The sequence below is a fragment of the Sus scrofa genome, chromosome 9 (genome assembly GCF_000003025.6).
Source record: "Sus scrofa isolate TJ Tabasco breed Duroc chromosome 9, Sscrofa11.1, whole genome shotgun sequence".
Classification (NCBI taxonomy): Eukaryota; Metazoa; Chordata; class Mammalia; order Artiodactyla; family Suidae; genus Sus; species Sus scrofa.
Window position 1 is genome coordinate 82,070,318 of NC_010451.4, and position 144,179 is coordinate 82,214,496.

The 144,179-nt window shown below is 37.6% G+C and overlaps 1 protein-coding gene and 1 long non-coding RNA gene across 2 annotated transcripts; one reads left to right on the forward strand and one right to left on the reverse strand.

Moving 5' to 3' along the window:
* LOC102164901 lies at positions 9,226–35,789 on the reverse strand. Its single transcript, XR_305592.3, has 3 exons — positions 33,434–35,789; positions 13,994–14,121; positions 9,226–9,693 (listed from the first exon to the last, which is right to left on the reverse strand). It is a non-coding gene; the product is annotated as an uncharacterized LOC102164901 (long non-coding RNA).
* SCIN (scinderin) lies at positions 32,954–114,937 on the forward strand. The gene is given in 16 exon segments (NM_001244731.1): positions 32,954–33,221; positions 48,559–48,713; positions 54,553–54,714; positions 65,235–65,384; positions 86,006–86,098; positions 88,248–88,380; positions 88,779–88,867; positions 89,836–90,051; positions 92,198–92,319; positions 98,118–98,208; positions 102,084–102,254; positions 108,170–108,347; positions 108,622–108,743; positions 111,361–111,438; positions 113,543–113,603; positions 114,127–114,937. Coding segments are annotated over 16 exon segments (2,148 nt in total). The 5' UTR covers positions 32,954–33,022; the 3' UTR covers positions 114,255–114,937.

Here is a 144,179-nt window from a genome sequence, read left to right on the forward strand (position 1 = left end):
CCTGTTAGTTAAATTCAATTCCCTCTTCCCCATAACTTGTGGAGAAATATTTTTCAATATTATTTTAAGCCACTGAGTTTGTGGGCAGTTTGTTAGATAGCATTATTGCAGCAAAACCTGATTTAGGCATAGGCCTACACCTCCAGTTAAGCAATGGACATGTACTTTGTTTAAATCTATTTATTATTTTGACATTTTCCCATGTACTGTTCATCCCCTTGTGTATTATCTTGGTTAAGAAATTTTGCGTCATCTTTAATTCATTAAAATTTCTTGATGTATCATGAAAGACCCTTGCTAATATAACCTCAACCGATTTTCTAGCTTTATATTGAACTGCTGCTCACATACATATGCTATGCTCTTGCTGCATGTGCTTCTTGCTTTTCTTTCAATGGGCCATAGGAATTTAAAATCTTTTTAAAAATATTTATAGTAGAAGTGAAAAACAATTTATTTTATATTATGAAATATTATTATTATTTTTTCAAGTTGACATTTTCTCCACAGTAGTTTCTCTTCATTTGCAACTTAAAATTATTGCCTAATAGCATTTAGAATGTTGAAGCTCCTCTACTTTGTTTATCAGCCAACGCAAAATTCTAGCACAGGACAAGGAAATACATCCCCATCTCAGGTCCTTATTTCCCAGGAGCCAGCATTATTTTATTTCCACTTAGCCAAATATCTCTTAATTGATTATTATCCCTCCTTCCATGGAGATTCCAAATTCACTGGCATTGTTTAGTAACATAATGATATATTTATTAAATCCTAGAAGTGCGCCATCCATTTCCTTGTCATAGATCTACAATGAGCAAGTCATGATTCTTATCCATGATCCCAGCAGTTGACGTTCCAAGGCATTTCTTATAGTTTATGTGACCATAGACATCCTAGAATTTTACATACTTTCTGTGCCTTAGTGAAATGTTGTTTCCTTCCTTTATCATCTGGCATATTTCTGTTTATCCTTCAAGATCAGTTCAAATGATAACTTTTTTTTTTTTTTTTTGTCTTTTGTCTTTCTAGGGCTGCACCCGTGGCACATGGAGGTTCCCAGGCTAGGGGTCGAATCGGAGCTGTTGCTGCGGGCCTACACCACAGCCACAGCAACGCGGGATCAGAGCCACATCTGCGACCTACACCACAGGTCACGGCAATGCCAGATTCTTAACCCACTGAGTGAGGCCAGGGATGGAACCCGCAACCTCATGGTTCCTAGCCGGATTCATTTCCACTGCATCAAGACAGGAACTCCTGATAACTTTTATTTTGATGTCACTTCTGTTTTCCCAATAAGGGTTAGCTGAGCACTCTCCTAGCCTTTCATAACACTGTTGCAGTATCTGTAACATTACACAGATTTTATTTTTTGTTTCATGTCTTTCTCCCAATAGCCTCTTGATTACTTAAGGACATGGATTTCAAGTTAATCATTTAATTATTTATTTATTAAAATATAGTTGATTTACAATGTTGTGCCAATTTCTGCTGTACAGCAAAGTGACTCAGCCATATATACTTTTAAGTTAATCATTTTGAATTCATAGCCCCTAGAGTAGTGACTGCTGTGACAAAGATGCTGAATAAATACTTGCAGCAGCTGTGACACTTTCTTCTTCTCCACGGTGCCCCCCCCCCATCATTTCAGAGCTTTTTTTCTGCTTCATAAATTTTTTCAGAGATTACTCTGGCCTGGAAAGAAAATATTCAATACACAGATGCTACAGTGGCATACTTCACCAATGTCCTTGTCTGTTGCAGATTCCAACATATGAAAATGTCCTTGAGTCCCAGAAAGGCAGAGGGGCCATGGATATTGCAAAGAGGCTGCAGTGTTCGCCACAAAATCTCAACTCCGAATGGAAAAAAAATGTCCTGCAACCACCAAAATCTGAAATAAAAGTCAAAACATGGGAAATAAAGCCTCCTGATTTCAGTTATAAACTGTATAAATCTTTAAGACTTCCAGAAAAACCATTAAGGACCATTAAAGAAGAAGAAAGGAAGAAAAAAAGCAATTTTCCAGGAACAGTTCTTCACCTGCCTGGAATAAGGAGTCATCCTCAAAAGGCCATATCTCCCAAATTTATAACTACATTTCCACATCTGGATTCACATAAAGCAAAATTAATGTTTGTAGAGAATGGGAAATATCCAAATGGTGTATACATTGACCCAAAACCACATGACTTTCGACAGGTACAAAAAAAAGAGCATTTGATTCAAAATAAGTTAAAACATGTAAGGGGAAAATATATTATTTTATTTATTTCTTAATTATGAAAACTCTAACATGAGTAAAAAAAATATATGTGGATATACTGAGTATAAACCTCCATTTTTATTTCTCATGGAATGATATAATTCAAATTCAGCAAGAAATGATAAAGGAGAGGTAAGACCCTGGTTAATGTTGCTGATTGGGATTTTATCTGCCAGGTGGAATGGCCAACCCAAGGATGGCTTTCTTGACTTTATGAAAAGTTTGAACGAGGTGTGATTGGAGAACAGACCTCAGTTGCCAGGAGTTTACAGTGTGGTAGAAATGAAACTAATTCCTGGAACAAGTGGATGAGAGAAAGAAAATTGACCAAGAGTAGATATTATATTACTTAAATGAGTCTTTCTAATAGTTAATAATTTAATATATAAGCAAAAATTAGATTGCCTTTGGAATGGATTAGCAATGAGATACTGCTGTGTAGCACTGGGAACTATATCTAGTCACTTATGATGGAGCGTGATGATGTGAGAAAAAAGAATGTATACATGTATGTGTAACTGGGTCACCATGCTATCCAGTAGAAAAAAAAATAATGTGTCGGGGAAATTAAAAAGAATTTTTTAAATTAAAAAAACAAAAAAAGATTTTTAATTTAAAATGGTGATGGAGAATATATATTTAAGGAGATGCAAGTGAAGTCAAAATATAATTTTACTAGAATATGAATATATCCTATACTTAGAGCTGTGATTTAACACATAATTATGTTTCTTTCTATGTAAAAAAAAAAAAAAAAAGCAATAAGACTGATAATACTGAAAAATCTAGAAAAAGGAAGAAATTTATTTCAGTGGGAAAAATATAGGAAAGCAGTTAACAGCATGGCCTCTGGGATTAGGGTATCCCAGTTCTCTCACTTTCTAATAACTGGACAAGTTATTAAGCCTCTTTACTCATTTATACATTGGGATAACAATACTACATGTTTTTATATGGTTAAGTAAAGAAGGAGATAATTATACACAAAGTTCTCACAACAGGATTTGGAATATCAAAGTTTTCAATAAGTGTGAACTCTTAGGAGCTATTAGGATAAAAGCTGTGAAATTAAAGAAGGCTTGATCCATAACCTTCTTTACTTGTCCAGAGCACCTAAACACTTCTATTCATAGTAAATGATATATATTACCTTTTGGAGATGAGGGGAGGTCAATTAAACATTAAATGCTATTGGTTTAACTATTTTACTAGTTAAAGTTACAAGCCTTGGGTAAGTAAAATTTAAGAAATGGGGGACTTTTAAATTTTAGCTAAATTAATTTTTTTTTAAGAGTGAATTTGAGGCTGCATGATATAAATTGTACAACCACCCAGTGTCAGTCTTGTTACTGACTTACAAACAAGCTTTTTCTAAACTAACTTGGTTCACACTGGATTTGACTAAAGATGAAAAATCTTGTATTAGGGAGTTTACTTTGGGACCTTTAATATTTTATTATTTGCTTGTGGTGGTACAAAGAATCTCTCACGAAGAAGAGAACTCTGTCTGATTTCTTTTTTTTCGTCTTTTGTCCTTTTAGGGCTGCACCCGCACCCGGGGCATGTGGAGGTTCCCAGGCTAGGGGTCTGATCGGAGCTGTAGCCTCTGGCCTATGCCACAGCCACAGCAACGTGGGATCCGGGCTGCATCTATGACCTACACCACAGCTCATGGCAATGCTGGATCCTCGATCCACTGAGCAAGGCCAGGGATCGAACCCACAACCTCATGGTTCCTAGTCAGATTAGTTAACCACTGAGCCACGATGGGAACTCCTGATTTCTCCTTGATATCCCCAAGTTCAGTCTTTTTGTACCACATTAATTCAGATTTCAAGCAGGGACATTTAGGATGCTTTATTTGATTAGTTTCTAGAAGTGTACAGATTCTATTTCAGTTCATATTGGTTCATTTAAACCATGTTAAAAAAATTTTGTATTATAGTTTACTAAAAACAATCAATATTTATTCTTTTCCAGCAAATTATTTTAGCTTTGTTCAATATTTTTCCTATTGCATGAAATAAATTCAGTTCAGGAAATAAAACATGTATCTCTCTTTGCATTTAAGATTACATTGCCGAATTCTGAATAGATATATTTAAAATACCATTTCTGAATTATTCACAGAAGGATAATTGAAGTTCTTGCTCCACTATAAAATGAATTGGTTATACAGTATCCTGATGTCTTAGATTTTTCTATCAAATTTTCATATCAAAGTTTTATATGCCTTAAAATTGCATTTTACTGGTGAAATATTTCATATTTGGAAAAAGTAAATTCCAAATATAATATTAGCAATAAGAAACAACACTTATTAGTAATAATACAATCTTCTCTTTACATATTTAGTACCAACGTAACTTACCGAATTTTGTGACAGCTTATGAAAAGGACCCTTTTGGATTAAAATTTAAGTCACAACACCTAAGTACAGGTAAGTTATTATCATAATGCTATGACTATGGCAAAAAAAAAAATAAATAAACTTACTTCATTGTATCTTTTTTTTTAAGGGCCACACCTTAGGCATATGGAAGTTCCCAGTCCAAGGGTCAAATGGGAGCCGCAGCTGCCTGCCTACTTACAGCCATAGCAAACCCTGACTCCAAGCTGCATCTGTGATTTACACAGCCAGGGATGGAACCCACATCCTCACAAAGACAACCCTCCAAGTCACAACAGGAACTCCTCTGCATTATATTTTAATGGCAATATTTGCAAAGACAAGTAATTTCAAAGGTATTTTTTAACATCATCTTTAATGATACAGTAAATTTTTAAAATTTCTATTTAATTTATGGCAACAATCCATATGCTTTACTATCCACAACTTTTAATACATTATTAAAGATTGAGTTTATAACTCAATGTTTTCTGTATAGAGAACTGGTGAGTGAAAATATAGACTGGAGAAGCCAGGTGTGTAGCTTTGAACCTTGGCTTCACTGCCCTAATTATCTGAACTGTCTATATCTTGGTTTCCTCATCTGTAAAAGGAAATGGTAATAATTGGATCCAGCAAAAATGGTAGAAAGGATAACCAAAATTTTTATTTAAATTTGTATTTATAAATTGTCCAACAATTTACTACTCCTGGGTCCTGATCCCAAAATGAGACTACATTCAAAGAAATATCATAAACAAAGATCCATGTAATTGCTTAACTTCTCATTTGCCTCATGTCTGTAGTACATGGGTGCCCATTGCTGAAAGATGGTCAACAGAAGAACAGTGCAGAAAGATTTATCACCTACAAGCCGCATGGATGCACATGGGATTCAAAGCTAATTTTACCAAAAGCCCCATGGCCCGTTAAATCTGCTTCATACACGGTGAGGTTGCTTCTGTCTCTATAGCTGTTGGGGTTTGTCTCCAGCACTGTTGTTAATGATTGCTTTAATGAAGGAGTTTTTCATTTGTTGTAGGGAAAAATATTCCTATCTTTAAAAGTAAAACATGCAGATTTCTGCTTTTTCTTAAAATGCAAACAGTGGATTATCTAGAATTTTGGATTTTTTTTCTTAGTACCAAGAGAGGTTGTATGGTGGATTGAGGCCTAAATATTGTGAAGAATTATCCCCAAATTTACTCCTACCTCATTTGGAGGACCCATTTTGAGTGAATTGCATTCAAATAAGAAGGCCTGACAAGTAGGTTCTGTCATATACTCAGAAACAAATGCTTAAACACATGCCTTATGGCTCAAATTCTCCCCTGGACAAATAAGGCTGCTTTGACAAGCCCTATTTGTCCAAGCAGAACAAGGTGTGTTTTTGGCATATAGAGCAAGCTTTTAAAGCAAAAAATTATTAAATGACAATTTAAAAAATATAAATTAAAATTAAAATCAATACATGTTTGCTTTGTGGTAACTTACTTTGTACTGCATTTGTTAAGAGACACAGAAGGCGGCGAGATGCATACAGTGCATTTATGGATCGTGTGGAAGAAACGTTTACTAAGACATGCAAGAACAGTGGGCACATTTTTTAAGATTTGTTGAACACTTCCATTAACTCTTTGGAATTACTAATCAAATGACTGTTTAAAATATTATGTGTTTCATCCTATAGAAGCTCTATTATCATAGGAATTATAAATGAAATATTTGCATGGTGCTTAAACCATTTTAAGTGGAGTAGGAAAGAATCTAGTCCCTTGACCAGATAATTACTATTTTTTCCTAGGTTTCAGTGGAATTCTGCAAAACTACCAGTGACCATGTCACAATTCCAAATTTTGCAGTCACTGTTGATGCCAGCCAACTCCCTTTAGTCTTGATCATTCCAGAGCATTTCTGCTTAACTTCCGGTAGCCAGTATCCACATCTCCTTGCGTGAGAGTTGTTCCTGGCTGTTGGAGCTGACCACAGCAGGTCTTTGTGCTCACAGCTTAATATCTACCAGCAGCAGCCCTGAAGCAAGGCCTGAGATGGTTGTTTTACAGTGTTCCCCAGGGATCCCCAAGAGGGTTAAACACCAGTGTCTCAGTAGTTATTAGCACTTTGTTGGCTTCCTTCCTTTTCCTTTATCACCTGCCCACGTTCTTACCTTTATTTTGGGGCACCTCTGGTTTCACCAGCATCTTGGTTAAGTGTCTGCTTCTGACAGTTTCCCCCTCTTGTAGGCACCTTCAGTCTCTATAAATGGTGATTCTTAGTTGGCTTGGCAAGGATCACTTTTTTCTATCTGTCTTCACTGCATTGCTCCTCCCACCCCCTACCCCCCCCAAAAAAAGTGCCTTCAGAGTTTTCATCATTTACTTAATTTGGATGGAGTAGAGGGTGAGAGTAGCTGGTCTGGCCCATCTACCTTTTAAAAAGTCCCGTAGGAATGTTTTCTCGCAGCTTCTTTGTGGAACATAGGAATACTTATTTCCTTGTGTTCTCAGCTCCGGACTTTTGCCTCATATCAAGGCAACAGAAAATATTCCATTTCCACATGCTGTTAATACTTGTATTCCTCGCCTCTGTGAGTTCCTACTTTCGGTCACCTGAGAAGCCTGGGTGCACTTGCCCTCTAACTCCTCACATGCCTTCAGTCATCTCCTGGGAGTCATCCTCCCAACATCCTCCTCTCCTACCCACTGGGTTTTATTTGAATACCCTTGTCCAGCCAGGCATCAACAAACCCAGGGCTTACCTTTAGCATAGCTTCCCCTCCACCTTCTTTTCTTTTCTTTCTTTTTTTTTTTTTTTTTTTAATTGAGGTATAGATGGAGTTCCCATTATGGCTCAGTGGTAACAAACCCAGCTAATATCCATGAGGACTCAGGTTCAATCGTTGGCCTTGCTCAGTGGGTTAAGGATCCGTGAGCTGTGGTATAGATCAAAGGCACAGCTCGGATTTGCTGTGGCTATGGCTTAGGCTGGCAGCTGCAGCTTTGATGCGACCTCTAGCCTGGGAACTTGCATATGCTATGGGTGAGGCCCTAAAAAAGACAAAAACAAGCAAACAAAAATTGAGGTATAATTTATGTGCAACATTATATGTTTCAGGTGTACAACATATAGTGAGTCAATTTTTAAAGGTTATATTCCATTTATAGTTATTACAGAATGTTGGCTATGGTTCCTATGATGTGCAATACCTTCTTGTAGTTTATTTTATACATAGTAGTTTGTACCTCTTAATCCCCTAGCCCTATTTTGCACACCCCCATTTCCTTTTCCACTGGTAACTACTAGTCTCTATATCTGTGAATCTGCTTATTTTTTGTTATATTCACTAGTTTGTTGTATTTTTTAGATTCCACATACAAGTGATGTACAGTATTTGTCTTTCTCTAACTTATTTGGCTAAACACAATATCCTCCAAGTCTCTCCGTGTTATTACAAATGGCAAAATTTCATTCCTTTTTTGTAGTTGAGTAGTATTTCATTGTGTATATACATACCACATCTTTATCCATTCATCTTCAGATGGACACTTCTTTATCTCAGCATTTGTAAATAATGCTCTGTGAACACCAGGGTGCATGTATCTTTTCAAATTAGTGGAGTTTTTTTTCCTATGTATACCCAGGAGTGGAATTGTTGGGTTACATGGTAGTGCTATTTTTAATTTTTGGAGGAAACTCCATACTGTTTTCCACAGTGGCTGCACTAACTTATAACCCCGCCAACAGTGTACCAGGGTTCCCTTTCCTCCACATCCTTACCGACATCTGTTATTTGAGTTCTTTTTGATGATAGACATTCTGACAGGTATATACATGCTTGTAGGTGATGTACTGTCTCTTTCTCCAAGTAGGTAGTAAACAACTTTGGAAACAGGGTCTTGCCTGATTTTGTTTTATAGGTGAGTGCCTGAAACATGGTACTTGAAAACTTTGTTTACTGAATGAATGCAGAAAACTGGATAATACATGGATATAGATCACCAGGAATTAGGCATAAAATGGCCCATTTTAACACTCTTCAACTCTCTTCCACCCTCCTGTTTCTTTTCTTTTCTTTTCTTTTTTTTTTTTTTTTTTGTCTTTTTGCCATTTCTAGGGCCGCTTCCATGGCATATGGAGGTTCCCAGGCTAGGGGTCTAATTGGAGCTGTAGCCGCTGGCCTACACCACAGCCAGAGCAACAAGGGATCCAAGCCTCGTCTGCAACCTACACCACAGCTCACGGCAACGCAGTATCCTTAATCCACTGAGCAAGGCCAGGGATTTGAACCTGCAATCTCATGGTTCCTAGTCGGATTCATTAACCACTGAGCCATGACAGGAACTCCCACCCTCCTGTTTCTGATGGAGAAGGAGATGTTTAACTGTAGGAGATAGGATATATTTAAGAGTCTTTGATTTTCGCATACTTCAGTTATCTTTCCACAAACCAACTCAGCAATGCGCAATCACTTTTATAGGCATAACTTCACTTAATTCCAGAGTATGCAGTTTTTATTTATTGTGTCATTCTTATTACAATTTTATAAACCAGAAAACTGAAGTCCTCATTAGAAATTTAATATTCATAGCATTTATTAAAAGATAACACACCAAAACACTCACAATGAGTGTCAGCTTGCAGTGGCATGTGTATACTTTTTATAAATAACACCAAATCAATTTGGCTGACACAGCATAGCATAGGTTTTACTCCATATCATAGTTGACTTTTCCTTTTTGTTATCAAGGAGTTATGAGGTTGGTTTTAGATGAATATCTCTATGGTGAGATAAGAGGATTGAAAGCTGACATCTACCACTTGTAGCCAAGTTTCTGGTTCCAGGAGTGATACATCAGGTATGCCTCACCATTTACAGAACTTAACTCAGGAAATTTTGGTCTCACATTTCTCTTTGTTCAGTTAGGCAGTTGGTGAACCAAAACAACATAAGGCTTCCTGAACTCTCTCTTCAGTGTTCATCTGCTGTGCACTTCCTTCTGAGAGCATCAGTTGGATTCTAGCATCAGCTTGGATTCTAGAGAAATATAGATATTTATATTATATATAAAATATAGATATTCTAGGGAAATATAAATATATTTGTGCCTCCCAGAGACACTAAAAAGTTCTTAAACGACAAAATTTTCAAACTACAAAAATGTCTAACTTGAAAGTCCGTTGTTGAAACAAAGTTAAAAATGCTGACACCAGGGTTTTGATTGTTTCTGAAAGTTAGATCTTTGAACTATAAGTGGAAATACTGATAAAACTTGTACTTTCTGTTAATGCCCAAAGTTAAAGAGATGTTCTAGTCTTAGGTTAAGCTAATAAGAGTCAGATAAACAAGGATAACGCTTACTAATTTTGACCAGCAAGCTTCTCTAGGAGAGATATTGTGAATTTTATTTGTATCCTTCATTAATAAGAATTCCCAGGGAGATCCCTTTGTGGCTCAGTGGTAATGAGCTTGACTAGCATCCATGAGGATGTGGGTTCAATCTCTGGCCTTGCTCAGTGGGTTGAGGATCTGGCGTCACTGTGAGCTGTGGTGTAGGTCGCAGACGCAGCTTGGATCCTGCGTTGCTGTGGTTGTGGTGTAGGCTGGTAGCTACAGATCTGATTTGACTCCTAGCCTAGAAACTTCCACATGCCATTAGTGTGGCCCTAAAAAAACAAACAAAAAAGAAGACAAAGAATTCCCAGTATGTAGCACATATGCTCTTAAAAGTGTGAATGTTATCCTCTTTGGAGGACATAGCTGATTAAATGTAAAATTTCTAGGGCCACTCCCTATGGAGGTTCCCAGGCTAGGGGTCCCATTGGAGCTGAGCTGTAACCACCAGCCTACACCACAACCACAGCAACACTGCATCTGACCAGCGTCTGCGGCCTACACCACAGCTCATGGCAATGCCGTATCCTTAACCCACTGAACAAGGCCAGGGATCGAACCCACAACCTCATGGTTCCTAGTCAGATTCGTTAACCACTGAGCCACGACAGGAACTCCAAATGTAAAAACTTTTGACCTTAGAAAGCAATGTAGCAGCCAGAGTTGATGTAATCCCATGTAAACAGGGCACTTTTCTGGGGGATATTTTTCAAAGACAAAAATAGGCAAGTTTAGTTTGTGGCACAGCAGCATTTTTCTAAGGTTTAAATTGTTCCCAGAAGTAGATTTTATTTCAGGAATCTTAGGATGCCACATGGTCTGCAATAGTATTTATTTCTCAAAAAAACAAATTCAAGAGTTTTATGTTCATGTTTTCAAGGTGACATAATCTAAAACAGTTTAAATTTACTTTGTATATTTACTGCATATTGAATCAAAATCTGAATATTTATTTTTCACTTTTTTCAAGCATATTTTTTGGAAATTTACTTGAGACACTCAAATGTATTAAAAGACAGATGATCTTCAATTAACAGAGGCAAAATGTGTCCTTGAAGATCATTAGACTTGGAGAATTTATATTTCCAGAAAGGGAAAAAGTCTTTCTTAAACTTATTGAAATCATTTTCTAAAATTTTGTTGAAAAATCTTGCAGGAAAGAAAACAAATGTCTTAAATATTTTTCTTTGTTTCTGATAAAGATTTGTCATCTTAAACGAAAAAAAAAAAAGAAAAAGAAAAAGAAGATGGAATCTCCTGTCACTGACATTTTTATCAAATGAATTAGCCTAGCTTCTTTCCAATTTCTAATTTCAAAACTAATTGGAGTAGAGGCATATAAGGATTTAATAGCTCTGTTTACATAAGCAATATCAAGTGGAAAGATGAGGCAGTGAGTTATTTCATTTCCCAGAGGGTGATCTGCATAATTTGAGTTCCTTAGAATTTTAATAGGTGATCCATGAAAAGGAAATTATTCCTTAGAAAAATAAATATAGCAAATTCTGGATTAAATATATTAGGTGAATTTCCTCAGTACACGTGAGTAGAAATGTCGGAATGCTGAAGGCTTAATTCTTGGCCCTCATCTCTTTCTTATTTATACATACTCCCTTAGTCATCTCATTTATTCTTGCTGCTTTAAATGTCATCTACATGTTTAAGACATCCTGATATGTGTTCCTACCCTGGCATATGTCCTGAACTCCAAACTCTTAGACTCAGGAGTCTAAGACATGACAACCTAATATCTCCCCATGATGTCTAATAGACTTTCAAACTTACCGTATCCAAAATTTAGCCCTAATATTTTCCCCCAGTCCTCTCACAATCTTGCTTGTCTCTTTAAGAGTAACTCCCTTCTTCCATTTGCTCTGGTAAAAAGTAAAAATAAAATGGATTTATCCTTGTCTCTATTCTTAATTCTACACTCTTTTTACTTCACATTATACCATGAACCCATTTACTTTAACCACTTCTAGTAAATACACTGGTGCAAATCCCCATCATCTCTTGCCTGAATTATTGCAGTAGCCTCCTATCTGAAAATCTCCTGCAGGCCCACTCCCACCTTGGCCTATTGACTCTTGCAAAATGAAATTCCGATCGTGTTATTTCTCTGCTCGAAACCCTCCCATGTCTTTACATCTTAAGCCAAAGTTCTTTCAGTATCCTACACAGACCTTTGCTGTTTGGTCCTGGTTATTTCTCTGCCCTCATCTACTTATTTGCTTATTAACACTTCTCAAGCCACTGAAGTTCTCCTACTAACAGAGAACTGCGAACCTTCACGAAGGCAGAGAATTTGTCAGTGTGTTGATTATTGTGTCCCAGTGCCAAGTATAGTAGCTGATACGTATTAGGTGGTTATTAAATGTTTATTGAATGAATGACTTCATTGAAATAATCTAAGAGCTGAATAAAAACAGATGACCTACTTATTGATTCCTGCTCTTAGAAGCCAGTGAAGCTGAGGTCATTCACTAGCAGTTGAAGAGTACTGGGTGATATATACATATATATATATCATATATTCATTATTCATTTATATTCATTCTGTTTACCACTTCTCTTCCAGCTTTTCAAAAGGTAAAACCTATTTTTATTTTCAATTTATTTAATTAATTTATTTATTTGCTTTTTAGGGCTATACCTGTGGCATATGGAAGTTCTCAGGCTAGGGGTCAAATCGGAGCTACAGCTGCCAGCTTACGCCACAGCCGCAGCAACATGGAATCTGAGCCACATTTGCAACCTATACCACAGATCATGACAGTGCCATTTCCTTAATCTACTGACTGAGGCCAGGGATTGAACCTTCATCCTCATTGATACTTGTAGGGTTTGTAACTGCTAAGCGAAAATGAGACCTCCCTGAAACCTGTTTTTAAATTAAAACCTTTGTGGAGTCATGCGCACTTACCCTGCTTTGTATCTATCAGGCATGTTAAAATTTGAATATTCTTGTGTATTGAATGGAAATACCATCCTAAGAGGTAAGAAGTCAAGCCTTTAGGGAAAATGCTTGTGCTTACATGATAGGTAAATCTTTTTATCATTGCCAAACAAGTATAGGCTTAACATTAAGCCTTGCTGAGAACATTACTGATTAACTGCTCAAAATTGCATGACAGAAATGATCTAATTGACACAAACCTCTGATATCTGTGTTCATATTCTTGGAGACAGTGGATAAAGGCTGGATAAAGGCTGTGCTATAAACTGGTTAAATTTCTCTATGAATTTTTGTGACTTGTGAAGTGACTTTCAGAACAATATTAAATTACGTATGTCATAGTTGTATTTTAAGAAGAGTATTATGTACCTAAGAAAGGTAGTGAAAGCCAAGTTAATGTAAAGATTTTACAGTGTAATTTTTACAACTTTTTCCATCAAAGTATAATTTTCAGAAAGTTAAAAGTAGCTTTTTTCCATGTCTATTATTAGTTGGAAATGACCTCTTCTAAATTAAATCCTCCAGAGTGAATACCTGGAAAAGGTTTACAAACCTATTCCCTATTAAGGGAGTCAAGAAGATGGTTAAAAGGTCATTTTGAGATTCTGGGTATTGATATACATGATTTTAAAAAATGCCATAATAAGATTCCTAGGTTGTTTACACAACTGTTTGCTGTCCTTTAGGACTACAAGTTATAACCTGTGAGGTTATCTTTTCTACCTGAGGGAAATCACTTACATCCCTACTGGAAACATACCAGTTAATATTTAGCTTCTCAGATTTTAGGTTTTTATTTTTTTGCATACTTTGCAAATTTCACTTTCCTCTTACATGCACATATTTATATTTTCTAGACATCTAGCCTAGATCAGACACTGTTTTTAAAATCTGAACTTCCCAATTTATCTGTAAAAATCAATATAGAATTATAAAGTATAATCCTTGGAATATATCTTCCAAACAAGTGATTAAAATACAGCTTACCATTTTGATGCCTGTGGAGAAAATGTGACTGGCTTTATAGGTTTAGGTTTCTCAAGCTGCATTTCCAATGGCATAGATCTATCTTTATGCCAAGCGAAATACAGAGCAACAGGGAGATCAGAACTCTCCTGTAAGAAGAGAAAAAAATTATGTTAAAAGGAAAGGGGTTCACAAATAATTTCTGCCTATCTGAAATAATGCTATAAAGGTCTATGATTTCAGGGAAGGGAAAAAAATATCTTGAAAGGGAAGCTAAACATGAAAATACTACTAGCCAAATTGCTTAATACAGACCCATGTGGCAGAAAATGTCATGGACAGAGACTATCTTGTCAAAGGAAGCAGTTTCAGAACAGCCAACACACCTTAATGTTCAGATCAAATTACCTTTAGAGCTGGAGTGAATGACCTCTTTTTCTCATATCGGGCCTTAATCATCTGACCAGCAAGATGGGACTATGGACTGAATAATCTTTAAAGTCCCATCCAACTCTCAGTTTCTACCTGTGATTTCATTTATTTAACTATGAGGAAATTTGCTGCCCAACATACATAAATGTTTACCACCACAATAATGCAAAATTATTTTACATGTAGATTTAATATCTAAAGGGTGCTTTTCCTTTCTTGCTTTTTCTCTTTGTGTCTTTGTCTTTTTCCCTTTGCAACCCCACCTCCCAGCCTGCCTGTGCCTGTATTTTCTCCACACCTATCTTCTCTCTTATCTCTTAATAAACCTTGCCTCTGCTTTCTCCACACCTATCTTCTCTCTCTTCTTCCTTTAAATAAACACTTAATTGCCTCACTAAAAAAAAAAAAAAAAAAAAAAATCTAATGGGCAAAATCAAATCTATGAAATTATTAGAGGACAATATAAAAGAATATTTCAAACTCAGTGTGGAAAGGCCCACTTAAAGAGGAGAAAAGTCTAGACATAACTACCAAAGACTTGGAGGAAAATATTTATAACACATATATGAGACTAGGAGTTAATATTCCTAATATACACAATGATTAAAGAAATATAAGAAAAGGAACCATATAATATATAAATATATGAGTAATATGAACATAAAAATCATAGAATACCTATAGATGTCCCATAAATACAGGGAAATATGCTCATCTTCACTATTAGCAGGGAAATGCAAATTAATACCAAATACAATATAATATGATACCCTTTGGGTTTGCAATAATTAAATTAATAGTATTAATTGCTGGCTAGAGTCTATTGAAATGGACAGTCTTCTAAGTATAAAATGGGCATAATATACTTGGAGAATACTTTAGAATATCAATCAATTAAAAAATAGAAATATAACTTGATCCATCACTTTCACGTCTAGGAATCTATTCTTCAGACAGAGTGCTATTTACATGCAGAGATATGTAGAGACCACTGCAGCTTTAAGTATTACCTGTAAAGCAAAAAGCCTGGAAGGAGAAACTAAAGGTACACCAGGTACACCATTGTAAGAGTAGTATATCAACATAATGTGTTACAAGACAGCAATTTATTAATGAGTCTACATGTACTCAGCTGAAAAAGTCCATATTAAGTAAATATTGCAATATAAAACCAAAAGGCATGTCATTTTGGTGCATATTATATATTTATATGTATGTGTGTGCATGTGTGCATATGTGTGTGTATTTATGTATCTATACATGCTTTAGTCTGTGTGTGTATAATGATGGTGATGATGATGATAGCTGATATTTACTAGGACCTTACCTTGTGCTCGGCACTATTCTAAGCACTGTGCATGGATTGATTTAACTAATCCTCAAAACTGCTCTATGAACTAAAGATTAGTCTTCTCTCTTTATAAAGAGACCACAAAAATTTGCCCACATCACACAGTAGATGAAGATCTGGAATTGATTTCAACAGTTGGTCTCCAGAACCTGCATATCTTAAACCTTTATTTAAAATTGCCTGAATAGGTCTGGCCTGAAATAGGACAGCAGGCACAGTCTGGCCTGGTTGGTGGTGTCAAGCTCCCAGGAACCCAAGGATCCTAGCCTCTCTTCCCTGAGTCATCCATGAGCATTTTGAGAGCTCTTGTGCATTCTTTGATGGCTCAAACTCCTTTTCTTCTCCAACAATAGGTAGCTGAATTCTTTCACTGATCTCTCAAGTAACACCTCTATGGAATAAAATGGAAGGTCAATGAACTTAAAATATTAAGGTCCTGTTAGATAAGAAATAGCTTTTGGAGAAAATATTGTTAATTGTATGATGAGAAGCTTTTTATTGGAGCCACAATAATATTTAATTCTGAGGTTGGTGAGGATATTGATAATTAAGAATTGAAAGTAGTGAGGAGAAATGTTCTACATTTGCACACAGTTGTAGAACAATGGTAAGCTAGAGATGTACCTGTACACATGCTTATGGCCAACATTGAAACAATTGTGTTAACAATCAATAAAGGCTCAGGTATCACCTCTGTTTATATTGCTCTTTGTGAAAGTTCTGTGAAACCAAGTGACTATCCAAAAAAATAAAATAAAATAAAATAAAATAAAATAAAATGATGCCATCATCAGGATTATATGGTAATCATCCAGCACTCATTTTAGAAAAACAGAGCAGTGATTTCCAAAGCTAATTCAGACAAGATGTAGTTTAAAACTCCAAGATGAATAGTTTTCCAATGAGGAAATTTTGTCTCAGGGAATTTCAGGACAACTTTTAGAATCATTCAACTGTGCAGAACAGGCTACATTTTAATCTCATTCTGTACAATAAATAGGTTTCTAAAACTTTTCAAAACAATTACTTTGCCAGTCATACATATTCATTGCTATATATTTTATTTTTAATTTTTTGTCCAGTTTTACAGAGCTATCATTGACATACAGCACTATATAAATTTAAGGTGTACAGCTGGAGCATCTGGAAATTAAAGCAAGGTAGTGTGGGGATTTTTTAAATATGCAAAATCCAGATTTCTAACTCAGTGCCCATGAGAGTTACAAGCATGAAAAGGGCAGGAAACAGGTTTCAGGTGACTTTTCCTCTCTGATTTTATCACTGGAAAACAACTCTAAAAACCAAACTAACTATATCTCCTTAACTACCAAATATTTGACATGTTCATTCATCTGTAAAATTTGATGCACAGAAGTGTTTTTTTTGTTGTTGTTGTTACCATCATGAAACTTTAAAATTTTCTTGGCAGATGGGCATAGCATTTTCTGCAGAAAAATAATAGTCTCATAATTCTTTGTGGAAAAGTTGAAGGCTGTGTAAATTGAACATCTATCCTGGTTACCCAAATGATGAAAGAAAGTTAATCTCCTGGTGACTTTTTGAAAAATGTTGCTCTTATTTTTAAAAAAAAAATTAGCTTAATGTACTTGATATGACAAGGGAAAGAAGGCATTTATATTGTGACATTGGAAACACTGTCAGAAACCTTGAGTTCTCACCAGTCTCTCAATACTCTCTTTCAGATTTTAGTACTCATAATTTAAAACTTTTAAATTATCATGAGCTTTCCAGTTCCCATTGCAGCTCAGTAGGTTAAGAACCCAACATTGTCCTGTGAGGATGCATGGTTTATCCCTGGTCTTGCTCAGTGAGTTAAGAATCTGGCATTGTGGTAAGCTGCGGCTTAGGTCACAGATGCAGCTTGGATTGGATCTGGTGTTACTGTGACTGTGGCGTAGGATGGTAGCTGTAGCTCTGATTCAGCCCCTAGCCTGGGAACTTCCATTTGCTTCAGGAGTGGCTATAAAGAGAAAAAAAAAAAATTACCATGAATTTTCAAAATAAAAGCCACTAATTTTCAACTGGTATTTCAATATAAAAAATTCCCCTAAAACAAATTACTCATCAGTTTAAACCATGTCAATAAAATTAAACAGTTTCACTCACCAGTCTCTTTGGACAACTGTTTTATGTCCTGTATTTTGAAATTGCAAACAAAAAAACAAACAAAAAAAAAAAAAACCCTTTCTCTTCCCTTGCAAAGTTACTTGGTTATAATAAAAATTCATTAGTTGACAGTTTACTTTTGAAATTACTCAATGAGAGAAAGCAATATCTGTAGACAGAAGCTGTCCCACACAAACCCAGAGAGGTAGAAATCTGGCCATTCCTCACCACACCTGTGGAAAGCATCCCACACCTGCCAGTTGTTTTGGAAATGGGAGACCAGGCCATGCATCATCCTGAATGTGGCTGGCCTTTTGGACTGGCATCAGAAACTCTTCCAAATGTGTCCAGCTATGCAGCTCTAAAAGCTTTATTCATTTTATAAATATTTCAGAACACAATTATAGCAAAATCATTTTTAAAACCACACAAAACCCAAGCTTAGTATTTTTTAAGAAAAACATTTTACAATGAAGAATTTAAATCATATGCAAAAGTTGACTTAAGAGCATAATGAACCCCTATACTTCTGTCACTAAGCAATTGTTACTACTTTTCCAGTTTCATCTATCCCTCCCTAACTTTCTTCCTGATGTATTTCAAGGTAAATCTCAGACACTATATCCTTTTATTCATAAATATTTTACTCTATCTCTAAATGAGAATGATATGCTTTTATCTTCTTTTCCTCTTATTAAGGTAAAATTGTACTTTTTCCATTATTTAAGTAATTAAATATGGCAATGTTTAATAAATGCCATAAATGCAAGAGGATGGTAATTAAGACCATTAGAAAGAATGTAGAAGTTTTTTCCTATTTTTCTGCCTTCTCTCTAAGTAGTCGCCATGCTGTTTCCTCTTGCAGTTTCCTTGATCCATTAAGTAAATATGTTTTCAGGGTCATTGTAAGCTTTGAAACTGGAAGAAAAGAAAGATTAACATAAATGCAATATAAAGCATATTCCTTAATTATTTAAAAGTTTTTGTAGTTATAGTTTGTAAGGGTGCAAGATTTCAGGTCATAGAAGCAAGTATTTTACTACACATTCTTAAACTAAACAGTAATAAAATAGCAAATTAGTAACCCAGGTTTTACAACTCATGTGAAATACTTCCTAGGTTAAATGTTTTTCTCTTTGTCACAGGAGCTAAAAGAGTATACAGGAAAACATGGAATTAGAACCACTATATTCATCCCAATAGTTCACTCTGTGCTTTTCTTTAGGCACCCCAATTTCTTCAAATTCCTACATAATTTTTATTATAATAGGTCTGAGTTTTATATATTGAAATACTGACATTAAAGAAATCTATCACATGGATGGATGGATATGTATAGACAGATTTTTTAAATTTTGTTGCTGTTTTTTATTTTGTCAGTGTTGGGATTTTGGATATCAGGTGCATGGAATTGAATTGCTTATACTCCTTGGTTTCTAGGAGATTTTTATTGTCTATCAGTGCACCTTCCCTATTTTATGTTTTATTTTTTCCCCATTCATGCCTGCATCATTACTTTCTTTCTTTCCCTCACTGAGTACACACTCACATGCAGCTAATGTGTGCTCTTCCAGTCCACTTTCCACATGGTTCATGGTCATGTGCAATGTGTGCACTCATGAAATTTATGTTTATGAATGTAAACATTCTTTTAATGGCACAGATGGCATCGCCGATGTTTCTTACTTGTCTATTTAACATTATGGTTTTGAAATTTGCCTACAGAGCTATCTTTTCCATGCTGATCATTGCCTCTGACATTAGGATTCCTCTCAAGCGTATCCAAATACCACATGTCACTTATACATTTACCTGTTTTTGAACTCCTAGGTTGACTTCAACTTCTTTCTAGCACAATGTGCTTTGGTGGGCATCATTGTACAGGGCACCTTGTCTATCTGTGAAGAACATCACTGGAGTACACATCCAAGAGTGGAATTTGGGGGCGCAAAGTTTATGCCCACAATTTTCACTAAATGCTGCCAGATTGCTTTTGAGATGGTTACACTGTAATAACAGCTGCCTCTCTGAATATTATATGGGATTTCTTATTTCCCCCTATCCTTGCCAGCTTCTGGTGCTATCTTCCTAATTTATTTTATTTTATTTTATTTTATTTTATTTTATTTTTTGTCGTTTTAGGGCCACACCTGTGGCATATGGAGGTTCCCAGGCTAGGGGTCAAATCGGAGGTACAGCTGCTGGCCTACACCATATCCACAGCAATGCTGGATCTGAGCCATGTCTGCGACCCACACTACAGTTCACAGCAACCCCGGATCCTTAATTCACTGAGCGAGGCCAGGGATCGAACATGTGTTCTCATGGATACTAGTCAGATTGGTTTTCTGCTGAGCCACAATGAGAACTCCTCTGTCTTTCTAATTTTTAAACAACCTGATGATTATTAAATAGTAGAACAGAGAGCAATCATGGTGGTTATTAGAGATTAGGTATGAGGACTCAAAGCCATCCCACCTGGATTCAGATTCTAGCTCTTGCCACTTGATAGTTGTGTAACTTTCTGATCTTGGTTTCCTAATTTGTTAAATGAAACAGTAATGATGCCTAGTTCATGGAGCTGCTGTAAGGATCAGAACAGAGCAGCTATACTTTATTTTATTTATTTTTGCCTTTTGGAGGCCTCACCTGTGATATATGAAAATTCCCAGGCTCGGGGTCAAATCGGAGCTATAGCTGCTAGCCTACACCAGAGCCACAGCAACGTCAGATCCGAGTTGAGTCTGCAACCTACACCAAGCTCACAGTAATGTGGGATCCTTAACCCACTAAGTCCAGGGATTGAATTTGTGTCCTTATGGATGCTAGTCAGATTTGTTTCTGCTGAGCCCTAACGGGAACTCCCAGAACAGTTATACTCTACAAGCACTTTGAAAAGTGTCTGACCATAGTAAGCACTCAAATATTGGCTGTTTATATAATTCCTTCAATTACTAGTGAGGCCAAAATCAGTGAGCATTCTGTAAAATTAGTGGCCAGATGACTCCATATTTTTACCTTACTTTTCCATAAAATTCCTTGACTTTATTCTTGCTGCATTCTTTTTGTTTGTATATATTCTTGACATCCTTAGTTATTTATAGAAATTAAAAAGATTTTCACATACTTTACCCCATTATTTTTGTCTTTGTTGTTCTATTTTAAGATCATATCTTCTCTTCATTATAGTAAAAGCTATTAATGATTTTTTCCTTTATATTTGATGCTATATTTGGTATTGTTTAAGAAATCTTTTTAAATGATTATTATTTTTTCCATTATAGTTGGTTTACAGTGTTCTGTCAATTTCTACTGTACAGCAAGGTGTCCCAGACACACATACATATATACATTCTTTTTCTCACATTATACTCCATCATGTTCCATCATAAGTGACTAGATATAGTTCACTGTGCTATACAGCAGGATCTCACTGCTTGTCCACTCCAAATGCAAAAGTTTGCATCTCTTAACCTCAGACTCCCAGTCCATCCCACTCCCTCCCCCTCTCTCTTGGCAACCACAAGTCTGTTCTCCAAGTCCATGAGTTTCCTTTCTGTGGAAAGCTTCATTTGTGCCATATATTAGATTCCAGATATAAGTGATATCATATGGTATTTGTTTTTCTCTTTCTGACTTACTTCACTAAGAGTCTCTAGTTCCATCCATGTTGCTGCAGATAGCATTATTTTGCTCTTTTTTTTAATGGCTGAGTAGGATTTCATTGTGTATACCACATCTTCTTATTCTACCACATCTTCTTATTCCATTCATCTGTCGATGGACATTTAGGTTGTTTCCATGTCTTGGTTATTGTGATAGTGCTGCAATGAACATATGGGTGAATGTGTCTTTTTCAAGGAAAGTTTTGTCCAGATATATGCCCAAGAGTGGGATTGCTGGGTCAAATTGTAGTTCTATGTATAGTTTTCTGAGGTACCTCCATGCTGTTTTGCGTAATGGCTGTACCAATTTACATTCACACCAACAGTGTAGGAAGGTACCATTTTCTCCACACCCTCTCCAGCACTTGCTATTTGTTGACTTGTTAATGACGGCCATTCTGGCAGGGGTGAGGTGGTACCTCACAGTAGTTTTGATTTGCATTTTTCTAATAATCAGTGATGTTGAGCATTTTTTCATGTGCTTGTTGGTCATCTGTATATCTTCTTTGGAGAAATGTCTATTCAGGTCTTCTGCCCATTTTTCAGTTGGGGTGTTGCTTTTTTTTTGTTGTTGAATTGTATAAGTTGTTTGTATATTTTAGAGATTAAGCCCTGTTAGTTTCATCATTTGAAACTATTTTCTCCCATTCCGTACATTGTCTTTTTTTTATGGTTTCCTTTGGTGAGCAAAATCTTGTCAGTTTGATTAGGTCCCATTGGTTTATTTTTGCTTTTATTTCTATTGCCCTGGGAGTCTGACCTAAGAAAACATTTGTACAGTTGATATCAGAGAATGTTTTGCCTACATTCTCTTCTAGGAGTTTGATGGTGTCTTGTCTTATGTTTGTCTTTAAGCCATTTTTAGTTTATTTTTGTGCATGGTGTGAGGGTGTGTTCCAGTTTCATTGATTTACATGTGACTGTCTGTGTTTAAGAAATCTTTTCCTTCCCTGAAATCATAAACGTCCAATTTTATATATTTAATTCTTTTGAATTTGTATTTCATTTTATATCACATTATTCTAATCATTTGATAATCTTGAACTTTCTTGTTAGTTCTATCAGTTTGTCAGTAGGATTTTTAAACACTTAATTTTCAGATTATCATCTTCATATAATGAGTTCTGAATCTTTCTAGCAGTTCTTAATATCTTTTATTTCTTTTTCTGGTCTTGTATTGTCCACAAATTCCTGTATCCTCTTGAGCAGTAGGAAGATACTGGGGTTCCTATTGTCTTTTCTTTTTGTTTATTTTCCAATCTTAAATGAAATCCTTAAAAGGTTTTCATTTAATATGGTGTTGCTTTAATTTATTATTATGTCATTAGGTTAGGAAAATTCCCTTCTACCTTGCTACTTAGATTTCTAAAAATGGTGACATAAAGGAATTTTATTTCTTTTTAATATATTAAATTTTCTTATTTTTTCCTTTAAACAAAACACATTTTTCACTTGGAAAAAATTTTATATGTGATATTGGTGTTAATATTCATAAATGAAACTGAACTGTAATTTTATTATTTTGAACTGCCCTCATTGGGGTTTATAAGCTATAATTGCTTCATGAAATAATTTTAGCAGCTTTTCTTTTTTATGTTAATATTCAACAGGGGATATACATGGTAAAACTCACAAATAAAACTTCTTGTGTCTGGTACATTATAGAAGAAAAGTTTTTGCTTTTTAAGCAGCATTGTTTATTTAGCATCTATTGGTCAATTAAGATTTTCTATTTCTTTTTTTAATTTATTTTTTTCCACTGTACAGCATGGGGACCAAGTTACACATACATGTATACATAATTTTTCCTCCCATTGTTGTGTTGTGATGTAAGTATCTAGACGCAGTCCTCAGTGCTACACAGCAGGATCTCATCGTAAATCCATTTCAAGAGCTTCTTCTTTTATTGATTTTAGCATTTTACATTATCTAGAAATATATCCATTTTACTTTGAATTTCAAATTTGTTGACATTTATTTGTTTAGAATTTGATTTTTAAAATAATTATCTTTTTCTGTACTTATATTACTTTTACAAATTGTGTCTTTTTGCTAGAACCAAGAACTATGTATTCTCCCAAAGTCCTATCAACTTTCAATCTCTGTCTTTGATTCTAAGATTAAAAAAACCATAGTCCTGCTGAGGTTAAATCTAAATACATGTCAACTCTACTTACTGTCCTTCAGAATTAGACTATATCACCTGGTTAGGGCCTGGATATGTTACTACCGATGCTTGTGGGTGTTGAGATGATCCCTGGACTTAGATGGTGAGTTCAGCACTCCCATTGCCTGTTTCAGATACCAGCCCAGCACTGAGTTCAAATGTGTTTTTGGACAAGGTTCTTATCTCAGCTCTATCTCAGCTCTTATCTCAGCTCTATCTCAGCTCTTATCTCAGCTCTATCTCAGCTCTTATCTCAGCTCTATCTCAGCTCTTATCTCAGCTCTATCTCAGTTTCTCCTTCTCTATGAAAAGGGAGATAAATAATAGTAGCACCCATCTAATATGATTGTTGTGTTATTAAGTTGGCAAAGCACATAAAAACATTTAAACAGTACATGGCACACACAAAATACTCAAAATAAGATATGTTTATGTACAATTTACAGTCAAATCTGAACATAGAAATTTGTATCTTGTTTTATTTTTCTTTCATTCACTTTTTATTAAAAGCTTTCTGGTACTCTAAATATAACTTAGGGTAACTTCTAAGCATTATCAAATCCTTTTGTATTGATATAATTATATAGTTTTTACTGCTTTATTTTGAAGGTGAGACTATTATTGGATAGCAACAAACATAAATAGAAACTAAACATATATATTTATGTATATATATATAGAGAGAGAGGTGGGGGAAGGTATCATATATTCATTATAAGGCTCTAGGAATAAGAATTTTTTAAAATTCTGAAATAATATTGACTTCTATAAATCATGGCATGACCAAGGGTGAAGATATTTCCAAATACCATATTTCCAAAATATTAGATTAAATTAATGTGAAAATTAACTGACACTGGAGTTCCTGTCGTGGCTCACCAGTAACAAACCCGACTAGTATTTAGGAGGACGTAGGTTTTTGTCTGGCCTTGCTCAGTAGGTTAAGGCGTTGCGGTGAGCTTTGGTGTAGGTTGCAGACACAGCGCAGATCCTGCATTGCTGTGCCTGTTGCGTAGGCTGGTAGCTATAGCTCAGGTTCGACTCCTAGCCTGGGAACTTCCATATGCTGCAGATGTGGCCCTAAAAAGACAAAATAAGTAAGTAAATAAATGAGCACACAAACAAATAAATAAAATTAACAGACATCCAGAAAAGACCTAAGTGGCCAACAGACACATGAAAAGATGCTCAACATCTCTAATCATCAAGAAAATGCAAATCAGAACCACAATGAGTATCATCTTATACCCATCATTATGGATATTATTGGGAAGAAAACAAATAAGCATTGGTAAGGATGTAGAGCAAAGGGACCCCCTTCATGCACTGTTAATGGGAGTATAAATTGGTGGGAGTATAAATTGGTGTAGCCACTGTGGAAAACAGTATGGAGATTCCTCAAAATATTAAAAATAAAACTACCATGCAATCTAGCAATTCCACTTCTGAGTACTTTTCTGAAGGAAAAAAAAACCCACAGTATTTCAAAAAGATACATGTACCTCTGTGTTCATTGCTGCATTATTTACCATAGCTAAGCTATGGAAGCAACCTAAGTCTCTGTTGATAAATGAATGGATAAAGTAGATGTGATACATATATACAATGGAATATTGCTCAGCCATAAAAAAAGAGTGAAATCTTGTTGTTTGCAACAACATGTATGTACCTAGAGGGTATTATATAAAGTGAAATAAGTCAGACAGAGAAAGACATATACTGTATGATTGTATGTATATATTGAATCTTTGAAAATCACATAAAAACATATTCATAAATATAGAACAAATTCATAAATTACAGAGAACAAACAGGTGGTTGCCAAAGGGGATATGGTTTGGATGGATGAGTGAAATAGGTGAGAGAGATTAAGCACTACAAAAAAATGAGTCATGGGGATGAAATGTATAGCATGGGGAATATAGTCAATTCTACTGTAATATCTTATAACTAGACATATCATGGTGATCATTTGTACAGAAATGTTGAATCATGTTGTGCACCTGGAACTAACACGGTGATGTAGGTCAACTACACTTCAATTTAAAAAAATATGTAAACAATGGGAGGAAATTCATCAAAATACAAATGATGGTTATCTTTGTGGAGTGGGGATTATGGGTGATTGTTAATTTTTATGGATTTATGTATTTCTCATAACATTAGAAAGAAAACGTAAATGTCATTAAAAAGTTTAATGCTCAATTGATTTTTAATTTCACATGGAGAACTATGTAAAAATTGATAAAAAAGGAGAACCATGTAAGAATTGATAAAAAAGGTTTTGAAGAAAATTGTGAGGATCTGCCATAGCAGAAATTAAAGGAAAATATAATTATTGTGATAAAATAAGCATGCCACAGATAAATGAAGACAAAAATCAGTAAACTGAATAGAAAGCTAAGAAATAAGAATTTTATATATGATAAATGATACTTCAACTCAATACATAATCATTTCACCCAGAAACTGAACTTTTGAAATCTATTCTATGGAAATAGTGACATGTGTGTGTGTGTGTGTGTGTATGCATATAAAGAATAATATGTACAAAAGGCTGTTTATTGATCTATTATTTGAATTGGTGCTTTTGGAAATAACTAAAAGTATGTGATTAGGAAAATAGTATTTTAACACAATGGAATATGAAGCCGTTGTTGTTACTATTATTTATTATTATTATTATTATTGTCTTTTTGCCTTTTCTATGGCTGTTCCCATGGCATATGGAAGTTCCCAGGCTAGGGGTCTAATCAGAGCTGTGGCCGCCAGCCTACGCCAGAGCCACAGCAATGCAGAATCCAAGCTGTGGCCGCGACCTATGCCACAGCTCATGGCAACACTGGATCCTTAACCCACTGAGCGAGGCCAGGGATCAAACTCGTAACCCCATGGTTCCTAGTCAGGTTCGTTAACCACTGAGCCATGACGGGAACTCCCAAAGCTGTTATTATTTTTAATGAGGTTCTATATATCCTTACTTGAAAGGATGTTCATAATCTATTAATAACTTTTTAAAGCTATCTACATATGAATATACACTCCATTTTGGTTGAAATGCATATGTGCATATATGTGTGTGTGAATGATAATATGCATTTATTGAGCATTTACTGGAATATTTTTCAATCTGTATAAACCCATTTAATCCACACAAAAATTCTACCAGGTAATACTCCCATTTTAGACATGAGAAAACTGGAGTGCAGAGTAACCTGAATTCAGAGTAACTAGAATTGGCAGAGCAGGGAACTGAACCCAGGACATTTGACTTCAAAGCCTGTGCTTTTAACCACTAGCATAGGTAGAGATAGGTAGATGGATGGACGGATGAGCAGAAATGGACAGGTAGAAAGTCAAAAACATGATCCATGTGTATGTCTTTAACATTGCATGAAAAGGATATGCATCAAATTGTTTAAATGTGTTCTCTAAGGGACGGACTTCAATGGGCTGAAGTTGGGCATTTACTTTTTAATATAAGGTTTGTCAAAACAGAGCAAGAAAGATATAATTATAGGTGAGTGTAATGCCATCATAATTTTTCAAATAAAAATAAAAATTAAAATACTTTCAAAGATGACACATGATCTGTTCATGTCTAACAAATCAGGGTTTCTCGAAGGTGGGGATGGGACTTTTCTACATTGTTTTCACTTCCAGCCACCCAATGAAAAGATCTATGTATCATGGGTGATAAAATAAACTATATGTCAAAACATAGAGTTTCATATCATGACCTGAATGTTGTTTACAATGTTATCAGCCATGGGAGTAGGGAGGGAGTGGGATGGACTGGGAGTTTGGGGTTCATTGATGCAAACTATTGCATTTAGAGTGGATAAGCAATGAGATCCTGCTGTATAGCACAGGGAACTATATCTAGTCACTTGTGATGGAACATGATGGAGGATAATGTGAGAAAAAGAAGATATATATAGATGCATGGGTCACTTTGCTGTACAGTAGAAATTGACAGAACATTGTAAACCAACTATAATGGAAAAAATAAAAATCTTAAAAAAATAAAATAAAAATGTTAGCATTTATTTGTATGTGATTAGGGATAATTTTAATCTCATCTATGATTAGTACTTTTGAAATTGTTTTCAGTGAACATAGGTAACTATTATAATCAGAAAAAACATAATAAATATTAAAATAAAAATAGTGGAGGAGTTCCCATTGTGGCTCAGTGAGTTAAGAATCCGACTAGTGTGCATGAGGATGCGGGTTCGATCCATGGCCTTGATCAGTGGGTTATGGATCTGGCATTGCTGCAAGCTGCAGCATAGTTTGCAACTATGGCTCCGATTCTGGCATGGCTGTGGCTGTGGCATAGGTGGGCAGCTTCAGCTCCAGTTTGACCCCTAGCCTGGGAACTTCCATATGCCATAGTGTGGTCCTAAAAGAAAAAAAAAATTCCAAAAAATAAAAACTCTTACCTATCTTTTTAAAAGTCTCCCAAGTATCCCAGTGCCCCATGATTTCTTTGGTGAATCAAATTGCTTTTCATTTTTCCTCCCTGAGCCTCAGCTGGAAGCATGAGTACCAAGTGTCCAGGGGCTAAGTACTGAATGGCTTATGTGTAATCTTGGTCATTTCAAGGAAGGGACTGGGTGGATATGTAGGAGGTGAAGTTCCCTTTGGCAGGTTTGGAATACAGTGTTCTCTAATATGTGTAAAATAAAACATCTAACAAAAATCCTTCCAATCAATTCGAATACTTCATAGAACCCTGTGATTTTGAAGCCTCAAAATATTAAGATACAGGGAAGCTAGGAGTAAAAGGAGTACCAGTCAAATTGCTCAATTTAAACTCACATATAGACATACTGAATCAAAAGAGACTTAGCTAAAGGAAGTTATTTCTGGTCAGTGAGAAGGGTATCATCAAGTCTTAACTCTTTTCAACAAACTTCCATTCAGTTTAGGTGAGTTAATTAACCTTATTTTTCTAAATTCTTATATAACAAAATGATCATCTGATCATGTCAGATTTCCGTTATTCCCTATGATAATACACTTCCGGCATCCAAATGTTTTAAGTAACTGTTGACATATTCCTTGAAAATCTAAGGTTATTTCTCATAAGATGGTAAACTCAGGGCTATAAACAAGCAAAACTGAATAAGGTATTCATTGTCATTATTAGTAAATAGGTACATTTAGAAAAACTGGGCAAAAAAAAAAGCAGCTATAATCTCAACCAGCTTTAGCTTCAATTTTATCATAGTTTTAAACCAGAATTATCTTCAGATCTATTGGCATAAACATAAGCTTAATGCAGAAGCTATCATTTTAGATCATAAATCTGAGACCTTGGATCTTCTTTTTCTTTTTTGTTTTTTTTTTTAAGGCCACACCTGCGGTATATGGAAGTTCCCAGGCTAGGGCTCAAATCAAAGCTGCAGCTGCCGGCCTACACCACAGCTCACGGCAATGCTGGATCCTTAACCCATTGAGCAAGGCCAGGGATTGAACCTACATCCTCATGGATACTAGTCAGATTAGTTTCTGCTGAGCCACAATGGAAATTTCTTGGATCTTCTTTTGGTCTTATGTATATACTCTAATACTTAAGTAAGTTGCTCAAGTAATGATGATGTCTTCTCTCAATAATCTTGCAGGGGTTAGCTATTTCCGATATATTAATAATAATGTGTTTTTATATATAATAAAAATATTATGATGAAAGTGCTGAATCAGCCTGCTGTGGTAAATAGATTTACAAGAAATAAATTATTTATCACAATAGCAGACATTCAAGACCAATAAAACCTTCACTGAGGTATTGAGCTATGATCATGCCTTTATAGTTACAGTATATGCAATTTTAAACTAATTGGTGGAAAAAGTCCTAAATCCTGGCTGATCTTAAAAAAAAAAAGTGAATTTTTAAAAAGTTCTAGTTTGTATGGTATGGACAGGAGCGGAGGAAATAACTTGCTTAGAATGCATTTTCACTTACAGTAATCACGTAGCTTTAATGAGCACGGGGTTTAGGGCCCTTGCTGATTATTAACTGTGTTTATTGATTGGGTTCACATGGCTTTGACATACATTACCTCTTTTAATCTTTACAACACTCAAGTCTTCTGACTCCAGGTGCCATGCTTAAACCGTCAAATCATTTGGTAAATCAAGCATGCTATTACAATTTAGCAGGATTACAAGTAAAAGAAATGTAATTTTATAAATCAACTATAATGGAAAAAATAAAAAATCATAAGATTCAAAAGGAAAAAAAGAAATGTAATTTTAATTACCTTCTTTCATTATTTATAATGTAAGGAAAGCAAATAAAGAGCATACTTGAAGCATTTCCCTCTCCTGGAAAAAAAAATGCATCCAGTCTTTCACATATGTTTAATTTTAATGATTCTATGGTCATGATTTAGAAGAGGAAAATAAACCAGATTTTTCTCAATTCTAAAATTTTATGTTTTGGGGAATAAAGATCACTTAAATGAACTTGTTTTATTTTGTTTTGTTTTTTACTAACTCATTCCCATGAATTGAACAGTGAATTAATTATATTATTTAGCACTTATTTATTTCAAGGATTAAACTGTGTAACATTTCCCCTTGGGACTTAACATTCTAGAAAAACACCTACCTTGAATTCAACCACAAGTTCCCACACCTCTAGCCTCCAGACTCTTGGTTAAAAAACAAAAAAAACAACAACAACAAAAAAAAAAAACAAAAAAAACAAAACAAACAAACAAAAGAAAAACTTACTCACTTTGGCTCTTTCTCCCTGGACTAAGAGAGGATTGGTAATTTGACCAAAAAAAGAAAAAAAAAAACTGTTTTAATCACAAAGCAACTATTTAATCACACATTTTCAGCCTGAGTTACCATAACGTCAGAGAATAAAATAAGTCTCTGAGTGAGCCTACAGTCTTGTGAGAGAAAACTTGCTTTAAAGTGTGGTAATTATTATAATGTAAGAACATATCAAAAGCACTGGGAGCCCAGAGGATGCTGAAGTTAAAGGAGCCAAGGGAATAATGGCAATAAAGATGTGTATCTTTAGTTAAATCCTAAAAAACTGGTAAAACTTCAACAGGCAGATAATGGAAAAAGGGCAATAATACGAAGAGGAGAAAATAATCTACTTTTAAAAACCTAGGTAATTAGAGAGGGAAAATAATAGCAAGGGAAGGAAAGTGGCATCTGGTTTTAAAGACTCCCCCCACCCCAGTCATGATCTGAACTTGACTTAGAAACATTATTCTTACAGGACTGGATCTGGAGAAGTGAATTAACCGTTCATCAATCTCAGTCGAGTCTATGCGAGGCACTCCTACAGGTATATCTACTGATTTAACACGCATGCCAGTTTTACAAATATTCCTATAAGTATTCCCATTTCATAGAAAAGAAAAATGAGGCACAGTAATGCAAATATTGATAAACAAAATATCAAAGAGGTAAGTAAAGTAAGATCAGCAGTTTTCCTTTGCCTCAACCTTAAATATGGCCTCACCTGGCCCTGTTAATAATTCTGCCTTGATTTTAAATTTTGCTATTTTTATCATGATTTTTTGCATTAATTTTGATTTCTTTAAAATACTGCCTTAAAATAGTATTGATCTTGATTATTGAACTTTTTTGGTGCCGTTGTAAATTCTGCATCCCAGGGAAGTGCCTCACTTGTCTCACCCTACTGTTGACCTAAGCAAGAGGGAATTTCACTTACCTATCAAAGTTCAATTTATCTCTTCACTAAAAGAAAATTATTTTCTTCTATTTTTATTTCATCATCAAAAGGAATTCCTTCACTGGAAGGAATGGAATTATCACTAAAACTGAAAAAGAACTTAACTGATAACTCTGATTTTTAAATTATCTTAAGTCCAGATCACCAGTTTTCATATTTTTTTTTCCCTAGTGGAAGTAAGACAACAAATGATTTCCACTTAATAGATAAGAAAACCAAGACATGTAATGGTCTAATGACAAAGTTAAAGCTAAACTTTCTGGTGCTGACTGGAAGCTTCTCTAGTGACAAGGTTGAAGAAAATGAAAATACAAAGTATACTTATATGAACAAATCTTGGCCAGATAATTTGGGTTGAAAGAATAAGTTTTTGTAAAGAACATGTACTCTGGAGTTAGCCACAGTGATCTTGAATTATCCTTTGGCCCTCACTAGCTGGGTGAGCTTTGACAAGTTCCAAAGTTTCCTCATTTATAAAACAACCCTTCTCATATCTCCCTATCATTGTTTGCATTAGAAAGGAAAAAAAAAAAAAAAGAGAGAGAGAGAGAGAGACCGTAGCTAATATTTATCAATTAGGATCTCGACCTATGATAGATGACATACCAAGCAGAACAATTCAGAAGATTATTCTTTTTAAGGTTATATATAGAAGTAGAAAGACAGAGAAACCAAAAGGGATGGTGCATTTGAGGGGACAGTTGCCAGAATCCAAAGGCAAGGAAAAGTCATTTATTTTTCAGCTTCAGTTAAATGAATGCAAAATAAGAAGCAAACTTCCATCTGTATTTTACAGTGCTTTGCCTTGCTGCAAAAAGCAAAAGCTGTAGGGAAAAGAATGAGAATATTAGCAACTGGAAGCCAGGTTAACAGGTAACTCACAACGCAAGCTAAGCAAGCATATCATAGTCATAAACAGCTCAGTCTAAGAGCTCCCCAGAGGATTTCTTGAGAAACTTTCTTGGCCATAGGTGGCAGCTGGCAAAGAGCTTAACCACAGCTCCCCGAACCCGTGGGGACTTAGCTCTGTCTCCTGGGATAAGACCACCAGCCTCTCAGGTTTTCATTATTGCCAGGAAAATACTGTTTCTCATGACGTTTTCAAATTGGGAAGATCAGGACAGAAACTTTGGCCATCAGGAATGACAAAACTATCATAAATTGGAGTTGATGATTAATTGTTACGTGGACAGTCATTTTTTCTTTTTTAAAACCATGAGCCAACCAGAATTTATTGTCGATTTCCTCCAGCTGTTGCCAAGGAAAATGTCCTTTCTAGGAGAAGGCATTTCCAGGAGTTTCAGTAACTTCTTTCAGGATCTCACATTTTCTGAGATTGGGATTCTGCTCGGGCTACGGGAAGGGTGGTACTGGCGCTGGGTTCAGGATGGAAAGGGATCTTCTACTTACAAGCAGCTACAGCCTGGGCACTTAGCCCCTCCCTTTGGGGGCCCCGCCTCCCCGCAGAGCAAACCTTATAAAACCTCTGCGAACAGGGTCCTCTGCTCAATTTCAACTCCAAGGTCAACGAGGTCTCTTGCCGTCTCGCCAACTCCCCGGAGCATTGCGTGCCCGAGCCATGGCCCAGGCGCTGTACCACGAGGAATTCGCCCGGGCAGGCAAGCAGGCGGGGCTGCAGGTCTGGAGGATCGAGAAGCTGGAGCTGGTGCCGGTGCCCGAGAGCGCTTACGGCGACTTCTACGTCGGGGATGCCTACCTGGTGCTACACACGACCCAGGCCAGCCGGGGCTTCGTCTACCGCCTGCACTTCTGGCTCGGTACAGGGCGGCAGGACCTGGAGCGCCCAGGCCGGGGAGGGGCGACGCCGGTGGGGGCCGAGGTTTGCGGGCGGGAAGGCGGGGAGGGCAGCACTAGTCGGTCGCGCAGGTTGCACCCAAGGCGCGGGGGCATTGGGGGGAACCTTGCGGCACCCCCACTCCCCCTGCCACCCTTTGGGGGCACGGCATTCCCTCTCTGCCGGAGTCCTCACCTGCAAATGCCGCTGCGAGCGCCCGGCGTTGCAAAGTCGGAGCAATCTTACCCCACTGGCTTTGACCTTTGTCATGTCTGTCTCCCAGGCTTCGGGGCCGGTTCCTCTAGCTTCTCCTTCTTTTATCTTCCTCTCTCCAAACTCCACTCTCGCTCAAGGCCACTGCGCGCCCCGCCCTGGCCGAGTTCCTCTCACCTTCTGACAAGTTCAGTCCTGGTTTCCCTGTCAGCGAGCAGATGAAGTCAAACAAGTTTGTGGGCATTCGCTGCAGCTGAGAAGTCCTTTAAATTTCTTAATTTAATTTTTATTTCTTGCCCTTGGGCATCAGCTTATATTTCTCTATTAACTGCAGCAAGTAATGTTCTGGCTGCTTAAATAAGGATCCTGCCTGCACCTGGCTGCTCACAAATTTGGTTAACAAAAATTCCTGTTGATTAGGATGCTAATGACCTTGGATGAAAACAGGGGGAAAAAATACAGATATTGTCAATATAAGTAAATAGCTTTATATGGCATATTTCATATTTAGATGAATTGCTTTATAATAATGATGATGATTAAATTTATTATTTAAAGCAGGACACAGTTTGGAACAAAACGGCTCCTTCATCAGTAGTAATTATTTTGGACTGGGCCCTGGCCAGGCTCTCAGGACACTGGGCCTTGTGTGTTCTACTTTTTCCACCTTCTACTTTTACTCGTAAACATCCTGGATGTCTAACCTCTCCCTGTGAGATTCTGTGCCAGTGGGCACACCCCTTCTAACAACACAACGATTATCTGAGCCTTATTGCCTTATTCTAAAATCAGCTTGCCTCCCCTGGACTGTGTTTATTTTTAGTTTTATTCTTGAGCCTATGAGGAAAATACACAAACCACACACACATACACATTTTGAAGTCCTTTAAAGTCATTTTTTTTCCCCCAAACACTTGAAGATTTTAAGGGACAAAATGATAAAGAACTTTCATTGATGTTCTCGATATTAGGAAACACCTGGAGCAAACACTCCGAATGAGAAATACACAGAGGGAGACAGGACTATGTTTATTATAGAATTCAATATTAAAATTTTGTGCTTGCTTGAGGAGGCTAAGATCCAAACTCATTTTGGTTTCCTAGTGTAATGATGTCACTATTTCTGTTATCACAGATACCAATCTGTTTATATTTTATCCTCCCCAAACCCTACTGAAACCTTAATGTATAACTTATGTTCATGAATGGATAAACATAGAATAGTAATGTCCTTACCTTGGACTTTCTGTTCAGAACTTGTATCTGGAATGAGTAACAATGTCCAAAATGCTGAATTTGTTATTTTGATGAATTAAAATGTGAAATAATTTCATATTCTGTTGTGGGCAACAGTTAAGTTTGACTTGGTCAAAGGACCACAAGAAGGTTTTAAACACAATTATTTTAATTCTATAGGTTCTTTCTAATCCAGATGAGTTCTGTGTTTTATAGGGTTTACAGATTGAGTTTTAACTCAATTATTTGGTGCTCACCAATTTCAAAAAATGTAATAGAAAATGCTTTTGGAAGAAAGATTTTATGATCTTAAAGATCTACTAAAATGGAACTTAATAGTGTGTTAATTAATAGGTTAATTCAGTAACTTTCAATGTGCACAGCTTTGTGTAAGACATTTTTGCATATGAATAATTTATACACCTTCCCTGAAAATTTACAACTCAAAGGTAAAATAACACAAAAAGTGATAAAACCCGGGTAAAATGTGATGAGTGCTCTGAAAGAGCCACAAGGTGTGTGGTTATGTTGGAGGAGAGAAGACTTGATAGAAAAAAGGAAAATGAGGGTAATTGGGAAGGATCTTGTGCTAAGAGAAAATCATGGGAAACCTGGAAAGTTTAGAGCATGGTAGTCAGCAGGACCTGTAGTTGGAATTGTTCTTCCTATTGCAGTTCTCTGAAGCAAGCTGGATTTCATCCAGAACATTCTACTCTAAAACCTAAATTCAGATGAATTCATGAGGATTATTCAGAGGGACAGACCGAGAGAAAGTTCCAAGAGGGAAAACTTTCAGGGGAAAGTTGAGGGGAAGACAAGGTCTAACTAAAGGAAAGCAGTTACAAGGAAGATGAAAGAGAGCAAAGTCAGACTGAGACAGAAAATGTACCCAGTGTAAAAATGAAACAAGCCAAGTAAGAGGAAGAAAGGGGAAACAAGAAGTGGGACGTAAAAGAGGACAGAGGAAGAGTTATCTTTCCTGGCCTCTTGTAATATCTTTCTGTAATACCCTTAGCATACATTACTTCATTTTACTGTTTTATTTGGTTTCCTTTACAAACTAAGAATTTGTTGAATGTAACTTTTAAGTTATTGTATCGGTCCTTCCTAAAAAAAAAAAAAATTCTGCTTTGTACCTAATGGTTTAAATGCATCTACCAACTAGTCTATGCAAGGCACTAGGGATCCAAAAAATTGGATTACAATATGCAACATACAAGGAACTTATTCAAGGGTTGGAGAGGATGCTCAGAAACTAGAATTTTTTTGGGGGGGTGGGGTGCTGTGCCCAAGGCATATGGAAGTTCCCAGGCCAGAGATTGAATCCAACCAGTAGCTGTGACCTATGCCACAGCTGTGGCAATGCCAGATCCTTAGCCCACGGTGCCACAGTGGGAACACCAAGAGAAACTGGATTTTTAGACATCACTTGGGATGAGGGGGAATATAAAATGTACAACAATAATGGAAAAGAGTTTGGCAGTTTCTTACAAAACTGAATACACAACTACCATATGACACAGGAATTTCATTCATGGGCATTTATTCCAGAGAAATGAAAGTTTATATTCACACAGAGGACTGTACATGAATGTCCATAACAGCTTTATTTGAAAGACAAAAACTTAAATCATTCCAGATATCCTTCAACAGGTGACTGGTTAAACAAATGGCATATCTATTCCAAGGGATGTTACTCAACAACAAAAAGGAACAAACTATCGATAAACACAGCAACTCAGATGAACCCCTCAGATAATTGTCCCAAGTGGCAAACAAACAAACAAACAAACAAAAAAACAAAAGGTCTCATGCTCTATGATTCCACTTACACTTTTTTTTTTTTTTGTCTTTTTGCCATTTTCTTGGGCCGCTCTCGCGGCATATGGAGGTTCCCAGGCTAGGGGTTGAATCGGAGCTGCAGCCACCAGCCTACGCCAGAGCCACAGCAACGCTGGATCCGAGCCGCATCTGCAACCTACACCACAGCTCATGGCAACGCCGGATTGTTAACCCACTGAGCAAGGGCAGGGACCAAACCCGCAACCTCATGGTTCCTAGTCGGGTTCTTTAACCACTGCGCCACGACGGGAACTCCCACTTACACATTTTTGAAATGACATAAATTTGGATTTGTTAGTATCAGAGGTTAGGGATTAGGTAGGAAAGAGGTGATTAAGGTGGGAGGTGGGTATAGATATAAAAGGGCAACATAAGGGATTTTTTTGGTGATGGAACTGTGCAGTATCTTGACTGTGATGGTGGATATATAAATGAATACATGTGATAAAATTGTATACATGGGGTAAAATTGTGTAACTGTACAAACACGCATGGATGAGTGCAAGTAAAATTGGGGAAACATGAAAAATATAAGTGGGTTGTATTGATGTCAGTACCCTGATTGTGTCATTTTGTGCTGTACTTTATACTTTAGTATGTGGTAATATACTAAACTATACATACGATAGTTTAACAGAGTGTTACACTGGAGGAAAATTGGTCTGTTGCTCTATGTCTGTCCTTCCATCAATACTGAAACCAGACATGGCCCTGTGGGCTCCTGGGTGCAAGAGCCTTTCCTTGTCCCCCATTTCTTGTTCTTAGGAAATGTGCCTCTTTCAGCCACCATGACCTTCCCTCAGTTCCTAGGGACAGATTCCAACAGTTGCTGATTAGGGAAGGGAGGGGATGCGAAGACAAGGGAGGGAGACTCTAGGACAGCTTGGAGTCTTTCCTTGTCCTTCTCCCTGGCTTGATTGCACCCCTGAAAGCTAAAAATTAGGAACCCTGAGCACAGTTGCCTGTGGGTTAAAAAATATTAGCATATGATGTTTTTCAGGAACTTTTCTAGTTTGTTTTAATCTCTGATCAATATGCCCTTTTTGCAAGTATTGTTATTCTAAGCAATAACCCAAAAGACCACCATCATGATCATCTCGTGACTCCAGCTTCGATGCCTAAGAGTCCCGGAAAGAAAGAACAATGTATCTTTCCTTCCAACCCTGATTCTTACCCAGAAACCCATTTTTCTCCTTTTAACTATGAAACTTCCTGCAATCCTTCCCAAGGCGGGGTGGGGTGGGGTGGGGGGCACAGTCTTTAGGTCATTAGTCTGCTCTGACCCTCCTTTGCCTGGCAAAGCAGTAAAGCTATTTTTTTCTCCTTTACCCCAAACTCTGTCTCTGCATTTCAATTCAGCATTGGCAGACAGATGCCAGATTCTGGCAACAAATTTTTGGGCTTCCCTGGGATCTGCCTATGGGCAGGTAGCCCCGCAGGGCTCTTGGCTTGATTGGATGCTCTGAGGTTTCTCTCCACTTGTCTCCCCTCCGTTCGTGGAGAATTGTAGGACTCTTTCAGGGCCAGATCACTGCGAGTTTCCTGCCACAGGGTCGGGTTCCAAGCAGTTCCGACTGGCCATCTAGGAAGTTGGAACTCCAGGTTGGAAAAGTGGTGGGAAGGCAAGGACCACCCCAACAGCTGCCGAGGCTCCACTGTCCTTGGGGGAGCTCCTTCCTTTCCCTCCTCTTCTGCTGACATAAACTTCCCACTTCAAGAAAACTTTTTGGGAAGGAGAAAAGTAGCGTCACACCTCTGCCAGTATCTGGATGTGTCCCCTGGCATGCACTCAGAGACCCCTTAGACCTTGTCTGTTTGGGGAACCTTTGGTTCCCATTTGGGGATCTTCCTTTTAGGGGGGGAATCCCATCTGTAAGGTGCTGCTTGGACTAAGGTCCTGGGTTTAGTAGGACTTGGAAGCCATTCTGGAGAACCTTTGGTTCCCATTTGGGGATTTCCTTTTGGGTGATCCCATTTGTAATTTTGTGGCTTTCTCTTGGCTGGTGAGGATTCTGATTTCACTTTCATTTTTGCGCGCGAGTATTTAATTCCATTTGATGGTACCCTAGAAAACATTTTGACAGAGATTCTAGCATAGGCCTCAGTTTTGTGAGTTAAGGAAAAACAAAGCCAATCTGGGAAACATCTCTGAAATTGCATCAGGCAATCCTCTGGGGAAGATCGCAGGCAACTAGATGACTTTTGTCTATGAACCAATGACTGAGATACCTTGCTTGGCTTGTTTAATTGGAAGAGACTGAGGAGTCTGGGCTGGGTGTTTAGATAAGAAGCTGATCTGATGCCTTTCCTCAATTTGGCTACCTTAATGGACTTTGGCGGAATAAAGGTGAAAATATTACTTGAGAGCATTGCTCCAAAGAAAAGGGACAAGACTCCTCCTGGCCAGTTACGGTTTTCTCAGGTGACTGAGAAATTTAACGGGGGTAGTGGAGGCTGAGTCCTCACACCATTCAGTAGTCCCATAGGGAAACCTACTCATTAATTAAAACCTGCTCAACTGGGGACGTGAATAAGAATCAGCCATTCAGCGATCTGAGCACCCTAGATATTTCCTAGATGCCACTGGGATACTCCAGACACGTAAGAGAGAGCTGAAGCAACTCTGGGATAAAACCTAGGGGAATTAAGCTCTCAAGCTTACCCCGACCACTCAGGGTGCTTGAGGACCTGCTCACCCACTGATGGACCAGACCCAGCAGCCGCAACCAGGATCTTTTGGTTCCTGGTCTCCTCCTGGCCAGAGTGCCCTGACCTGGTAAGGTAAAAGAGACTTTGTTGACCTTTTCCCCTTACCTTATTCCCTCAAGCTAGCCCCTTTTCCTCCCTTTGAAACCTTTGAAGTCCCAAGATACTTCTGTTGACTCTTTTTGCATGTATAATTTTTTTTAAAAAAAGCAAGCTTGAGAAAACATCTTTTCAGAATTCTGACCTTGAGGGAGTAAGTCTCCTAGAAAGGAGAACTTGCTTTTCTCTCCCTGTGCCTTGAGACCTGAGTTCTCGGGAACACTTATCTCATCTAGACCATCTCTAATTCCTGAGACCAAAGGAAAAAAAAAATGGGGAAGAAGTCTTTTCAGAACTTCCTTTTAAACTAGTGAGTTTTATTTGCAGTATCTGCCTCATGACTAAGCTTAGAAAATGAAGCTATGAGATCTCTGTATCTGTCTGAGTTTATATGTGCATCATCTATATCTTTGGGATGCTATTATCAAAAATTAAATGTAAATAAGCTCTACTTAATTGACTTAAAGGAAATTAAGCACATATATAAATTCTCAAAATATGAAAGGGAACTGATTGGCCAGAATTAATTTTATGTTCATGTGAACTGGGAAATATTCAGTACTAAATTAATATATTGTATTATAATTAAAGTTGTTGATCTAATTTTTATAGACATGTCAGTAGAGTTATCAATATTAAGTATAAAAACTTGGACCTAGGTTTAATAGAAGTCAAATGAGACACTGAGATGTCAGTTACTAAGCAGAGATACTAAAGGTATTGAGGACTATTAATATGTTCAGTGCCACCATGAGATGTTCCCTATTAAAAAAACACACATTTTTAGAAATTATAAAAGACAGTCCCATGGTTGCTTTAGAAAAGTAGAGTGTGTGTGCTTTCGGTAAAGAAAGAATGAGGAATGGAATTACATTTTATTAAGGGAAGAGAAAGACGGCATCTTTAGCTTGTTGCTCTGAATGTAAAAATAAGGAGCAGAAATAAAATATGGGTAAAGAAAGTGATGCAAGGTTTGTGGGAAGTTGACGCTTCGAAAATAATTCTGTGCATGGTCGGGACTAAGTTTAGAATAAATTTAATTGAGTAAATTAATTTTAAAAGTAAGCTGGTGCAAAACTTGAATTTGGCTTTTCTCTCTCTGCCAAGAGAACAAAGTCTTAGAATGCCAGTTTTGACAACAGATTATGTAAAGTCCTTTGCCTTTAGGTGATCTGTGTTTTCTTTTGAGATCTAGTAACTTTGGGAAAAGTATTATCCACAATGAACTATAATTCTCTCTGTCCAAATTTTTTAATGAACTTTCTGTCAAATTCTAATTAAAGTTTTTTTTTTTTTTTTTTTAACTTCAGCTAACTTTGGGATGGTTCAGAGGGCCCCGAGGTATCCCAGAGTTAAATTAACTAGGAAAATATGTAGAGAGCATTATCAAATGAGTGATAAGCATCTCCAGCTTATACAGTATGATGTCTCAACAATAACCAAGTTTCTTTGTCAGTTGCATTGTAATCAGATCTTTAATGTGCCTTCTTGAGTCTTTTGTCATTATAGGCAGCTAATGGGCTTACTCTGATGCCTTAGCAAAAATGCTTTCTCTTCAAGGAGGTCTATAGAAAGGACTTTTTGAAAAATATGAATTCCTGATTTTGAAACCATAATGCTGAACTAGGTCCCTGCACTGGACTGGTCTATAGAGAGGACTGCTGACAAAATCATGCTTATATGGAGGAAAAACCATACTAGGATGAGATGATAACATCAGGAGTAGACAGCTGGCTCAAGATGCTGGTCCTGACTTATATGATGCTTTATAATGTTTTCTTGACTTCTTGAACTTTTGCATATGAATCAAATGTTTTTCCGTCAGGAGTATGATCCAATGCTAAGCTTAAAAATCAATCCACTTGTTGGGTTGGTGACCAGTTACCTTTGTCTAGTACTTCTGGGTTGCTTTGGTGGGTTTCTCCTCTCGAAGGCTCTGGATGAATAACCTTTAAGAAATTTATTTTATTACTTAGTGGAATTTTTCACCTTGCCAATTAATAATACCTGCTCTGACCCTGACCTTAAATATGAATTTTCTTTTAAGGTCGCTCAAGCTCAGAACAATGAGCTAAGTCTAACTCAAAAACTGTAAGCATAATATACGGCACAGGAGTTCCTGTCATGGCTCAGTGGTTAACGAATCTGACTAAGAACCATGAGGTTGCAGGTTTGATCCCTGGCCTTTCTCAGTGGGTTAAGGACCCGGCGTTGTCGTGAGTAGACACGGCTTGCATCTGGCGTTGCTGTGGCTGTGGTGTAGGTTGGCGGCTACAGCTCCGATTAGACCCCTAGCCTGGGAACCTCCATATGCTGCAGGAGCGGCCCAAGAAATGGCAAAAAGACAAAAAACAAACAAACAAACATAATATACGGCACAGATGAACTTTTCCACAGAAAGGAAAATCATAGACTTGGAGAATGGGCTTATGGTTTCCAAGGGGGAGCGGGTTGGATGGATTGGGAGCTTGGGGTTAATAGATGCAGACTGTTGCCTTTGGAGCAGATTAGCAATGAGATCCTGCCATGTAGCACTGGAAACTATGTCTAGTCACTTATGATGGAGCATGATAATGTGAGAAAAAAGAATGTATACATGTATGTGTAACTGGACCACCATACTGTACAGTAGAAAAAAAAAATAATGTATTAGGGGAATAAAATTAAATAGAAGATAAAAAAAGAAACACATGGATTGGAAACCCAACTAAATGTACTCAGGCCAGGCTTCTGACTTTGTTCGGGGTATTTCTGTTTCAATCTCCTCTTCCTCATCTGTAGATTGGACATAACAATATGATCTTTACATAAAGATTTATTTAAAAATGGAGTAAATAAACTCATTGTACCTTCCAAAAAAAAAAAAAAAAGAAATAATGTGTACATGCATGCGTAACTGGGTCATCATGCTGTACAGTAGAAAAAAATATGTATTGGGGAAATAATTAATTACAATTAAGACTAAAAATATATATATATATATATATAATAGCAACTAGAAAACAAAGAACAACAACAACAAAAACCCTGTAATATCATGTTTATTAGAAGGGAACCTCCCACACTTATGAAATGGATTTAGTGGTTAATACCACACTCTGGGCATTTAAGTTTAAAGGCTCTTCTATGTTGAGAACAATTAAATCATTCTAACAATGATCAGCCCAAGTAACATTAGGAAAATATGCTGGGTGCCTTATGAACAGTGCTTACATATTATTACCCTTGAAGATCATGGCTGATGTAGAACAGGCTGGGTCAGACCTCTGGAGATTCACTGGGTTGCACCAAATGGTATTCAGTGAATTTATAGTACTAATTTATGACCTTGGCTTCCAGTAGAATGAATAGGAAGATGTACTCTAGAACTCCCTCAGAGTCAAGGTCATATACATAACAGCTTAAAGATGACACCAACCAATCTACCATTGGTTAGAGCCCAATGAGTTAAGAAATCTGTATTCCAATAGTATGACAACTTAGCAGCTATTTTTGCACTGTCAGTGGGATTGGAGCCTGTCATCGGCCACATCAAAGCCTTAAGGAATTTCACCCAACAGATTTTAAATGATAGTAACCAGGCTATTAGCCTACTGAATTCTGAGATCCTATGCTGCTTTAGAGCCTATGCTGCTTTAAGTGACCCACTCCCTAGTCTTGACAACATATTCTAAAACTGTTTTGGAGTAGGAAGCTATTGGCTTAAATATTTATTTGTAACTCTATTAGCTATATTGCTTGTATTTTAACTGTCTTATAAGATTATTGTTCCTTATTTTACCAAATGGGTGACTGAGCCTCCAAGAAAAATAATTATGACTAGGTGACTTGAAGCAGTTAACCAAATATATAGTTCTTTACTGTAATAGTATAACTCTAGATATGGGAAGATGCAACAAGAGGGAGTATTTTCCTGGACCATAATGACCAGAAAGACAAGTGGTCAAGAGACTTTTGGCTACTGTAATAAGGCTAGTCCAGTAATAGCACATTGAGTGGCCTACCAGTGAAATCTTTGCCAGACCTGGAAATGAGCATTTCTAGCACCTTGGAATGAAATGGTCATGAAATGCCTCCTAAAACTATCCTCCAATTTACGACAATGACGGAAGCCTGTGAACTGGAGATTGGCACTTGCCATCTGCCTCTACATAAATTGAGTCATGAGCCATTACAGTTGCTGACTTTCAATACCCCTGAAAGATCTCAGGGCTGAAATCAGAAGTGAGGCACTCTGTGTTCTGGGAAAACTGGCAAAACAGGTCTTCAGACAGTTAAATATTTTCAGGAGAATATTTTATGAGCCCAGTTCTTGCATCTCCTCATATAGAAAAGCACTAAAATCTTTAACAATGATATCTGCCTTGGCCATTGAGGAAAACACTATTAAAAATGGAGTAGCTATGGGTCAGACAAGGCTTTGTATTGCTGAGAACTTTCTGAGCTGTGTCAGACTTGAATGCCACCACACATTCTTGAAACAATGTCTGCTGGCAGCCAGTAGTTGCAACCTTCTGGCTTCCAGGAATCTTGTAACTACTAAATCGAAATTACTTTAGATCAGACATTGTGGGAAAAAGGAAATATGTAATGACCAGTTGCTCTTGTTGTATATGTGTTAGTACCATATCAGAAATTAAAAAACCTTTTTAGACAAAGGTAGACAACTGGCTACCTAGCTACAAGTCTCACCAAAGTGACAGTTTCAGACGTAGGTTTGGGCTAATTCTCATGAATTCTCAGGGAATGAGATCTCTTTTGTTTATTGAAGTTCCAGTTGTCACTCCTTCTACTTTTAACAGGGTCTGTGGCACTAGAATGTTCAAGGGATTGAGATCCTAATCATATAAGACTCAGATCCAGGACTTGGAACTGAGGAATATTTCTGATGGGGTGTCCATTCCCCAGATTGAGGTAGGACTATACCCCATTTCAGCAGGAATTAGCAAGAGTGATCATCGCCCATTCCCTGGAAGACTTGGGGAAACATAAAACAGAGGTGAGGATTTAAAACTAAGCACCCCCATACCTAGTTTCTTTGCTGAGTTTATGATTAACATGTCTACCCAAAACAGTTATTTCCTTTCTTGCCCAACACCTGTTCTTCTCCAGATTGAGGAGTATCAGAGAAAAGGAGGAGGGGGAATGAAACCGGACATGGCCCTGTGGGCTCCTGGGTGCAAGAGCCTTTCCATGTCCCCCATTTCTTGTTCTTAGGAAATGTGCCTCTTTCAGCCACCATGACCTTCCCTCAGTTCCTAGGGACAGATTCCAACAGTTGCTGATTAGGGAAGGGAGGGGATGCGAAGACAAGGGAGGGAGACTCTAGGACAGCTTGGAGTCTTTCCTTGTCCTTCTCCCTGGCTTGATTGCACCCCTGAATACAATCGCCTGAAAGCTAAAAATTAGGAACCCTGAGCACAGTTGCCTGTGGGTTAAAAAATATTAGCATATGATGTTTTTCAGGAACTTTTCTAGTTTGTTTTAATCTCTGATCAATATGCCCTTTTTGCAAGTATTGTTATTCTAAGCAATAACCCAAAAGACCACCATCATGATCATCTCCTGACTCCAGCTTTGATGCCTAAGAGTCCCGGAAAGAAAGAACAATGTATCTTTCCTTCCAACCCTGATTCTTACCCAGAAACCCATTTTTCTCCTTTTAACTATGAAACTTCCTGCAATTCTTCCCAACGGGTTGGGGGGGGCACAGTCTTTAGGTCATTAGTCTGCTCTGACCCTCCTTTGCCTGGCAAAGCAATAAAGCTATTTTTTTCTCCTTTACCCCAAACTCTGTCTCTGCATTTCAGTTTAGTACTTTCAGGCAGAGGCCAGATTCCAGCAATAATACCACACCATCTTAATTACTGCAGCTCTGTAGTAAACCTTAATATAAGATAGAGTTAATCCTCCTACCTTATTTTTCTTTGTCAAGATTGTTTTAGCTATTCTAGGGCTTGTGCATTTTTATATAAATTTTCTAGCAAACTTATATAATCTGTAATAAATCTTGCTATGATTTTGATAGGAATAACATTAAGCCTAAAGGTCATTTGGGTGAAAACTGATGTCTTTATTATATCAAATCTTAACTGTGTCTTTATATTTTTTAAGATTTTTGATTTTTTATCATCATTTTGTAATTTTTAGTATATGGATCATATACCTATTTTGTTAAATATGTATCTGAATATTTCATCTTCTTTGGAGTGTCTTAAATAGTACTGTGCTTTTAATTTCAATTTCTGCATTTTCATTGCTTATAAGAAAAATGAGACTGCTTTTTGTTTTTGATTAGTCTTTATCATGCTGCCTTGCTGAACGCATTTATTCTGAAGGTTTTTTTGGTAGATTCATTAGGATTTTCTATGTAGACCTCCCTGTCATCTCTAAATAGAGACATTTTTTTCTTCCTTTCCAATCTGTTTTTTTTTTCTTTTTTTTTTTTTTACATAATTGCAGTAGTTAGGGCTTCCTCTGTTATGAAGAGTTGGAGTACTTGCCTTGTTTCCCTTCATAGGGGGAAAACATTCAGTCTGTGATCATAAAGAATTATGTTAGCTAAAATTTTTTTGTAGATGCTGTTTATCAAGTTGAGAATCTTTTTCTGCATTCCTAACTTGGTGAGAGTTTTTATCATGAATGGATGTTCGTTTAACATAATCATTATACCTCTCTTTTTGTGGTTTATATGTAAAATCACTGCATCCCCAAAATAATTTTAGGAAGTTTATAGCATAGACACACATATAACATAATGTAACGTAACAAAACACAAAACAACAAAACATGAAAGCATTAGGAAAATCAGCAGAAGGAAAATAAATGAAGTCATTCAGAAAGTTCATGTTTCTGAACACTTACTAGAATTTCATGATGAGTTTGATTCTAGTTTTTATATTCAAAGGCTAGCATTGGTTTCATTAAGACATTTCAACCTCTTTAGAGCAAGGACTCTGGTTTATTCGTACTGTTAGTTCCTGGCCTAGCTCAGTAGATAAACATCTACAAATAATAGTATAATTATCTTCCTTCTAGTTCATTCATTAATTGCATTCCTGTCCATTTACATCTACCTAAGGAGATTCAGGTTTCAACTTGTACTCAAGTGAAAATGTTTATATCAAATACATCATCCTTTACACCTTTTTATAGTAATCCTTTTTTTTTTTTTTTTGGGTCTTTTTAGGGCTGCATCAGTGGCACATGGAAGTTCCCAGGCTAGGGGTCAAATTGGAGCTGCAACTGCTGGCCCACACCACAGCCACAGCAATGCTGAATATGAGCTGCATTCAAGACCTGTACCACAGCTCATGGAAATACCATATCCCCAATCCACTGAACAAGGCCAGGGATCAAACTTGAGTCCCCATGGATACTAGTCAAGCTCACTAACTGCTGAGCCATGACAGGAACTCCCCTTTTGTTTCCCTCTTAAAGCATCTCTGTACAAATCTCTCTGTATGTCTTTATTAGTAATATAGTTTATGGATGGAAAAGTAGATAAAAGAATGACCCCAGAGCCTTTTCAGACTGAAAATTGAACATGTTTATGTGTTTGATTTCTTTCAACAACAAGTTCACAAAATTGGTATCATGTCAAATACTTTTCTAGCTACTGAATTTTTTTTCCTTGCTGCACAGGTCCCCTTTGAGAGAAAGAGAGGAGTTATAAATAAATCTAGTTCTTTCAGAGTTCCCATTGCAGCTCAGTGGATTAAGAACCCAACTTAGTTTCTGTGAGGATGCAAGTCGAATCCCTGGCCTTGCTCAGTGGGTTAAGGATCTATTGTTGCCACAAGCTATGGCATAGGTTGCAGATACAGCTTGGATCCTGTATTCCTGTGGCTGTGATGTAGGCCTGCAGCTGCAGCTCCAATTTGAACGTTAGCCTGGGAACTTCCATGTACTATAGATGTGGCTGTAAAAAGAAAAAAAATTTTAAAAAATCCAATTCTTTCTTTCTTTAAAATAGCTGACCGACTTACTCTCTTCAACTTTCTTGAATACTCTCAATTGGGATTCTGGATGAACAATAGTATTGTTACAGCTTCTAAAAATTTGTATATCAGGTATCCAAGGAGGAAAATAACTTACCCAGTCACCACAAAATATTACTGCTAATGAGAGTCTGAGTATAAAAAATACCTATTACTATTGTAGTTTCTAAGATTCTGTGCTTCAGAGTCACAGAAACCTGCCTCTGAATCATGTTCTACCAAAGGTCAGATTTATGACCTTAGGGAAGTTCCTTGGCTTCTCTAAGCCTCTATATTTTCTGTTGTAGCATGGTACAGAATTGTTTCTGTGGCACTGGGTCACTTGATGATTAAGTGAAATCATCCACATAAAGCACTAGTACCATGTCTGGCCCATACCAAGCGTGCTATAAATACAGGATTAGCTGTTATTACTTCTAGAATCATTTACGATTTTCACACAGCTCAGGCATATAAAAGTTTTAAAATGCTTTTTATAAATTTTGAGCTCCCTGCGAACTGTCCTGGCTCTGATCTTTGTGTCCATTGAAGGCACTGGGTCTAAAAACTGATGTTTGGACATCAGTGAAGTCACCTGGATGGGATCTGTATTAAAATTGTGAACATTAAGTGTATCTTGTTTGTTAAATCCCTGAGGAAATACTGCCTATGTTAATGTTCAAAAGATGTTATCCTGCCTATTCTTTATTTTCCCTTTTCATTCAGAGAATATTATGCCAATAAGATAGTGAAGTGGGGACACTGGGGCCCAAGAATAGGATAAAGTCATGTTACATTCATTTGCCTATTCTCGGAGTGTTGTGGATGTTCATATTCCTCACAAAGATTAACATCCTGACATGTTGGAAGCCTGGAGATTAATGCTGATAAAAGCCTAAAACAATTAAAAAGTGTTTTTACAGCCTAATCAGACCAAATGAATGTGAATCCCACTGGAATATATAGTTATATCTTCCTGAACATAGTCAGACAGTGGTATTTCTTCTAAAATTAAAAAAAAAATGAAAGCAGGAACAAAACAATTCTTTCAGTTATTAGCAAAGGAATATTTTATATTAAACCATTTCTACCAAGAGATTGTTCTGTTGAAGATGAGCAATTTACATATAAATTGATTGCATTGGAAAATAACTCAAAGAAAATTTCTGAGCTTTTTCATATCAGAAATTCTGCCTTCATACTGTTTCTTGCTTGACAAATGAGCTGCTGTCATTGCCGTTTCAGGAAAGGAGTGTACCCAGGATGAAAGCACAGCGGCTGCCATCTTCACTATTCAGATGGATGATTATTTGGGCGGCAAACCAGTGCAAAATAGAGAACTTCAAGGCTATGAATCTACGGATTTTGTTGGCTACTTCAAAGGAGGTCTAAAATACAAGGCAAGCAGCTCTCTCAAATTGTTTTGTGACCCCCCCCTTCTCTTCTTTTCCATCCACACCTCATGTCTTCATAGAATCAAAGTTTACTGAGGGCATAGTTTTTTGTTTTGTTTTGTTTGTTGTTTTAATCACTCATACATCCCTGGTACTCTTTTAGACACATAATAGATGCTCAAATGTTTGTGAAATATCTGATATAATGTATGAAATAGTCTAACTTAGTTTCATTTGATAGGCTAATTTTCAATAAAGTTAATATGGGCAACTTGGGCATTAACAGTTTTTGTTTTTGTTATTCTAAAGAATTGCTTAATCTGCTTCAAGTAACCCACAACTTGGCTATTTCAGTTGTTCTGGAATATAATAATATAGTATTTATAACAGTTATAATTTCAGTTAATGCAAAGAGCTATACATACATTTCCCAAATAGTATGGTTTGACCTTAGAAATGATATAGATGAAACCACTGAGTTGAACATATGTGTGGTTCAACCTCACAGACTTGTGCACATACACTGCCACAAACACACATGTTTTTGTGTTTTGGCCTGAAACATTAATCAACAAATGGCTTTATTTTTTTTCTTTTAAAACAATTTTTTATTACTCAATGAATTTTATTACATTTATAGTTGTACAATGATCATCACAACCAAATTTTATAGCATTTCCATCCCAAACCCCCAGTGCATCCCCCCAGCCCCCAAACTGTCTCATTTGGAAACCACATGTTTTTCAAAGTCTGTGAGTCAGTATCTGTTCTGCAAAGAAGTTCATGTGTCCTTTTTTAGATTCCACATGTAAGTGATAGCATGTGATGTTGGTATTTCACTGTTTGACTGACTTCACTTAGCATGATAATTTCTAGGTCCATCTATGATGCTGCCAATATTGTTATTTCTTTCCCTTTTTTGGCTGAGTAATATTCCATTGTGTATATGTACCACATCTTCATCTACTTCTCTGTTGATGGACATTTAGGTTGTTTCCATGTCTCGGATATTGTATATAGTGCTGCAATGAACATTGGAGTACATGTATCTTTTTGTGTCATGGTTTTCTCTGGATACATGCCCAGGAGTGGGATTGCTGGGAAAATGGCTTTATTTATTTTATTTTTTTTGTCTTTTTGCCTTTTCTAGGGCCACTCCTGAGGCATATGGAGATTCCCAGGCTAGGAGTCTAATCAGAGCTGTAGCCACTGGCCTATGCCAGAGCCACAGCAACGAGGGATCTGAGCTGCATCTGCAACCTACACCACAGCTCACAGCAATGCCGGATCCTTAACCCACTGAGCAAGGCCAGGGATTGAACTTGCAACCTCCTGGTGCCTAGTTGGATTCATTAACCACTGTGCCACGACGGGAACTCCAGCTTTATTTTTGATACAAACAAATAAATAAACATAGTCCCAAATAGTTAAATAGTTTTATACCTTTAAGGCAACCTTCAGTAAAGGATTGCTTTTTCTAGAATTCTTTCAGTGACCCTTGCAGACTGGCCATCCTTCACCATTCCCTCTTCCCCCAAGAGTGTTCAATTAAAGTGAAGGAATAACTTCTTCAGACAACAGTCTTTTTCAAAACCAAACGTGCTCTAGCAGGTGTTCTACAGACCCTCCCACACATCTCCAGCACACTAGCCTAGTGAAGATCTAAAACCTCAGAACTAAACTAGTTCTGAATATATACTAAATATGCCTGCTATGATGCCAGAGTCTATTTTCTACTTTTTCCTGATCCAAGCCTTAGTCGAATATTTTTTGATGCCATTGAGATCAGGACAAAAACCTTAAAAGTTCTCTTTCTTTCTTAAAATCATATTTTTTACTCTAGGCTAGAAACTATTAAATATGAAACTGTAACCTATGATTTTATTTAACTCACATGAGTTACCACAGTTTATGTCAAATGATCCTGAGACACCCTGCATGCCAGTGAACCCAAGGTTTTGTATAAGCTAGGGTTTGTAGTCACTGAAAGAGTGTATGTACCATCTTCTTAGTTATGAACCCATTTCTGCTTCAAGTGGCTTGTTTGCCTCAGGGCAATTACATGAGCTTTCTGTGCTCAGTTAGCTCAAATGGGCAATGGGTTTCACAGCAGCTTTCTTGTACAGGTGTTGTAAGGATTAAGGATTAAATTAAATAATAAAAATACCCTCGTTATAATACATATGCAACCACTGGGGACTTAGTCCTTCTGGCTATTAGCAGGACTTCTGAGATCAAACTTCTGGATACATATTTAAAAGTGGACATGATAAAAGTAATTTTACAGTTATTGGATAATTATCTTCCAATTATCAACATCAAAACCACAACAAATCAGCCTTTTTTAGAAATGGAGGCCAAATTTATTAGCAAAAAAAGAAATTCGTTTACTATCTTATTAGTGACATTGAACAGATAACAATGTATGTAGTTGCAACAATGCTTGTTAGGAAATGTGGAGGCACAGATAGTTTACCATCCTGAATAGCAAAGACTATAATGTTACATAGTTAATGTCATGCTTAAAGGAAACAGCTCTGGGCAAGGTGCAATTTGTACCACTATCATGCTATTAAATAAACTGAAACTTAGAGAAACTGTGTTAACTTGCCAAGCTCTCATAGCTGGTATGTGAATAGGTGACTATTTGACTCCCTCCAATGCCTAAGCTGGTAATCATGATGCTATGATGCTTTCAACATAAATAAATGGTTCAAATACAAGGATAAATTTTTTATTTAGGATTATTCTGTGAAAAGGATATTGTGTCTATATGAAATGGGAAAAACTTGACAAAGTCTGCAGTTACCAAGTCAACAACAGCCACATTTAGTAGCCATATGTAATATAAAGATGCAGGTAGGAAACAGACTCTCATCCCATGTCACTTAATCAACTTGAGGGTTTTTTCTCTGTGAGGTTTTTATAGGGAGTTGGGGAGGGGTTATAGAGGACTAATTACTTACTACTACTTTTTCATATTAACTCTCTGGTTAAGCATTTTCCCAAGCTGAACAAGATCCACCCCCAGCCATAATTTTAAATAGCAACAGTCAGACATCTGACAGACATCTGCCTGTCAGGCAGTAAAACTGCATTTATGGCATCCTTGCTTTAGAGGATCATTCACCTTGCTTCCATTCTGTAGAATAGGTAGAAAGAGTCAGGGAGTTCCTAGAGCTCATTCAAACAGTATCCACAGAAGAACTATTTACTGTCTGATACAGACATATATGAAACAAAAGTTTTTCTTTTGTGCAATTTTGGCAGCAAATATTAAAGATAAAATTAATTTTTAAAATACTGTTAGATGTTCACAGACTGTATAGCACTCTAATGGTTCACCATATGAAATTATCTTAAATGTTATGTAAGTATTCTCAGTCTTCATCAACTCTATATTTTATAACCCTTTTTTTTTTATTACAGTGTCTTTATATTGTTTTTTTTTTATCCTATCACAGTGTACTTATTTTAAAAAATTAAAATGGCCAAGCATAGTACTATGGAGATGAAAATCTTGAATTTATTTTAACTGTATAATAGTTTGTGCAGTCAAGAAAAATGGCAATGTTTGTATGCCGAGACTAACTCAGCAGGTGAGGGCTGAAGAACGGGTGCTGTGGAGCTTAAGAAAAAAGTTAATGTAAAACAAGACACGGAGACATTTGTCTTAATTAAAGGTGGGAACTGGGAGACTCAGGGTCTCAGGGACCAAGGGGGTCGCCTCAAGAAACCACACTGCTTTTATGGTGCTCTTTAGGATTACATCAAGTGAGGAGGGGGCTATAAGTGCAGGATATAGTTTTTTTTAAATTATTTTAAATGTTCTTTTATTATTTTAAAAGTCCTATAGCTGGTAGATGGTCAAGCTTTTATTCTGACCTTTAGGCATTTAACAATCATTAGCATTGAGGAAGCTTGGCCTCAACTATCTATGCATAGCATCTAGAGACTCATCACTGTGCTTCCACAGATGACATGCCTATCTGTGGCAACCCTGCCTGCCTAGGTTTGCACCGGTTCTCCTTGCTGATGCATATTCTGCTAACAACCGCTCATAAACTACTTGGGACTTGAAGTTCCTCTTTCTCTTATTCTTAAGAGGACATATCATGCTGTGATGCTGTGCAAAGGGCATGCCCATTTGCACAAGTCCAGCATGGCTAGACCAAAGCATTATGTCCTCATTCAGCTGACAATATGAATAATTTATGCCTTTAGGTCTTTGTTCTTAAGCTTAAGTCATTTACCAGCACTGCAACTGTTTTTCAAGCAGAGATATGGGGTAAAGTAAAGCAGAACAAAATGGAGTTTTCAGCATAGAAAATAGAAGCCAAAGGCTAAGAAAATATTGTAGAAACATGTCTCCCAACATTTGTAAAATTATGAACTGGGAAATGGTTATGTATTTCTAAAAACTTGTGCTTATAATTGTTCTGAAGTCAATATCTACTCTGTACTAATAAAACCATTTTATTCACGAGGGCCTTTTCTTACAGAAGGTGAGAAATCTGAGGTCAATGGAAATTTAAAGAATGTACGAAGGATTACATAAGCAGCTTAACTTCTTTCTTTGGATTTACCATATATGTTTATGCAATAAATTTAAAAGTTGGATTACTTTATAGGTTTCTTATACTGGTAATTTTCTTTGCATGTTTTCATTTGTTTACACTGTACTTTTATTCTGCACATTATCTCATAGTTAATTGTGGAAGTAAATAAAGATTGTTGTCCATAACCTTTAATTAGGGGAAATAATAAAAAAGGTAAAAGCTAATATTAAATGATGCAAGAAAATGTGCTTGATACCATTGAACATTTTTCTTCAGCATTTCTTAATTCGGTGTGGCTGTACCTTGATTTTTGTTTTGCTTGTTTTGGGATGTGCAACCAGATTTAGAGTATAAATACTTAAGCCTGGCATATTTTGTGAATTCTTTTTACCTAAATAAATAAATAGATGAGATGATTTTTTTTCAGTGTAGAAACAAGGACTTTGGAGTTCCCATTGTGGTGCAGCGGAAACAAATGCAACTAGGAACCAAGAGGTTGGGGGTTTGATCCTTGGCCTCAGTGGGTTAAAGATCTGGTGTTGCCGTGAGCTGTGGTGTATGTAGGTCACAGATGCGGCTCAGATCTGGCGTTGGTGTGGCTGTGGTGTAGGCTGGTGGCTACACCTCCGATTGGACTCAGCCTGGGAACCTCCATATGCCATGGGTGTGGCCCTAAAAAGACAAACAAAAAAAAAAAAACAAAAAAAAAGGAAAGGAAAAGAAAATGAAAAAAAGAAAAAAGAAAAGAAAAAGAAACAAGGACCTTAATTAGGAGCAGCCCTTTCCTGTCCAGCACTCGGCACTCAGCTTCCATCTCTGAGGCCGTGAAGGTGGAATTTCAGGCTGCCTGGTTCTCTGGACCCTCCTCCTCTGTACTAGTGACCTCTGACTCTCCTTTAGCTTCCTGCCACCTTTTTCTATGAAATCCTTATCTGCCCTCTCTTTTAATGGTTCAAGAATCATTAGTTCCCACAGGACAAGAGCTACAATTTCCTATTGTTTATGTAGCGGGTTTTATACACGGAAGGTTCTCAGTGAATATTTGCAATATTAAATTGAATGATTAAAGTAGGAAGGACCAAGAGCCTAAAACAGCAAAACAAAAACCTGTTGATTTGCCAGAAATTCTGGCATTTGCATTTAATTTTCCACATGCCCTTAGGTGGCTATTTTATCTTGGCACAGTGGGCTCTTTGGCACCAACACCTATAGTTTTATAAGCTGCTGTGTCTAGTTCAAAGCCTCATCTGTTTTGTTTTGTTTTCTGTTTTTCTCCCACTGATCAGGCTGGAGGTGTGGCATCTGGATTCAACCATGTTCTCACAAATGACTTGAGCGCCCAGAGGCTCCTGCATGTGAAGGGTCGGAGGGTGGTCAGGGCCACGGAAGTTCCCCTAAGCTGGGACAGTTTCAACAAGGGTGACTGTTTCATCATTGACCTTGGCTCTGTAAGTTTTACACACATGGCAACCTTTGAAGGAAAGTAAACTCTCATCAAATCAAACCAGATGTCTTTGTCATGGAGGATAATCACTTTTCATGCGCCCTAGAAAGAGGTCACGTTTATGTGAGATGCAATCATATCATATGACTAACTGGCAAGTATTTAAATGACACATAAAACAGGACTTCACAGTTTTTATTTTCTTTGATAGGTTTAGAATGGATGAGTGATTTAGTTCTTCCTTCCATAGAACAGAAATTGAATGATTTTTAATATTATTTCCCCTTCTCACCGAACAGAGCTTCCTCTAATTATTTTTATCCTTAAATGCGTGTGGGAAAACATTACTTGAGGGGGAAATTGATTCCTCCGGGAAGCAAAGATTCAAGAATTTATTTATTTATTTATTTATTTATTTATTTATTTATTTTTGTCTTTTTAGGGCCGCACCTGTAGCATCTGGAGGTTCCCAGCCTAGGGGTCGAATTGGAGCTGTGGCTGTTGGCTTATGTCACAGCCACACCACACTAGATCTGAGCCATGTTTGTGACCTACATCACAGCTCACGGCAACCCTGCATACTTAACCCACTGAGCCAGGCCAGGCCAGGGATCGAACCTGTATCCTCATGGGTACTAGTCAGATTCGTTTCCAATGAGCCATGATGGGAACTCCAGATTTAAGAATTTATAACGGATATAGGATGAATCTAAACAGCCTGCCTGGAAAGTTTTGGTAAAATATTTTTACAAATATTAATATATCTCTCATGTCCACACATAATTCTATTTCATACTTTTTACTTCTCTCTTAGTTATTATAAGAAAAGGAGCAGGTAAAAATACGAGGTGTCTTAATGGGATGGGCAATATCTGACTTATGTTTTCTTCCAGGAAAAGAAGCCACTCTAATGTGTCAGGTGTACTTATTATTATCATGATGAAGAAATATTATTGTCAGGTCTTATGCTAGACTCCAGTAGGTAGGATTTAAGTTGTGTTTTTGAAACTATTTAGAGTTTTAAAAGTAGAAACAAAGGGTATTCCCTACCACTGAAAGCCCACGTGCAGAGGCAGAGAAGGCAAGAAAGCACGTTTATATATACGTTTATACGTTTATAATGTCCTTTTTCTTCTTGGCATCATAATTCTTAGCACAGCACATACATCAGCATTCTGATATCATCCCTAACATTTCTGCATCAAGCATTGTACAGGGACTTAATCTGACTTGCATTGCTTCAGTTAGCATGAGGCCTTGGACTGGTTATAGAACTTGCCCAAGGTTGTGCAGCCAGAAATGGTGAAGCCAGGGTTAGACCCTGCATGTGTCTGATTCCCTCCTGAGCATTTATTTTACTACCTCTCCTTGGGCAGTGTTTTGGAGAAAAGCATCAGATAGAGGCCAAAAGAATTTATTTCATATGTGCAGAGAGGGGACATTGAAGATTTTGAAAATGGAGCTCTACAAAGTTCTATTTGAGCAATATTAATTTGGCAAGAGCAGAGAGTAAATACACTAAGGTTATAAATGGTTTGGAAAATGACCCGAGCAGTAAACTTCAGTGGGTTCTCTAAGTTGGAGTACACCTCTAGTTTTAACCCTGCTAATGTATAATCTGACTGTCTTGGATTATACCAGTTTGGGTGCACAGTCAAGGTCATGGTGTCAATGCCGAAAGTACACTTCCTAGTGTCACACTTAGTCATCTGCACCCTAAATGGCAGTAATCTTGCACTGTATCGCAGAGAGTGAATTTCATGGAAACCTCCTTTTTGACCTTAAATGCTAGCCTGTTCTCCTAACTGGGCTTAAGTCCTGACCTTCAAATGTGGGCAGAAAAAAATACTACTCTTGCCCTCCATTTCCCTGAAACCACAACCACCGCTTATACAAATAGACGATCAGGTGTGTTAAGTCACACAGTTCCAAAAGCAGTTATGGCACTCAGAGCCCCTCAAAGCCTCTGCAAAATAATCATCTCTCTTGGCTACTTAACTTTTATAGCCCTTTATCCATTTATAATTTATAAAGTAGTCTATATATATAATGTGGTATTGTTCATGGAAAAGGGGGACCTCAGTTTTCACCCAAGTGTAGTGTGATCTCAGGTTCTAATCTATAGAAGTCAGGTATTTGATTTGGTGAGCTCTGGGCCCCCTACACAGGAGAGACATTTCCCACTGATAAATGTAATGCATCACTGCTATTACTTGAAAACATTTCTTTTGTCCAAAAAATGTTTTATATGTAATGCAACTACTTGACAAATGTAATAATCTCTTTAATTGTTGCAAGTAGTATCAAATTGAGCTTTCCAACTATCTATTCTTTGATCTTGAGAAAGTCATTAACCTCTGAGTCTTAACTTCCTTGTTCTTTTTGTTTCTTTGTTTTGTTTTCATCTTGACTCTGGTTTCTTTGATTCTACTGACCTTATCTGGCTATGATTCAGTCTGGTCTGACACACAGTCACATCTGTGAGTGGCAGTTACTATTCCTCCCAGTTTCACAAGAAGAAAAAAAACCTGAGAAGATGTGAGCAAGTCACCTGTATGAATGCATGTCGAGTGGTGACCTGGGATAAGACCTGGGTTTCTCTGTTCCTCATTCAGATCTTTTTCATTACATTAAGTGAACTTGGTAGTATAGAAGGTGATGTGGCTCTTTAACAGGGTATCTTGCAGTACTTTCAGGATCTGGTGAATTCAGAACTGAGTATTCCTAATGTGGTTTAGAATCTAGTGAAAGTAATATTATTAATGAAATTATTATTTTGTTCAACAAGTATTGAGTTTCCACAATGGGCCAGATAGTTGAAGGCTTTGATAGACTGATTGTAGTTTTAGTAAAACAGGCTCTCTTCTGATAGGTAGTATCTGCCCATAAGTGTATGACTCACAAATCCAGGCTCTTATAATAGGAGCAGAGTCTTTATAAGGTTAAAGCATACTTATACGTTTAATGGTAAATTTTCTTTATTTTGTGTGGTCCATTTTCTTTAATGATTTTCCAGTTATCTCCTGTTCTCATGCCTGAATAGAGACATTTGGAATGATTTTATTGCAGAGACACTTGAAGCTGATCATCTCTTATGTTGTGAAAGTGTGTCACACTCCAGAAGGGCTCCCCTGGTAGGAATCAAACCCTGGTCCTAAGTACATTAGAACAAATGCTCACATGGTCTTTGCTCATGTTACTAACCTTTAACCTGCTGGTATGTTGCCAAAAGTTTCTAAATGGTGCTAAGATCTTGCAAATGCCTTGGGGACTTTATTTTTGGGGTGTGTCACAGTAAACAAAGAAGAATAGAATCAAACATGTCTCATAATATTTTAATAGCAGTTATTGAGTTAATTATTTCATAATCACTTGCTGTTTTCGTGGGCACAAAGGGAAGCCAAGTGCTGTTTCTTCAAGTTTGTTTCTTTACTCAAGTATGAAAAAGGTAGGTTAAGCATCTAGAGCTCTCACCCAGCTAAAGCCAGCTGGCCACCACTAAGGTTATGGATGTAGCTTAAATGCTGTGTCTTGACTGTGTTTGAGGGAAGTGAGCTTTTTTTTTTTTTTTCTTTTTTTGAGAAACCATCACTCTTATTAAAATGATGTGCCACGTACCTTAGAGACATTTGCCGTGATAGGATTTTAGGACACAGTGAATACTCCCTAGATGTGACAGTGTCACCTCTTCAACCTAAAGCAAGACATTGTAAGATTATTCATTTAATCACTCTGAGAGTTAAGAAAATCATCAACATTTTAGAGGATTTGGATAATTTATCTTCATTTATTTATTTATTCATTTGTCTTTTTGCCTTTTTTAGGGTTGCTCCTGTGGCATATGGAGGTTCCCAGGCAAGGCGTCTAATTGGAGCTGTAGCCACTGGCCTACGCCAGAACCACAGCAACGCCAGATCTGAGCTGTGTCTGCAACCTATACCACAGCTCATGGCAACGCTGGATCCTTAACCCACTGAACAAGGCCAGGGACCGAACCCACAACCTCATGGTTCCCAGTCGGATTTGTTAACCACTGAGCCATGACGGGAACTCCTTGGATAATTTATCTTTAGTGTTGTTTTCAGAAAATAGTCTAGAACATGGCTAGATTTCACAACTTGGAACTTCCTGAGTCTTTGGAAGAATGCTCAGAGCTGTGTGTTTTCATGATGGTGAATTTGTAAATCATTACTTTCCCACTCTTCTTAAAGATATGAGATATATATAGAAATTAACTAATACAATTGCATCTAAATATATTTCAACAAAACCTCAGTAACTCCAGAATGTGAATGAAAATGAAAAAAAAGCCCATATTCTCAAATTTTGGGATCAGGAGATAATTCTTTTAGAAATACATGTCAGAGCCAGCCAGTATTGGAGAATTGGGTTTCATAAGAGTAGGACTCTGTGGTGAATTATTAATCATGATGTTCTGCATATTCTGTTTCCCTCTTAACTTGTTTGGGCAGTTATGCAGAATTGCCCAACTGCCCTTGCTATTTATAATCTGTCATGCCCTCCCTCATAGGCAGTCATGCTGCTTTGAAAAAACAGCCTACACTTCCTCATTGACCAGTTGGTCTTCTACCCACATCTTCTAACCTTTACTCCCATCATTTCTTTGACATTGTTCTTATGAGCATCAATGCCAGTGGACACTTTTTGATCATTTTCCTTTTAATTCCTATTGCTGCAGTTGACACCTGCTTAAAATTGACTCCCTTCCACTTCAGTCTCACTCTTTCTCTGGCTTTCTCTTTCTCCTCCCTGTCAAGTCACACTTTCTCATTCTTCTTCACATGGTCTGCCAACCCCTGAAGTGTTTTTTTAAGGATTCTGCTTTGGATCATTACCTTCTCTCTCTCTATTCTTCCTGAGGTATTGTTGACCAACCCTGTAGGCTCTAAGCTCCTAAATATGCCTCTATTCTTCTCTTCTCCATCACCACTGATCTACTCTACCTCACATAAAATTCCTTCCTTTCTGGTCACCAAGTCTTCAGCGACCATCCACACCCACTGCATCCGTCTGTCATTCTCAGTCAGAAATGTTTTTAAAAACACATGTACATGTCATTGAAAGGTATTGAGGTGTCTTGGCTTTAAGCAACAACAAAATAGAGTATAAATAAACATTTGTTTATCCCAAAACTTTAAAAAGTCATGTTTTAGAGTTTAAAGATTAAAAAGTGTTGATTCCTAGAAATATCACACAAGTCATTAGCATTTTTAGCAGTGCTTGGAGAGTCTCCAGCCTAGAGAGGTATCTGAATGAGCTTCTATCTTTGGTTAACTAGATCTAAGGGAAAACTAAGCACAGGAATAATAAAGCCAATAGAAGCAAAGGAGAGGAAGAGGTCTGTTGTCCTCCATACCACCCTGCTTTAATAAACGTTTAGATGTACTTAGAGAAGGACAAAAGAGTAGCAAGTCCATGCTGAATTCTTTGCATGTGTTATGTACGAGTCACCGTCACCTGGCTCTTTGGGGTGCTCCTTCAAACTCAGCTTCTGAAAAATGACCTCCCTTCAATTGTTGACCCTTGTTTTGTTTCTGCTCATATTTCCTGTCCCAAAATCAGGTTAGGCTGCACTTTTGATGTTTGGTTTGTTAGCTCTGACCACGTAGCTTAAAGTAAATTTTAGAAACTTCTGGTTTGCCCCAGTGTGGTTGTTTCTATGAATATCACTCACTTGCTTTTATTTCTTTATACTGGTAGTCCGAACTAATTGCCAGTAACAGATTGTCTTTACGCCTTTATTTCTTCCTTTTCCAATTATCCGGAGTGATTTTGTTTTCCTTTAATAGTTTGTATACTAAGAGTTAATTATGGTTTCACAAACTTCTACTAAAGGTTGTTCATGGGCAATGTGTACATCAATAAATTTCCACCAAAATTTAAGTGAACTTCATTCTGAATTGAATGGATATTTCCATATTTACAGGGAGTTTTTATGTGTTTTTCCCCAAAGAAATATAGCGTTTAGTGTTAAATTCCTTAAGATCTTAGAGGGTAAAGTAGTTGCCTCTGAAACCATGTTTAATTTACAATTTTCAGTGTCAAGTACACTTAAATCAGATTTACAAAACTTTTTTCATCTAAATTCCATTAAAGTATGATACATAAAATAATTTAAATTGTAAAGAAAATTTTTTTCTGTTATAATAGTACATGTCAACCTATTCCATCAATTTAGACCTTTTTTTGCTCTGTGCATAATTTCTTTTTTTTCAGCCCATGCCCTCTAAAGAAAAGGTTAAGCTGAATTAATTATAGGAGAGTTTTTTCAGTGTGGGGCCAATTGAGTACAAAGTTTCTTTGTGCCCAGGGTGGTGAAGTCGTCTTAACCAACCACCTCTAAATACAGTAAGTGTTGGGCTAGAACAGTTTATTAATAGTACTACACACATTCATCTCATCACTGTAGACCTCTGTTAAAATAAGATGTCTTAAACATACCACCTAGACGTGGTGGAATATAAATGCCTCAAATCCAATGAATTGTCCAAATTCTGTTTAACATTTTAAAGTGTGTTTTCATGGGCTAGTGCTATAATTGAACAAATTATATTTGTATAAAAAATTAGCATTGAATGAAAAGGGTTTTTTAACTTTTTAAGCAGTTCTGGCTTTTAACAATTTAAAATTAAAGTCTCTATTTTATTTCATTTCTTGTCTGAGTTAACCATTGAAAATGGAATCTAGTAAATAAAATAATACATCACTTATAGTAGCACAAAGTAAGGTGAAAATAATAAAAGAGTAAACATAACACAAAACATTCATTTTCACACTCAGTAAGAATTTTTTGGTAACACTTTTTTCATGATTTAGTCATCTTTGAGTTAAAAGGAAAATTTCACTTTTAAAACTTTCATTATTTTCACGAGTATTCCTAGATGTGTTTTTTCCTATTTTAAAGGTTGAAAGTGTGGTCTCTAAGTAATAGTGAGGAATATTTTCTGCAACTAAATTTTATCTGTGAAGTGATACTGCCCATGAAAACTCTCAACTCAAAGTAATAGCATAGAAAATATTTTGTAATCTAAAGAATATTGTAAAAGTCTATGTTAAATAATAATTATGTTCATAAAATTATCATTGCTTATATTTCATTTTAAATGTTTCCATAATGCTTTACAGGTTCTAATAAATTTTAGTGTGAGTTTATGTAATCTCTTTGAAGTAGATGAGGGGTAATCAATTGATAGAACTAATGTCAGGAGAAGGTAAACATCTATTAGACAAATGTAAAAATACAGAGCAAGCTAGTAATGAAAGTTGCTAACAAGACTGAGAAATCCAGAGAGCTAACTTCTGACCTACTTCCTATAATTTACTGTAATGTAAATATTAGAAATTTGCTTTCTCAGACCTACTAAAAAAAGACTCATTTGCAAATATCATGAATCTAAGCTAAGAGCCTAAGTAGACTAGCTGAATAGCCTGCTCTGCTGCCTGGGGTAATTAGCACTTACCGATTCCCTGTAACATCTGCCAGGTGCATGGTGCTCCTGGGGACCAGCAGGGCTTCTCAGCCCTGGTTTCGTGTTTAGAATCATCTGGGGAGTCTTCAATAAACATGACTTCCCAGAACACAGCTGAGAGGCCCTAAGATTAGTCTCAGGTATTTGTAGTTTTAAAAAATCACCATCCTACCCCACCACCTGATTTCAATGCTCAGTGATTAGGTGTTGGCTGATCACTGGGAACCATTTGTTTTCACTCTTTGTACCTGCTAACCTAGGCATGGTATTCAAATTGTCTCCAAATGTGAGCCTCATATTCAGATGCCCTGGTGTGGAAAAGAGGTGAGAGAGGTAACAAAAGCAGCACACAAGTCTCTGAATAATAGAAAAGAAACACCCTTAACTATGTTGAATAACTCATTCAAATTCTAAAATGAAAGGACTTGCAAAGCATAATCCTTTTTATTTTACTTCTTAATAAGACTTGAATTTCTAAACTTATATTTCAGTATTGAAGAGGAATGTGGAATATTGAATCAGGAAAATGGGAGTGCGGGTTGTTTAAGGGGTCAGAGAGATTGTCACCTGCCTACATACTTTGAAGTTGTGCTCCCAGGGGAGGAGAGCAGGCCCAGTTTGAAGCAATCAGTAAACAATTTTTGAATGAAGAAATGACTTGAGACTGGAAATGTCATAATCAGAGAGAACCAGACTCTGAATTTGGGGGGGTGTTCTTTTATTACGCTCTTACTAATTTCTGCTTTTAAAAATTTCAAACACAAAGTCATATAGCCTATAGTCATATAGTGGCTGCCAAAGCCTTTCTTCTTCTTAACCACAGTGCAACCTCCTCTCTAGATTATTTAGATGATGTGTGGAAATGCAAATACCAAGTGTAGTGTAAATGTATTGTTAACATTAGTTGTCTACATGTCAGTCTCTCCTTGCTAGTTTTTTCTCATTCATCTTTCTAGTCCCAACATCTAGCTCATAAGAGGCACCTAATAAATGTGAATGGTATTTTTTTTCTTCTTTTTAAAAAATACCAATTTAGGTACAGTAAAAACTGAAGTTTTTCTTTCTGTGAAGACATGCCCTTCCCCTGTGTTAAAACTTTGTAGGTTTAAAAATATTTTCCTATAGGAGTCCCGTCGTGGTGTAGTGGTTAACGAATCCGACTAGGAACCATGAGGTTGTGGGTTCGATCCCTGGTGTTTCTCAGTGGGTTAAGGATCCGGTATTGCCGTGAGCTGTGGTGTAGGTCACAGATGTGGCTCAGATCCCATGTTGCTGTGGCTCTGGCGTAGGACTGTGGCTATAGCTCTCATTAGACCCCTAGCCTGGGAACCTCCATATGCTGCGGGAGTGGCTCTAGAAAAGACCAAAAAAAGAAAAAAAAAAATTTCCTGCAAAGGAAGAAACAGAGCTTATATTTTTGTTTCTGCTTAAATGGAACTATATTTTCCTGTGACTTTTATTCTTTATGATATACCTGGATATATTTCAACATTGGTGTTTAAAGCTTTTCCTAAATTTTAACACTTGAAGAATTGTCTGTAGTATCCACGTTATGACTTGTCTTTCCCTCTTTTTTTGATTTTTAGGGCCACATCCACCACATATGGAAATTCCCTGGCTAGGAGTTGAGTCGGAGCTGCAGCTGCAGGCCTATGCTGCAGCCACAGCAACATTGGATCCAAGCTGCATCTGTGACCTATGCTGCAGCTCACTGCTATACCACAGCTCAACAGCAACCCTGGATCCTTTACCCACTGAGCAAGGCCAGGGATAGAACCCACATCCTCACAGATACTAGTCTGGATCATAACCTGCTGAGCCACGATGGGAACTCCTAATGTAATGACATTTATATGACCATCTCGCTATTGATGGGCATTTGTTTTTGTTTTGTTTCTTTGTTTTTGCATCCTGTGCTTGAATCCTTCTATAAAATAGATTCCTAGAAATGGAAAGTCCTGATTCTAAAAATACGTATAATTTTTTGATACAACATCAAACATGCTTCAAAAAAAGCCTGTGTCAGTATACACCATCCAAATAATGTGTGACCATGCCCACTCCCACATCCCACCAGGCCTAGGCAACATTAAACTTCTGTCCTTCTTTTATTAAATCACATTTAATGGAAAAAATGATTTTTTATTTTACATTAGTTACCATATACTTTCTGAACCCTGTACCTAAGTCTGAAATATATATATTTTAATTTAAATGGCAACTATAAATAAATATATAATGTATTTAATTTATAATATAGAAAACTGTTCTATTTTTCTAAATTTCTGATAAAGCATAACTTTGAGGAGGTCCTTTTTGGCCTGGTGATTAAAGGATTCAGCCTTGTCACTGCTGTGGTGAGGGTTCAATCCCTTGGCTGGAGAACTTCCACATGATGCAAGTGTGGCCAAAAAAAAAGGAAGCGTAACTTTGATTTTTAAGTATTTTTCCTATGTATCATAATTTATATAAGTATTATCCTATTGCTAAACATTTAATGCCTAATATAATCACATAGCAGTGAAAACCCTTGCACATATGTTTTTTCTTCTCTTTATCAATAACTTATTAACATAAATTCTAGATAGTGATATTACTAGGTCAAATGTTTAACTCTTTATAACTCTTGATAAGAACTGTTAAATAGCTTAACAAAAGTGATATATCATTTTTATGAACATCAAGAGCATATTGCTATAACAAATTCTTGACTATATGAAATATGTTGGATTCATATTTTAAATTTAGATAACCTGTATAAATTTATGTTCACAAATTGTAGTGGGATTATATACACAAAGAATAGTGAGATACATATTTCTATTTTCTATGTGTTAAAAATGCTAGCTGAAAGTAACAGGATACAGATTGAGGTAAAAAAATAAATATATCGAATTATACATACCTCACAAATAGATAACTTTAATTTTTAAATATTTTTCTTTTTTTCCTAATGAGTCACAGTGTGCATTGCTCCAGGGCCAAATGTCCTCCACATATTCCAGCGGTCAAAAGATCTCTCTCTTTCTTTTAGGAAATTTACCAGTGGTTTGGATCCTCATGCAACAAATATGAGCGTCTGAAGGCCAGCCAGGTTGCCACTGGCATTCGGGACAATGAAAGGAATGGAAGATCTCAACTAATTGTGGTGGAAGAAGGGAGTGAACCACCAGAGCTTATAGAGGTATTGTGGGTTGTGGTAGATTTTAAAAGGTTGCCCTTCTAAATTGTGTGTGTGCGCATGTGTGTGCATGTGTGTCAGATTTCACAACCTCGCTAATATTTAGGCTAAGATTAGGAAAGAGGGAGTACCAGAGTAATCTAAGTCATGGTGCTAGGAAAACAGAACATCAAGGCTGTTTTCTGTCAATACTGTGATGACTATCAAAGAAAGCCTCATTCCTGTCCTCTGTGGTATTCAAGGACAAATGGGTCAGCAAGGCCTTTGAGATGGACTATAAGAAAATATTTTGGAAGATAAATAATGGTTTATTCTTCTGGACCTCTCAACTTTTTTAATGCAGTGATTATCTTCACTTTTAAAATTAACAATTGTTTCATTAAAAGAATGAAATAGGAGTTTCCTGATGGCCTAGTGGTTAAGGATTCCATGTTATCACTGCTGTGGCTTGGGTTTGATCCCTGGTCCGAGGAATTTCTGCATGCTGTGGGTGTGGACAAAAAAAAGAATGAAATAAAGCCTTCTACCAAGAGATTAAATATGCCAATATTTTAAACATTTCAGCCATTTTAAACTAAGAATTACAGTATAGGCAAGATATGTAATAATTTTAGTATAGTTGTTCAATTAATTTGAATTATCTCAATGACTCTTTATTCTTACATCATTTGCTTAATCAGTATAGCAGTCCTGGACATTTAGTTGTAACCAATTTCCCCCCTTTGAGAAAACTATAGTGAGTACCTGGGTTATATATTATATGTATTCCCTGAACTAAGATTATCAGTCAAAGGGTGTGTTCATATTAGGTGTCTAGATACATGTTGGTAGTTGATTCCCATTTATTCATTCAACAGTATTTATTGAACTACATGAGCCAGCCACTAAATATTTTACCAATAGCTGCTTCCTCACGCAAGCAGTGTCCCTTTATGACCTTACAAACCCTGTCAGGAATTTTTGTTATAATGCCTTTTTGAATCTTCCCACAGTTAATAGCAGCAAGAGGCATCTTTTTGAGTTTTCATTTCTCTAATTCTCCTGTGGTATTTTGCATTTTTCTCCCAATGATTTTAGCCATTTGCACTTAAATTTTTCTAAAGACATTTTTCGTAAATTTATTTAGAGCAATTTTATGCATTAGAATTACCTGATCCAGTGCTAGCCTACATAATCCAGTAATCAAAAATTATATAATGAAATAATTTTATTGATTATAATGTCTTTAAGCTTTATTACTTCAGTAACCACCAGACACAGACTTTCACATTAATGATGTTTTGGGAACAATTTTAATTTAGTGAGAAAATTAAAATGCTCATGACAGAGTGCTAAAAGGCAGAATATAAAATTTATCTTAATATGCGAGTTTATATTATATAGCTATAGAGTCATATATACATTTATATCTAGAAAGAAATATGCTACCAATAATGTCTTTGACTCTGAATATGGCTTCTTGTTATTGATTCTTCGTTTTTCTTTGTATTTGCAAAATTTATTTTAGTGGATGTATATTCCTTTTATAATCAGAAACAAAAAGCCGTCTGAAAAAATAAAGTTACAGATGGCTTAACTGGGTTTTCAGTAGTCAGAAGAACATTGCTAGTAAATTGGACTTCAAAAACTATTCAGAGCAAAGTCTTTTTTAAAACTTTATTGAGGTATAGTTGATTTATAATATGTTTATTTCTGCTGTACCCCAAAGTGACTCAGTTATACATACATATTTTCTCTTTTTCGTATTCTTTTCCATTATGGTTTATCATAGGATATTGAATATAGTTCCCTGTGCTATCCAGTAGGACCTTGGTGTTTATCCATCCTATATATAAGAGTTTGCCTCTGCTAATTCCAAACTCCCAATCCTTCCCTCCACCATATCCCTCCCCTTAGCAACAAGAAGTCTGATGTAGCAACAAGTATCTGTGAGTTTGTTTTTGTTTTGTAGGTATGTTGACTTGTGTTGTATTTTAGATTCCACATATAATGACATCATAGGGTATTTGCCTTTCTCTTTCTGACTTACTTTGTTAGTATGATAATCTCTAGGTCTATCCATGTTGACTGCAAAACGGCAACATTCATTCTTTTTTATGGCTGAGTAGTAGTACACATTGTATATGTTCATCATGTCTTTTTATCCATTTCTCTGAAATGGGCATTTAGGTTGCTTCCCTGTCTTGGCTATTGCAAATAGTGCTGCTATGAACACAGGGGGTGCATGTTTCATTTTGGATTATGGTTTTTTTCTGGGTATAATATGCCCAGAAGATTGGGATTGCTGGATCATGTGGCAACTCTATTTTTAGTTTTTTGAGGAACTGTCATAATGTTTTCCATGGTGGCTGTACCAATTTACATTCCCACCAACAGCGTAGGAGGGTTTGCATTTATCCATACCTTCTCCAGCATTTGTTATTTGTAGACTTTTTAATAATGGCCATGCTAATCAGTGTGAGGTGATTCCTTATTGTAGTTTTGACTTTCATTTCTCTAAAAATTAGTGACAATGAGCAACTTTTTATGTGCTTATTGGCATATGTATGTCTTCTTTGGAGAAATGTCTATTTAGATCTTCTATTTTTAAATTCAGTTTTTTTTTTGATTATTGAATTGTATGAGCTGTTTGTATATTTTAGAAATTAAGCCCTTGTTTGTCACATCACTTGCAAATATTTTCTCCCATTCTGGAAGTTGTCTTAGAACAGATTCTTGATCTTTTAGTATTTTTAAAGTCTCTGTTCTGGGAGATGTGATTGCTTGTCATCTAATTCTCATATTTGGAAGCAAAAATATATCAATAAGATGTACTTCTAATTATTATAACCGCTTGTGTCAATAGCTATGCTTTGGTCAAAGTGGCCCTAGGAACAGGATATGTGTTGATTACTCTAGCTTCTCCATGGTCATCTTGGAAAGTCCCTTAACTTCTCACTGTCTCTGGTTCCTCATTCGTAAAGACAAAGTGGCTTCTCTGGTCTTTTTAGATTCCAGTGATCTGTGGTTCAGCCTTGCCTCTCAGATAATACCTGTGTTTAATTACTGAGGATTTGTGGTCTGTTCCAGGAAATGAAGGCACTGAGGCCAAGGGCCTTGAATGCACATGTGTATTTTTTACATCCTTGCTTATTGAATTTCACTCAAATTCATGAAAAAGAAAATCTTAAGTTGTCAGTGATTATATTATGCTATTAAGATGAAGAAAAAAATGCAAACCTGAAGAAAAAATTTGCCAAAAAATATTTTGATTTTAAAGTATTAGTGATAGTCACAAGGGACATATCGTTTAACATAACCTGCTATATCTGTGTTTTAGAGGCTCTTTATTTTTTGTTTTCTAAAAATTCCTAGAAAACACCTATTTGTTTCCATTCAGTGCATTCAATCTATACCACATTGTGATTGACAGCTTTCTCACACAATTGATCTGAAATGAATTTTCAGTGAAAGCTGTCATTTTTTTCTTAAAAAGCATTCAGTGGGTGGTTTTGTTTTTATGAGTGTTCTTCTGTGGCCTGCTTACAAGGGTGGATCATTCTTTGATGAATTAATTATGTACCTATGATCAACTCATTTGACCTCTAGGCTTTTTTAATGTTTCACCTGTGACAAGAGCATTCAAAGAGCTCATGAACTTGGTTGGAAAAAAAAACTACAGCTTCATTTTCACTAACCTCTTGATGAAAATTTCCCCAAATATGAATGTAGTTGACAAACCACAGTAGCGTGAACAGTACCTGTGACTTTTCAGATCACACTATAGGTGTATTAAACATAACCTCAAAATACCATTTATGCTCATCACTACTTGGTAATTATGGCAGTTTTTAGACCTGTTGTTCAATAATGTTATTTAATGAGTTAATGAAGAAGTGTATATATTACTTTATCACATTTACTTTTTAAATATCTTTTGATAGTTGTATTTCAATGTAATTGGTTTCCACTGAAATAACTAGTATTTGATTTTTATCAATTTAAAAAATGTTTTTCTTAGTAGGAGTTCATAGGCTTCAAATTGGTGCAAAGCCATTGTAGCACACACACAAAAGAAATTACCTTGTTTAAGATAATGGAGTGCCATTTCTTTTTCTGAGACGCTAATGAAACTGTTGACTTTGCTAGAGCAGGGTTCTAAAAATCTAAGAATCTTTCAGAGTTCCCACTGTGACTTAGTGGTAACGAACAGACAGGTATCCATGAGTACATGGGTTTGATCCTTGGCCTCAATTAGTGAGTCGAGTATCCGACACTGCCATGAGCTGTGGTGTAGGTTGCAGATGGCTTGGATCTGGCATTGCTGTGGCTATGGCATAGGCTGGCAGCTGTAGCTCAGATTCAACCTCTAGCCTTGGAACTTCCATATGCTGTACATGTGGCCATAAAACAAGGCAAACAAACAAAAAACAAAAGCAAAAAAGCTAAGAATCTTTCAAAGTATCTTTCAAAATTGACCTTTAAATGATTCATTTTTAGTGGGAATCTTTTAAAGTTATTTATCTCCAAAAACTTTGAAAGTCTATGTATGAAGGCTTTAGATAAAGGACTTTTCAACCAGTTAAATTATTGTATTCTCATGACTCCATGTTCAATACTGAATTTTTGGAATGTGATTTTGTAAAACATTAAAGTAATCAACACTGAAAATATTGAAAACTGATTTTTCTGCTAGTTCATTGAATAATTGATCTTTATTTAGAGGTAGTTCAGCTATTTGTCACAGTATTATTTTCACACAATTTTATTATGACTTATCTCTAAGATGATCATAAATTTAATACTTCAAACAAAAATGCTTTGGTACCTAGAGATTATCCTACTAAATGAAGTAAGACAGAGAAAGACAAACATCATATGATATCACTTATATGTGAAATCTGAAAAAAAAAAAGAATACAAATGAACTTACTTACAAAGAGAAACAGACTTACAAACTTATGATTACCAAAGAGGACAGATTTGGGGAGGGATGGACTGGGGGTTTGGGATTGGCATGTGGATACAATAGTATGTGGGAGGATATTTATACTTCAATAAAACTTTAAAAAATGAAGAAAGGATTTCCCATCATAGCTCGGCAGAAACAAATCTGATTAGCATCCATGAGGACGCAGTTTTGATCCCTGGCCTCACTAAGTGGTTTAAATATCCGGTGTTGGAGCTGTGGTGTACGTTGCAGATGTGGCTCAGATCCCGCGTTACTATGGCTGTGGTGTAGGCTGGCAGCTGCAGTGCCCATTTGACCCGTAGCGTGAAAACCTCCATATGCCATGAGTGTGGCCCTAAAAAGACAAAAAAAAAAAAAAAAAAAAGAAAAAGAAAAAGAAAAATTTTGCACATTAAAATATTTTATATATTAAAATTTTACAAAGAAGCTTAAAAAAAACAAAACAAAACACCACTTTGGAGAATAATTGCGGCACTAACCAGGTAGGACATCACATGCATTAAAAAGACGGTCTGGGGAGACAGGATGTGTGGTCAGCCCTTTATCTGTATCTTCAGCACTTTTAAAAGCTCATATGCCTAAATGTGAAAGTAATCCTATAAGTGGAACCACCGAAAGCCAGTAACTAAAGTTACATTTGCTCTGTGTTTGTTTTCTCCTCACTGTAAACATATTTACTGTGAAAGCCTGCATATAAATTATGTAAAGCTTTTTCCTTGGTCTTTCTTCTTTTTGGATTTAAAATAATCAGTGAATGTGAAAGAAATTAAAGATCTCACTAGCCTGAAGGCCTCAAACTTTCTTTGTTGGTTCTACTCATTCTCTAAACATTACAAGGGAGGCTAAAAAGTCCCTTGAAAAAAAAGTGACCAAGGTGAATAATTTATCAGTTTATTTTATAGACTTTCATTTTTTAAAAAATAGCATGGAGTAGATACCAAGAAGAGAATAAAGAAGGGACAAGTCATTTGAAATGACAACAAAACAATTTTTCTAACCTGGGAATACTTTTTTCAATGTAATTTAATAAACTTTTAAGTCTATAATCATTGTAAACGCTAGTGAAGGAATAGTGGCAGCAGAAATACTACACGGAAATTATAAGCAGATGCTATGTTGTTGCACTGTTAGCTTTCTTGCTTTTATCAAAACTCTGTAGCTCCCTGGAAAGTCATATGCATGATCATTATTTTAGATTTTGGACAAAAAAAAAAAAAGGAAGGAAAATTGGAAGCAAAATTAGAATGTCATATGATGTGGTAGTTAATGTGTTCATTGTGCACTGGTCTGGTTCTCACTAAATTTCAGAGACTGTATTTTATTGCCTGATGGAGAAGATAAGCAAGCACTAGATCTAAGACATAGTCCAAGAGTGGGAACAGATTGTAAAGGCTCTCAAATGACAGAAAACACAGTCAGAATGATACCACCAATGGATGGAGGACTTATCATGATAAAACTTCTGTATTTTAGGCAGTATGATAGTAGCATACAACATAGATTAATCTCCAAAGGATATCCCAGTGTAGGAATTGTGTTCTTCTTATTATTATAAATCATAATTGAGTACTTGAAAATAACATTTATTCAGCCATTTTCTTGACAAATTGATTGGCTATTTGTGATGATCATCTGAGTATCTTATAAATAAAATCTAGAGTTAAACAGTGCAGATATCGCTTAAATTATCCTTTAGAGATGTCTACTTAGGCAAAGAGTAAAATTTTAGTTATATTTCCCCAAGGTATTTTGCAAAGTAAAATTTTTATCTTATTATTATTATTATTATTTTTTTTTTTGGTCTTTTTTCTTTTTTTAGGCCTGCACCCAAGGCATATGGAAGTTCCCAGGCTACAGATCGAATCAGAACTACAGCTGCTGGCCTATGCCACTGCCACAAGCAATATGGAACCTGAGCCATGTCTGTGACCTACACCACAGCTCACGGCAATGCTGGATCTTTAACCCACTGAGTGAGGCCAGGGATTGAACCTTCATGCTTATGGATACTAGTTGGGTTTGTTAACTGCTGAGCCACAATGGGAACTCCAAAATTTTTATCTTAATGATGCTACTCTTAAGTTCCTTGAGGGCAAGACACTGCCTTTAGCTGTGTAATCCTCACAGCTCTAACTCATTGCTCATTAATATATAGATAATTAATATAACTGTGAATTTTTGGTACCAGAAGACCAACTACATTTGTTTTCCTGTTTTCTGGAGGATAGTATTGCTTTAAAAACATCCTTGCATTGTAGATGATAGTGTTGGGAAAGATATGAACAAAGCCATATGGTTGATTGATTTAAAACCAACTGCATTTATATTGGAGCAGTTAGTGTTTAGATAAGGATAATCTAAATATTACCCTAGTCTTCTTTCTCCAGATGGATAGTTACAACTAATCTCGTCCGAGAGTGATAACCCAGTCTTGAGCTTATCTACCTCCCCACAGATAAAGTAGATGGCATTTACTCCAAGGAAGAGTATCTAGCACAGTAAGAAATAAGTAGCTCATGTGTAAAACTGTTCATTCTGGTAATAAAAGTTCATGTTCTCAGGAGCTGTAATTGGATTCTGTCCTCTATAAACTTTTCCTTCCCAGGTCAAGTTTTACATCCCCATTTAGTGTTCAGTGAAATGAGACACTTAGTGTTCAAAAACCCCTCTCCTCTCCTCTCACTCTCTAGCACGCATCTCTGTGTCCACTCACTTGACTCCTTGTGTGGTCATTACTTATAGTCCTGGTACTGCCTCTCCTCACCACTGGGTTAAACATGAATATGCTCCATGAACTCCAAGGAACCACACAGATATAAAGCTCTATTTATTTATTTGATTTTGGCTGTAGCTGCAGCATGTGAAATTTCCCAGATCAGGATTGAACTCATGCCACAGCAGCAACCAAAGCCTCTGTGGTAACTATAGCAGATCCTTAACCTGCTGTACCACAACAGCACTCCTAGAGCTTTATTTTTTTTTTTTTTTTTTTTGTCTTTTTTGTCGCTATTTCTTGGGCCGCTCCCGCGGCATATGGAGGTTCCCAGGCTAGGGGTTGAATCGGAGCTGTAGCCACCAGCCTACGCCAGAGCCACAGCAACGCGGGATCCGAGCCGCGTCTGCAACCTACCCCACAGCTCATGGCAACGCCGGATCGTTAACCCACTGAGCAAGGGCAGGGACCGAACGCGCAACCTCATGGTTCCTAGCCGGATTCGTTAACCACTACGCCACGACGGACACTCCTTCATTTTTGAAATCACTCAATATACTTGTCTTATTCTTCCCCAACATTTAACATCAAAAGGCTGTGAATAATGCCTTTAACACTTCCCTAGGTTATATAATTTAAATTTACAGAAAGTAAAATCAGGACTGATTTTGAACATTTGATAATATTAGCACTGAAGTAGTCATATATTTTCAGCATGTAAAGTAAAAAATTAAGAAAATCAAGTTGGAATTTGGAAATTTAGAATTCTGTCAGCATTCCATAAAGCTTATCTGTGGAGATGTTTGTTTCATAGCATAGTCTTGAGTTTACTGGATTTACTTGAGACTATTTTAATCTTTTAATTAAAATAATGTATACTTAAATCAAGCTTGATCATTTTGAAATTGATGCTATAGGAAATGGGAGAAACTTATTTTTCTGGGGGTGATTCTTCATTAAATAAATCAATTCCCATTTATCTTTGTAGAATAGTATCAAATGAACCAAAGAAGTACCAAAAATAGAAATGGGGAGCTGTTTTGAAAAATCCCCCTCATGGCCATTTTGGAACATTGACTATATAGTATTTTTAAAGGGTCTAAAGATATATAGGGGACTTTCTTTTGTGGCTCAGCGGGTTAAGAACCCAACTGGTATCTATAAGGATGTGGGTTCAATCCCTGACATGTCCCAGTGGGTTAAGGATCTGGTGTTGCCATGGCTGTGGCATAGGTTGGCAACTGCAGCTCTGATTTGACCCCCTAGTCTGGGAACTTCCATATGCCACAGGTGCAGCTCTTAAAAAGGAAAAAAAAAAGATTTATAGGAAAATAGTATAAATAAAATAAAAACCATGTTGCTTTTTAGCCTCAGGAAATAAGCATGGATACTTTCAGCTCCTTAAACATGAAGTTGTTGGGTTTTTTTTTTTTTTTTTGTCTTTTTTGCCATTTCTAGGGCCGTTCCCATGGCATATGGAGGTTCCCAAGCTAGGGGTCTAATCAGAGCTGTAGCCACCGGCCTACGCCAGAGCCACAGCCACACGGGATCCGAGCCGCGTCTGCAGCCTACACCACAGCTCACAGCAACGCCAGATCCTTAACCCACTGAGCGAGGCCAGGGATCGAACCCGCAACCTCATGGTTCCTAGTCGGATTCATCAACCACTGAGCCATAACGGGAACTCCAACATGAAGTTGTTTTGTGGGTATGTAATATACACACACATGCACACATCACTCATTAAATTATTCTCTATTGCCCTCTCATTTCATTATTAGTCACAACTCTGCACTTTGTAAGGATGGAAATTTGAGTTGACTGAGATATTAATTTGGTCAATAGGTACAGTAAACACTTTAACACTAAGAGACAACAACCAAAAAAAAAAAAAAGGTTTTGTTAGAGAGGCACACCTCTGTGTGCTGTCCAAGAAGCTTTAGCTTCCTTGTTTACCCCTCCTTTATTTTCCAGCCTCTTTGAGTTCTTGGGAAATAGAACAATGTTTTACAGGTTTTGGAATTTCCTTTTCATATCATATGGTGTCTGGCACATCAGAGATGTTCACCAGAATTCGTTGTCTGATTAGAATAACGTTATTATGAGAGCCATGTGGAGAGAGAAAGTCCATTTGTGGGTTTACCATTCAGCGATTGTTAAGGCAAAGTGATCCAAAATTCTGTCACTTGCTCTATCTAGACTAGTCCTCATCATTACGTGTGGAGTAGAGAGGAAGTATCAGAGGTACCAGCATATAGAAATGTTTCCTTTTCTTCTCTTGGTTGTATTGTAATGAAATCATTGCCTCCATTTTGCTTTACAGCAATGATACTTAGACACACAAGTCTAAAGAATTACAGTGACCAGTAGTGCATACTGCAGGATTCTGATGTTTCCAGGAGCACTATTGTTGCTGCAGCTATTTGTAGCTACCATTTATGGGTAGCTTACTCTGCACCAGGCACTGCTCAGGGCACTGATCATTTGTTGTCATTTATTTTAATGAATGTTTTATTGGGATGTCTAGTATTTAATTCAGATAGCCATCTTTTCCCCTGCCAATTCATCCAGTGGGGGAAGTTGAAATATTCTGAACAAAGATAAGAAATAGAGTAACAGTGTAGTTAACCATATACAACCAGATAATAGTTTTTTTCAAATAAGCTTTTATTTTGTCACACCAAAATTCTGATAAGGTGTCACTTTTTAATAGTTACTCTGGATTAGTACTACTTGGCAAATGTTTTCTAATTAAAAAAAAAAAGTAAGACATTTTCTTTCAACAATTTTAAATTAGTTTCTTCTTAGCACAGGGCTAAGAATTAGCGAAAGTCAACATCAAAGGGCAGGATCTGTAAGATTCAGTGTTTCACAGATCCTTGGCATTCATTTTGTAAAGCAAATCATTAAAATATGTAATAATAATTCACCTTAATTTTATGTTTCTTCTTAACATCTGTGCTAAAAATTAGCCAAGCCCAGATATTAAAATGTTGGCTTTCCAAGAGTCAGTGATTCATGATTCCTTAGTATTTATTTTGTAATTAATGTTTGTTACTAATAGGAAAAGTGTTCATATCTTGGAATGAACTTTCCAAGATGGAGTCCATCTGCACTGTGCTTTTAAGTTCTGTTTATCCAAAGCCAAGGATCACACTGTGGTGGAATTGGGTTATATTCACTGTATTTGTGCAAATGAAAAACTGGTGTTATTGCTATTAGAATTGCTGTTATGTTTGCAAGGATATCCAGTGCATCACAATTTTACAGTTACATTGTTTTGGATATGTATATAGAATATATATGTATATAAAAAATATGTATGTATATTTATTTATTTATAAAAAGGATTTAAAGTGACTTTGTCAAGAAGGCATAGTTTGTTCATGTAAATACTCTCAGCGAATATTCTCAATTAGGAAATCTTCAGTTTTGGATATTCTATAACATTTTACTAATCAGGAAAAAGGTACTAACATGCTGTTTATATACAAATGCCATACAAATATACTGGGAAATGAAGTCATAAATCATGCAGACTGTGAAGTTAAATATCAGTGCTCTATTTCAGTGAAGGCTGGTAGCTAAAAAAACAAGTAAAAACTAAAAATTTAATGAAATCTGATAGAGAACATGTAGACAAGACAAATATGTTGATTAAAAACTTCTAAAACAAGTGGCAAATGCCCTACCACTGAATCTGAGTTGCTGGGATATTGTGTCGTGGTATTCCACTGCTAGGTGATGGCACCATTTCACCTTGTGCCCCACAAGGGTAAGGGCAGATGGCTCACTGGTGGGCTGAATTTTCTGTTTACTTCTTACTCTTTATAGTTGTAGTTTTCTTTACATGATGCCAGCACTTCTTATCATTGACACAGCAATTCCATAATCTAAGAAACCCATTTGTCCTGGATTTATTTGCTGCAGAGGTGTTAACAAGCAATCTTCAATGGGCTGTACATGAATGAGCAATTTAGTTCTTAACCACAGCCCTATGAAGTAGATACATTTATTGTCCCCTGTCTTGGTTGGTGTTCCTCCAAAGCCAACTCAGAGGCAAGGACTTGGGAGCAGGTTGTCATGTGGAAGATGATCCTGGAAGCATGGGGTAGGAGTAAAATATGGCAATAGTTTGTTAATAAGTTATTTACTGTTACAGGCACCTGGGACTTAGTTCCAGAGGGACCCTCTGAGAAACCACATGGAAAACATCTTAGAACTGGCCCTCAGAAGGCTGAGGTGGCTGCAGGATTAGCCAGTATCTCCCATTCCTCATTGGTTGAGGGCTGCTCCATGGGTGTTAACTCCCAGAACTTCTAACATGCCTTGTGGTTGGCTACAGTACAGCTTGGTGGCCAGATAATGCCATCAGACAGAGAGCAGAAGTCTTTGACCTTTAAGAAATTTCTGCTGATGACTTCTGAGGTAGACCAAGGTGAGATGGGCCAAGCACCAACAGCATCTCTACTTCCTCACTTTATGAAGAAAGTAAGTCGTAGAAAGACTGTGTAACCTGCCATATGGGAGTGGGAATAGGAGATCTGTGGTTCACACCCAGGCAGTCTTAATTCCAGAGCATGAAAATCTTAAACATGTTGAAAAGTGGGAATCCCATCCACTGTGAAGTTATAAGTTCCAAAATTTTGCCGCATTATTTTTGGCGATGGTACCTATTTTGAATATTCCATATTAAAAGTAATAGCTTTTGTGGCACTCAGTGGGCTGGCTTGACCCTTTATTTTATATTTCTTAGTGTCAGCTTTCAACCTTTCATCCATCCTATGGAGGCATTAGGCTCAGGGTTATTGGGGGTAGACATTTTCTTTGAAAGAAAATACTTTTTAATGTGAGTGTAAAAGGTATGCAAATATTTTTCAAGCTCCTCAGAGTACATGAAAACTGTTTTGAGTTTGCTTAATTCTGGTGCTTGGAAGTTTTCTGAATTACGTAGATAAAGAGGAAGCTTTCACAACTCCCTTGCTGTAAAACTCTGCCTAATCTGATTAAACATGTGTAAATCAGGCCAACTTACCTCACCAATCCTCATAATAACTGTGAGTGGTAGTAGTTATTATACTGTTTTAAATATGGGAACAAGGTCTTAGAGTTGCTTAGCAGTGGGTCTATCCAGCTCAGGCTGTCTGAACTTAGCAAATGAAGGAGGTGCCAAAAAGACAAAGTTGCGGGGTGCTCACTGTGAAGTATAGAGCTTAGGTACCCCAAACACCGATGAGGAAAGTGTCCATTCAAGCACTGATCGGGTAGAAATGGCCAAACGAGTTTAGAATCTTACAGAAAAGGTTTTAATGATCCCCCGAAAGAGCAGATGGCCTAAGATCTTTATCTGAGATTTGACCCAGGACAGCCTCTAGGCTACCAGACACTGACAATTTGTTCAGGGGAGAAATTCTTTTTTAAATTTTTTTTGTCTTTTTTAGGGCCGCATCGATGGCATATGGAGGTTCCCAGGCCCGTATCTAATCAGAGCTGTAGCCTCTGGCCTACACCTCAGCCACAACAATGCCAGATCCTAGCTGCATCTGCGACCTGTACCACAGCTCATAGCAGTGCCATATCCTTAACCCATTGAGCGAGACCAGGGATCAGACCTGCATCCTCATGGATACTAGTCGGATTCATTTCTACTGAGCCATGACAGAAACTCCCAGGGGAGAAATTCTTTATATGAAGCATTGTGAAAATCAGAAATGCTGGGAAGACCTGTTCTGATGGATGAGGTGAGTGAGCCAGGCTAACAAAGTGATGTCACTGAAGGCTTCAATAATAACACCACACCAGGGCTAGGGCTCTTGAAACACACAGTGCCAGCCCTCAGTCAGAATCTCTGAAACTGGGATTCAGACCTGGGTATTCCTTTTTTTTAAATTAAAGTATAATCGATTTATAATGTTTCTTCAAGTTCTGTTGTACAGCAAAGTGACCCAATCACACACATTTCCCTGTGCTGTAGTAGGGCCCCATTGCCCATCCATTCCAAATATAAGAGATTATATCCAACCCCCCCCGCCAAATGCCCATCTATTCCCTCTTCACCCCTGGGAACCCCAAGCCTGGTCTCCTTGTCAATGATCTGTTTCTGTTTTTTGAGATCAAATCATCTGTTCCATATTTAGACTCCACTAACAAGTGTGTCATATGGTATTTTTTTTCTGGCTTATATTACTTAGAATGAGAGTCTCTAGTTCCATCCATGTTGCCGCAAATGGCATTAGTTTGTCTTCTTTATGGCTGAGTAATATTCCATTGTATCTATGTACCACATCTTCTTAATCTATTCATCTTTTGGTGGACATTGAGGTTGCTTCCATGGTCTTGGGTATCGTAACTCCTATGTGATTCTAACATGCAGCCAGTGGAAAACAACTGCTCTAGTTTAAGAAGTTGACCTTCTGGCTTATGTATTTTAATGACCTGTGAGTTAGGCTTACATATTAAAGAAACTTGTACATTAGCTTTCTGTAATAGTAACTTGTGGATTCGCTTTCCATATTATAATAGTTTATCAGGTAACGTTCTCATGAGATTGAGCTGCTAAATCTAATCTCTGATACATTAATCTTACAGTAATGCTGAGGTTCAGACTTGAATCAGGCCATGGCATTCTCTGAGTCCTCCACAGCTACGCTATCGTATACACCATCTGTGAGACTTGGGTGGCTATTTAGATTTTGATTTAAATTCATTAATATTAAATAAAAAATAAAATTCAGTTTCTTGGTCACACTAGCCACATTTCAGGTGCTCTGTTATACCAGGTTAGCCAGTGTCTACTCTATTGGACCACACAGGTATGAAATATTACAGTCACAGAAAATTCTGTGTCTGTGGTCAATGCTGAACTCACTAATGAGGCCAAGCCTCTTTTGCAGACACTTGTTTCACTTTGTTCTTTTATCCAAATGTATTTCACATGTTTTCCCCCAGTCTAAAATACCTTACCCTCTATTAGATGTATGAATTACCCTTTATTATATACCAATGAAGAGATAAAGATATTTTAAAGGAGGGGAAGCACATCCCTGAGAGAGAGCAGGAGAGCAAATGTTGGAACTGTATTCAGTTAGGTGGGGCTTGCTAAATGAGGTCACAGCTTTTCTCAGAATTTCCTATCATTTTAGATCTGGGCTTCTTCCCTATTGTCAAATATTAGTCTTACCAAAAGCATAAAATGCCCTCAAGTAAGTAAATACACCATAGCAATGAGGTTCTACCTCACTTTAACAATTTGTTTCTGTTCACCATATGCTCGCAATGTACTGTTTTTTTCCAGTTAGGAAAGGAAGTAAGACACAGAAACTACAGAATAATTACAATTTTAGCTCTTAGAACCTGAGAGCTTACTCTGTTTTGGTGAAAAAAGGAGCAGAGCCATTTACAGTAAAATATTCAAGGTAAAGGACTGCACCATGTCTCATTATCTCTATAAAACACTTAGTATAAGTTGGAAGGCCTGGACTTTACATCCTTGCTTCAGCATTTGTAGGATTTGGACCTAAGGCAAATTTCCTAATTTTTCTCAGCATCATTTTCCTGGTCTATCAAGATGAAATTGTATTGAGAAGCACATAGGACCCTCTGTTAAGTGATTGTAGGACTTGAGACAAACATAGAACATTTTTATCCCAAGTGATCTGGAGTTTTGAGTTATGCACTGTTCTTATTCCAGGCTATGTACTATCCCCTCTTTTCCTATTATTCAATTCAATTGCCTACTGTAAATTGTCCAAACATCTTGACTTTCCTATGGAATATCGAAGGAGATAAAATGCATCTTGTGCAAGATTGTAAATATTGGAATTCAATATCTCGAATATGTGGGGCTGGCTAAAAGTTTCAAAATAAAGACAGATGCAAATGTTAAAATTCAGTAAGGATCCTGAAAATGTAGCAAAGTTTTCCTTAACTGGTCCTTTTTTTTAAGAAACAAATTTACGCACAGGCAACTTATGTTTTAAAAGAAAGTAACGGTAGGTCATATAGAAACATATAGAAAAAATAAGACACTGAGGGTTGAGGGTAGTCTTGACATAGGTCATGAAAACCTAGAAGTTCTGAGGCTAGGGGATTGTGAATCTAAAACTGGATTGTGTATTTGCTTTAATGGTTTAATATAAATATCTTCTGAGTTATTTTGAATTGAACTTCTGTTGAAGACAAAGAATAAACAGCAGAAAAGAAGGTCAATTTCTACAAAGAACAAAATTGTATTTCTACAAATTTCCAACCTCTTTAATATACTTGGAGTAGTGTACTTACATTGTTAAGCATTTCAATTATGTTATTGACAAAACAGAGAGGAAAAGATAATTATATGCCCACTTTTATATTCATATCCATCTGTAACAAGATAGCACCTGTGATCTTTGGAACCACTTAATTTCCTAGCTGAAAATTTAAGAACCCTGGGCCCCTGGTGGCTCCCTTCTCAGCTTTTACATTAACAAAGGCTTCTCTGCTCAAAATGCCTAGAACAGTTGGGAATGCAGTAAAAATATTTACTACCCTTTGATGAATTGAGTGAGGAAGGTTGAGGCAAAAGCCTAAAGTAGATTGTAATTAAAAAGAAGTGATAATTACTCTATTCAAGGTAATAAAATCTCACAGTTTATTCCACTGGGAGAGAAGCAATACAAATACAAGAGGTCAGCATTTTTTAATGAAAGCTTTTACAGTTTTGTTTAATATAGAAAAATAAATGTTTATTGTTGACATTTACAAAATACTGTTGTAATAGCGAAAAATATTCCAAGTCCCAATTTTGAGAAAAGAGTAACCAAATTTTTTCTAATCTCTGTTATCACATATGCATCTCTGTGCTTTTACAAGAGTTCACACTGTAGATAATGTTTTGCAGTCTTAATTTTTACTTGAAATATTATGAACCTTTTTCCTGATCATCAAATCATTTTTAGAATATTGTAATGACTGTATAGTATTCCATTGTATGTATATAGCCTAATTTAACTAATCAGTTCCTACCAGGTTGGGCATTTAGGAGATTTGTATATTTTAATATCATAAACTGTGATAAATAGTCATGAACATACTTTTTTGTATATATTTTAATTATTTCCTTAGTATAAACTACTAGAATAGAATGACTGGATTAAATGATTGACATGCTTTTAAGGTTTCTGTTACCTACTGCTCATTACTGTCTAGGATTTTTCTTCTCACCACAGTGCCTGGTAGAATACTGAAGAACAAAGGCAGGAGGAAACTGACAGGAGCAGGATAACCCATGACTTGGGTGACAAGGTCTGCACTAGAGTGGGGATTAATGTATGTGGGAATCTGCGATTCTCACCATGGTCATAAAGAAGGAGAATTTAATGACTAGGTGGCTAGGAGATTTAAAGTGGAGGGCAGGAAGTATTCAAAACTGACCATGTGATTAGAGAAATATATTCACTGACACAAATGGAGAACTGAGAATGGTCAGGTTTGTGGAAAGAAGTATGTTAGAAGGTGATAATATTTATAAGTGGAAACTTAATTGAAGGAAAGGGGCCTCCAGCTGGACTGACTGGTCTTGACTAGAGTAATAGATGAAACTTTTAAGGAACATCCTCAGATAAGGCTTCTCTGTTTCCTTTCCTCTTTAGATAGTCAAAATATATGTTGTTTCACACACAAAGGCTTACATGAGCTAAGTGCTCATCAGTTGAGAATCCTAAAATGGGTGTTTTAAAATTTAGGCATTATCCTACCTTAGAAAAAGAGAAAAACTATGTTTACATTTCATTTCAAAGATCAGAATGTGTGGCATAGTTGATAAAGTGAACATATTATTTTCTTCTCTCTAGGAAGGATGTCAGGGTTTAAAGGATTGTGCAGAGTGGTCAGAAATTCTTTTGTATATCTTAGTGAGGTATTTGGCAAATGCTTAGTTGTTGAACTGAATTTTAAAATGATACCTGACAATATACAGCCTCCCTAACCCTCTGGAGTTAAGCCTGTTTCTGGTAAATCCTCTGGGTTCAATTCCCAACTATGCTACAGTTATTTGAGAGGCTACTAAAGATCCTCAGCTAATATGAGAATTGTTATAAATTAAAATTAGAGTATGCCCCAAGTCTCATACTCACTCCACTGGGAGACCTCTAGTATTAAATATGTCCTTAGCCCAAACTGTTGAGTCCAAACTATTATCTTGTTAGAGTAGAATAACAAAAAGCTATACCAGAGCTTTCACTACTTTTATAAGATATACATATTTTACCAAGATTAAACTGTTTCTTAAGAAAAGTGCTTTTGGTTACAAGTGCTTTAATTTTTGTCTTGATCTTAATTTTAGCCAAAAAGGAAAAACTATTCATTTAGCATGTTCAATAATTCAAGTGTTTCGTTGATCAATGGGTAAGCAAAAAGTGGGCATGTTCCCAGAGGGAATGTCTTCAGTGCATTTCTAACCTTGAGACGGTGCCATGCTCGTGTGAGGATTAGAATTCATAGGCATTTTTATTACTACCTGGTATTCAGCGTTATGTATTTTCACACATTACATTATAAGGAATACTGAATATAGGACACATTATGCAAGTGATTCATTGAATTTAAATATTTATTGATTCTAAATGAATAACTTCTTTATATATTTTTTTTCTTTTTCTTTTTAGGGCCTCACTTGTGGCACATGGAAATTCCCAGGTTAGGGATCAAATCAGAGCTGCAGCTGCCGGCCTACACCACAGCTGCAGAAATGCCAGATCCGAGCCGCATCTGCAACCTACAAGACTGCTCATGGCAGTGCCGGATCCTTAACCCACTGAGGGAGGCCAGGATCAAACCTGCATCCTCGTGAATACTAGTTGGGTTTGTAATCCACTGAGCCACAACAGGAACCCCTTTGCATTTTCTAAACTTGAATTTATATCTATATTGTTATAAAGCTTACATTGTTTAGAATAAGTTTATATTTGATTCCTGTCCTTAATGTCCTATATTTGTGTCTATTAATTAATTAATGTGCTTTACAGACATATTTTTTAATTTATTTTATTACTCAATGAATTTATTACATTTATAGTTGTACAATGGTCATCACAATCCAATTTTATAGGATTTCCATCCCAGACCCCCAGTGCATCCCTCCACCCCCCGAACTGTCTCCTTTGGAAAACTTAAGTTTTTCAAAGTCTGTGAGTCAGCATCTGTTCTGCAAAGAAGTTCAGTCTGTTCTTTTTTCAGATTCCACATGTCAGTGAAAGCTTTTGATGTTGGTGTCTCATTGTATGACTAATTTCACTTAGCATGATAATTTCTAGGTCCATCCATGTTGCAAAAAATGCTGGTATTTCGTTCATTTTAATGGCTGAGTAATATTCCATTGTGTATATGTACCACATCTTGATCCACTCCTCTGTTGATAGACATTTAGGTTGTTTCCATGTCTTGGCTATTGTAAATAGTGCTGCAGTGAACACTGGAGTATATGTGTCTTTGCAAGTCATGGTTTTCTCTGGATAGATGCCCAGGAGTGGGATTGCTGTTTTCTGAGGAATCTCCATACTGTTTTCCACAATGGTTGCACCAATTTACAATCCCACCAACAGTGTACTAGGGTTCCTTTTTCTCCACACCCTTTTCAGCACTTATTGTTTGTAGACTTTTGGATGATGGCCATTCTGGCTGGAGTAAGGTAGTAAGTACCTCATGGTGGTTTTGATTTGCATTTCTCTAATAATGAGTGATGTTGAACATCTTTTCATGGGTTTTTTTGGCCATCTGTATGTCTTCTTTGGTGAACTGTCTGTTTAGATCTTCTGCCCATTTTTGGATGGGGTTGTTTGTTTTTTTGGTATGGAGCTGCAGAAGGTGTTTATAAATTTTGGAGTTTAATCCCTTGTCAGTTGATTCACTTGCAAAGATTTTCTCCCATTCTGTGGGTTTCTTTTCATTTTGTTTAGGGTTTCCTTTGCTGTGCAGAAACCTTTAGGTTTGATTAGGTCCCATTTGTTTATTTTTGGTTTTACTGTCATTACTCCAGGAGGTGGATCTGAGAAGATGTTGCCATACAGACATATTTTTTGTGTCATTTTAGTGTAGGAAAATTCAGAGCAGATTCACATGTGTTTTCTACCAAATACTTTCCTTGAACTGTCGGATTATATCAACTGTGCAAAGAATAAGTAAATGCATGCATTTATTCATTTGACATTTATTTGTTTACCAAAAATGCAACAGGAAATGAAGTATGATACGGTTAACTTGCATTTTATCTAGCGTATATCAATAATGATAATGGGAGAGTTCCTGTTGTGGCTCAGCAGTTTACGGACACAACTGGTATCCATGAGGATGCGGGTTCCATCCCTGGCCTTCTCAGTGGGTTAAGGATTCCAGCATTGTGAGTTGTGGTGTAGGTCACAGACACAGCTCAGATCAGGTGTTGCTGTGGCTGTGGCGTAGGCTGGCAGCTGCAGCACTGATTCAAGCCCTAGCCCAGAAACTTCCATATGCCTCCTAAAAAGCAAAAAAATAAAAAAATTAATGATAATGGTACCCAACCATCAAATCCTAATTTTGCTCCAGGTTTTTGTGATAATAAAGAAAACCTATAGATTACTTCTAGATGCAGAGGTTATGAAAGAAATTCTGTTACGGAACTGCACTTAGAATTCTTAACATTTTAATTAATTCCTGCTAGTTTTCAGTAATATGAAGATCTATGCTTTCAAGTTTAGAATTTAACTTTCTTGGATATTCCCATCACCAGCACGCTCAGTGTTTGTTTATTTAAGGCCATAAACTGATTTGAGCCATGGGAAAAGGCAAATGCAGTATGATTGGTGAGAAATGTCTGAGCTTGGTCATTTTATCTGCTAATATTTTATAGTCTTTATATTTAGAAATGTAAGATGGTTAAGTAATTTTTTAACTTTGCATCCTTTAAGGAGAGGTCTTTATCTTTTATCTGCTTACTTTTTTCCCCAGGTTTTAGGGAAAAAGCCAGAGCTTAGGGATGGAGAAGATGATGATGACACCATAGCAGACATAACTAATAGGAAAATGGCTAAACTCTACATGGTGAGTTCATTTTTAGGGAGTTAAATATTGTTTTCACTGAACTGGATGCTTCTGGGGAGACCTCTACTGGGAGCGACTTTTCACTATAGTTGACGCTTCTCATTGTCCTCAAAGAGAAATGTGTAAGCAGAATCCATACTTTGCACTTAGTATAGGTGCAAAGTATAGGTGTTAAAATTCTTTTTTATTACTCTTTACATTTTTATTAAAAACAAATAACAATTTGTTAGATTTAAATAAAATTATATATTGCTGCTATATTAGTTTGCAACTGTATGTTTTGGTATATTATATTCAATAAAATATTTCCTTCCTGGAGGAAAAAGACTTTGTAAGCCTTTTCTTATAAAATCTAGATATGCTATGAAATCATCACCTCATTTGCAATAACCTGATTAGCTCTAATGGAGGCTTTCTTTGGTACAGGAGAGCAAGGCCATCAAATCAAACAGCTGGAAGGAAACAGGGTTAAAAACTGTCCTGGGACCTAGTTGGTGGACCTAGTTCCATGTCCACTCTTTGGGAAAGACTACCTGGGTGACCTTGGGCAAGACGTGACCATCCTGTGTCTTAGTTTTCTTTTATGGAAAAGAGAGAGAGAGAGAGGTTACATTAGAAGATTACTCAGTTTCCTCCCAACTACATAATTTTATGATTTTATTGCTGGTAAGGGTAAAAAAAATTCTCAAGATTTTGTACTAGTTGTGACTGTTCAGATGGATTCCTCAATCATCCCTCACCCCCAACTTTCTCGGTGTGTGATTTGGAACAAGTTGTAATGTCATCTCTTACAGGAAGGAATGATATTAGCTGTTCTTTAAGGGGATTTTCTAGCTCAGAAATGCTGTGATTTTAAGTAATGATCAAGTTACTAACTTGTGCAGATTAACTTCCTTTTTGTAAAGGGGATGTAGATTATTTTCTTCTTCCTCCGTCTCTAAAAGTGACCGTGTTAACTTGAATCAGTACTCCCTCTAGTGGATCTGTAATGTATTGCACACATCTAATTCTAAAGTCCTTTCGAAAATAATTTGGGATTGCTCAACAGAGCTGGGAAACGAGTCCCTTAGGGCAATCTCTAAAAATACAGAATTCAAGCCTTACGACAGTGCTGCAAAAATTCCATCACTGATCTAGGAAGCGCCCTTAAATCTGCATGTTTTACAAGTACCCAGGTGGATTACCTTGCAGTCTAGAAGACCTTTGAAAAACAGGGAATTCTGACCTGGGCATTAATCACTTTCAATTTTGTAAAACCACCTCCAACTTTAAAAAAAAAAATGTTCTCTAGTCATTTCCAAACTTCAAGAGTCTAGATAAATTTATGTGTGACACAATTGATTTGTGACAGATGAAACTTACTTCGATAATTTACACAAAGCATTTAAGTAAATTTAAGTAAATTACAGGCCCTAATTGAAAAAAAAATCTGTAAAAATAAACTGTAATGTATCAATGTCTTCCTTAGCACGGTGCTTGGCATATGGCAGTACTAAATAAACATTGAATGAATGAATGTTTAAATTTCAGCTTTGTGAGCGTGTGCAATGAGTGTGAGATTATTACCTATTTGAAACGGTTGTGGTAAAAATTAAGAAACAATCACCTAAGAAATCCCGCTGTGGTGCAGCAGGTTAAGGATCTGGCATTGTCTCTGTGGTGGCATGGGTTCCATCCCCAGCCTGACACGGGGTTAAGGATCCTGTATTGCTGCAGATGTGGTATTGGTCACAGCTGTGGCTTAGATTCAATCCATGATCCATATGCTACGGGTATGGTTCTCTCCCACATACGAAAAAGAAATAATCCATGTAAAATTCATTACGTGGTGGCTTTAAAAATTCAATAAACTATCCTTTATTACTATCACTATTATTTTTCTGTATTGAAACTTAACTTTTATTAGTAGTACTTTTACACCAAAGGACTTTAAACAAGCCTTTTAGGGTATAATTGGGTTTAGGGAGTTTTTTGTTCATTTTCTTTAAAATAGCTTGTTGAGATATAATTTCCATACCCTGAAGTTTACCTGTTAAAAGTGTACAATTCAGTGGTTTTTATTACATTTATAGAGCTGTCCGACCATCATTATAGTCAAAGTTTAGAAAATATTTATCATCCTTATATGAGCTTAGGGTGTTTATGTTAGGTTTCAGATGCCAGTGGATCCATGAGAGTGACCATGGTGGCAGAAGAAAACCCCTTCTCCATGGCAATGCTGCTTTCTGAAGAATGCTTCATTTTGGACCATGGTGCTGCAAAACAGATTTTTGTATGGAAAGGTAAAAAATGCCATTGGCATTGTTGATACACCTCAGGTTTACATATATTTCTTCAGAAAGATAAATAAAACATCTTTTCTAGCTTAAAAAAAGAGGCCTACTTTTCCGAGGCATGACCTGTACTCGCAGACATAAAAACCATGTTTTATTCCTACTAGCATCATTTGCTGTGATGATGGGATGAAAGAAAGCCTTTGAGCACTATAAAAAAAATCTTTTTTTATATGTAGTACTCATTATAATATTGTTAAATATATTTAGTATACTAGAAAATTGTTGCTATCCCCTCAGTGCTGTAGTTAAAGTAAATTCTAACAATTTTTTTGGTGCACAAATATTTCTTAATCATATAAAATCTTGCCTCTCTGAAATTCTCTTTTATTTGTCTTACATGTTAGGAAAAGATGCTAATCCCCAGGAGAGAAAGGCTGCCATGAAGACAGCTGAAGAATTCCTACAGCAAATGAATTATTCTACTAATACCCAAGTATGTGTGGAGAGGAACTGGCTAAAAACAAATTTTTAACATGGGAGCTCATGATTACTCCACAAAACTCATGAAAGAATTTGGCTCAAAATAACATATGCATGGAAATCATTCTTTACTTACATGTGTGCAGTGTTGTGCCATGTGTCCCTAGAGCTGTATCTGTGGAGAGGATGGGATTTTGCAGAAACTGGAGATCAGACCTTCTCTGGGGCCCTGTGATGAGAATAACAGCCCATCCATTCCTCCAAGCCTTTAGGTCAAGATGATCAGCCACAGGGAGTTCCCTTGTGGCACAGCAGGCTAATGATCTGGCAGTGTCACTGTGGTGGCTTGGGTTGCTACTATGGCACAGGTTTGATCTCTGGCCCAGGAATTTGCAAATACCATAGGCACAGCCAAAGGTGGTGGTGGTAGGGGGGATATGATCAACCACAGCTGAATTAACTGAGAGCACTTGTCAGTTATTCTTTAGAGCAAGTTGTATGGACATGAACTGATGTCAGAGAACATTTGACTGCATGGAGATCAGCTAAGACACTGGCTAGTTAGGCTTCCTTTCTGAATCTCTGAGCCTCACCTTCTCTCTTCATTTTTATGTCCTGGCATGAGTAACATAGTGAGATCACTTCTTTCAGGTCACAGACCTCTTAGGAACCTAATATAGAAAAAAAGTCAAACTTATTTGACTATAATGGTAAGATATGAAAGAACTTTACCTCAGATACCCAGATTCATTGGCAAGTACTTTAGTTGTAAGAAAAAAGCTGGGTTGCTTTAACTTCATATTTAATAGTCTTCCCTTTTGCATTCATTGAAGGATCCTAGCTTCTAAGTTTATATCTGTCGTCACAAAAAAATAGGATAATCTTTGCATTTTCTTGTATTTTTCTCCACTATTGGATTAATGTTTTTCCTCAGTCTCTTATTTTTCTGTCTATGGATTATTATTATTTTTTAAATTTCAGATTCAAGTTCTTCCAGAAGGAGGTGAAACACCAATCTTCAAACAGTTCTTTAAAGACTGGAGAGATAAAGATCAGAGTGATGGCTTTGGGAAAGTATATGTCACAGAGAAAGTGGCTCATGTAAAACAAATTCCTTTTGATGCCTCAAAATTGCACAGTTCTCCACAAATGGCAGCCCAGCATAATATGGTGGATGATGGCTCCGGCCAAGTAGAGGTATTTACATGTTTTTGCTTTTTTTTTTTTTTTTTGGTCTTTGTCAAGCCTCTTTATACCAGTATATGTCAAAATATAACTTCAGGGAACTATAAACTGTGTAAAATATGAATTTTAATTAATAACAGAGGTGGTCTAAGACTGATTTAAATCAGGGGATTTAAAGCTGGGAGAGAGATTGTCTGACCTTTCAGTCCTATTTTATGGTATGTATGTGATTCTAAGAAGTTAGGAGGTTTGTGCAAGATCATCTAATTATGACCTTAGAGACCTTCGTGGAACCCAGCCATCTCCTTCTGGTTTCCTTCTCCAGAACTGCTCCTGCTCTCTGAACTGAGGTTGTCCAGTGAGGGTGCGTTGCCCTGAAAGTACGACCACCATAAATCTGTCCTTCCCTTACATCTTAGGGGCAGTCACAGAAGCAAATTGGGTGTGTGTTATGTGCCAAAATCACAGATGTTTTTAGAGTACTTGAATTGAGTTTGTCAATTATTGCCTTTTTTTTTTTTTTTTTTTTTTTGGACAAAAATTGTTTCCAAAAAACCTGAAGAGTACTTCTTAACTAAAATCTCTTCACACTCAATTACTCTTGAGTCATTTAATTCAAGGGGAACTGGATAGTGTCCCTTCCATTCTAGAATATCTATATGTCTTCCTGAGAACTTTGGTCCTCAGCTGGGCCTCCCAGGACTTTGTACTTGACCTTTTTCACCTCAGCCTTCTAAGGCCACGAGGGCTCTTCCCCTCTGCTGTCTGGCTAGCGTTCCCACTCCTCCTTTGTGAATCAGTTGGGTCACAAGCTGCATCTCTTCTGAGAAACCTACCTTCCACATGCAAATGACATTTCTTTGTGCTCAGGCCATAAGTAATATTTTTCACAGTGTTTGTCATGTAAGTACCACAAGATTGTTCATTTACTCAGATTTCTCTTTCCAGACTGCTTGTCAGTTCCTTGAGGGAAGAAATTGAATGCTTTATCTCTATATTCCCAGCGCTTGCAGTGCTTAGACCAAAGTATAGAGAAATGAGATTTAGAAAGTACTTTTTCCCCTACTATTTCAAGGACACGAAATTTGAATCTAAGCTGGATAGTGGTTATGGGAACTGCAAAGGGAGAAATGCTCCCTGTGATCATTGTCAGAGGGTGTCACTTTCTGAGGCCCGTCCATCTCCTGCTTGAACATCCTTTCTGGAGCTGAGCACAGGTAGATGGCCCCAAGGCAGCTGTGGCTCCCTAGTACCAAGTGTGTCGGGCTGCAGTCTCCCTGTCAGGGCATAGTATCTCTGAGATGTCCTCTGGTGTCACCCCAGGGCTGCTGACATCTATGGCTCTCTCTGGGTTTTCCTCTGGATGACTGGCATGGGAGGCTACTCTCTGAAACACTGGCTGTGGCACCCCTCGAGCTCATCTCCAACAAAGCAAAGGCTGAGCCTCCCAAGGACCCAGGCAGGAGAGCGTGTGCAAATACGCAATGCCTGGCAGTCTCTTACTCGTATGTCACTTTCCCGTTTCATTTACAACTCTCCTCTTTCCAATTTTTAATCTTTAATTAAAATTATCTTTAATCTCTGATGAAGATGAGGAGATAAAAAATGACGCGTTCCGCCTGCTTTTACCTAATCAGTCTTATGCCTAGATGGCACCTTTTGAAAATAAAAGTCATGCAATTGACATCCTTATTATTCAGTCACAACTTGCTACCTTCGCTGAGAAAAGAATAGTCTTATGCCTTAAAGGACAGGGAAGAAGCCATTTAAAAAAAAAAAAAAACTGATTAAACTGATGAAAAACTTTGCGATAGTTAAGAGATATATTTCTGAGCTGAATATTTTGGTTTCTTATTTAACTAGAATATCATGTTATTTTCACTAATCAATCAAGGCAGTAGGTATTTTTTAATCAGCAGGCTCAAAACGGAGCTAAATACTATGAAAGATAAAAAAGAACTGTAAGTACTTAAAAAGTCAATAACCAAATTGCCAAATTGGTAAAAATTTCTTCCTGTTGTTCGATTCGTAAGCTAGTTAGAAAAGTAATTTAGAAGTTTTTTAATGACAAATCCAAACCAAATTTTTTTAAACCTCCGAGAAGTATTATTAGATCAAGAAAATTTTAATTTTGGTATGCATATTTCGTTCCTTTCAGATTTGGCGTGTAGAAAACAATGGTAGGGTTGAAATTGACCAAAACTCGTATGGTGAATTCTATGGTGGTGACTGCTACATTATACTCTACACTTATCCCAGAGGACAGATTATCTACACATGGTAAGTTTTCCTCTTTCATAAGATCTCAAGTTCCATAGAGGTCCGATTTTGGTCCACAGTTAAATTTCATTAAATTCTATGCAATATGGGGTAGAATTCTCCTATAATTTCCCCAGTGAAAGTTGTATACCATGCATGTAGTATTTTCTTTCAATATGATTTTGGCTATTTTTGTAGCTGCTGTCCACAAGCAGGAGGGGTTAGATAAATATCATCCTTTCTAGTCTTGGAAAAAGGTTTTGCTCTCCGAAGGGTAGTTTCTCTTAGTGAATATGTCCTTGAATAACTCATCACCTATGCAAGCTAACACTCCAGCTGTCCAGCATTGGGTACCATGTCTTCTAATTGTTAAAATTCATTGCGGCCCATCCTGTTTGGAGCTGCAACATTGCAATGAAGCAAATCCTCTAGGGCATGCATATAATTTATGATTATACTTCATACTCTAGAGACCTCAAATTATTGCATCTTTATTCTTTGTCCCATGAAATTGAGAGCAGTAATAGAGAAAAAATGCCAGTGCATCCATATCTTGTATGGTTTTCCATAATGATCTGAGTTAATTGAGGGTTAAGTTTACTGAGAGAGCATCCTTGCCAATGGGGAATATCCAACCAAGTAAGTGAAGTAGACATAGCATGTCATGTGAGATTCTCAAACTTTGTGTTCAGTGAAATCAGGTGAAACAGATTATTTCTGAGAAGACTGAGAAAAAGAAAAGATTATCAACAAAGATCTTAAAGCTGAGAGGTATAGCTTGAAGTTTCAAGGGTGAAGCATGATCCTGTCTTTGGCACCATGGTGATGGCCATAACCAGTAAGCCCATTGAACGTACCTGGACTCAGGTCTCTGTGTCCCACCAGATGACAGAGCCATTGGTCCCACCACTTACCACTTATACTGGCCGGTGTCTTGAGCTTAACCAATTTCAGGAGAGATTATTATTCCTGTCCCAGAGGTTCTTGGTACCCAAACCATGGTCTGGGAACCAGAAGCATCAGCATCACCAGGGAGCAGGTTAGAAATAAAGAATGTCAGGCCCCACCTTTGACCTGCTAAAGCCAAACCTGTGTTTTAACAGGTTCTCAGGATGATTCATATGCACATTGATGATTAACAGGCACTGCCTTTGGCAATGGTTCCAAACACTAGCTGTGCATATTAACCTGGACAGTTTTTTTCATATGCCTGGTCCCCACTTTATACCAAATAAATCAGCCTCTCAGGTGGCGGAATTCCTGAAATTCTAATGTACACCATAACGTTAATGAGAGCCACTGTGTCCAGGGAAGTTTCTGACCCCAAAAGTCACATCATATCCTGTTGAAGATGAATGTATTTAGCTATTTCGCTCTGTGTTTAAGATACCAACTTTATAACAACCATGTTTTTGAGCAGCATATTTGTGCAGCAAAGTGCTATATGTTTCCATATATTATCTCTATTCATCACAACCATTATTTTCAAACGAAAATGAGGAAGAGAGGGGAATTAGACAGTTTAAGTAATTTAACCCCAAGTCACAACTGTTGTAACTGGTGAAGCAACATTTCACTCCTTAATCTGAAGCTCTCTTTAAGGCTTGAGTGCAGCGATAACCTGGTAGAAGCTATGTTCTTATTTTGCAGTTTCCTGTTCTAGAATTTTAATTCAGAGAAGTGCTCATGCAAGGCAAGACGATTGTAGGGATAAGTTAATTGTTCCTAGTCAGCTTCTCTTTTACATTTTGCTTTTTGGTCTTCCTCTTAATTCTCTTTCGTACATAAAAAATACAATTGATTGTGGCACTTAGATGAAAGAAGAAAGACTAAATAAGAAACTCAGGGGACTTTTTTGAGGAATTTACAATTTGTAATCCACATAAACAACTATGTGAACATAACTAAAACAGACTAGATCAGGTTATAAATTTTAAATGTAGTAGCCAGTCCTTAAATCATTTAAAAGCATCTATTGAGCACTTTCTATGTGCCAAGTACTGTACTGGTACGGCACTAAAGATGCAGTGGTGAAAGACAAACAAACAAAACACAGCCTGTGTCCCCAAGAGCTTATGCTTTAAAGAGAAGAAGATAATGATCAGGCATCTCAATGAAATATGAAAAGTTTTAAGTAAGATAAGATTAAGCTGATTGATCTTTGGGGAATTAAGGAGAGACACCCAAAGCCCTCTCCTAGACTATTGGTAAAGGTCTCCTAGAAGTGACATCTAAGTAGGCGTAGAGGGGGAACTGGGAAGACAAGCAAATAGGGAAGTTGTTTCAAGAGTGCTGGGCAAATTGTGCTTTAATGTAATGATGTATGGCTAGAACAAAGTTAGGAAGCAAAAGATAAAACCAGAGAAATTAGAAGGAGCAGAATTGCGAATGGCCTTGTAACTATCTGGGAGAGGATGAACTTTATTTTCAGGGTGTTGGAATCCAGCCATGAAATTTCCACTGGGGAGTGACGTGATTGGTTTTCCTCTTAGAAAAATTATTTTTAGAGAAATTATTCTGGTTAACATCTAAAGAATGGACCGGTGGGAGAAGATTGATGACAGAGAGGCCAGTAGGGGTTTGTTGCAATAATCCACCTGAGTGACAGTGTGGCCAGAAAACAGTGTAAGAGCAATGGGGAGGGAGGGGATGGGACAAGTTTGAAAAGTGTGAAGAAGTTGACAGCCAAATGACTGGTTATGGGGAATGGAGAAGTGGCTGAGTCAAGAGTTGGCCCAGATTTCTGATCTGTGCACAGGTGGGTAGTGTTTTATTCACTGAGGTGAGGAACTCAGGAGGAGGATGAGTTTGGCCCTCCGTGTAAATAATTGAAAGAGAAAAAGGGGAATATGCCCTATTGTTAATAGTCACTACCTTTGGGCCAGAACAGGGGATGAAGGAGTGGGTGGTTTAGTTTTCTTCTTTCACTTTGATGAGAATGTATGACTTTTTGACATCTCAAGAATATAAATTAGGTATTTGAGAATCTTTTTGTGAGTCTTCGTCATTTAATATCATGGATGTTAAATATGTCAGTTTGTTAATGTTGCATGGTTTGCAGGCCTATTGAAACTTTCATAAAGATAGTGAAGGGGCATTTAGAAAATAAGCACATATCTTGAAGACTAACTATCACATGAAATAGCTTTCCAGTTTATGTGATAATTTCAGGGAAGGAATGTAAATAGGTTAAGTCCAGGAAGCAGACTTAAAGAATGAAAGCAACTACTGAATACACAGATTTGTCTTTTTATTTCTGAAACCATTTATATTCTAAAATGGTAGGGGAAACATAATTTCAGCAGTGATTTTTTCTCTGAAATGTCAAGTAATTGAAATTGAAGAAACTTTGAACTGTGGCAATGATGAGTTTCTTGAAGCAGTAAATTATATTTTCATACAGATTTTATTTTTAATGAGTAACAAGATTTATGAAGAAGAAATCATATCTAAGTAGACTGCTTTTTTTTCCCCCCAAGCATAGGATTTCAAAATTGGAGGCAAAGAACAGCTTTATTACATCTTGATTGTAGTGGAGTCCTTGACTGCCTGGGTTATAGATTCATAAAGCAAATTAGTTTGAATCTATGTGGGTGGAAGCATGTGTTACTTTGACAGGAAGAGGAAGAAGGGCTCAAAATAAACAGTGAAATATTTATGAAGAATGTCAGAAGGCAAAAGTTGGGTGAAGGTCTCCAGTTCTGTTTTTTGTTTTTTCGCCCCGCCCTGAGGCATGTGGAAATTCCCAGGCCAGGGATGGAACCTGCTCCATAGCAGCAACCTGAGCCCCTGGAATGATAAAGCAGGATCCTTAACCCCCTGCTCCACAAGGGAATTCTGGGGTCCTCAGTTTTGCTGAAATACTCCAGGGGGAAAAAAAGTAAAATGACAACTAAAGTTTGGTGATGCTATTTGTTGGAAAAAAGAAATTTTTTTTTTATCTTTTAGGGCTGCACCCACTGCATGGCAGTTCCAGGCTAGGGGGCAAGTTGGAGCTACAGCTGCTGGCCTGCACCACAGCCACAGCAATGCCAGATCCAAGCCACAGCTATGACCTACCCCCATAGCTCATGGCAATGCCAGATCCTTAACCCATTGAGCAAGGCCAGGGATTGAACCCGAGTCCTCCTGGATACTAGATGGGTTCGTTACCCATTGAGCCACTACAGGAACTCCAAAAAAATTTTTGTGTGTGTCCAGAAAAAAGGAAATGGAGAAATAGCTAAGAATCACAGATGTGAGGAAGGCCCTACTGTTACCTCAGCTCTGTGTAACTCCCCACCCAGCACTTCTGGTGGCTCCTAGAAATTTTCTGGTGGAAAATTTAGGCTATTATCATTAGACTGTGTTTTTATGGGTGCCCTTATTAAAAAAGCATTTTTTACTTTTTTAAAATGTTTGTCTGACATGAGCATTTTTTTTTTTTTTTTTTTTGCATCCCAGTGCAGAACATTCTGATATCAATCATTTGACTCTGTTGGTGCAATGAAATACTATGAGATAAATGAGAAATGCTCCCTGTACCCAATATTTTGGGGCATGAGTACATGAATGCTTACGTGCGTGTGTGTTGTCCAGGTTAGGGGGCTGTGGTTAATCTGTTCCGGGTATGGAATAGGCAGGTCACTCCCAAACCTTCAGAGGAAAAGATTATTTAGCTCTTGAAATTCTCTTCCAGGATCTGTCTTCTTCCTGCTAATCCCTAGTCAGAAATGGGAGGGTTGACTACAAACAAACAATGCTCCATGCTTTGGCTGGTGTTTCCCTCCCACAAAGTCATCAAACAAGCAGTTCTCCCAGAGGTTGCTAGTGATTGGAGTTATAGCCACAAGGGTCCCTAAAAAGAGAAGTTGCAAATGAGCTGGATGAATGAGTTTATTGACTCTTATCTGGTTCACTGGTGGTTCATGCTCTCTTACTGGATTATTAATAATTCCTTTAAAAAAAAAAAAAAGGAGTTCCTGCCATGGTACAGTGGGTTAAGAATCTGACTGTGGTGGCTCAGGTCGCTGTGAAACTGCAGGTTCAATCCCTGACCTGGGGCAGTGGGTTAAAGGATGTGGTGTTGCCACAGCTGCAGCTCAGATTCAATCTCTGGCGCAGGAACTTACATATGCTGCAGGTTTGGCCATAAATACCACTAATACTAATACTAACACTAAGAATTCCTTTAAAGAATTGCTAGAAAAACAAAATGAGACCTCTCTGTTGCCTACTTCTGAGGATTATTTTCTTTATTATTCTGGGTCCGGACATTTGTTACTATGCTCACCAAATATTCACGGAAAGATAAGTGCCTCTAAAATGCAGCCTAAAGGACTTGGCTCATATTCTACTCAATGGATTATTTTCACTATGAAGGTGGTTCCCCCGCCCAAAAAAAAAAAATGCATCTCTCGGAGTTCCCTCTTGATGTAGCAGCTTAAGGGTCTGATGTTGACACTTCTGTAGGTCAGGTTTAATCTCTGGCTTGGGAACTTCTGCATGCTGCAGGCTTGGCCAAGGGAAAAAAAAAAAAAAAAAAGCAACTCCAACCTGAAATCAGACAGACTTGATTACTTAGCTAAGTTATATAAGGAACTAAAAATGAACCTATGAAGTGAAGGTAAAAATACCTGCCATATGTAGTTCTAAACAATACATATATTGGCTCATGGCTCAAGGCTAGTACTTTCAAAAAATAATAGCTTCCGTGATTTTATTATGTCAAAACAGTTCGTTTCTTCTGGATATTTTATAATAAGTTTCTGCCTGAAGTGCCTACATTAGAAGATCTTACTACTTAACACAAGCTAATTTGTTTTCTTTGGTTCTTCCAGGCAAGGAGCAAATGCCACAAGGGATGAGCTGACGACCTCCGCCTTCCTGACTGTGCAGTTGGATAGGTCCCTTGGGGGACAGGCCGTGCAGGTTGGGATTTTTTACCCACCCCCCAAAACAAATACAGGTTAAAGTTTTGTAAGCCCATTGCCTAAAGCCTTTCTCTCAACTTGGGAGGAACATCAGACATTTTCTAAATACACTTCTTTGTTGTTTAAGAATTTAAATATTCCTATTCTCATGCCATTCTAGTTCTCTCAGATTCAGGAAAAGAGGGAGCAAACAAATTTTAAAAAACAGAAATAAAAATAAACTATTCACAGATTTAAGAGCCCCAAAGAATCTTTCCTTTAGAATCTCATCAGATTTCAAAGACAGCCATTGGCTCTCTGGAGTTCCTTGGGGGTCTAGCAGTTAAGGATCTTCTGTGCCACTGATGCAGCCAAAAAAAAAAAGACAGCCATTCATTAATGAAACTGTTCTGACTTCTGACATATCACTTCCAGTTGATCACTTTCCAGCTTTCAAATCTTTATAAATGTGTAATGGCTTTTTCAAAGGTAATAATTACATAGAAAGGCAAATCAGTACTTTAGCACATAAAATCTAAGATTTGGTCTTAGAGCTAGTTTTCTTTCCATCATGGTATTTAGTAGCTAAATAAAGCAAGTTAGACCTAATTTTAAAGGTGCATATTAATTTTTTAAAAATAGAAGAACTTTGTCAAGATGATTGAATTTTTTAAATGCACTAACTCTCCATGAAGTTCGCCATGAATTTCCCCCGTGAACTACCATTACATTCATTTATCAAATGAAATATTTAGAAGAACTGAATCATCCATGGTATTTCATATCATTGATCTTTCAACTATTAATAAATAACACAAAAACTTTGAAGACATGGACTGTGCCTTATAAAGTCTCTATTTCATAGTTAAGTATTTGATAGATCCAGGGAATGAATTTCCATTCTTTGTTAGCCAGTTAAATCCTAGACTGATAATGAAATGGTAATGCTTAGCTTCATCACTAGATGGCAGTAGTTTACAGTAATGCATAAGTTTTAAGTCCTGAATTTTTTTTAAAATGATTTTTATTTTTTCCATTATAGTTGGCTTCCAGTGTTCTGTCAGTTTTCTACTGTACAGCAAAATATCCCAGTCACACATACATATATACATTCTTTTTTTCACATTATCTTCCATCATGCTCCATCATAAGTGACTAGATATAGGTCCCTGTGCTATACGGAAGGATCTCATTGCTCATCCATTCCAGATGTAAAAGTTTGCATCTATTAACCCCAGACTCCCAATCCATCCATACTCTCCTCCTCCCCCTCGGCAACCATAAGTCTGTTCTCCAAGTCCATGAGTTTCTTTTCTGTGGAAAAGTTCATTTGTGCTATATTTTAGATTCCAGATATAAGTGATATCATATGGTATTTGTCTTTATCTTTCTGACTTCACTTAGTATGAGAGTCTCTAGTTCCATCCATGTTGCTGCAAATGGCATCTTCTTAATCCATTCATCTGTTGATGGACATGTAGGTTGTTTCCATGTCTTGGCTATTATGAATATTGCTGCAGTGAACATATGGGTGCATGTGTCTTTTCCAAGGAAAGTTTTGTCTGGATATATGCCTAAGAGTGGGATTGCTGGGTTATATGGTAGTTCTATGTATAGTTTTCTGAGGTACCTCCATACTGTTTTCCATAGTGACTGTACCAATTTACATTCCACCAACAGTGTAGGAGGGTTCCCTTTTCTCCACAACATCTCCAGCATTTGTTATTTGTGGACTTATTAATGATGGCCATTCTGACAGATGTTGTATGGTACCTAATAGTAGTTTTAATTTGCATTTTTATAATAATCAGTGATGTTGAGTATTTTTCATGTGCTTTTTGGCCATCTGCATATCTTCTTTAGAGAAATGTCTATTCGGGTCTTTTGCCCATTTTTCAATTAGGTTATTGTTTGTTTTGTTTTTTTTTTTTGCTGTTGAGTTGTACAAGTTGTTTGTATATTTTAGAGATTAAGTCTTTGTCAGGTTCATTGTCTGAAACTATTTCCTCCCATTCTGTAAGTTGTTGTTTTGTTTTGTTTTGTTTTAATGGTTTCCTTTGCTGTGCAAAAGCTTGTCAGTTTAATTATGTCCCATTGGTTTATTTTTGCTTTTATTTCTGTTATTTCTGTGAGAGAATGTTTTTCCTATGTTCTCTTCTAGGAGTGTGAATGGTGTCTTATGTTTAAGTCTTTAAGCCATTTTAATTTTATTTTTGTGCATGGTGTGAGGGTGTGTTCCAGTTTCTTTGATTTACATATGGCTGTCCAGTTTTCTCAGCACTACTTCCTGAAAAGACTGTCTTTCCCATTTTTTAATTTTTGCCTCCTTTGTTGAAGATTAATTGACTGTAGGTGTCTGGGTTTATTACTGGGTTCTCTATTCTGTTCCATTGGTCTTTCTGTCTATTTTAGTACCAGTACCACACAGTCTTGATGATTGTGGCTTTGTAATGTTGTCTGAAGTCTGGGTGAGTTATGTCTCCTGCTTGGTTTTTGTTCCTCAGGATCGCTTTGGCAATTCTGGGTCTTTTATGATTCCATATAAATTTTTGGATTGTTTGTTCTAGTTCTGTGAAAAATGTCCTGGGTAATTTGATAGGGATTGCATTGAATCTGTAGATTGCTTTGGGTAGTGTGACCATTTTTACAATATTAATTCTGAATTGTTTTAAACATTTCTTTGTAGACTATATTAAACTTTGAAAATCAATTTACCTTTCTCTTATTTTCATTTCTCAGTGGAGACTGGGTCTTAATCAGTGGCCCTTTTTCTTTTGTGTTGTCAGTTGAGGTTTCCTCAGTGTTATAGGAGATGCTAAGCCAGCTGTAATTTAAAGTACTCTTAGCTAACCTCATCCCAAGCTGTGGGGTTGTGACTCAAAACACATTTTCATGATTTGCTACTTGCTTATTTGAATGTCTGCTAATTGAAAGAGATTATGGAGTTAGTCACTTTGAGGGCTCCCTAGGCCTCCCTACGATGGCATGTGCAGCAGCATTTCTGGTCACTTGGCTTCTAGAAAAAGACCAGAGTAGGAGAGACAGTTGAGTTTTAGCACAGGGCAGAAAATTTGGGACAAAAATAAGAGACTGACACAAAATTTGAACTCTTCATGTAAATAAATGCATTAATAATTTCTGCAAGAAAAAAGAAATTTGTGTCTATTCCAGTACCTGCTGTTAAAACTAATAGGTGAAATTAAATATTTTATCATTTATTTTCCTCAATTTCCTTATCCTGAAAAGCCCTGACATTGTATTTTAAAAAGTGTTTATAATAAGCAAGTCTACCATTTTCATAGGTGAGTTTAAAAAGCAGAAAGCCTGTTCTGTTTATTCTGTTGATGTTTGAATTGAAATCTTTATTTACCCCCAGATTATGATATTTTTTCATTTCTCAGTGGTAGGAATGTAGATAAAATAAGTATGATTGTGCATTATTTTTGAAAGCGTTAGAATGCACATCTCAACCTTCTGAACAAAGTCCAAAATACCTGAAAAGCAGGTGTACCCCTATATATCTGTAAAGTTTGGTGCCCTTGAAAAAAGAGTAATTTCCCTAAAAGATAGCATACATCAGCACTTTCTTGTTTTCCCTTTTGGAGGTGGAGATGAACAGACTTGCATCTTTGTGCTTTCTGGAAGCAGAAAGTGGTGCAGGGGTGCTGGTCCCCTGAGAAGGTGCCATGTCTGGAGTAACAAATATTTCCTCAGTCATTGAGGAGATGGTGCTTGATTACCATTAACCTATATTTTCTGTTAATCGTCATTCCTCCAGCTCTTGACTTTTTTTTTTAATATTATTTTCAAAAAGAAAAATAAGAACACATTTGGAAATACAGCCTTCTTTCATCTCACTCTTTATTTCATTTCTTTTATCCCCACCACCCCCAGATCCGAGTCTCCCAAGGCAAAGAACCTGCTCACCTGCTGAGTTTGTTCAAAGACAAACCACTCATTATTTACAAGAATGGAACATCAAAGAATGGAGGTCAGGCACCAGCCCCCCCTACACGCTTCTTTCAAGTCCGAAGAAACCTGGCATCTATCACCAGAATCGTGGAGGTAACGTCATGCATTCATTAAAACCTGCCTTGCTCATGGACTTCCCAGTGGACTTGAGCCATCAACAAATATTAGTCTTAAAAAAAATTGTCAAGTAAACTCCCTTAACTTCCATAATTAATCCAGTGTTCATCATGAAAAATACTCAAAGCAGGAGAAGCAAGCAAAAAATTAACTTAAAATGGCAGGCCATTCATATTTTTCAATTGCATTTACCCAAACAAGTGAATTTTAAGAATAACGTAACAAATCAAGCTGTCAAAGGCAGGAGGCAGCTTAGGCTCCACCTTGGAAGGCCTGGGGAAGATGGATGGCGGGTGACAGTCAGGTGATCACACAGGGGAAATTCCAGAGGGAAGGCCCTTGTTTGTACAAGTATAAGGAACATGGAAAGCAAGCTTTGCTTGGGTCAGAACCATAACTCAACTGGCCAAATAGGCAGTCTCTGACAGCATCTGTGAAAGAAGTCAAAGCCCAGATCACAGGGCCAGATGAGAAGATCTCTAGAGGGGTTGAGGGGTGAGGGGAAGGCTGTAGGCCCAGGCTTTTCAAAGGCTGAGTGCTTTGACCTCTAGGAGGATTCATCACACTTCATGACTGGTCACCTCAGTCACCATGAAAACCCAAGTCCTCTAAGTGTCCTGGACTCTGTGTAGGCCCTCACCTCTGGTCCCACCTGCCAGGCCATTCAGATGAGCCCTTAAGACCAGGCGGGTCACAGAGTCCCTCCACCCAGAGCCTTTTCTCTAAGCTGCCCTCCCCTTCTTGCTGCGTGGCTATGCTCAGAGGACATGGATTCCCCACAGCTCTCTCAAATGGAAGTTGTGGTTTTCCCAATACTCTCTCACCAGTGATGGGGTGGCGGGATCCCCTCCTTGGTCACCCTTGTCCCTTTGACTTCCCTCCCCCATCCCCTGGTGCTGAGCCATGGTTCTCCCCCCCCCCCTTTTATTCTTTGGTGCCTTCAGCCCTTATCTCACTGTCTCTGTCACTCTGGCTTATCTCATCCAACAGTCTTGTCTTGACGCCACTTCATCTCCTACTCACAGGGTCCTATATTAGACCTTGCCCTTGGTGGTAACTTTAGTACCTCAAGCATCTAATGCCTGACAACCAACTCTGGGCCTTCAGCTCCCTTTCTCCAGGATGCACATTCTAGTGAGGCTCCTATCTCACACCTGAATCCACGAACTCTCTCCATCCATCACATCCTTCGAGTTCTCCTCTCCACATCTCCAGTATCCCAGCTTCCTGCTGACAACGGATTCTGAGTTCACAGAGAACATAATCATACAAGACTGTCCTTATCTACTCCCCTCCAGTTTCACCAACTTGTCTGCATCTCTACATATGTATTTTCCTTCTGTTATGAAATAAATTGAAAGTGTTAGTGTAATTGTATTTAAAAATTAATAAATAGGAGTTCCTGTCGTGGCTCAGTGGTTAACGAATCTGACTAGGAACCATGAGGTTGCGGGTTCAATCCCTGACCTTGCTCAGTGGGTTAACGATCCGGCGTTGCCGTGAGCTGTGGTGTAGGTTGCAGACGCGGCTCGGATCCCAAGTTGCTCTGGCTGTGGTGTAGGCTGGCGGCTACAGCTCCAATTGGACCCCTAGCCTGGGAACCTCCATATGCTGTGGAAACAGCCCAAGAAATGGCAAAAAGACAAAAATAAATAAATAAATAAATATTTTATAATAGTCATTTACATATAAATACATATAAATATATTGATGTATACTTATCCAATAGTAATGTATAAAATAATATGTTAGTAAATAAATGAACACATATTTATTTTAGAAATAAATAAAATGTGACTCCTGGCCCAGGCCAAATTCCTCCTGCCCCCATTCCACCACTAACTTCTGTCCAGGGTCCCCTGTCTTCTGGCTTTCTAAGGACTTTCCTGATGTCTCTGTTCCATCTTCTTATCCCATTTCCAGTGCATTACTGCAGACAGTCATCTCTTTTCTCTTCTGTATCACAGTTCATTGCTATAGGCAGTCATTTCCTTTCTCTTCTGTGTCACCGCTTTATTCTTCTATCCTGGGTCACTCAGTTTGGAACTCAAACGTGCCTTTAAAACAGTCCCTCCTTTCTTTGAAATCTATCTCTTGACCCTGATCCTACTGGCTACCATGTCCTTTCTCTGCCCTCCTTAAGAGTACAGATTCTCAAAACAATTGTATTCACTCACTCACTGTCCCTACTTTGCTGAGGCTGCTCTTTTTTAAAAAATATTTTATTGAAGTATAGTTGATTTACAATGTTTTGTTAATTTCTGCTGTACACTGTAATGACTCATTTTATATATATATAATATAAACATATATGTATATAACTTCTTCATATTCTTTTCCGTTATGGTTTATCACAGGATATTGAATATATTGCCATGTGCTGTACAATAGGACCTGTTGTTTATCCATCCTATATATGAGTTTGCCTTTGCTAATTCCAAACTCCCCACCCTTCCCTCCCCTACATTCCTCATCCTCTTGGCAACCACAAGTCTGTTCTCTATATCCGTGAGTCTGTTTTTGTTTCATAGATAGGTTGATTTGTGTCATATTTTTGATTCCACATATAGGTTATATCATATGGTATTTGTCTTTCTCTTTCTGACTTGCTTAGCTTAGAATGATAATCTTTAAGTCCATCCATGTTGCTAGAAATGGCATTATTTGGAGTTCCCATTATGGTGCAGCAGAAGCAAATCCAGCTAGGAACCATGAGGTTGCAGGTTTGATCCATGGCCTCGCTCAGTGGGAACCTCCATATGCTGAGGGTGTGACCCTAAAAGGACAAAAAAACAAACAAAAAAATGGCATTATTTCATTATTTTTTATGACTGAGTAAAATTCCATTGTATATATATACCACATCTTTCCTATCCATTCATCTGTTGATGGACATTTAGGTTGCTTCCGTGTCTTGGCTTCCATGTATTAGCTATTGTTTATGGCTGCTGTAAACATAGGGGTGCATGTATCTTTTTTTTTTTTTTTTTGGCTTTTTAGTGCTGCACCCATGGCATGGAAGTTCCCAGGCTAGAGATTGAATCTGAGTTAGAGCTGCTGGCCTACACCACAGTCACAGAAACTGAGGATCCAAGCTGAGTCTGCAACATCAGATCCCCAACCCACTGAGCGAGACCAGGGATCAAACCCACATCCTCATGGATACTAGTTGGATTCGTTTCTGCTGGGCCACAATGGGAATTCCCCATGTATCTTTTCAGATTATAGTCATTTTTTTTTTCTTTTTCTTTTTCTGGGCTTATGCCCAGGAGTGGGATTGCTGGATAATTATGATAGTTCTATTTGTAGTTTTTTGAGTAACCACCATGCTATTTTCCATTGTGGCTACTCCAATTTACACTCCCATCAACAGTGGAGGAGGTTTCCCTTTTCTCCACACCCTCTCCAGCATTTATTATTTGTAGACTTTTTAATGATGGCCATTATGACCAGTGTGAGGTGGTATGTCACTGAAGTTTTGATTTGCATTTCTCTAATAATTAGCAATGTTGAGAATCATCTCTGTGTTTATTAGCCATGGATATGTCTTCTTTGGAGAAATGTCTCTTTATGTCTTCTGTCCATTTTTCAATCAGATTGTTTGTTTTTGTTACTGAATTCAGTAACTGTTTTTGTTACCGAATATGAGCTGTTTGTATATTTGGAAATTAATCTCTTGTCAGTCACATCATTTGCAAATGTTTTCTCCCAGTCTGTAGGTTGTCTTTTCCTTCTGTTCATGGCTTCTTTTGCTGTGCAAAAGTTTTTAAGTTTGATTAGGTCCCATTTGTTTATTTTTGCTTTTATTTTTGTTGCTTTGGTTTTTATCTAATTTGCCAATGACCTGCCTTTTGCCATCTGATCCCACTTTTCTCAACCTCCTGCTATAGTTTGCCACAGTCGCCCATTTTTGTCTTCTCAAAACACTATTCCCGCCCCTGCCCCAGTACTAGGCCTTTGAAACCCCACACTTATCAGGATTTCTCCCACACTTCAGGGCCACTCTTCTGAAGAGTGTTTTCACTCCCATCCAGTTTTGCTGGATTTTCCTCCTCTGCTTATCCTCTAAGTTCTTGAACTCTCCAAGGCTCAGTCTTGGCCTTCTCCTGAGTGATCTCATTTAGTCATATAATTTAAATTCCATTATGTATTAATCTCATCCAGGACATTCTATGCATGGATTCTCATACATTCAATTATGACTAACTTTTTTAATCTTTCAAATTGGTGGTTAAGCTCTCGTCTACAGGTGCTTCCAGTTGATTTCAGGTTCACGACTGAATGAGAGAATCATCACATTCCTGGTCTTTTCCCCGTGGGCACTTCTTTATGAGGCATAATGAGCTGCTTGCCATGCAGACTCTTTATTTTCCTGCAGCCTCTCAAACCAGCCATTGCGTTACCATCCTCTCTGAAATGCAGGAGTCAAAACATTGTTTACAAGTCTTTCTGTTTCCACTCCTTGGGAGGCTAAAGCTTCATAATGTTCTGTTTTGGAACTTCCTCCCATATCCTTCACCAGTGGGGGCATGGGCTTCTTGTCACCTGTCTCTCTGTCATTCTAAGCTCTTTCCTCTATACCGATAAGGAAACATTTGGGTTAGAAATTGGAAATCCGTTCCTGTAAATCTCCATCATTGCATCTGCTGGATTCCTTTGACCTTGGTCTGTGGGGCCTCATTCCTACTGAAAGAGGATGAGAATCACTTCCCAGAATATTACCAACACCTGGGACACATCTTTAAGTCTTCCTCCAGGCATTCTTTGGTCTTCTAGTGCTCTCTCTGGGGACAGGGTCCTGACCTGTAACCCCCAGCTCTCCACACGCTTGATGCCTTTGGCAGTGGACACAGGTGGAGAGATGGCATCATTTGGCACCGTGGATCTCCAGCTCCTTGCGGCACTCTCTTCTCTTGGCCTCGGGGCACTACACTCCTGATTCCTTCCTCCATCGTGGCTGCCCTGTGGCAGTCTCATTCACTGGTTCTTCTTCATCTCCTGTTAGCACACATCAGAGTCCCACAGTCTCACAGATGATCACATACATACTGTTGCAGTTGCAGGATCAAATGGCCAGAGGATCTCCCAGAGACCAGCACTGAGATGCAAAATGACAAGGCCAAATACACGAGCCCATCCTAGGACCCCAGGCTCACTCCCCAGCCTGAGACTCTGCACATGCCTTGTCCCTGCCCCGAGGTTCCACTTTCAGTCTCATCCTCAGGCTGGAATCTGGTCTCAGTCAGGTGACTCTCACTCTGGGTCACACAGACTGGACCTGACCTCACTTCCCGTCCCAGACCATGTCCACAGCTTCTAAGTTGAAGGGAAGGATATGTCCATGCTGTGTTTTTATAAATCCTCTGATAATCTGCGCTGTAATTTATCTGAACCTGGAGAGCCCTTTAATGACTCGATGTTACTATCTCTTTGCCTGAATTAAACCCTAGTCTCTGTTTTATAATTTTTAGGTGTCCCTTTGATCATTTGAGAAACTTCTTTAGCAGGGGAGAGAAAAACTGAATACCTGTGCTTTATGTGTGTCATTGTGAATATTACATCCTCTTTCCAATCATCAGTTATAACCCACCCTCTTTCTTACGTCTCTGAATATTATTCTGGTTGTGTATCACTTAAGTTTGCCTCATTTTATTCTCAGAGCCTTATGCTGCTGTCTGTGGGCAGGCGAGCATTAAAGTGATGCAGCGCACTGTGCCCCTTCTCTAATCTTTCTAGCCCCCTTATGCTGTCTTGGTAGCCTCTAGATTAAATACCCTGAGATCACCACAGAAGTCTGTAGAGGGTTTGGCACTGTCACAGCTTCTTGGACACATTTATTGAAGGAGCAGCAATGAATTTAAATCACTGTATTATTTTTCATCATACTCCAGGTAGATGTTGATGCAAATTCATTGAATTCCAATGATGTATTTGTCTTGAAACTGCAACAAAACAATGGCTACATCTGGATAGGAAAAGGTGCCAGCCAGGAGGAGGAGAAAGGAGCAGAGTATGTGGCAAGTGTCCTCAAATGCAAAACCACAAGGATTCAGGAAGGCGAGGAACCAGGTGTGTGCAGGAGGGGCCAAGGACACTAGCCAGAACTTCTATTTGGTACACTTGTTAATCATGCAGACTATTTATTTTTTCACAATTAGGTACTTTGTCATGATTATAGGGCATTAAGAACCTTTTACTAGCTGCAAAAGTGGGTGACAGTACTCGCTATATTTAACTTCTTAACGATGACATTGAGGTGGGATGGGATACTATTTGTGAATGTAAAGCAGTATTAACTATCTGCTTCTGAAAATGCGTTGGCTAACTCAGTATGTTTCCACAGAGGAGTTCTGGAATTCCCTTGGAGGGAAAAAAGACTACCAGACTTCTCCCCTGTTAGAAACCCAGGCTGAAGAGCATCTGCCTCGGCTTTATGGCTGCTCCAACAAAACTGGAAGATTCACTGTAAGTGTCTTGTGAAACCTTGGGGTAGAACCGAGCATTATGGGGTTGGCTCTGACACTTTCCAGCCACGTTCCCGCTCCAATTCTTGGTTTTAGTTTACCTGCAAACCACTAATGACAGTCTTTGCTCCACCCAGGGTTGGTTTAAGAGCTGATGATGTAATGGATATGAAAACAACGGAATACTGTAATGTACTGTATAAATCAAGCTGCTCTTAAAAATATCAGCTACTTTGCACCTGTATCAGCGTGCAGTCATTGCTGTATGAAAATGCATGTGGTTGGATTTGCTAATTTAATAATTTGACAATTTTTGTGGACAGCAATAGTGGTTTCTCTGATTAAACTATTTAAATTCTACACTGCAGTTTTCCAGAGGAATAAAAAGTTTCCCCATGTTGTCTGAGTAAAAATATTATGTAAATACTATGATCATTGGTCAAAATCACAGAAAGCTATATACATACCTGCAGATTAACTGAAATCAGGAATATTTCATTTTATAGTCACAGTCACATTCAAAGGTTTTGCATTCTAGGCAGTTTAAAGTAAAAGAATCTGTGTATAAGATGATTTTCTGTGAGGCTTTGAAATATCCTGGGCTGCAGCCCCTCATCTCAGGTTAATCGCAAAAATTCCTCTTTCTTTGTTTGACATGTTAGGCTTTTGTATTAGTTTTTCATTTAAAAAACTAATTCCTCGCCTATAAAATTTGATCCAAAGATGTGGTCACCATGTCTTGGTGAATACAAGCTTTGCTTTTCAACATATACATGAAAATTTAGTATTTTTCCAGGTACATTGAGTGCTTGAAATAAAATGCTTTGAAGTAGAAATTACTCATGTGTGAGCCACGCTTGAAGCTTAGAAGTGATTTGACCTAATATGTAAAGATTTGAATGGTGGATTGTAATAAATATTAGGTTGTTAGGCATCGCAATTGCTCACCTATTTTGCTGGAAATCCCTGTATTTTATAAATGTGTTGTCAGAAAACTCTGTTGTTTTACTCTTTTGACTGTTGATTTGATATTGCATCCAAACAACAGCTTTTTAAGCATATGCTTCTATAATTTCTTGTTAGTACTATCTCCTAATAATTCTGTACATAATGTGTTTGTTTCCAATGAAGATATATTTTACAAAAATAATACCTGGGCTTTATTCAAAGTCAGGTTTAAAAAGTCTATCGGACTTTGTTTTTTGTCATGTACATTTTAAAAAGAAATATACTTTTCCTTTACACCTACTCATATTCTTGGCTGGTGTTTGGAACTCCTTCTACGCCCTTCACGATTTGAGGAAAAGGAGTGTTACTAACAAATGTTTGCTCTTATTATCATGTCACAAAGCAGGCTTCATAGGAGACAGCAGAGCCTGTTGGTTAAATGCAGTGTTTAGATCCAGTCTGCCTGTGTGACATCACTTACTTGGTGATATTATTTACTAGCTGTGTGACCTTAGGCTGGTTACTTCTCTGTGCTGTAATTTTCTCATCTGTAAAATGGTGATAATCCTCTTACCTACTTCATAGGATTGCTGTAAATATTAAATTAGTTGTTGCATATAATGGATTAGAGTAGTGCCTGGCATGGAGTAAGTGATGTTTATTTTTGCTTTCTTAAAACATTATGTAATTGGTAATTATTTTGTGGAAAGAAATATGCAGATATTCTTGCCTTCTGTAAATGGTTCATGTTTGTTTGTTTTTTGTGTAACTCAGAATATCATTGGATTACAACCAATAGGTATGTCATGCTCAGGGGGCTGAAGGTTGGGTTCGTGCCTCTTCCCTACCACCCCACCCCCACCCCTGCCCCAGACAGAGCCCAGGAGCGCAGGCAGGCTCCTGCTGAGTCATTTGCTAATATGATATGGCCAAGGCCACTATCAGCTTTGCCTGCTCACCTGAACTGTAGAGTCGCAATGCAGAGGGATGAAGTGAGGAAGTGTGCAAATCATAATCCAGTCTACCTCAGCTGCCTAAGGATCAGAGAGGGTTTCCTTCAGAATTCTTTAAACATTTTGAACTTTAGATTAACCCCTGCCCGCTGGTGCATTAAACTCATCCTCCCTCTTACCCTTTAATGTCCACTGTAGAGAACATGATTTAAGACATTTGAAGTAAAAAAGTGAAACTTTGCACATGGAATGTTATAGTACCATCTTATTGAAAACTGTTGGTTTGTGAAAATGTCTAGACCTATTGGTTTTATTAAAGTAATCTTGACCTACAAGATGGAGGACAATGTAATACCCAGATCAGAAACTCAGATGTCTTTAGGAACTAGGAAGGTAAAAACTTGTGAAGCAACTTGTCATAAGGAACTAGAAAGTAGAGATAACCATGGCCAGACTGACTTCATGTGGACTTCCTGAGGGATTCAAATGCAATGTCTATGTTAAGCCTGGTCCTTGCCAAATAAGATACCATCAGTTTGTGATACTTGATTAAACAGGTAAACAATTATTTAAATCTTTATTGCCCAAAAAGAAGAAAAAAAATGAATACCAAACTTTATTTTTCCTCTGTTACAAAATGGCACAAAGCATTTGTATCCTATATTAGAAATTTCATTGCTTGACTGTTTGGTCATAAAGCTTTTTCATACATTTCAGATTGAAGAGGTCCCAGGAGAGTTCACCCAGGATGACTTAGCAGAAGATGATGTCATGTTACTAGATGCTTGGGAACAGGTAAAACTATATTTTGTTCATAACAAGAGAGTGCACTTATAGTTGGGAGCTGACAAAACCTGCTTTGAGAAATGGCAGGTCTAGTAATAAAGCAATTTAGGCTGTATTTAAAAGAGACTCACCACACTTTAGCAACAAACAAACAAAAAACAAACTGATACACATGGCAAGTTGGTTTCTTAATGTGGAAATAATTCCACAGCAACCCATCTTTTGCTGTATAGTTTTAGGCAAAAAAACTCCTTCTGTTGGAGTCCCTTGTGGTGCAGTGACCAGAGCTACTGCAATGACAACACCAGATCCTTAACCCACTGTCATGGGTGTGGCAAAAACAAAACAAAACAAAACATAAAACAAACCTGTTTTTCATTTATTTGTAAAACTCACTCTTCCTTATTTATTAATACATTCATTCATTCACTCATTTAAGTAATAAATGCATTAATTGCTACAATCCATGGAGGTACAATTCCACAGGGAGTCTGAAACAGAATTTCTCTTGAAATTTGACAAGAAGTCATAGTGGACCCCTCACCTGGGGAAGAAGCAGACACAGGATTGTTTTTGAATCTTTATAGTAAGATATATTCCTGTTTCATATATCTTTATTTGGTAGAATATTAATGGTGATTTGACACCTCACATCTGATATTTTTCTTTAATCTCTATGTAAACTAATAATAGTGAAAGGGAAAAATAAATATGTTGGGAATTAAGTTGTATAGAACAATTATGAAACAGTTATCTGAATTAGGCCTAGTCTAAGTCAGCCATAGAGATTGTTATTCTTAGGTCTGTCCTTATTTGCTAAGTCATTCAATTATATTACACCTTAGCTTTTTGGGGTAGAATTACCATATTTGAATTTGGAATCCCATCACAGATTTTTCCTTATGTGAATTGATGACTCATTACTGAATATGAAATGTATTTAAGAATTATGAAATAAGAATTACACTCCCGGGAGTTCCCATTGTGGTGCAGCAGAAACGAATCCAACTAGTCTCCATTAGGATGCGAGTTCAATCCCTGGCCCCGCTTAATAGGTTGGGGATCTGGCATTGCTGTGATCTGTGGTTTAAATCACAGATGTGGCTCAGATCCCACATTGCCGTGGCTGTGGTGTAGGCCAGCAACTGTAGCTCCGATTCGGCCCCTAGCCTGGGAACTTCCATATGCCATGAGTGTGGCCCCTAAAAAGACAAAAAAAAAAAAAAAAAAAAAAAGAGAGAGAGAGAGAGAGTTACATTTCCTTATTGAGAAGAATTCAATCTTTTCCATTTGTAATCATCTCTACTGTTTCCACAATCATGGATACTTTAGAATATTTCCAGTTCTAAAGTTTGTTTTAAAAAATAATACTTTCATTTACATTGCCAGGCTCTCATGGTGTATTCTCTGCCTGCAAGAAAATATTCACTACTTTCAATATGAATTAGAATACAGTCAGAACTAATTTGACCAAAATTTTTCTGCCAACAAGTGATCTTAAAGTGCTTTAAATATAAAGTAGTTCAGGAGAATTTTCAGCATTGAAGTACTCAACCCACACATCTGACAAAAAGGATACAGAATTTATATCAATTTTTTAAAAAAATCAATATTTACACAGTAAACATTATGTACTTTTACCAAAATGATAGCATAACATAGGATAAGACCACTAGGTTGAAGTTAGGGGTTCCTGATGGGGGTTTGGGGTGCCCACAAACAAGCTACTTGTGGTTCCCCCAAGATAATAATATGGGGATAATGACTGCCTTACACACCCTAGGCAAAAAACAAACAAACAAACAAACAAACAAAAAAAGCCAATATGTTGTTTTGGGGAAAGTTCACTATACCAACTATATATGGAAAATACTATATACATAAAATGCTAGAATGTGAAATCTGGAGTCAAACTGGCTGGATATAAATTTATGTGTCTCCTAGTAAGTGTAGATATTGGGAAAGTGATTGACCTTCTGAGTGCCTCCATTTCCACACCCCTAACTTCTGGGGTGGTTGTGAAGATTGAGACTATGTGAGAAGCATTTTGCATAAGGTTTGCACTGAGTCAGCACTCCCAAAACAATGTTATTATGACTGTTTCATTTTTCAGATTTTTATTTGGATTGGCAAAGATGCCAATGAAGTTGAGAGAGCAGAATCTCTGAAGTCTGGTAAGTAGATCCCATGGGCAGTTACGGCAGTAACCCTGAATAGTTACTACTCTTTTTAGCACATCTTCCAAAACTATGTATCAAAACTGAGAATAAGCTTAGCTTTCATCTCCTGAACTAATAGAGTAATGGGATTTTTTTTTAAAGTGAAGAATTTCAGAATAGGAACAAGAAAAATATGATTTGTTCTCTAATTTAGAATATAATTATATCAATTTACTTAAATTTTTAAAAATTCATTTTGAGTAATGCTGTTCTTTCCAGCACAATTTTTTATATTATTGCAAACCAAAGAATAACTATGCTGTCAGGATAACTTCATAAAGTTTAGACTTTTTTCAGGAAATAATGAGATTTTCATACATATTCCATGGCAGATGAAAGAAATCAATAAGGAATTGTTCATATAGAATAACATTGGCTACTTAGGGGCAATGAAAATTTGATCTGTTACCTTTACTGGAAGATTTTTTATTCTGTAGTTATTTTATTTTAATTGAATTTATCTTTTAATTCTTTTTAGCCAAAATGTACCTGGAGACAGACCCTTCTGGAAGAGATAAGAGGACGCCAATTGTCATTGTAAAACAAGGCCATGAGCCACCCACGTTCACAGGCTGGTTCTTGGGCTGGGATTCCAACAGGTGGTAAACGATTTTTATAGGATAAAACAAGCAAACATTATGGGGCAGCTGTCCCACTGCTGTTCTAGGGGAGGAAAAAAAAAAAAAGAGTAGTCTGTTTGACTTCAGAAAATTAACCTTGGCTATATGGCTGTTTTTTAATGCATAGTATTGCTTTGAAATTTTTTAAAAAATGGAATTTTCTTATGATAATATTTTAAAATAACTCTAAGTAAACTTTTGTTATGGACCATTATTAGCTTAGCTGGAAACTGACATATCTCTTTAAATGACCTTTTAAAGGTGAAAAGCTATGCACAGCCTAAGGGAGCTTGTCAGGAAATTTTATAATTCAGGAGCTGTTAGCCAAACTTGTCCTTTAATATACCAGAGAAGAAAGTTATAAATGTCTTTGAGGTTATTCTCCTTTCTATGTGTTGTTATACAAAGACTCACATATTTGCAGTACAGCTTCTATTAAGACAGCTTTAAAAATTTGTTTTCCTGCTTTAGCCAATGTAATGTTGATATCATTAACCCCTAAGTGTTATTTTCTTAAGAGAAACTACTTTTCTGGCCTGTTTAAAAGCCTTTGGAAGCACAGCTCTTTTATGACAAAATAATTTGTATTCTTATTCATATACATATATTTGACAGTACATGTTTAATATCTGAAAAGATACATACAAAAAATAAAACCTTCACTAATCCTATCTTTGATCATTAAAATACCTCTGTTTGTAAAGGTTTTTGTGACATTTTATTCAAGTGTGATGTGTGAGTTAATTACATGGTTAACTTTAAGGTTAAAAATACTTTTATGGGAGTTCCCCTCATGGTGCAGCAGAAACAAATCCAACCAGGAACCATGAGGTTGCGCCTCACTCAGTGGGTTAAGGATCCAGCGTTGCCGTGAGCTGTGGTATAGGTCACAGACGTGACTCTGATCTGGTATTGCTGTGGCTCTGACGTAGGCTGGCAGCAACAGCTCCAATTAGACCCCTAGCCTGAGAACCTCCATATGACACAGGTGTGGCCCTAAAAGAGGAAAAAAACAAAAAACAAAAAACGTTTTATGCTTAAATATGAATTTAATTTTTAAAAATTTATTCCCATTAAGTAGTCAAAATCAAACTTTTCACGGTTACATCATTTTCAATTTTAAATGTCATAGTGCAGATAAAACCGTTAAAAGATAAACTGAACTGTATTAGCAGTTTTAAGAGGTTTTTTTGAGCAAAGACTGATTTGGATTGGGCAGAGGCAAATTGAACACGAGAGAGGCCTTCATAGGAAAAAGGTGGAAACAGCAAAGAGATGACTAATTGGTTTCAGCTTAAAGTCTCCTTGGCTGTTTGTGACTGATTGTCTTCAGGTTTGGATTGGGTAACCCTGAGGCCTTTGCAGGCTTAGATTTTGACTTGCTCACATCCATGGCCAGAGGCATCTCTGTCTACTGGCCGCCTTGCTCACTTAAATTCACAGCGGGCAGAAAACAGGAGCTGGGGAGAAGATGGAGCTCTAGTAAGGCAGAAGTCAATTTTGGCGGTAAGCTTGGGCAGAGGGTGAGGGGGTGGTGGCTGGTTGAGGAGGGGAAGTGGCTTTTCCACAAGAAGGGCAATCAGCCAAGGAGGGACATGGGGAATTCTCACCCTCTTGCTGGGGAAGGAAGGGCTCTGTGTTTCAGATTTGGTCTGGTATGGGAACACGGGCCCAGGTCCATTGCAGTCTAAAGATGTACAGTCTTGTGGGGGCTTCTGTGGGTGGTAAGGAAGCAGTGAGATGCTGTACTTCTAGAGCCTGTTAATTCATTGAGAAATATTTATTAGGCAGCTTCTTGGTGTCAGGTGCTATTGTAGGGACACAGGACCCAACGTGAATGAAACAGACAGAATTCCATTTATCATGGAATTTATATTGCAAGGAAGAGGCTAATAAAAACAAAATTAATAAGTAGATATATTGTAAAAATATGTTAGAGGATAAGTTCTATGGAGGAAAAAAGATAGGGGAGGAGGACAGGAAATACAGGGTGAAGAGTAAAGCAGATGCCATTTGAATAGGGCGCTTAGAGAGGGAAGGTCTTGCTGAGAAGGTGATAGTCACACAGAGAACTGGCAGGAGGAGCAGTGAACCCTGCGATCACACCCGACAGGGGGTGACCGCAGGGTTCTCTCCTCCTGTCACCCTTGGGCTACAAACCTTTCATTTTAGGCAGAACTGCTCTAAACAGGTGGCTTCCCCAAATCCCAAAGCCCTGGGGACTCAGGGGCAGGGATGGTGACGCCTAAGGAAACAGACCACGAGGGTGGTCACAGAAACCACTGACTCGCAACAACATAGGTTGTGTCAGGAAGACCTAGGAGTCAGGTGTTGGTAAACTGAATAAGAGAATGTATAAAAATTACCTGGGAAGGGTGCGCTAGGGAATTCCTGTTTTCGTTTACACCCAAAGCTGATGTGGAGTGAGGAAATACCTACCAAACACAGGAGATTAACCGGGGGGAGGGGAATCTGTGTCCTTTGAAAAAGAACAAAATTCAGTGGGTTATACAAGGGCCATTATCCTCTGACATTGTGTAGTCTTAAAACTCCAATTATATGTAAACCCACAAAGAAATTACTCTTTTGGATTTGAAGTGCAGTTTCATACAATCTAATTAATAAATATAAAAGTTTCATAAATTAATTTTCTATTTTTTCCACAGTGACTGTTTATTAATTTATAATCTGAAAACTTTGATTGCTTTCTTGCCTTTGATTTTCCCCAAAGATTTTTGGGAATAAAAGCCAAAACAAATTTAGCCCCAGCTGCTAGTGCTTTATAGACCTTTTTTCTCTTCAAATAATGTAACATGCTCATTTTTGTGTGAAATTTGTGGTAGTAAAAAAAAATAGTGAATCCAGGAAAACCAAGTGCTAATCAGAAGTAAATATTCTAGTCAGAAATAGCACCTCAGGAATTTCAAATAAGGAATTTGATTATGGCTTTAACTTTGAGCTAGAGAGAACCTATGGAAAGTGAATAGTTGTTTTGTCCTCTTAGCCATTGTTTTTTTTTTTTTTTTTTTGTTTTGCAAGACCATCAGAAAATTGGCTTCAAAATAACTCCTATATTGGACAGATTATTAAAAGAGATGAAATTCTAGTCAAAAGAATATTAGTATTGATTATATATATGTGCTGGATATGATGTAGTTCAATGAAATGTATTTTCAAAATGCTTTTTCCTTCTCTGCAGATTTTTTCTCTATTTTGATTTCTCCCTTTTCAAAGACTTAGGTATTTTTAAAGTATGTCATGTATTTTATATGTTCTCTATAATAGTTCTCTCTCTTAAATATGCTTACTGTGCCACTTAAAATGTTAATGATGAAATACTTTGGTGCTGAAAGAAGAAAAAGAAAAGGCTGAATCCATATTTTATTCCATATGGCTGGATAAATTTCTTGTGGTTCAAAAATTTAAATATTAAAAGAAGGCCTCAAATCAATGATGTAAGCTTCTACATTAAGAAACTTCTAGAAGACTAAATTGAAAGAAAGCAGAGAGAAAGGGATAACTAGGACAAACGAGTATAGGAAATGGGGGAAAATATAAATCACTAATATCAGGAGTAAAAGAGGGGTATCCTCACAGAACACATGGATACTAAAAAGAAAATAAGAAACCTAATTTTATGCTTAAAAATTTGACATTGATGAAATGGGCAAATTCTTTGGGAGACAGAAACTACCAAAGCTAACTCAGGAAGAAACAGACCCCAAGTAACAACATATAAACACTTATTAAAGAAGCTGAATTCAGGAGTTCCCTGTCCTGGTGCATCGGAAATGAATCTGACTAGGAACCATGAGATTTCGGGTTTGATCCCTGGCCTCTCTCAGTGGGTTAAGGATCCTGTGTGGCTGTGGCTGTGGCCAGCAGCTAAAACTCCGATTGGACCCCTAGCCTGGGAATCTCCATATGCTGGGAGTGCGGCCCTAAAAAGCAAAAAAAAAAAAAAAAGTTGAATTCATAGTTAAGCACCTGAGGCAGAGAAAAGCCTAGGCCTAATTGGACTTCATGGTAACTTCTCTGAAACATTTAGGAAAGCAATTAAACCAATTCTCCAAAACTCTTCCAAATGGTAGAAGACGAGAGAACATTCTCTGATTAATTTATGATACCGGTATTACTCTATAGCAAAACTAAACAGATTATAAGGCTACTGTATATATATGCCAGTATTCCTCAATAAGCAGATGTTAAAATCTTTGAAATATATCAACTTGAATCCAAGTCGAATGGGTTTTTTCCCAGGGATCCATTTTAACATTTAAAAATTAATCAAGAATTTTCCGTCCTGGAATTCCCATTGTGGCTCAGTGGAAACGAATCTGACCAGCATCAGTGAGGACTTGGGTTTGATTTCTGGCCTCTCTCAGTGGGTTAAGGATCTGTTGTTGCTGTGACCTGAGTGTAGGTCGCAGATGCGGCTCAGATGTGCTGTTACTGTAGCTGTGGCTTATGCCAGCGGCTATAGCTGTGGTTTGACTCCTAGCCTAGGAACCCTCTGTATTCCATGGATGTGGCCCTAAAAATACCGGGGGGTGGGGGGAAGCTCTAGACTAAAAGGGAAAAATCACATGAACATCTGAATAGATGCAGAAAAGCATTTGATAAAATTCAAAAACTGCTCATAATGAAAACTCAGCAAACCAGGTATAGAATTGAAGTTCCTCAATCTTTAAAGGATTATCAATGAAAAAATGTACAGCTGACATCATACTTAAGAGCAGAAGACCAAATGTTTTCCTACTAAGATCTGGAACAAGATACAGATGTTTGTTTTCATCTCTTCAATATTTTGCTGGAGATGCTAGCCAGACTGAGAAGGCAGAGATTCTCAGTCTTGGTGAAAAATGTCAAATTTTGATAATTCTTTACTGTAGGGGATGGGCTGTCCAGGGCCAGGGCTGCTAGTCATTACAGAATGACTAGCAGCATCTCTGGCCTCTGCTTAATGGACACCAGTGTCTTCCCCCACCCCTCTCTTCAGTGCACCAATCAAAAATATCTCCAGACATTTTCAAATGGCTCTGGAAGGGGAGGGAAGCAAAATTGCCCCCAGTAAGGAACTACTTAAAGGAGGTAAGAGAAAGAACTGAAAGGCCCAAAGACTGGAAAGGAAAATGTAAGTACTCTTGGCGAAAGTGATATGGGCATTAGTAGATTTTAAATGCTCCCAGGTGATTATCATCTGAAGCTGGCTAGAAACCTACAAGAGCCTTTGACAAATTAAATACAGCTCTCTCCAGCTCTAGACCTGGCCTCAACTAGCCAGGAAGCCTTCTTATATTATTTTCAGATGCAGGAACAGCAAAAACTATAACTTTTTATCCTTCACAGTATTTGATAACTGTCAAAACAAGCCTTTGACTTAAATACCCTGTTCATGCCTCAAATCAAATTTTGGTAGTGAATACTCAGTTAAAGAAAAATCCGCACCTCAGCAGCATAAAATTGACTTTCTGTTTACTATAGAAATACAATTTTATTTTAAAATATTCAAGATGAAAATTACCTATTTGCAAACCTCTTCAATTGTATTAAAACGGTGTTCTGATTAAAATAGAAATTAAGAAAAAATTAAATGAAGGGATAAAAACTTCAGAGATGCATACATTCAAACAGCACAGTAGAGGGCACTCTTGTCCATGTTACTAAAGAAAGACTAGCCTAGTTCTTGAAGACGCTGAGAAATACAGTCATGTTTACTTTTATTTTAGATGGGAAACAAACATTGCTTCCAGGCAGATCCAATGTGGCTGCATTCCTAATCTAGAGGTATATATTATACCACTTTCCAATGTTGAGGTTTAATAGAGTACAATCATATACTGCATTTATGAGGCAAATACTAAAATCCATATTCTGCCATACAGCAATAAGTGTTACAAAGAAAAATAAGAGCAGGGAGAGAAACGGATTGTGAGATGAGGGATTCTGTTTTAGGTGGAGTGAAGAGGGAAGACCTCTCCGAGGTGACATTTGGAGAGAGACCTGAAGCAAGTCAGAGAATGAGTCTGATGGTTCATTCAGACTATGTGTCATTTTAACTGGGCCATAGGATGCCCAGATAGATTATTTCTGGGTGTTTCTGTGAAGGTGTTTCTCACAGAGATTCGTATTTGACTTAGTAGACTGGGTAAAGCAGATGGCCGGCCCCAATCTGGGTGGGTGTCCTTCTGTCCTCTGAGGGCCTGAGGGACAAGGTGGCGCTGAGCTGGGTTATGTCTTCTCCTGCCCTGGGGGTGACTTACACCATCAGATCTCCTGTTCTCAGGCCTTTGCACTTGGACTGGAATTTATACCACCAGCTTTCCTGGGTTACCAGCTGGCAAATGGCATATTGTGGGACTTATCAGCCTCCATCATCACGTGAGCACAGTTCCTAAAATAAATTTTATTTTGCATATATAGATACCAAGATCCATATCACTCTCTTATCTACCTGTCCATCCATCCATTTATCCTAGTGGTTCTGATCCTGTGATTGGTTGAAAGCCATGACTAGTGATTAACACAGAACCCTGGGCATAACTCTGGGTGGGGTCTTGCAGAGCCATTTGTGCAGGGGGCTGAGAAGCTTCTTGGCCTGCTCAAGGAATTGGAAGAATGTCAGTGTGGCTGGATTGATGGAGGGAGCTGGAGAAGTGTGGGAAATGAGATCAGAAAGGCAGTAGAAGCATAGATCATAAAGAACGTGTGGCATTTTCATTTTCCCCTGGGTGATATTTAGTGGAATGACATGATTTGCCTGACATTTTGAAAGGATCACTCTGGCTGCAGTGTTGAGAAGAGACCGTGGGATGACAGGCCTGAAAGGAAAGGCCAGTTAGGAGGCACTGATTATAATCCAGCAGGGAGCTGTTGGCAGTGGTGTCAAAGAGGGGCTGGATTCCAGCATATTTTGAATGAGAAGCTGGTGGGAGGGTAGTGTTTTAGATATAAGGTGTGAGAGAAATCGAGTATCACAGGAGCTGCATTTACTGAGCTGGGAAACTGTGAAAGGAGGAGGTTTTGAGTGGGGAAACAGGAGCAGAATATGTTCATTTTTGAGATCCTATTGGATGGTTTGCTGAAGTTGAGTTCAATAGAGAATTCATGGTCTGGGACATAGATTTGCTATCCGCCAAGTGTATAGATAAGTTGAAAGCCATGTGGATGTGATGACCTAGGGTGCAAGTGTAGATAAGGAAGACATCTGAGAGGATAACTGAGTCCAGGGATGTTCCACCATGTAGAGATATGGGAGGTGAGGGAGAATCAACAAAGAGGAAGAGAAGATCCCAGTGGAACAAAAAGAAAACCGAGGGCATCTATGAGAGAATGCTTTGTCGAGGTCATCACCCTCCTTTCGTTACAAACTTGAATTTCAGGGAAACAACCACCTATGCCTTTCTGATCATTTCCTAATCATATAACCAAATGTTCTTGTGAATGTTTTAGTGGATGCTCATGGGGTATTGATCGCCAAGCTGTGTATGCCCTAAGCAGTGATTTTCAACCAGGGCTGATATTGCTCCCTGGAGACATTGGGCAATGTCTAGTGACATTTTTTGCTTGTCACAACTGGGGGACACCTAGTGCCACTTCATGTGGTGGGTAGAAGTCAGAGATGCTGCTAAACATTGTACAAGACACAGGAGAGGCCCTCACAACAAAGGCTTATCATCCAAAATGTCAACAATGCCAAGGCTGAGCATCTCTAACCTAGCGTAATTACAGTTCAAAATGGAAATGGACTATCACTCAGAGGGAAATTTAAGGAACAAGCTAAAATGAGGTAATACCATATGGTAGGACAGCTGCTTCATTTTTCCACACAACATTTTACGTAAAGGACCAAATGAGAGTTCCCAATTAAGTAACTAAATTTGCTGTATTCTTGTCATCATGGCACAGAGACCTAAGACCTAATTATTTAATAGATATAAAATATATGGATATAGGTATGTGCATAAGGTAATATTTAAAAAATTCTTAAATGCTTCAAATTTGATATTCTGTATTTAAAATTGATCTTGCCAAATTGTTGTGTATTTATTGCCTATTGCTGCTATAACAAATTATCCCAAATTTAGTGGCTTAAAACAGCACAAATACATTGTCTTCCAGTTCTGGAGCTCAGAATTCTAAAACAGGCCAACAGGGTCACATTCCTTCTGGAGGCACTAGGGGAAGAATCTCTTGCATTGCCGTTTCCAGGTTCTAGTGGCCTCCTTCCTGTACCACTTGGCTTGTGGCCACTTCTTCCATCATTAGAACAATCAGTGTAGCACCTTCAAAAATCTCCCTTTGTCCCCCTATCGGACCTCTGCGATATGACCGTCACACCTCTTTCTCTGACTCTCTCTTGCCTCCCTCCTTCACTTATAAGGACCTTTGTCGTTATCCTGGACCCACCTGAATAGTCCTGGATAATCTCCCCTTCTTGGGATCCTTAATTTAATCACATCTGTAAGGTAGGTAACACATTCACAGACTCCAGGCAGTATGTGGTCATCTCTGGAGGGTAGGTGGGGTTGTTACTCCACCTAGCACACTGGGTGGAAAGCTGGACAGTAAAACCAGTGTTGTAGATGGTTGACTGGATAAAAGCTGATAACCTGGGAAAGCAGAAGATTTTCCCACTCTGTTCTATCAATTCCACCTTCAGCCTAGACTGACATTTCTAAGAGAGCCCATAAACATAGCTATGAGAAAATCTAGTCAGAATTTCATTTCTTTTCTCATCCTTGCAAGATGCCGTTCTTAGTCCAACCTGACAATCTTGTAAACAGAGGCAGAAAGAAAACTCTCACACTAGGTTCACATGAGGCATTTGCTGTCTTCACAATTACAGTAACGTCCCTGAAAAGACAAAAGAATATGGGAGACACTCTGGACACAAGGTAGGGGGCTGTGAAATTTCACTTGACTTTAACCCAAAGCAAAACAGTTTGAACAATTAAACATTAACTTAATCAGATAATTTTTGAGCTTTGTTTTTTTGAGAGCAGTGTTTTCTGTTCTTAGTCAGAGGACACCTGTGAATTTTATGCATTTGAAGATCCAGTAGGAATATGGCTAGAATGATAATATTTTCAGCAGGTCATCAGTGAGGTTAGCCAACAGCTTTCTAATGGCACATAATAGTAAACCCAGATTTGAATGAGAAGAATTATTATTTGAGATTGTAACTTCTAAATATAAAAGTGTTTCAAAGAAGGTCATAATTTTATAAGGTCAAGTACTTTTTTACATGAACTTTTATTGAGAGCACCAGAGATAACATCTTTCTAAAATTTTTTTTAATTAATTTATTTTTTTACAGTAGTTGAGCCAGCTGCTCATTGGAATCTACACTTTATTCTTTCAGGCCCAGGAGGTTATCAGTTACTCAAAGCAGAAAATGTATGCAATTTATGTAATGCTTAACTGTCCCTGTAGGAGTCACACAGCCCTGTTCTTTATGGTCCCATGATAATATTCCTTAAGAGAAGAGGTCACTGCCAAACACAATGTTTTGTTTTGTTTTAATTTTTCTTATCTTTTGTCCCTATAGGGCTGCACCCTTGGCATATGGAAGTTCCCAGGCTAGGGGTCTAATTGGAGCTGTTGCTGCTGGCCTACACCACAGCCACAGCAATACCAGATCCCAGCCATGTCTGCCACCTACACCACAGCTCACGGAAATGCTGGATCCTTAACGCACGAAGCGAGGCCATGGATTGAACCTGCAACCTCATGGTTCCTAGTGGGATTCGTTTCCGCTGTGCCACGACGGGAACTCTACAATGTTATTTTTTAAGGTATTTCATTAATGATACATGGGAGCAAATAATTCCACCTTCCAGCACCCAAACTAACAGAATCTCAGAAGGATATATAGGCCAAAATAGTGACAGAAATATTGTTTCCAATTTTTAATGAAAAAAGAGTAATAACAAAAATTATGAAACTTTATATTCTATTTCCCAATAAGGATTACAAGTACCCTGTTGGTGTTGAAATATTCTATGATTCTAAAGTTTTCAGCCCTATGTTTTTTTTAAAAATGTGTTTTGTGATTTTGGCTTTTAAGATAATTATTAAGTGAGACTGCAAAGAATTTTATACATTTTTCTAGGCATATTTTTTTTCTCCCCTGGAAAGTAAACTATTCAGTCTTGGCAGAACCAGACCTCCTCCTGAGCCTCCCCAAGATGACACCTAATAGCCAAATATAACTGACAGTTTACTGATGCTGTTGGAATTCCTCTGCTTTGTCTGAAGCAGTGTGGTTGGTTACAGTAACAGTGAAATGCTAAAGGACTCTGAATGATGCCTTGATAGGTCTTTTAATCATCTAATTAAAAGGATTCTTGGGAAGAATTCCAGCCCCACCATTGTTAGTTGGACCAAGTATATTAGGTAAATCACTTATTTTTATACCCTTGGTTTCTCTTATGGTTAAGCATGCATCTGCCTGCCTACTCACCATACAATCTGTGTATTAGACAGGTTTCACTGGTTAGTGTGGGTGCTGGGAAAAGCCCAGCATAGCTGCTAGAAGTCAGAAGGAGTTTGTTGAGGAGCTATCCCAGGTTAAATGAAATGGGAAGAAGAGGAGGAGAAGGGGAGGGAGGAGGAGGAGGAGGAGACCATGGCATGTCTCAGGACATACAAAATATGGTGAAGAAAATAGACTGAAGAAAATCAAAATTAGCAGATAACATCAGAAAATGGCTATGCTCAGGAAGGGAATTAAAAGCATAAATGTTCAAGTACTCATGGAAACCTTGGGGGAGAAGAGGGGGATGTTGGGAAAAGCTCAAGGATTGACTAGAGTAAGTAAAACAATAATGGTGGTGAGAGTAGGATGATGGGGAAGAAAACTGGATGTCAGAAACTATTAGTAGTTTGTAGCACTTAGCGATGAGGTTATGTTACATACGTAGAGGCAAGAAGTGAAAAGCAAGATGAACAATACTTATGCAAAAGGTAGGGAGAATCCCTTCTTTGGGGGAAGGAATTTTTTGGGGGAAGGAAATTTTTTGGAAGGAAAAAACCCACCTCTTATAAGAATATCAACTGTTTTCTGTGTTCACTTGCCTTTTGCATTTATCAAACGTAGTCTCCTACCATCAAACACATCAGTAAGACATTTCAATTTAGTGAACATTTCAGAAGGCAGAAGTTAGATAAGAAAAGCTTTGAAAAAAAAAACTGAGTATAACTGAAAGGACAAAGAACAATTTAAACAAGCAGAAAGTATCTCAGATAAAAAATATTTTTTATTGATTAGTGACTTGGTATTGATAAACAGCCTAATTAAAAAGATAGAAAGTCTAAATTGAAAATACATAATTTCATATGTAACTTGGGAGCTAAAAATACTGTTTCTAAATATGTATGCTATTTCCCTTAAAGTTATATCAAAAAACAAGCAATGGAAGAAGAAAATATGTTAGTGTGCTATCTACGTCTGCTGATAGGTCTCTATCATCCATTCGTCCCTTTTTCCTGTTAGTTGTGCAAACCCGACTGTGTGACTGTGTCCCCAGCAGCAAAGTCATCTGACTAAATTCAGGACAAAGATCTAAGTAAAAGTTCTCTGAGTCATAAAGGCAAGTATCTAGTCATTTTGTTTGCCCCCACTTTTGTATTCCCTTTTCCTCTGGCTGTGAAATGGTGAGAGCTTGAATAGCCACCTTGGACTCAGAAATGGAAGCTACAGGCAGCAGTACATGGAACATCTGTATTGTAACTGGATCAGCTTGTTTAAGATGAAAAGATAAAAAGAAAGTTCTTATTAGAGCCATTGGAGTCTCTTTTTAGAGGAGGCAGAGGTAGCCTGTACCCTGATTAATATAAAACTGGTATCAGAGGTGGCATTTTACTGCAAAAATATTTGAACATATGTGGCCCTGCCTTAGTGATAGACTTGTAAAGATCAAGAGAATAGATACTGCAGGTTGGGAAACCAGGATCCTTTTTATTGTAAACATCAAATAAAACTGTTACCCGTGGTAACTAAGAAGGGAGATCATGTGCCTACCAAGCCTATATCTCCTGGACAAGGGGTTAGGACATTTTGGAATACTAATGTGTGTTGGCCATTCCTTGCAGCTTTTAGCAATGCACTATGAGAAAGAGATGAATCAGGCAAAAATTAGAGATGAAAGGGAATATTACTCTGCTCTATTCTTAGCAGGTGGTTTTTAATCTAAATAGACTGCAGGATTGTAAAAGCCAGCTGTTTCTGTAAACAAAATAACAGTAGATAAAGTTGTCATCCAGGACCTTGCTCAAAACCTTCCTTTAAGTGTTCTTGACCAGGAATGTGAGCCAATACAAAATTAGCTTAAGGGTGTTTTCATACCCAGTGTAGCTGCTGTTAATTCAAAGGAGAGATAGATGATATTGTAGTCAAGGTTATACCCAAATAAAGCCTTTGGCTCTGGTTTCTTTTGTATACAACTACCTGGAACCAAATAGACAAGAAGTCAACTATGTTTTTGAGCACGTTATATTGCCAAAGAAATTGCAAGTCTAGTCTATAAAAGTTTGGGTCTACCTGACCAACAAACACCTCCTGCGATTCTACTGCATCTGCAGAGAGTAGAGGAACTTGAGCTTCATTCAACCTAAAACCTAGGATTCCTTGTCCATCATCACATCTTGAGTGAAAAGAGGGTATGCTTTCCAATGTGTGCTGTAGAGGTGTCCCAGGGGACTGTGGATAGAGAAGCATTTCCCAAAGAACAAAGGCAGGAGACCAAAAGGACAATGGATAAAGGAGTTTCTCAGAGAGAAGGCCAGGATTTCATCAAGGAACTTAATCCAATGACAGTGAGTAGAGTCTGTAATTTTTACCCAGAAAGATTTCAGCATTGCTATAGACAAGTATTTCTGTGTAATTCCCATCCTTTTCTTTTCCAAGAAAGGATTTTTGTTGCAGTTTTCCTGGTTCTATTCCACTACTGTATATCTGTGTGTGTGTGTGTGTGTGTGTGTGTGTGTGTGTGTGTGTGTGTGTATGTATGTACATTGTTCACCTTTGGAAAAGAGACATGTCCTTCATATACGGTGAAATGAGAAGATTGAGTTAACATACAAATGGGTTAGGGCAGAAGCTAAGTGTCTTCTAGTATTCAATATCTCTTAATTACTCCTAATCATAGAACTAACCAAAATTTTAGCAAATAAGTCCTGTCCAAGCAAAAGTGAAATTTCTCAGCCTCACTTGGAGCTGATTGTGGCCATGTGACTCAGAGCTGACATTTGTCTGGTAGGATATTTGCCTAAAAATAATCAGCTTAACCTATACACTAGTGAAGATGGCACTTCCCCTGCATTCAACAGGAATGATATATGGAGGCATTTAACTATTTCTAGGAATAATAAGGAAGGACAAAATAATAAAAATGTATAAGTATCTTATGAGGTAAGCTAAATACTGTACTTGTTTAAGGCTAGTGAGAAGAAAATGTTTAAAAAGGACTTTTTGTAAAATTAGTAAAGAGCAAGGTTGCTGGTTCATTGTAAATTGTATTTGGCTAATTTCTGTGGTTTAACTGGTGGCTTTTTTCATCTTTAATTTCAATGTAGTCCTATGCAGATAGTTCGGGTGTCAGTTAATATTTTTTGAATGGCAATCTCAAAAATGGGGTAGGTGGTAAAATGATAAAGTAGAATGTTTTGAGAGCGTAAAAGGATTATTCCATTCTGCTGTGAAGGGTTTTAATCTGCCTAAAAGAACAAGAGAAAAGATAATGCAGCTCTATAATTTCCAAATGCATCCCAGCAAAACCATAAGCACTCAGAAGACATAAAAGAAAAATATGGTACATTTTACTAGATGAAAATATGGCATACATAGTACCAAAACTGAGAAACTTAGAAATTAATGTGTAATAAATACAGCTAACATTATAGCAACACAAATACTAATTTCTGTCATTAGAAAGGAACCCTTATGAATTAATAGTCAACAACTCAATAGAGAAATGGTCAAAGCATGTGAAGAGATAATTCACAAAGAATGAAAATGGCCAGTAAATATTGAAATGATATCCTACGACATTCATCATTGAATAAAGTTCCTAGTAAAAGAGAAGAAACAAATTTTTGTTTATCTACCAAGTTGGAAAATGTTAAAATATCAAAATGTTAGTGGTCATTAGAGGACAAGAACACAGGTTCACAAATACATTATTTTTTGTGGAGGGAGAGGGCTATTTATCCTTTATTGGAAATAGTAGCGCACAGTTAAGAGTTAGAACACGGGGGTGATGCTTTAGGAAATAGGTGTCATCTGGTTCCATATTCATTATCTTCAATTGCTTGTGAGCAGAGACACTTCTCTCACCACTGAAAAACAAAGGCTTGTTTTCCTCTCTGCCAGTACCAAATTTTGGAAATCAAGTTGGTGGGCTTTGGGTTTAAGCACCAGTAAAACTAATCTATAGCTGGAGACTGATGGCTTTGTCAATTCTGGGACAGGCAGAGCCAGGCTCCATTTGTATTCCGCTCTCTAACTCCACATGTGTCAGGATTTTTTTTTTTTTTTCTCAAGTGGAGCAATTACTTGTATCAATAACAAGCTCCCAAGTGACCAGAGACAGGCGAAGGGAAGAGGGTCAGATGTGGATTCTAATTCTGATTCTGGGTGTTAGTTTCCTGGGGCTGTTGAAATACACCACCACAAGCTGGGTGGCTGATAACAGAAATTGGTTCTCTCTGGGTTGTGCAGGTCAGAAGTCGCATATCAAAGGTGTCCCTTGATACCTTGATAGAGCAAAGCTGTCTTGTGGAGGCCCAGAGGACAAATACACTGTTAATGGCTATATAGATTACTCTAAACTGTGGATATGTAGCACACAGTAATATTTTTTTTAAAACAAATACACCTGAAACAGTGTATATTTATCAAATATAGACACTAATCTAAAATTGAAGACATTTGGGTACTTATGGAAGACGGGGATCTACGTGTACTCAAATAAGCTACTGTGCTGACATCCCTTGAAACTGATATTTTGGCATATTTCATAGATAATCGGAGGCAAGGAAAGGAAGATTCTTTTCTTGGATCCAGCAGGGATCCATATTTACTATTAGCAGAGGTCACTGCCATTTCTCCGCTCCGATCCCAAAAGTATATATTCTGCTCTGACCATCAGAAGTCTGCAGTCACCTTCTGCCTTGGAGAGCCATTTAGAGGTATCTGTATTTAGACAAACAGAATTGGTAGTATTTTTATCTCCTATTTCAAGGAGCTTATCCAATAATTTTTCACACCATCTATTTCCAACAGTCTTGGTATAGAGAATTGCCTCCACATTGTGTTGTTGTAATGCTCAGTCTCTAGTAATGGTTAGGAACCCCTTATATCTTTACATTAAGCCCTGTCCCCTGAGCTCATCACTCAGTTTTGCAGCAATTTTCATATCAGTCATTTCCCAAAACTCCACACTGTAAACCTACATCATTGTATAGAGAAACCAGCCTTTCTTCTAAAAAGTAAGTTGACACTTGTTTGAATTAAAAGGAAAAAACATAGTAAGTATCAATTATGCATTTGACCTGGGTTTGAATTTTAAAGGCTGCATATGCCAAAGATATGTTGTATGACCATTGATTGTAGTCCACTGTTGTCCCAGGTAAGACAGATGATCTGAGGAGCTAAAAAAAAAAAAAAAAGGCTTATAAATGCATTTCACAAAGAATGATATAAAAAAGACATTAGGCTTATAGAAAGTGGTTCAAACTAAGTATTCATTAGGGAATGGCTAGAATCAAATATTTCATTGTGGCTCAGTGGTAACAAACCCAACTAGTAACCATGCATGTGGGTTTGATTCCTGGCCTTGCTCAGTGGGTTAAAGATCCAGTGTTGCTATGAGCTGCTGCTGCTTGGATCTGGCTTTGATGTGGTCGATGTGGCTGTGGTGTAGGCGGGCAGCTACAGCTCCAATTTGACCCCTAGCCTGGGAACTTCCATATGCTGTAGGTGTGGTACTGAAAAGACAAAATATATATTTTACTTGGCAATACCAAGTAAACATACTAGTGAGGATGTGGTGCAACTGGAACTGTCACCCATGGCTGGTGAAAATACAGCTTGATACATTGGTTTTGAAAAACTTTCACTTTCTATTAAAATGAGCATCCACATATTCTGTGACCCAGAAATTCCTCTCCATGGAACATACCCAACAGAAATGCATGCAAAAGTGCACCAAAGGATGTAACTGAATGTTTTAAGGGATAAATTTCTTTTGTGCATTGGCAAAGAAATGAAGATACTGATTAGCAATTTGCTTGTATAATGCAATCAGTGGAAGATAAATCAGAGATATTATTTTCCCTTGTGCTTTGCAGCTTGTGTTTCTTTCATATTGATGTGAAAAGCAGCTGATTGTTATTTGACAACATAAGTCTTCTATTACGATGTCATTTTGAGTATATAATTGGCTATGGTATTTGCTTGCATTTTATTAGGTCTCCATCTTTTCAGAATGATGATTTCTAATATATTTTTCTCTAGGACAAGAGTAAGTGTAGTCATAATGTTGTCTATTACCTGTGAAAAATGGATCTTTTAATTTAGTTAATATGACAAAGTTCACCTTATTTAGAGGGGTAATTTTTAATGTTATTGTAATAAAAATAACACCTTTGTTACAAATGCTTGGTCATAAAATGCTTTTCCATTATTCCTGCACTGATTGCAAACAGTACTGAATTAAAATATTCTTCCTGCAAATTTTCTATGACTCAGTCTAAACCTTTAATAATTCATGAATTAAGATTAATGTTGATGTTATCCCAATCATTCTGGCTAATGCCAACCCTTTGGTAAACAAGTAAACAAGAATGAACTAATTTCAGTTTTTCTAATTATCTGACATTGGCATTAGCTCCGGCTAGATCCATAGCTACATCTATAGCTATTTTGTTGGATCTTTTTTCCCCATGGGACTGATGAGCCCTAGCTGAGATGGAGTGAGAATGATGAAGAATGGCCCTTAACTCCTTAGAAAGGTCAGTAGAAGAGATGAAAGTGGACAAGTTTCTGCTGGAGCATTGACCCAAGATGCTCTGGAGGTAGAAATTCTCCTGACACATTCCCTTTCCAGTGAACTGGAAACAGCAGCTGAGTATGGATTTCCTGATACGGTAAATAATCATAATAATGTTACTCCCATCCCCAGTTCAGTGACTCAAGTCACCATTTACACGTGGCCAGGTGTAATCTCTAACAGATACAGTGACTGGTGCATTTCGAGTGAAATTAATGCTGGCAAAGCAGTCTGGGATTACCCTATGCACATTACTATATATACAATAGATAACCAACAAGGACCTATGGGAGCTCTACTCAATATTTTGCAATACCTAGAAGGGAGAAGAATCTAAAAAAGAATATATGTATGAAACTAGGAGTTCCGGCGTTCCCGTCGTGGCGCAGTGGTTAACGAATCCGACTAGGAACCATGAGGTTGCGGGTTCGATCCCTGCCCTTGCTCAGTGGGTTAACGATCCGGCGTTGCCGTGAGCTGTGGTGTAGGTCGCAGACGCGGCTCGGATCCCGCGTTGCTGTGGTTCTGGCGTAGGCCGGTGGCTACAGCTCTGATTCAACCCCTAGCCTGGGAACCTCCATATGCCGCGGGGGAGCGGCCCAAGAAATAGCAACAACAACAACAACAACAAAAAAAAAAAAAAAAAAAAAAAAAAAAAAAAAAAAAAAAGAAACTAGGAGTTCCCATCGTGGCGCAGTGGTTAACGAATCCAACTAGGAACCTTGAGGTTGTGGGTTCGGTCCCTGCCCTTGCTCAGTGGGTTAAAGATCCGGCGTTGCCGTGAGCTGTGGTGTAGGTTGCAGACGCGGCTCGGATCCTGCGTTGCTGTGGCTCTGGCGTAGGCCAGTGGTTACAGCTCCGATTAGACCCCTAGCCTGGGAACCTCCACATGCCGAGGGAGCGGCCCAAAGAAATAGCAAAAAGACAAAAAAAAAAAAAAAAAGAAACTAAATCACTTTGCTGTATACCTGAAACTAACACAACATTGTAAATCAACAATACTTCAACTAAAAAAAAAAAAAAAAGCCCCTGCCATATAGCACTGGGAAGGATGTCTAGTCACTTGTGATGGTGAATGATAATGTGAAAAAAGAATGTGTGTGTGTGTGTGTGTGTATGTGTGAGAGAGAGAGAGAGACTGGGTCACTTTGCTGTACATTAGAAGATTGACAGAACACTGTAAACCAACTATAATGGAAAAAATAAAAATCATTAAAAAAGAAAAAAGCAAGCAGGAGCAAGGTCAAAGACAGACCTTAAAACCTGCCAGAGAGTTTAGACTTTACCCTTGGAGCCTGTGAGGTGGTAGTAAACAATGGTAGCTCAAGAGGCCAGCAGCCAAATTTGCATAGTAGAAAGCCCCCCTTGGCTGCAATGTAGAGAATGTACCTGAGGGGGTAGGAATGGAGGCAGGAAAAGCACTGAAGCTGGGCAGCCCTCCAGATGTGAGGTAGTACTGGCATAACCTGGACTATCAGCTTTAGATATGGAGAGCAGTGAATAGTTCTGAGAGATACTTAGGAGGTAAATCAGTAGGATGAACTCTGCAAATGGCTGGATATAAAGGGTGAAAAAAGTTGGATGTGTGAAGGGTGATGGCAGTTTTCTGGCTCCATCAGCTAGAAGGGTGTGTGTCATTCCATGAGGAAAGGGATGGGACATGGGAACAGGCAGGCTTTGAGGGAAGAATCAGGAACTCAATTTTGAGCTTTGACTTTGTGACGCCTGTGGGATTTCCATGAGGCCACGTTCTTTACGGTGTCAGAAACACAGGTCAAGCGCTTAGGGTATCTCTCTAGAGAGAGGATATATATTTCAGAGTCATTGCCATTTTGATGATATTTGGAGTCATAAGAGGAAATGCAGAAGTCTATGGCTGTGTGGAGAAAAAGAAAAAGAGAGGTCTAGGACAAAGACTGGGAATAATAACCTGTAAGAAGTAGGCAAGAAAATAAAGCTTTCCAAGGAGACTGAGAAGAGACCAAAGAAGGAGAGGAGAAAGGAAAGACTGCAATATCACAGAAATCCAAAGAAAAGTGGTGTCAGCCGTCTCAAACCTGCTGAGTGATTGAGGAAGATAAAATCCAAGAACTCATTGCTAGATTCCACTCTAGCAGTCTTTTCTGACTTGTGTGAGCAGTGCAGTGGGATCTTGGGTGGGAGAAGCACCGCACAGTAAGATAAAAGAGCTCATCCAGGAGACTTACTTTGGAAAGAAGATTGGCTATAAGGGCAAAGAAAAGTTCAGTACCAAAAGGAAGACAGACCTCTGGATGGAGAAAGATGTTTTGAAGAAAGTGAGAGCCTTAAGCATGTTTATGTGCAGAAGGGAAATGACCAGTTATAGATGCAAACATGCAAGACAGAGAAGTGATAGTAGCATCCCAGGAGAAAGTGGGAGATGAGATCTGGAACACAGGCAAGGTTAGCCTTGGGTGGTGGGCAGGGGCTCTGCTTCCACTGACACCAGAGGGAAAGAGAACAATGGTGAGAGTGTGAGGTATGATTATCTGCCCCGTGCAGGATGAGATGGACATTCAAGGCAAATAGAGTTTAAACTAAGCACCATGGAGAGAAGGGTGTGTTGAGCAAAGAAAAACAAACAGGAGGAAAGAGATGTTGAAAGCCCCTTTGTATTTCCTAACTATAAATTGATGAAAGTGCCAAATGTTAGGGTTGAGTAATTCTGCTATTCCCAGAAGCCTCCCAGGCATAGGAGGAAGGCAGAGTCCCATGGACTCTTCTGCCATGTTTTCAACTTCCCTAATTTCTCTTTTTAAAATTATGTGTCAAATTTTTATTATAACATTTCTTGCCCTGGCATTGAAATTTTATGATGCTGAAAGTATACATTAGTTAACATGTATAAAAAAGAATTCTTGAGGATATACCACAGTTGGGAAGGAATAACTAACTGAAATCCTCTTCTCCCATCCTCTCCACCTATCATAGAAGTTATGTTTTCAGGGCAGAGAAAGACATGGTCCACAAATTGGCCAAGTAATCTGAAAAGCAATGTTTTTTGATATCCTGTTGAATATTAGGCACCTTTGGCTGATGTTCCCTCCCATATTTTGCAAGTGCATCTCCTACAAAGAGGCTAAAAGCCAGTGCTCATATCCACTTGGTCAGGAGCAGACAGAGGACCTAAACAACCAGACTTGAATTTGGAACTTGTGCTATCCATGCTGTAGGATCCACTTGAGTGAGAGCTGGGGTGGTGCACTCAGTTTACAGAGCTGCTGTGGTTCTAGCAGTGTCATCCAGGGATCAATATCAGCAGTATGGGCAGTGGTCACCCAGCAATGGCCACAGTGGTGTCTTTGCTGATGCTGTTAACCAATGGTGGGAGTCAAGGGATGGTTCTTGGCTGTGCAGACTCTAAGCCCAACTCCCTGGCCCTCCTGCGGATTGAGCGCTCTCTCTGCTTAACTAACTAGAAGTGATGATGTTTGTGGAGAACTAAGAATGCTGACTGCCACACACAGACCAAGGTGTTGGAATGAGGGTTTCTTGAAAAACAAGACAAAACAAAAACGTCCCTTGTATTCACCTTTAATTCCAGCTACAGTAAAGGCTATAGTTCCCAGAAAATGAGTGGATGATGCTGAAAGTTCCATGATCTCAGAAGAACCCCCAAAGTTGCTTTAGTGGATGATTTTGGCCATCCAAAAAATCTAGAGTTAACAGTTTCTCCTTTCTATTTGTGAAATGATTTGTTGTCAGAGTGCCTCAGGATGGGAAAAGAGAAGTCTGGTATCCTTATCCCTTTGAAATCACTTAAAGTTATGATGCAAAGAAGAGGCAGAGGGGAAAAAAAGCAAACAAATTTTAGTGTTGTATGTATTTGATTATTTTATAGTGTGTTTAGAGCTAAAGTCATGAAGGAAAGTAATATGTGGTGGATCCATCATAATAATGGTTAAAGGACATATTGCATCTGTTTTGCGTGATTTTTAGAAATAGATATCATTGTGTATTTTTAATTCCCCAGATCCTAGTACAGTGCTGGCAAGAAGGCAGTCTCTAAAGATTGTACATATGCACTGATATACTCTGTCTTTGCATGAATTCATGTTTAATTTCCAAGACATAAATATCAGTCTGCAAAAGGAATCCATATACATAACACTGTCTGTGTTTATGCCAAAGTTGTCCCAGTCACATGAGTATTCAGCTTGGTAAGCAGTCCAAATGTTCAGCCCGGATTAGAATGTATACAAACACAGCTGCCAAAACTGAAATTTGTGTTTGCATCTACTGGCACAATGGATTGCCAAATACCTTGGCTTGATCTTTGTTTAGGCCTCTTCTTTGATGTTGTAGCAGTGCAATTTTTATACTTTATTTGGAATGGATTATTTGTGAGATGAAAATATGTAGTGGACACAGTCCTGAACTGAACCCCTCAAAGGCATTCCTGCTGGGTTGTGAAGTCTTAACAAATGTAACCAGAGCTAGTCAGCGGGTACATGCTAATTTGCTCTCAGCCAGTTACTCTTCAGATGACCAGATATTTGGATATAAAAACTCAGGGAGATCTATTAAATCCTGACGCTGTTTTCCCTTTGTAGGCAAAGAACTATAATGAATTCAGTCAAAATGTTAGTTCTTCTGAGTATGAATAATAGCCTAGATCTTTATCCTGAAGAACTGGAGTATTGTAAATGCTTTTTTTTTTTTTTTTTTACCCCTATACATGTGCTAGATTTACATATTCTTTTAAGTGGGCAAGTGTGCAAGTCTTTTCTGAAGAAACATGGTTTATTTGCATTAATTAGTTTTAAAAGATTGCTATGCCCCCCCCCTTTTTTTTACAGTTGTACATTCATCTGTAAAATTGTAAATCAATTTTAGGACACTGTCATCACCCTGAAAAGAAATCTCATTGGTAGTTCCCTCTTTCTCCAGCTTTCCCCCTTCTTTGCCCTAGGCAACCACCAATACACTTTCTGTCTCTATAGATTTCCTATATTGGACATTTCATATACATAGAATGAAACAATATTTGGTCCTTTGTGCCTGACTTCACTCATTTAACATCATGTTTTCAAAGTTCATCTATGTTATACATCATTATTCATTTATTCATATTGCCAAATAACATTCCTTTGTATGGATTCACCACATTTCATTTATCCATCATTTGATGGACACTTGGGTTGCCTCCACTTTTTTGCTCTTATGAATAATACTGCTATAAGCATTAATATATGAGTTTTTCATGTGAACATATGTTTTCTTTTCTCTTGGATTGATACCTAGGAACATAATTGCTGGCTTATGGAGTTCCCGTTGTTGTACAGCAGAAATGAATCTGACTAGAACCATGAGGTTGCGGGTTTAATCCCTGACCTCGCTTGGTGGGTTAAGGATCCGGTGTTGCCGTGAGCTGTGGTGTAGGTCACAGATTTGGCTTGGATCTGATGTTGCCGTGACTGTGGCATAGGCCAGTAGCTGTAGCTCTGATTAGACCCCTAGTCTGGGAACCTCCATATGCCACAGGTGCATCCCTAAAAAGCAAAAAAAAAAAAAAAAAAAAAAAAAAAAAAAATTGCTGGCTTACGTGATAATTCTGTTTAAACTTTTGAGAAACGGCAAGACAGTTTTCCAAAAGCAGCTGCACCATTTTGTATTTCCGTCAGCACTTGTATATAATTTTTTAATATCAAACTATTTTTATATTCTGGGAATTTATTAAAACTTTTAACTTTTATATTTAATAATGCAATGTTTCTCAATATTTGAGTAAAATTTAAAGAAATGGAATTTTAAAATTGTTTGGAAATTGTCAGATCGAAGACATTAAAAGGAAATTGATTTTTTGAAGTATGATTTTAATATTCATTTCTTCAAAGTAGGAGAATATATATTTGCTTTATTACATATAATTACATTTTTATAAGTTAACAAGTTGTATATGAACTTCAGAAGATCCAATTATAGGCTTTCATTCTTGCATTTCAAGAAAATCAGTGTCTACCTCTAACCTCCAATGAAATAAAAGGAAAGTTCAAGTAGAAAATATTTATCTTGTCCATTATTGATAATTTCCTTTTTTATATGATATACTAAATTCTTAATATTTTCCAGGTATGTTTACCATGTATATATATGAATAAACAATACTAACAAACAATTTCAAGTTTAATCTTAGATAAATTGATCCTGTGATACTAATATCATATATTTAGCATCTCTTGTTATGGTAAGATTTTAACATATACACACACACGCTCACACACACACACACACACACACACACACACACACACTGATATCTGTAGTCATCCCAAGGTATTTTAATTGATCATTTATACTTTCTGTTCTAGAGTGAAATGAAATATTTTCCAGTATGAGACTAAAAAGGCAAGATTGAGTTCTATTTTATTGTCTACATCATAAACTATTATATTGAGAAAAGGATTCACATTGAATGCTACTTATCTTTGTAATTTTTCAACACACAAACTTCTAATATTTCAGATTGTTCCTGAAACAACATTGCTTTATTATACTTACGGTTTAGGACATCTTGGAGACAAGTTTAATTTCAGAATTATAAAAATGTTTGAGAACCTGGTTTGGTACAACATTTCTGTCTAAAGTCTTAAGATATGATTCAAAACAGAAGCGATTTTCCAGTCTGAATATCAGCCTGATTTAATTTTCCTATTCCTGAAAAAGCATATTGCCTAAGTTTAATGAGCCATCCAAGCATACTTTCAATTTATATCACTATTTCAAAGTAGATGTAAAGACCCATTAATTTAATGTAAGATGATCACATGGAGCATGAAGAAGAGTCATAATTTTCTATTAAAAAGTAGAGTTATGTTTAAATAGAAGATAGCAGGACAGTTCCCCCAACATGAGGTGTTTCTGTGTGAGTGCTACACTTTAAACTTTATTTCGTTCCCTGATTTTAAAACTACATCTGGATATGTCTTAAGATCATAAAATTCTTTTGTAATGAGAACATCATAAATTTGCTGCCAGCTCTCAATAGATTCCAGACTGATAGTTATTAATCTTTAAATATTATATCCTTATGATAAATGAAGCATACTGAGGGATTATTGTGCTAAAAATAGGAAATGTCTTTTTTTTTTTTTTTGCTTTCGAGGGCCGCATGTGCAGCATATGGAGGTTCCCAGGCTAGGGGGCTGATGGGAGCTACAGCTGCTGGCCTACACCACAGCCACAGCAATGCTAGATCCGAGCCTCATCTGTGACCTACACCACAGCTCATGGCAACGCCAGATCCTTACCCCACTTAGCGAGGCCAGGGATCAAACCCGCAACCTCACGGTTCCTAGTCAGATTTGTTTCCGCTGCGCATGATGGGAATTTCAGGAAATGTACTTTCAAAAACACTGTCATATTGATTTTCCACGTCTTCTTTCTGCCCTAATTGGTTACAGTGCAAACTTTCTAGAAGAACTTTCCTCCATCCCATATACTCCACATCCCAAAGCCATGTGGGATGGGCAGTGGTCACGGGCAGTGCTCTAACCTGGAGTCAGCCAAGTTACAACTCCAAATGCTGGCTTAGTGACTTTCAGCAGATAAATCACTTACCCTCATGGAGCCTCTGTTCCTTCATTTATGAAATCAGGATAAATCATACTGCTCTTGCTTTCCTTTTAATGTAGTTTGGAGGATAATTGCTAAAAATGGAAAATTCCTCTTAAAATAACATTGTAAATTTTAACTGCTCTTTTCTTTATTAAACAAATATTAACTATGACTTATCAAATCTCAAATTTAGGACTCGGTTTACTCATTAAATTATTTGCAGATAGCCAACAGTTTTATCTTTCTCTTCAACAGATCAGAAATTATGCTACATCTTTGCTCAATTTATTTGTTTCACACCAGAAAAATTTCAGTTTAGCTTACGGTAATTTTTAAATCCTAATTACTTTAGACTAAAATGCTATTTAGCTCATAAGTTCTGTGATCTTCAGGAAGTTCAAAAAAAAAAAGTAATCACAATCCCATGAAGTACTATTTTATCTAACGATTACTGATGTTGTGCATAGAGTAACTTCACTCAAAGCCCAAAACAACCCAAGGAGGCAATGAGGTGCAAAGACTCTAAGGCACACCTAATTTGCTTATTTAATCAGATTACAAATATTTTGTAAAATTTTTAAAATTTTTATGTATTTTATAGGTTACACTCTACTTATAGTTATTATAAAATATTGGCTATGTTCCCTGTATTGTACAAGACATACATCTCTGTCACCTATCATATGCCCAATAGTTTGTGCCTCCCACTCCCTCACCCCTATATTGCTTGATCCCCCCCACAACTGCTAATCACTAGTTTGTCCTTTATATCTGTCAATCTGCTGTTTTTCTGTTATATTGACTAGTTTGTGGTGCCACAAATATTATCTACATGCCCATCAGTTGCCCGGTATACATAAGACTAGTTTTAGAATTTATGAGACCGAAGGTTCTGTTTGATTCTCCTTTTGATCCTTTATCATCCACAGAGGGTACCCTTTCCCCTCCTAGCTCAGATCTTCCCTGTGAGCTTGTTCTACCTGCACAGACTTTCCTTTCGAGTGGAGGGAAGACCACTGTCAGTACTTAGCAGAACTGATTAAATGTTGCTGAACAGTAGCATAGCCCTCCTCAGCCTCCACTCAACCCTCTTTTAGTTCTATAAACAAAGATCAAAATATAGACACTGACCTGCATTGTCTGTGTAACAGACTCAGCCTCCCTTGCCAGAGCAAACATGCCTTTTCTTCTGGCCCCCATCTCTATGGCACCATCTTTTCTGATCCCTTCCTGACAGTTGAAGAATTATATAAAATATTGTAATTTTAAAATTTGCTATGCACGTGAAAACTCAGGCTTCCCTCTAAATTTCCATCCTCCTCTCTTTGCTAATAATCACCATCTACCCTGCAGGTACGCCAGATGCTGGGAATTTATCCTGCAAGACTTCTATCCTCAACTTCAGTTAGTGATTTCCAGATACTGCTCATTCCAGAAATTTTTTTTCCTTCTTTTTGTCTTTCTTGGGCAGCTCCTGTGGCACATGGATGTTCCCAGGCTAGGGGTCCAATTGGAGTTGTAGCCGCCGGCCTACATCAGAGCCACAGCAATGCAGGATCCGAGCCGCATCTGCGACCTACACTACAGCTCATGGCAATGCCGGATCCTTGACCCACTGAGCGAAGCCAGAGATCAAACCCACATCCTCATGGATGCTAGCTGGGTTCATTACTCACTGAGCCACGATGGGAACTCCACATTCCAGAAGTTTTTAAAGACCTTACCCCAAGTGTTCTGATTCAGTAGTTCTATAAAATTTCTTGGCCATATATTAGAATTATATTTATAAGAGACCATGCATTATCATGACATGTGCTATTAAAACATATATTTTGATGGAATTACTGCTGTGGTTAAGAATACAACTGCACTGGTTTGGGTTGCTGTGGAAGCACAGGTTCGATCCCCAGCACAGTGGCTTAAAGAATCCATTGCTGTGGCTTGGATTCAGTCTCTGGACCAGGAACTTCCATTTGCCACAGGCACAGCCATTAAAAGAAAAGAAAGTAAAACAAATACTTCTATGAAAAATAACAGAGTTGGAAGCTACAAAGTTTTAATCATATAGAAAAGTAAGTTTTCCTGCACCTTTTATTTTAATAATAATAAGAGTACAGCTATAAAATAGATACAAAATAAACAAATCCAGATTTGATTTCCTGTAGGCTTGCCTGTTATTGTCCCTCCCTCTTGTCAGAATTCTTATTAGCTTTGGAATTCTTTTTTTTTTTTTTTTTTTTTTTTTTGCCTTTTTGTCTTTTGTTGTTGTTGTTGTTGTTGTTGCTATTTCTTGGGCCACTCCCGCGGCATATGGAGGTTCCCAGGCTAGGGGTTGAATCGGAGCTGTAGCCACCGGCCTACGCCAGAGCTACAGCAACGCGGGATCCGAGCCGTGTCTGCAACCTACACCACAGCTCACGGCAACGCCAGATCGTTAACCCACTGAGCAAGGGCAGGGACCGAACCTGCAACCTCATGGTTCCTAGTTGGATTCGTTAACCACTGCGCCACGACAGGAACTCCTGGAATTCTTATATATAACTAAAAACTTAAAAATTGTCAACATAGGCACAAAGCTACATAAAGCAGCTGTTGTCCAAGAAAACATGTTTTATTTTAATGCCTGCTGCTGGTTTCCAATCACTTTTCCTGGTACTTTCTGCTCATGATGGCATTTAATAATAGTGGTTTGCAGCTTTGTGAGTAAATCAAAATATGTTGCCTGCTTAATCAATTATGATATATCTAACTTATCTAAAAATTCCAACTAACAAATCTCTGTAATAAACAAACCTCTTCAAGTGAGTGTGATAACAATTTAGAAAACCACTGGGCTAGACGTCTCTACATGTGTACATCTATATATGTCACAACCACTTCACACCTTTATACTTATTTTAAACTCAATATCTTCTTTACCACACCAGCTTCATATTTTGTGCTTCCTATTTGGGGGGGGGGGATGGTTTTCTATTTTTGTTAATTGTTTCAACATTTTTCTAGTTACTCAGGCTAAATACATAAGAGCTACATGACATCACCTTTATTTCTTTTATCTAACCAATTTCTAGGACCTGTCAATCTTCTCTCCAAATTACTTAACTCCTGTTTTCCCCTCATTCCATTTTTTGTTACTAAGTTCTAATGAGTCTTACCAAGCCTCCTAACTAGTCTTCCTCCCTCTGTTTTTATCCAGTTTTTGGGCCAAGATTATCCAAGGTAATCTTCTTAAAGCACAGATATGAACTTGGCAGTCTTTAAGTGAAAAAAAAAAAAAAAAACTTTGATGACCACTTATTCCGTGACTGGTATGACCCATCTCAAGAGCATGGTGTAAAGGTAAAGTCACAAATCTTATTTTTCAAAATAAAACCATCTTGGGATCCCATGTTAGGTTAGCAGGAATACCAGCATCTTTGTCTTTGGACCTGTCCTTGTTACTCGAATGATCCCATAGCCATAGGAACTTAAAGAGCCAATCCTACCTCTAAATACTTTGTAATGATAGAGTTCAGAATAATATGGCAAATCTTCCAATGGCCTATTTTCCCATCATTGTTTTTTGTTCAGTGGAATTGGTGTTCCAAAGAGGGCCTACTCTCATAATGTGGCTATGGGTCCATTTCTCTACGGAGGTTGCAGTAGTTACAACATAAAGAGTCCACCTACATATGGACTAAGTCCAACATGTTAGGAAGAAAGGATGCAGGAGGACTTTTTGACTCAGCTACAGTGTGCACAGGAACTAGGAACTAGGCTTTCCTTCCATCTACATCCAAATCCTGTTGTTGAGTGTGGGTCACAGCACAGACCCACTCTTCTTACAGGAGTTCCCACTTCTGGCCCATTCCTGCCATAAACCTTGATTAAGACCATCTCAATCTAAAAGAAAAGATTTAATAAGGTAAATGTATTTTATTTCTTTTCCATCCAGGGTGTTCCTTTCTCTTTCCCCAAGTGACAATTTCATTGAGTGGCAGTACTATTCACACACAAAAATGGTCCTATCCTGTCTTGTTCCCCAGGCAATCTTTCCCTAATTACCTTACATTTATTTAATCTTTAAAGGGGGCATTTAAGGTGCTTTTTTCTGACCAAAGACATGCCTCAAGGAGATTTACACTCACTTTCAGTTGGAAAGGCATCTTCCAAGTTTTAAGCGGCAGCTGTGTCTGGGTTTAAAAAAAAAAAAAATCGGAGTTCCCGTCGTGGCTCAGTGGTTAACGAATCTGACTAGGAACCATGAGGCTGCGGGTTTGATCCCTGGCCTTGCTCAGTGGGTTAAGGATCTGGTGTTGCCATGAGCTATGGTGTAGGTTGCAGATGCAGCTTGGATCCCGAATTGCTGTGGCTGTGGCATGGGGCTCTGATTAGACCCTTAGCCTGGGAACCTCCATGTGCTGCGAGAAGCAGCCCTAGAAAAGGCAAAAAGACAAAAAAAAAAAAATCAACCAAATAAGCAACCATACCTTGCTATGATAAATTCTGTACCAGCATTGTGCTAGACACTGGGGATCACAGAGTCTAGGAGAATAAGACATGAAAACAAAATATTTTGTAGTGATGATCAGTGCTTAAGAAATGGTGGGTCCATAAACTAGAAGGAGCACAGAAGAAAGAGTGACTTAATTCTGTTTGGGAAAGTTAGAGAAGCCTCATCACTGTGCCATCTCTGGAACATTGTAATGAGCAATAAACAGATCTGCAAGGGTCAGTGCAGAGCTCAACAGGAGTGAATATGGGGCATTATGGACATCATATAAAAAGTGTGGAGTAAAATTCATATTTTCTGGCAAGACAGGAAAAATTTAAACATGAAATTTTTTCTGCCCTTTAGCCTCCTCTCTCTGCATTATGTATCTGCCCTGTGCATCAGCCAAACCTCCCCAACGGCAGAAATACCTGCTCAACCTTAAAGAGCAGCATTCTCCTAGCATCAACAAGACAACTTTTCAAAAGATAACATTCCTTGTAGATCTTGTAAAGGGCCGTGATAACCCATGGCCAGTCTCTCCCAGCCAGCATGAGAGCAGCTAGCGGAAATGGCAGTAGGTCCATAAAAGCAGGCAGAGAGAGCCCCATCCCCTCACTCCAAGGTACCATGGGCACAGAGAGAAGCAGCAGGGGTCCTCAAAAAAAAAAAAAAAACAAACAAACAAACCCACTACTCACTAGATTGTATACACGCTCAATAATATGTCATTTAATGTACAGCCTCTATCTCAAAAGTTATATTACTGTGCTTTGACCTTTGACAGGCAGAACAGTTCTTGGCACTT